Consider the following 131,259-nt stretch of genomic DNA (forward strand, 5'->3'; position numbering starts at 1 on the left):
TCTTTGTTTTTAATTGTATTATTTCAATGGTCAATTTTCTCCAACACAATTATTCGCTATGTAGCCCTTTGACTCTGACTTTAGCCTGCTTTTCTTTATGGGTTTGCTTCAATAGCCTTTGTCCTCTCCAGAACAATATACAAGGGAGAAAATGTTTAATTTTGGAGTTTGTTTCTCCTAAATGGGTTACTGTCCCTAGCTAATGAACGTCATCTTCCTATGAGTCCTACTTTTCAAATTGGCAATCCTAAGCCCAACCATGCCATCCCCATTATAAAATAGTTTAATATTAGAAATGTGGGTTCTTAATTAGCCTGAAGTGAAAGTAAACTAATTGAAAATGAAGAAACAGCATTTACACTGTATGTTAAAGGCCAAGCTTTGCGCCAGTGATTTAAAAAAAGTTCTCTTTTTTAACCTGATGGTCCACAGGACAAGTGAAGTAGAGTTCACCTGTTTCTGTGACCTCGGCATATGAAGGGATAGTGTGGTCAGCCGCCTTTACGTTACCTATCAGAGATGGGTGGACTCAAGTACTTGCTACTTCTACTGGCTTCAACCTGGATTTGAACTCGAGACTTTCCGGTTTGCAGTCTCGCTCTCTACTGCTAGACCATGCTGTATACTGTATAGTGATATCAGTAGCCCAGAAAAATATTGCTTTAAATATAATCTTTGTAAAATAGTGATGTAGTAAATGCAGGGAAGCCTGACTGTGATAGGTCTATCACAATACCAGTATGAACAATGAGAGGCTTCTAAGCAGACTATGTGTAGTAAGGTCTCTAATAAACAAGAAAGTCTAAAGATTATAAGAGCTGTTTTATGATTATAAAATGATTATATTACTATCATATTCTATTATTATATTTTAACTTACAGTAAAACATTTTCTTTTAAACTGTTTAAATAAAAAATACTAGTTGAAAAACCAATTTTCAGATGCATATGATATCTTCAAAAGAAAATGTATAGTCTTTGGAAGGTTTGATTAGAACAATAATATTAATACAATCTCTAAGCAGAGATTAACTGGGCTAAACAAAGAAAACAACATTTCAACAAATGGATCATCATAGACATTAAAAGATACACATTTTAAGAATTAATTGTTTAGAAAGTACATATGTGGTCTAACCACTGATAACACTTGCAGTGCACAATTAATTTTTGTGCATTTGTTTCTGTTATTAATCAAAGATAAAGCTAGAATAATTTAACAGAAAATGTTAAAGTGATTTGAAATAAAACGGGAGTGACCTCCCCTAAACTTTCTGGAATATTCTTATATAACACTACGGGGGATGGCAACTCGGGATATAGACAGTACTTTAAAACCATTTTTAATTACTTAAACTTTTTACTTTCTTGTATACAGAGTAACCTAGAGAGAAAATATTGTAAACTAATATTGAAAATTATCCTTAAAATTTCATTTATCTATCTGAAACAGAACTTAAGTTATAGGCTTTTGAAAAATTGAAAGTAGAATAAGTTCCACTACCGGTTATCGGAAATCACTGAAAATTTGATACAGAATTATACATTTAATATAATACATATATATGAAATTTCATCAACCTAGGTGTAACGGTACTCAAGTTATCGGGTTTACAGACACACATACAAACACACTCACACACAGACAAAATTGAAAAACTATGTTTTTCCGACTCAAAGAGGTGTAAAATGTCGAGATCTGAAAATCTTGACTTGTTGCTATTTTGCATGATTTAAATACTTCCCCTATAGGTTTACTTCGTATACGAGAAAGAACAAAGTTACATAAGTAATATTTTAAAAGATGCAATGTTAGACCATTGTTTGAAAGTGCTAATCAAACCAATGCACTGTTAATTTTTAAAGGAAAGTTATTAGTTTAGCTGCATATATATTACAAATTATATATATATATATATATATATATATATATATATATATATATATATATATATATATATATATATATATATATATATATATATATATATACAGTGGCGAAGCGAGGTCGGGTGTCACCCGGTGCGGCACTTAATGGTGTCACCCGCTAGAGGCGTAGCGACCCTTCCCGCGGACAAACTTTCAAGTTTTTTATTTGCACCCCCCCCCCCCTCAAGTTTTCGATTTGCACCCCCCCCCCCCCCCCTCAAACTTGCGATTTGCACCCCTCCCCCTCAAGTATTTCACTATATATTTTGCTATTTTTTTGCCTTGGTGTCACCCCCCTAAATGGTGTCAACCGGTGCGGGCCGCACCCCTCTTTCTACGCCCCTGTATATATATATATATATATATATATATATATATATATATATATATATATATATATATATATATATATATATTTATTTATTTATATAGGCCTATAAATATATATATATATAGAGAGAGAGACTTAAATTATATATATAGGCCTGTCATACATATATGTTTAATTATATATGTAGCCAATATATGGCTACCAGTAAATCATCAAAGTCGTCTTTGACTAATCCCTCCCCCCTCCACCCCACCTCCCTTCATCTGTTCTAATGATCTCGACATACTAGGGGATAATATGGTCAGCCCTATGCCCAGCCACCTTGGTTTTTCTTACAATAGTGGGCCCAGGGACGCCCGACAGGCTTGAGTCCGGCATCTAAACTCGAGACTTTCGGATTAGCAGTCGTCAGCATTCGACCACGCTTTTCCCATAAGTTAATAATATTGCAAAGAAAAAAATGACATTTGTTGTATAATTATTTTAATCAAAACATTTCGGTAATTTTAAACACGTTATTTTAGGCGTGTATTAAAAACAGTAGGCCTACAACTAGAAACACGGCTGTTACTATTTAAAGATATAGCCTACCGCTGCTTACATTTTAATAGGTTAAGTGTAGTGTAAACTATCGCAATATATAATATAGGCCTAATCTCCAGCAATGCCGTGCCGTGCTTCTCGATACGGGTCACTAATTTTACCCAAGTTTACATTGCCATTGCTCTCATTTAATAAAGTTGAAGCCAATTCTTGAAAAACGCAACGTTGATAACGATATGTGACCGCTAGAAACATTACAAAAGAATCGCATGTCCGTGTTTTTTATTGTGGTTTTTAAAATCTTTAATTAAACGTTATATACCTGTTTAACGAACAAACTGTTTTTTGTTTTTTTTTGTTTATAAAATGTAGCCTGGAGGACAATACGATGTTATTCTCTTTCATTAGTTGTTTTGTTATGACAGTGGCGTCGCTATGTCGGGTGTCACCAAGTGCGGCACTTCGTGGTGTGACCCCCCCCCCCCCAAAAAAAAAACCCAACTAAGTATATATGTATATATATATATATATATATATATATATATATATATATATATATATATATATATATATATATATATATATATATATATATATATATATATATATATATGTGTATATATATATATATATATATATAAGGGTCGTCCATAAATGACGTCACAATTGTAGGGGGGGTCCGTAATTTTTTGACGGTGTATGATGAGGGGGACGGGGGAGGGAATTCAGATGGTGTGACGTCACTTTTTTTGCATTTTAAAAAAGCAATGTTAGAAAACGAGTTTTAGCCGTTATTTCGCGTTTTAGAAAACTGTTTTAATAAATTGTAATATGAATTGATCAAAATACTCTATGTTGACAGAGATCTGACAAGATTTTGGAAAATATAGACGTTTTAAGAAATATTCAACAGCAATTTTGAGGGGGGGGGGGGTTGCAGGCTGAGGTGTGATGTTATTATAGGAGGGGGTCTGGCTTTTTGTGACAACGTGTGACGGAGGGGAGGGGGGGAGGTAAAAATCGTAAAAAAAGCGTGACGTCTTTTATGGATGACCCCATGTATATATATATATATATATATATATATATATATATATATATATATATATATATATATATATATATATATATATATATATATATACATACATAGGCCTATAATTTAAATATATGCCACATACGCGTACATATATGTGTAACAGCTTTAATCGCTGCAGACGTAATAGTAATGATGTGTATCTTTAATCTGTTAATAATACAGTTGGATGTAGGAATATTTTCTTTATCTTCTTCTTCTTCTTCGTTCTTAATTTTTGAATATGGTGGAGGAATTAGACAACAAGTCCAACTTCATGGACAAACCAGACTGTGGTTTCCAGTTTGTCAGGTGTCCCATATAATTTTTCCCTGAGTGGGGTGGGCTGGGGCCAGTGTCTGCCTCTTGCCTGGCTATACAGAGTACAATCCTGGAGTACGTGCTCCGTGTTTTCCGGGGCCTTGCCACAAGGGCACATTTCGCTACACCCAACCTTCAGTTTTTTGTGCATGTGTTGATTTAGTCTGTTGTGGCCTGTTCTAAGTCGAAAGATTATGTATTGTTGTTTTCGTGTTAAATTGTAATAGCCGTCGTCTTTAATGTAGTGAGGGTGTGTGACAGACCACATTTGCGTTTGTTTGTGTTTAATTATTCTTTTTATTTCTTTTGGGTGTAGCGAAATTTCCGGTTGTGGTTTCTTTCCCCCAATTTTTGCCAGCTGGTCTGCGATCTCGTTACCCTGGATCTGGCAGTGGCCCGGGATCCACTGCAGCACAATTCTGCTGCAGGTATTTTTTAGCCTCTCTAGTGCTGTCATGAGTGTTTGAATATAGGACTCCGGATTTTGTAGGGATTGCAGGACTGATTTGGCATCTGTAAGAAATACAATCTGACTATTCGGTGATTCAGGGTGTTCTGACAGGAGGTTTGCTGCGTGTTCTAAAGCTTCTTTTTCTGCCCTAAAATTGTCGGATAGGCTGCCTGTGGCTATTGCCTTTTCCAGGCTTTTTCCGCTTGGCCATTCAATAAGGATGCCAGCCCCGCCATTTTTTGTGGCATCTTCAGCTGAGCCATCTGTGAAAACTCTAATCCAGGTATTGCTGGGGTACTGATCCTTAATGTGTTTATTTGTTATTTTCTTAAGTTCTTCTAGATCATAGTCAGATTTTTTTCCTAAGGTGTCTATTGAGTCAATAATGGTTAAGTGACAGTGGGAGATCCAAGGCGGGGAGAGGTTTTGAGTTTTTATATTTTCTTTAAAGTTAGCGCGTTTACGTCATGGTATCACCCCCCCCCCCCCCCTTGTAATAATTGATGATTTGTACTTAAAAGACTATTTAACTTTCATTAATGAAACTGGCGAAAAACATTTTTCTTCTGTACATTTTGCAATTTTTTGCCTTGGTGTCATCCCTCAAAATGGTGTCACCCGGTGCGGTCCGCAACCCCCGCCACGCCTCTGGATTTTGAGCAGCGATACTAATATTTTAATGATATACAGTAGCTTTATAAGACAGTGGAAGGTTGCTAAACACACACTGGGAGACACTATCCATGGGTAGACAACGAAATCCTGCTAATTTTAATAATTCGAAATTTTCTTGTTATAGTAATTGCTTATCATAGTTCCATAAATCATTAGGTATAGGGTGACACGATCTGGGATGGGAGAGACATCAATTGTTATATATTTTAATTATTTTTTTTTTAAAGTAAATAGTCCTCTTTTGAACTAGCGATCCATTGGGCAGATGTAGTAGAGTTTATATGTTTGTTGACCTCGGCATATAAAGGGAAGGTGTGGTCATCACTTTGAACAGCCGCATTGACTTTCCCTAACATGAGTTAGGTACCCATTAGAGCTGGATGGATTCAGGGATGTTTTCTAGTTTTAATACATCAAATATATAGTCGTTGGCGGAGAGGGGGAGGGGGGGGGTTGACCACCCGGTCCCCCGTATCGTGTGTTACCCGACCTAGTGAGGCCGCTGATTATACTATACATACCGATTTTAAATTATTCCAATATGCACATCTTCAGATTGTACACATACAACTATATGTGTTCACCACATTAGGTCCACCTAAATAAGCTCAGTTCAAAAATCATCTTATTGGGCGTGTTTACATAAAATTCATTTCGATAAAAGTATGAGTCAAAAGTGTAGGTGTTGTGGATACATCGGATCACATTTATTTTCCATATCCGACGCATGGACACAAAAAAATTATAAAACAGAACCACAAACAAGAAATAATACATTTTAATAACAAAGATCAAGATTTGATAGAAACATCTATATAATTTATATAATTTTCTTCTTGGAGACGTTAGAAAACAAACTGTAAGCACGCCTTGCAGTCCCCTCTCTTCCTCTCTAGGAAGTCTGTTGAGCTGTGGTTCACACTAAATGTTTGCAATCGTATAGCCGGGTTTAGTGACGGCTATTAGGGGCAGATAATTCAGTTTGAAACGATTTTAAACTTAGGGGAGGTAGCTAAGAGGAGGCTGCTTTCACGGGGGGGGGGGGGGGGTTAGTGGTAGGGGGAAAGGAGGGGGGGGGGGGCTATCGTCCTTAAGGACTTACTGATAGTGTTTTAAAGCAAATATTTTCAGTGACAACAGTGGTACTGTCGAATTGACAAATTATGAATTACTAAAAAGTAGAAAATAAAACAACTCTATTCTATAAACTTTACTGGATCTACTGTGAACCATAAAGGACAAAATTCAAAATTATTAATTTGTATTCTCAAAAAGAAATTTAAAAAAAAAATAAGTATTCAGTAGCACATTGGAAACTACTTTCATCAACACAACAATTACAGTACCGGTAATGTAATAAAAGAGAAACAATGAAATGAGTCTCACTATCAAGTTTATATACTCGTACGGCTAGAAAATGTGACCAACATTTTACTTAACGAGACACGAAATACTTGTGGGGCAACACATTTTAAACTATAGTAAAGGTGTTTTTACAACGGCATTGTGGCTCGTCCACTAATGATGCTATAATTTGACACAAAGAGAAAGTTTTAAGAGAATCATTCGGTCATCACACATGGATGTCCTACTATGGGAAATAAATCAGTTAACTTTAATTTTTTTTAAATTCAAATTTTAAATAGGCTATATACTTAGACAGAATTATTCGGCTTGATATAAAAAAAAGTTCTTTTTTTCTTTTACTAAAGTGGCTATGATGAGGGCTAAAACATTGGCAAGCCTAGCGTTTTTTATAAGTTACGTTCAACATGAAAGATTTATAACATAGCACAGCTAAAATCTTATTAAATAGCTTACCATGTCATGCGTGACAATAGGGACACAATCCTCGTGCTAATATATAAAAATTCGGGTTTGCTACTTGATACATTGTTTGTCATGCTTGGATGAAGATTCTTTTAGAACAAGGTTATGCTGAAAAGGTTACGTGATATATTCGTGTAGACCTACTTAGCAATCGTTAAACTTCCTGGTCTAGACTTGTTACACTGGCTGGAACTGGCATTCAGGAATTCCATCTTGTGCACAAACGAACAGGTTCTTAACTAGCTGAGGATGGTAGTAATTTTCAATCACCAGTACTTTGGATAAATCCAAGTGTATTATTCTTAATGAAATGGATAACCGTTTTTTACTATGTCATCTGTTTTGGGTTTTCATTTATTGGACTTCAGTTGCTGGAGGAAGTATGTAGAGTTTGTTATTCCATTGCTACTATTATATTATTTTGCAGTATCATTACGTTATCTCCCTTTAGGGGTCGTCCATAAATGACGTCATACTGACAGGGGGGAGGGGGTTCCGTAATTTTGTGACGGTGTGTGACAGGGGGGGGGTGGTTCAGATGGTGCGACGTCACACTTTTGCATTATAATAAAGCAATGTTAGAAAACGAATTTTAGACGTTATTTCGCGTTTTAGAAAACTGTTTTAATAAATTGCAATCGAAATTTTGACAGAGTTCAGACACAATTTTGGAAAAATATCGATGTTTTAAGAAAAATTCAACTGCATTTTTTAGAGGGGTTGTAGGCTGGGGTGTGACGTAATTTTAGGGGGGGGGGTCTGGCTTTATGTGACGATGTGTGACGGAGAGGAGGGGGGAGAGGTAAAAATGGTCCAAAAAGTGTGACGCCATTTATGGATGACCCCTTAAATGATACAAACCTTAAAAATTCAACAATTATGTTTTAAAATGACTAATTTAGACAATGAAAAATAGTCAAAGTAGATTGCAATTCAGATATTTTTGCGTTAACATGGGAAATGCTGTTATTTTGAAAGTATAAAATTAATAAATCAGATCTTTAAATCGTAACTGTTTACCGAATTCTCTAAAAGAAATTTAGTAGTGGGGATTGTGTCAACTATAAGAGCTGCTTGGGGAAAATAATCTTGGTAGGTTACATTAGATGTGCATTGATCTGGAGAGAAAAATGGCTACTTTTAAAGAGCAAAAAAAATTCATTCACTTAATTTAGGGGGTCGTTCATAAATGACGTCACACTCGTAGGGGGGAGGGGGGGGTCCGTAATTTTGTGACGATGTGTGCTGAGGGGGGGGGGGGGGGTTAGATGGTGCGACGTCACACTTTTGCATTATAAAAAGCAATGTTAGAAATCGAATTTTAGACGTTATTTCGTGTTTAAGAAAACTGTTCTAATAAATTGTAATAGGAATTGATTAAAATACTCTATTTTGACAGAGTTCAGGCAAGATTTTAGAAAAATATCGATGTTTAAAAAAAAATTGTGAGGGGGGGTTGTAGGCTGAGGTGTGACGTCATTTTTTGTGATGATGTGTGATGGAGGAGAGGAGGAATGGTAAAAATCGTCAAAAAAGCGTGACGTCATTTATGGATGACCCTTTAAAGTAAAAATATATTTGCGCTGACGACATCGGAGATTGCAGACTGACTCACACCGACGTGGGAAGGGGGAGGCACTTAGATGAAAATATAAATCTAATTGATCCAAGTTATTTGGCACCCCGGTCACCCCCCTGAGCACAATGACCCTTTCGTTAATTTTAATGAGTGCTATACACTATCGAATTTTCGAATACATCCATTAAAAGGCGATATAGGCCATAGAAATATTTACACACATATTTTCCTAGGGGCAAGACGTGACACAACGAGTTACCACCCGCAAAGCACACGACCTTGAAACACCTTGTCGTATTACCAAGCTAAAACAATGTCACGCTCCAGAAGCATGATCAAAAAGATCAATAGAGCGTTGGCTGATGTTAGAAATAATTAAATAAAAATAGCAATAAGCTGCTATAAATAGATGTGAGCTAATGGGTTAATAACGATAGTTCCTTAGGGCGTTTAGATTGTTGATGTAAAGGGGTAGTCCAGAAATAGCTTACCACTAGTTTGTTCACTCATCATCACACACAAAAATATCGAGCCTAATATTCGCACCCTCCCCCCCCCCCCTTTGCCTGCCCCGTACAGGCTAAACTTAGTTAAAACCGTCGAGACAATTATGTAATTGTTTCCCTTGATAATTGATTTTGCAACTGTTTGAATCTGCCAGGTTGTCCACCGTCCATTATTTTATACTCATTTTTTTTTTCAAATCTATTTTATTATAATTTACAAGGTAATTTTTTTCAAAATGTACAATAGGTGCTATATATTATTACAGTGGTTCCGCTTTGAACAACGTAAATATTTCATTACCTTGAGGATAAAAATATAATTAGGCCTATTCGTTGTTTATTCCAAACAATCTCAATGTGGTAATGTGTATTTGGATTGAAACAGTAACACACGTCTCTCATTATTTCTTATTGACATTTTCCTCCGGGAGTAAGTGAGTGGGGGGCACTAGTATAATTTGTGTGCGTGGAAAGAGTGGGAGGGGGGGGCTGACTCTGGTTAAATTACATATATATATATTGAATGTAAAACGAGATGCCTGAAAGAAACTGTGATGCTGCTGTGTGATACGATATTGTTTAAAATATATATTTTTTTAAAATATGTAATAACGGTGAAGGATTAAATTAGCATACGTACGCCTTGAGTTATTTTGCTTGTGTTTAATGGACTGTAGCTTTGTGCAGCGATAAGATGTTCTGTTTTTAGAGAAATACATTAAAAAAACGGTTTAATTCAGTTTGCCTTTAAATAGCAATGTATTTTTTTTTCTTTTTGCAGCGACCCCTAGTTCTCCTTCCACTCCACCACAGCTCAATATTGTAAGTACAAATGTCATCACGGATGGAGAACCTTACACTGTGACATGTGATGCAGCACGTGCTAATGTTCCAGCAGATGCTGATAGCATTTTTGCATTGCTAATAACATGGACAGAAGGAACGTCTATCCCAATAACATTTGCAAGCTATGTACCGTTTCTGCCTGAGTTAAATTCAACGGTAAGTTAAATAGCAATCTTCATTCCCTGATATCGGTTGGGGATTTCAAAACAAATATCCAACTTAATTTCCCCTCGAACAAACTTGAATTAAATGTTTAATATAGAACAAAAATATTATTCGCCAATATAAGTTTACATAATAGGATAAATAAATGTATTTTAAAAAACTTTGTGTAAGCATTACGTCACTTATGCATTCATTTTCGGGGTGGTGCCCATCATATGTGTTGTCGTAAGATCGATATACTTTAGATTACTTTATTCGTGTTCAATTGTTAGCTAATACATTTTTATATTGATAAGTAACTTGTTGGTGCAATTCGTAGAGTTCTAATTTCTATTTGGCTTGAGCATTGTTATGTTAGTTTTAACTTAGTATTCGTAAGTTATAAGTAAATATAAACAACATAATGTTTTCAGTACATACTTGAACCGTCGCCTGCTAGAAATTGGACTGCTCAATTCACCGGAGCCTTGCAAGAAACTTCGGATAAGCCAAACAATAGAGACACAATGAGAATAGAAATGGTTGTCTATGATGCTAAATGTACAGATGCTGGCGTGTTCTATTGCCTCGTTACATATTTTAATACAGCTGGTCAGCTGGAATCAATAGCATCTTATCAAAATGTCACTGGTGCATGTAAGTTGCCATATATTGCTGTTATTTATAGAGTGGTCTGTAACGTTAAATTCAATTTTGAAAACGAAGTTGTTAACACTCGAAAATAATACTTTGCAGATAAATACAAAATTAATATTTATTTATTTGCTGTAAAAAAAAGGCTTAGTTTTAAAATATCATGTTAAAGATACTGTAATACACTTTTTAAAAAAATAAATGATGTCCTGTTTTTATTGTCATTATTTCATGTTGTTAAACAGCAAGAGTATTTCCAGTGGCTTTTTATTTAACGCCACATTATGAGCAGGGTCTTCGTCCATATTTTTCTGCAAATTACGTGGGAACCATTGTTACTCTGTCATGCATTGCAACCGTGAGTATTATCTGTTTTTCTGCTTGATAAATTTAAAATCACATTTGGACGTGAAGATAAAATTGTACAGTCTTGTTTAATGATTTCGTTTAACAAGAATCGCGTTAGCAAATTGTTTATGCATTGTAACAAAACATTTTTTCGATAAAGGGACCGAGAGAACTTACCTTTAACTGGACGTATGGCTATACAAGCGAAGACGTCAACAGCTTCACGGAATATCCAATACAAAGTGATATATCAGTTTTTGAGCCGGTGCTGGAAAGTTCAGGATCTAACTGTGAAAAATATCGCCACGTTTCGACCCTAAGTTTTCAAACAAATGATGATGGTTTAAGATACGTATGTAAAGCTACAGAAAACAACACAGATACTATTGTTGGCAATATAACAATATACACAGCAACACACGGTAATTTATTTTAAACTTTTAAAATTATAGTCGTTTAATCTTTTTGATGTAGATGTTTCTGCTTTAAAAAGTTCAAATTATGAATGCGCATGTCTAAATCATTATGTGCGTTTGCGTATGCCTATTGCCTTCGTAGAGATATATCTATCTGTATCAGAGTAAGGATAACGCCAAGGGTAAGGGTGAGATTGAGTGTGGAGATGAGCGTAAGTGTAAGGGTAAGAGTGAGGGTTAAGGTTTATGTTTTTGGGTGTAGTCGTGGGTGTATTTATATGTTCACATATTGATGTAGCTAGCCTTTGCTCCAGCCATTTATAGTCATACCTAAATTTAAATGTTAACCTAGAGATGCTTGATTTTTATGAAATATTTTAAGGAAAATTAAACATTCATCATCGGGTAATTATAAAAATGATCTTACTCCCCAACAACACGACGCGTTACACACAGGGGCGGAACTACAGTGCCGCCAGACCCCGCAATGCGGGGGGGCCCAGACCAATTGGGGGCCCAAAAATCCTGGCTAAATTATTTTAAAAAAAAAAAAAAATTAGGCGGAGGTCGAGTTATCTTTCTTCTACAGTTACAAACAAACACGATAGTCGGCAAACGTCTTTGAGAAAAATGCACTGACTATAGCTCGAGAGACCGCCAGACATATAGACAACTTCAAAGACGAAGCATCTGAAATTTGACTGTGCCGGTACGCTTTGAAATCGGGCTGGGGAAATGTTGCGGCGAGGCGACTATCCTGGTCTTCTAGAAGATCGGAAAAAGTCGGCACTATTGATGTAGATGTTTATCGGCGCTTTCTTGTCCCCTTCCCTTCCCAACTCTCTCCCCCCCTCCCCCCTACCCCTCACTTCTACCCCTCACCACACCCTTACTCTTACAATAAGATGTAATGCATAGATTAACGAACCGTCTATGAACTGTAAACTGACCACTTCTGCACATTTTGTTAAAGACACTAGTCAGTAGTTGTTCATTTACCTGAAGAACAGGGGCGGAACTACAGTCTCGCCAGACCCCGCAATGCGCGGGGGGGGGGGGGGGGAGGCCGTTTAGGGGCCCACGGCCGACCAACATTTTTTTTTTTAAATTTTGAATTTAATTTTTGCCTTAATATTTGGTTTGTAAAAGAAAAACACTGTAGCTGCGGTACGATTATCTTTATTTTACAGTCACTATACCACGCTCTTCCGCAAAAGATAAAATCCATTACACAAACTACAGTGTAAAATATAGGCAACTCTTCAAATTTTTAATGACTTCTTTGACTCGTTGCCCCCCCCCCCTCCTTTTGATAGCTAAATAGAGGACACGTAACTGTTTGACCGATCCTCCAAAGTATACTGTGGCGGATGGGGCAGGGGATGGGGACCAAAAAGGGGGTTAAAAAATTGTCGACAAATTCTTTACATATTTAAAACAGTTATTTATAGTTGTATTTTTTAACCATCGTCAAGGCCGAGTTCTATTTCCCTACAATCAAACACACGCTGTCGCCGGCAAAATTCTTTTTAAAAAAACAACAAAGTCCATAGCACGAAAAACCGCTACATATGAAGTGGGCTTGCAATACTTTCATGATGCGCGGTTCTTATTTGTGTTTGTGATAGTGGTTGAATTTGTATCCTGTACTATCTTGTATCGTACAAATAATTAAAAAAAATAATATAATACTAGAAACTTCAGTTTTATATACGTTTACTTGTTTTTGATTTTACAAGAAATATAGTAAACTTTTAAGGCCTATACTTCAAATTATCTCCCCTGAGTAAGTTTTACAATGGGCGATGCTGACATACATAGATCAAGGCGTTTTGTTGTCCCTTTCAAGTTTTTTCCCGAGCCGACCCCTATCCCATCCCTCTTTCTCAACCTCACAAGTATCGAGGAGATAAATGTATCGTTTATGAACTACTTCCTAACCGTACGATTCACCACTTCAGCACATTTTGTCAGACACTAGACAGCACTAGATCTAGTCAACACATATTAATTTACTTTCATAGTATTTGGCACATCTAATTCACAAAACAGGGCAGGTAAGATTATTTTTTATATAATTATTTAGAAATTAATTAGAACGTTTAGAATTAATTGAACATTATTAATAGTCATTGAGGTGGGGGTGTGTGAGGGTCAGGCTTTTTGTTAATCCCCCCCTCCCCTAAATCAGAAGGTTATCCAACGCGTGACCTGGCCACATACAGTTGTACATGTGAAAAACATTTTTCTCTCTATTATTATTATGCATTACTGCATCATTCACTTAATCGCCATGAAAACTTGGGAAGCTGTTGAGTACAGCCCCGCAAAGGTTTCTGTCATAGGCCTAACATTTGTACATATTTGAGTGGGGACTCCTAACGGAAATATGTGATTTAGCGCCCGTGATCCTGCATAAGCGGATGAGGTTACTACTTGAATACAACTGGCGTCAGTGTCATCCTGAGCGCAACACATATGAGCAAGTTGGCCCCCACAGACAGTCGTTTAAAAGTTCCCACAACACTAGGAATAAGTCTCGCTACTACACTCGATGACTAAATCTAATTAGGTGTCGCACCAATGTTTCTTCCAGGGTAGACTGTTTTCGGGGGAGGGGAGGGGGGGGGGAGCTCTGCCGGAAGAAACAATGTGTCACACCCATCACCCGTGCAGTAATGTAACCGGTAGCTCCAAGAGCCCCGTGACTCCCCTGACACCTGGGCCGTCGCCGAGGGATTTACAGCATGCCTTGGCGTGTCTAGTTGGTAGTGTGGACAAACCCGCGCCCTAAGATCCAAGAAATGAACTGCCGACATTGTTAACATTTAATTCAACTTCTGGAAAACAGGGCACACGGTTAGTAACGTTTTGACGAAAGCCTCAGTTTAGTGTGTTGGACTAGATTTAGAAAGGGGCCAGCTCGTGTGTTGGAAAACCTCTGATTTATTCGTGTACCAGATGGAATTTTTTTAAAATTGAGAGCGAACCTTGTTTTATATATATATATATATATATATATATATATATATATATATATATATATATATATATATATATATATATAATATATATCTATATCTATATATATATATATATATATAGGGGCCCAAAAAAATTCTTCGGGGGGGGGGGGGGCTTTTTTTCTAGTTCTGCCACTGATACACATGACATGTTGTTGTGATTAGATTTAATTGAATTTTTTTTTTCAAAACCCGATCAGGCCAGAAATGAGTATCCTATGTTCGTATTGTGTGTTTATATATATATATATATATATATATATATATATATATATATATATATATATATATATATATATATATATATATATATATATATATATATATATATACATATATGGGGGGCCCAAAAATTTTTTTTGCGGAGTGGCCCATTTTTTCTAGTTCCGCCACTGGTTACACAAATATGATATGCATTACGGTCAAATAATTTTACAGTTAATTTAACTTACCCTTTCCTAGCGAGTATCAGCATCAGGAGATACGATCAAAATATACTAAAATAAAAAAACATCGGAATAATATTGAGTAATACTATATATCTTTTCACAGCCTAATCAATTGTCTGTCTGAAATGCTTTTTAATTCCCTTAAAAAAACAACACGATAATAAATATACGTAGACAATACATCTAATATATAAAGTTCAATTCTGTGTGTGGCGGGCGGACGGGCGGACGGACCGAGGATTCCAAATTCTAATGTAAGTTTCCCTTTCAAACCTGACGGTCTGTGGGGCAAGTGAAGTAGAGTTCACTTGTTTCTGTGTCCTCGGCATATGAAGAGATAATGTGGTCAGCACTATGCCCAGCCGCCTTTACTTTCCCTAACGTGAGTTAGCTACCCATCAGAGTTTGGTGGACTCATGGACGGTCTACTGACTTGAACCCGGATTCGAACTCGAGACTTACGGGTTAGCAGTCCAGCTCTCTACCGCTAGACTAATAACTAATAGAATTAAGAAAAAAATGAAATTCCAATGTGCTCATCGTCTAAAATCAGGATTTAAAAAAAAACAATTTATTGAAGGTGTTGTAAAACAATTTTCATTTTTCAAACTTATGGTGATAATAATTGTTGGCTTGTCCATCAAACAAAATTTTAAAAAATGTATTACCATTCACAAAAACTTGAATTATCTACATTTAGCTCATTACGTCCCTTGATAAATTAGAAAAACACAATTACTTCCCTTTATTAAAAAGCATTACATAGCTAGGAAAAAATGCACCTTTTATTACATTGCTTTGGTGTTGGGAAAAAGAATTACATAATTAGCGTGGATTGATCAAGTGAAATGTGGTAGGTATTTTAAATACTGCCTGTTATTTATTTTGTACACTGAACGTATTGTTTTCTTCTTATTATTTTTAATCAAAGACAGTTGAAATAACAAAAGATAACTTTATTCGAGAACGGGAAGTCTCGCAGGTTATTATTTGTGTCTTTTGTTTGTACACGAAGGGGAATTCGTTTTTGTCTGTCGCACTAAACATGATAAACGTCGATCGTCTTTTTTACCTTACCATAGTGCGTACCCCTTTTTTAAGCAGACGTTTTAACAGCACCTTTAGCAGTGTAAAGTTTTACTACGTTCTCGGTTGTAAAGTCAAGATCGAAAAAAAAATTGTTTAAGAGCTATGTTTATGCTTTGCACCGCAAATATTTTTTAAAATCGACAACAGTTAAGAAGCCAGCTCCTAAATGTCCTCTATGACGGCTTCCAGTTTGCGAATAAGCTTGGGCTATTGTAATTGTTCTCTATATTGAAACAGGCGCGTCCGCCGGCGCTCCGACAGGATTCGATTTGGCGCCCTGGGCTTTCCTATGAGCGTTATGGTGCATAATTTTGTTTTAAACAGTGCGATGGACTATGGATAGGAAAGGTTACTATAGTCTTTAAGTGAATCAAATTCGCGCATCCTCCGGCGCCCCGACAGGGTGCTATTTGGCGCCCCGGGCCTTCCCATGTTTGCCATGACGCCTACGTTGGTTTAAGTGAGTGCAATACATCGGGGTATTTTAGTCGTTTACTAAGCTGAAACAGGCGGTTCCGCCGGCGCCCCAGCATGGTGCGATTTGGCGCCCTGGGCTAGACTGTTAGCACTTTGCGTTTATGTGTTTGCGTTTGTGTTATATTTGCGTTTATTTTGTGAGTGTTTTGGGTTTCGTTGGTTTTGGCTAGGGTGGGCAATGCCGAGTAAATGCTGATTACTAAACACACATGTCATGGTACTTTACAGATAGGTTTTTCACAGAGCCCAGTGCAGGGCTTGGCCGAGACGGCTAATATATACAATAAGTAACCAATCCGGATGATACACGACCGTGTGACACCACTGAAGCTGCGATAAAATAAGGTCACGCATTAGAAAAAATGTAAACGTCAGGAAATAATGCCAGTTATCGTAGTTGCGAAATGTATTAACAATAGCACATTGACTTGACTTATTCCTCTCTGCTCCTTATGGAACAGGGCCTCAACCATTTCCTTCCATTTTATCCGATCCCGGCTATTAATTTTGCCGTCTCCCAAGACATCCCTGTTGGCTTCAGTTCTTCAAGAAGACTCCGCCTCCAGGTCTGTCTTGGGCGCCCTCTCGTCCGCTTTCCCTGGAGGTTCCACTCAATCGCTTGCCGTGTAACATTTGAGAGAGCCTTTCGTAACGTGTGACCCACCCAGCGCCACTTCTTCTTATTTGCACAGCCATAGCCATCTGCACTTTGACCTGCCATCTCAATCGTAATATCTGTCTAAGTGTCTAAGGCATCTGTTCATGAAGATCTGTATCTTAGCTGTGCTTGCTTTGGAGATTCTCCATGTCTCTGTTCCATACAGCAGAACTTCCTTAACATTGAGTAAAATATCATAATTTTTGTGGTAATGGAGATGGCATAACTTTTCCATATGGGTCGCAAAAATGTAAAAGCGCAGCGGGCTCTATTGATTCTAGCACGTATGTCCTCCTCTGTGCCTCCCGTTTTGCTGATCTTGTTGCCCCATCATTTGCATGTCTTCAATCATAATATATTGTCACTGCACTGGTGCCTCCTGGTTATTGTTAATTCTCATCACTTCTGTCTTTTCTTTGTTGATCTTGAGACCTACTCGCTGAGAGATGGCTCGTAAAGCATCAACTTTTTCTTTCATGTTTTGTAGCCTGTGCGAGAGTAGCACATTAGGCCGTGTAAATTTTTTATGTGAAGGGGTCGCACAAATATGACATCCCGCTGGTTTGAATGAACTTTTTTTACAACGTCCTATCTAACACATCGCCACACAACATATCATGCCCCTCAAAAATAAAGTCTAAATTACGAACCCCTCCAACCCCGCCACGTATAAACTACTTCTTAAATATCAAATATTAAATTAGCTTTTTGTCGTTTCGTTAGGGGTTATAGCTAAGCATGGCTGACTACGTCGAACATAATTTTGTCAGTTGTTTCCCTTTATAATATGTAATTTAGCATCTATTTTATGAGGCCAGATTGTTTCCCACCCCCATTATTCGACGTTCATTATTAAATAGTGAAATATTTTTTACCGAAAAACCGGAGATTCAATTGATTTTGAAAATGAATCTTCATTTGAATTCACAAAACTATTTTTTTTTTAATGTTGATTATAGGCTGTTGAAGTGGAGTCCAAATGGAGTCCTGCCGGTTGGCGTTTTTTTAAACCAAATCTGGATATTTTTATTAAATCTTTTTTTTTAAGTTAGGAAAGCTACTTTCGCTTTTGGCTTCAAAACAAATACAAGTTTTAGAATCAGAATTTTATGAATTTAGATCTAGAATTCGAGATAGATCTAGAATCTAATCTAGATTCTAGATCTTTCTAGATAAAGAATTGACTTTTCAACTTTTCAGATTTTAATAAAGAATCTAGATTCTAGATCTAGAATTTTATTTAGAATACAACCGACTCATTAGATTTAGTTTTAGTGGTAGTGGTAGGGACCGTAGTCTAAACTCTAAAGATTTTAAAGAAGAGTAAAGAACTAAAGATTCTTTACTAAAGAAGACGTCGTAAAGTCAAGTGACCAAGTCTAAAGAATTAAAGAACTTTAGTAATTAGATTCTACTTTAGTGTACTAACTTAGTACTAAGTAAATTAATATTAATAATAATAGTACTAGTACAGTATACATACATACACTAAGTCTAAGTTATAAACTGTAGATAGATATTAATAAGAGATCTAGATCTAGTTATAAGTTATAGTCATAGTCTGATATATCATATAGGCCTAACAAATCGTCAAATAGTCAAATAGTATTATAATTTATTTACTAGATCTAGGGCCTAAGTATTTTATTTAGATCTAGATCTCTGATCTATGCCTTATTTTAGTTAGCTGGGCGTTAGACCTAGAAACTAGATCTATAATTAAATAATATATATAGTATATAGACCAGTGGCGTAGCGAGGTCGGGTAGCACCAGGTGCGGCACTTAATGGTGTCACCCCCCCCCCCCCCCCCCCCCAGAGGCGATGCGACCCTTCCCGGGGACAAACTTTCAAGTTTTCGATTTGCACCCCCCCCATCAACTTTTCAATTTGCACCCCCCCCTCAACTTTTCAATTTGCACCCCCCCCTCAAGTTTTTCTCTATATATTTTGCTATTTTTTGCCTTGGTGTCACCCCCCTAAATGGTGTCACCCGGTGCGGTCCGCACCCCCCCCCCCATCCTGATATAGACTATAGAGTATTTTCTTTTATAGTGAACTATATGAATACTTTTATTAATATTATTATTAGGTGTTAGTATTTATATTAGTTTAGTACTTAATAGCTAGTAGTATTTAAGCTAGATTTAGTAATAATAGAATAATTAGCTAGATTTACGATCATTTTGTAAAAATAGAAACCTTTGGCCTTTAGACTTAACTTTTGAATTTAGGCCCATAAATTTTTCTTTAGACTTTCTTTTGCTTAGAAAGTTTAGGCTTGATTAAATTAGTAATTTGACCCTATGTATTAATCATATTATTATAGTTAATTAGGCCTATAGGCCCCTAATTTAAATTAGACCTATTTAGTAATAAAGACTTTGCCTTTATTCATTTTAATAAATAGGCCCCTATTTTAAATCAATGCCATATTTTAAAAAATAATTCCTTCTCCTAGTACTTTTTCTTTTAGTACTAGATCTAGAAGTAGATAAACTCAGTGGCGTAGCCAGGATCGTCTCAAGGGGGCGGTTCCAATTTTTACCCGGGGACAAACTTTCGATTTGCACCCCCGCCCTCAAACTTTCGATTTGCACCCCTCCCTCAAACTTTCGATTTGCACCCCCCCCCCCTCAAACTTTCGATTTGCACCCCCCCCCTCATACTTTTTATATATACCGAGGGGTCTATGGGGGGGGGGTTATGACCCCCCCTAACCCCCCCCTGCCTACGCCACTGGATAAACTAGATATTACACGGTGACAGTAGGCTAGACCTAATAACCGTAATTACTAATTAGTCGTCTGCTTAGTATAGACAAGTTATAGTGTACCAGTATTACTAGATAAAATTCTATATCTAGTAGTAGCTCTAGAAATTCCAAATTTGATTTAAGCCCAAAGTGGGCCTAAAATTGGATTAATCTAGTAATTACTATTATTAGGGCCTAATTAGTTTAATTGTAATAAGCTTTGTTTGGCTTTGTGTTACTGTCATTGAGCTTTTAATTTTGAGGTGGATTGTAATGACTGACGAGAAGCCGCGTTGGTTGTTAACAGTCTTTATTATGTACAGACGCCATGATGCAAAGAGAGAAGGTGGCCAGAGACAACTATATATAGATAACAACATGTAAGGGACATCATTCAAGATAACAATATAAATATAATACTAATACAGAGAGTGAGTTCCCTTGACCTCACAATTAACTCAATCTATTACATCCCTTTACCCTTAGAACACAATAACACATCTCTCAATAGAACAATTGATAGTATCCTAAAATCACCAATTATATTGTAACATGAACACTATGGTAGATTACATCCTTACAAACAATGCACAATATGCTACAACATAATCAAAATACAAAAACAATGATGTCAAAGTCCTTTTGACCTTTAAAATCATAGGTCTAACTTATTTGGGACTTTGATTGTCCTGTTTGACCTTCTCAGTGGCCTTTGATTTGGTGACTCAATATTCTGACCATTTGGATTCTCTATCTCAGGAGGTCTAGGATTTAAATCATTAACTCCAGAATTTACATTTTCTGACTCCAGACAACTTGGTTCACTCATATCAACAGAACTTGGTTGTGGAACAAACTGAGTTGGTGTGAACTGATCAGACTTGGTGGGATTGACAGATTCACACTTATTATCTGCACAAGTTATTTTTAACTTTATAAGGCACAGGTCCTGTACATTGAACAATTTGACCTGGTATCCATTTTTCCTTTCTCCCATAATTTCTTAGATACACATTCTTATTAACACCAAATTCTCTTTCAATGCATGAGTTGTCATGATTTAATGGAACTATTTTTGAATTGGCATCTGAAAGTATTAAATGGCAAAAATCTTTTTTTCTTTTCTTTTGATGTTACCCTTTTAGTTTCTGTAAGTGCTAATGATGTTAGCAAAGTTGTTTGATGATCACATTCCTTCTTACTAATGTATTTGAAATTGCCATATCACCATAATCATTTATTAAGTTACAAATACTTTGTTTAGGCAACTCTGACTGATAATGGACTGCATCTTCTCCATCTTTTATATTATCTTCACAAAGGTTTTTATTTCTTATTTTATATGGCCTTAAGTCATCATTCACAGACTCTTCAGGCCAACCATTCTTACAGTACTCATATACTTTTATTAAGCACTCATCTTTTTGTGTTTCTCTTTTAATATCATTCACATTTATATTGGAGTTATCCATGATAGTGAAGAGAACAAATACATCTTCTGGTACATAGCTCAGGCTTTGGTTTTTTTAAAGGTAATCTACTAAGACTATCTGCACTATTATCAGATCCAGGTTTGTATTTCAATTCATAATTGTATGCAGTTAGTGTGATAGCCCATCTTTGAATTCTTGGTGAGGCATGCTCAGGTAGGGTTTTGTTTTCTCCAAATAAACCTAGCAATGGTTTATGATCTGTAAAGATGGTGAACTTCCTACCAAACAGAAACTTATGAAATTTCTTAACACCAAAAATGATGTCTAAGCCTTCCCTATCTAACTGAGAATAATTTTTCTCAGCCTGGTTCAAAGATCTACTGGCAAAAGCAATGGGTCTGTCACCCTTCTCATCCATGTGGGACAAGACTGCTCCTACACCATCTGGTGAAGCATCACATGTCAATACAAGTCTTTTCCCTGGGTCATAGTGAGTTAGTAAGGTGTCAGAAGACAAAGCCTCTTTTGCTGTATTAAAAGCAGCTTCTTGTTGTTTACCCCAGTGCCAAGTTGCATTTTTCTGTAGCAGCTTGTACAGTGGTGATAGTTTACCAGACAGATTCCCTATGAACTTTGCATAGTAATTTATCAAGCCCAAAAAAAGCTCTTAGTTGTTGGGTATTTTCAGGTTTGGGTGCTTCTTTAATGGCTTTTGTTTTCTCAGGTTGAGGTCTGATACCTTGTTTGCTCAATATATAACCAAGAAAACTAATTTCTGTCAGCATGAATTGACATTTATCTTTGTTTATCTTTAAACCTTTTTCACCAACAATTTTCAATACTTTATCAAGTGTTTTAAGATGTTCAGTGTCATTCTTACCAGTTATGTACACATTGTCAAAGTACACACAAACATTTGGAATGTCCTTAAAAATACTGTCCATGACAGCTTGGAAAATTCCAGGGCTGGATGATATGCCAAAACATAGTCTTTCATATTGGTAGAGTCCTTTATGTGTGTTTATTGTCGTATAGACTTTTGAATCTGGATGCAGTTCTAGTTGAGTGTAAGCATGACTAAAGTCTAATTCAGTGAATTTGTCTCCTCCTGCCAAATTCAAAGAAATTTCCTCAATGTTAGGTATAGGGTACCTATTTAGCTCTATTTGCTTATTCAGTGTGGTTTTATAATCTCCACAAATTCTTATAGAACCATCCTTCTTTAACACTGGCACAATGGGCGTTGCCCAATCGGAATAGTCTACCTTCTTTATAATGCCATTAGATTCCAATCTACTTAGCTCATTTTCAATTTTATTCCTCATTGCATAAGGTGGAACTCTAGCTTTGCAGTATCTTGGATTTGTATCTTTAATGCTTAACTTCACTGTTCTATCATTTAGTAAACCTGCATTACCAAAAACACATTTATTTTCAGATATAACTTTATCTAGTGAAGTAAGACTAGATTCTTTTACATTCTTCAATGAACAAATACTCTCCCAATTTAACTTAAGATCACTTAACCAGTTCCTACCTAGTAATGGCGGTCCATTTCCTTCAACCACAAGAAGAGGAAGTTTAACACTTTGACCATTATAACTTACATGAACCATACACTCTCCTATTACCGGAACATTGTCACCAGTGTATGTTGTTAGACACTTGTGACACGGCTGTAGAGACACTGATCCTCCTGTGACAGCGTCAAAATCTTTCTTTGTTATGACTGTTAGAGATGCTCCAGTGTCAAGTTGGAAGCTGATGCTCTTACCGTTGATATTAACTTGTACATTGATGGGAGCATGACTTATTGATTTAACAGAGAACAGGTTGAAATCCGGCTGCGAATCAGTTTGAGCATTTTCACAGGTAGAGTGGTTCATTGGTTGGGTTAGGTAGTCTTGGTGAGAGTTAACATAGTGCTGCCTTTGGTTGCGGTACTGTCTTGACTGGCTAGATTTAGCAACAGACGAAGACTTTGCAAAGCAGGCCTTGGCAATGTGACCTTGCTTACCGCACTTATAACAAGTTGCTAACTTGAACTTGCACCGATGAGATGCATGGGGACCTTTGCATCGATGACATTTTTGATAATTATTACTAGATTTAGATCTAGGATTTGAACGAGCAGGCTGTTTAGCATAAGTTGGAATGCTCTGATGGGGTTGATGTTTATTGACTAACCTGCTGTTTACTGCATGGATCTCTGAAGGTGCTAAAGATCTCGCCGCATCTGATGACTGCTGGAATGACATTGCAAGTTGTATTGCTTTTTCCAATTTTAGATCTGACTCGAGCAGCAACTTTCTTTGAATATCAGGGCTGTTTACACCTGTCACAAACTTTTCACATAGTCTGTCAGACAGCGTTTCTCCAAATTCACAGAATTCACTTAAATGACGTAAAGCAGCAACATATTCTGATATTGACTCGTTTGGTTGACGAGTCCTACTGTCAAATCTAGCTCTACATAAAAACTTTGATGGGGTAGGCGCATGGTGGTCTGTTAGTAATTTGCTCAGCTCGTTAAAGCTCTTGGTAGTTAGTCTAGCTGGTGCGCATAAGTCTTTTAGTAGCCTGAATTGTTGAGGCCCTATGACTGTTAACAAAACAGCTCTCTTTTTGGCTTCTATCGTCACGTCGTTAGCTTCTAGGTAAAAGCTTAACCTCTCTAGGTAATCTTGAATGATTTCATCATTCGCATCAAATTCTTTTATTTGGCCATACAGCGCCATAATTCTAGAAATAATTAGCTAATAAGCTCTAGCAAACCTCTTTTTTGCGTAAGTAGGTGCTCTTTCTAGTAGATGTTTATCCTTCGTCGCCAAATGAGGTGGATTGTAATGACTGACGAGAAGCCGCGTTGGTTGTTAACAGTCTTTATTATGTACAGACGCCATGATGCAAAGAGAGAAGGTGGCCAGAGACAACTATATATAGATAACAACATGTAAGGGACATCACTCAAGATAACAATATAAATATAATACTAATACAGAGAGTGAGTTCCCTTGACCTCACAATTAACTCAATCTATTACAAATTTAACATTGAAAATTTAATTCCAAGATTTTAAAAAAAAATCAGCAACTTCAATTAATCTATATAGCTAGATTCTAGATATTCATACTGTAGTACAAGGCCTACTTAGTAGAAATTAAATATGCTATAATTACAGTATTCTGACTATATCACTCAGAATAAACAGATATGACTAAATAGGCCTAATGACTACTAATGTATATTACATTGTTTTAGAATAATTTCTTTTGCTTTACAGTAAGCATGTATTTTCCGTGTCTGTGTACACTATTTAATATTTATTTTTACTGATAATGAAAATATTATTCCACAGATGAAGCATGTTCCACTTGTAATAATAAAAAATAATGTCTTGTTTTTTTTGACTTAGGCTAATAAAACAGTTGTGTGGTTTACACTTAAAGTCAGTATCTCAAACCACTTCTCTGGATTAGCAATTGTGTGCTCTACTGCTTGACCAATGAATCCCAATTTAGAATTTGTAGGTCATTGTAAAAATATATATTGATATATCCTAAATAAATCTTTTATCAAGTGTTAAGATTTATGTTATTTGTATTGAGTGTTGTTTTAATATGTTCTTTGTGTGTGTGTGTGTTAGTTCAGTGATTTTGGAAAGCTGTAGTGATTGAGGAAACTAACAGTGTTTAACTTGCAAATTTTATTTAAAGCAAAACACACTGGCGCTAGACTGCCATTACTGCTAACCCAAAGTCTCAAGTTGAATTGAGGTTTAAGTCAGTAAAAAGTCCCTGAGTGCACCCAGCAGTGATGGGTACCTAACTCACGTTATTGAAAGTAAATGTGGATGGGCATATGGCTGACCAAATCATCCCTTCCTATGCCAAGGTCACAAAAAATAGGTGAACTTTATGTTGTCAGATCCATGGATCAACAGGTTTGAGACTGGAGCTTTACTACCATACAACTCTCACTATTGTTTACAATATTTTCATAAACTTACATTACAAATACAATAAAAAAAAGAAATTCAACATAAAATGAATGAGAAAAATTCAATATTTAGATAAATTTATCATTTATTTAATATTTATTACTTTCCAGTAATTGCAGGGGATTTTTTTTTCTTGCATCAAATATTGTTCTTCATAAAGTGCAGTCTTAGATGAAATCTTCATTATAACATACATTTTGATTTCATGTTTTGTTGATAGTCTTGGTTGAGGTTTCCTGGAAATTGTGTAGGCTTCTTTCTAGAGGTCTATATGCACTGATTTAATTCAGGTAATCTGAAAAATAGATGTACACACAATATTTATGCTTAGAATTTTCTCTTATAATTATAGTTTACATTTTTATACATAATCAAAATTTTAAATAAAATTGAAACTAAAACTAGCCATTAAATCTATAATTACTTTAGGTCAATATATATTGAGCATTAAGCCTAGATTCTATAACTAAATCTAAACTCTAGATCTAATAACCAGGGTACAAAGCCTAATAAATAAGTGGATATAGATACATTTTGCTACATTGCATACTAGATCTAGATTGTGGGCTAGAGTAATAAGTGTATGTTACAATATTTACTGACACTAAGTCCTAGACATAATTTCTAAATTAATGTGTAGATTGTTACTACAACTCACACTAGCAATGCTACAGTCACTGTCTATTACACTAGTGAACTCTACAGTCTACATTTACAACTCTACACACCTTTTAGGCCTTGCCTTAGCTTAGACCCCACTAGACTAGACAGACTGAGATAGGTAGTAGATCTACTAGACTAGAGTAACTAGATCTAGATAGATTAGATAACTTACAACTATAGCTCTCTACTCTACAAAGTACAAACACACACTACTAGAATCTACTAGAATTCAATCTAGATCAGTAGCGTACGCAGGGGGAGCGGCCGCTCCCCCTCTGGCCATTTTCAGCAAAGTGGCGCCTTTTTGGAAACTTTTTTTAACTCAAAGTTTTAAACAATATTTGTTAAAAAAATATTTTTGGTGGCACATCTATGTAAATCACAAGATTTCTTTTCATGCAGCAATTAAGCATTTTTGTACTAGTCTAGTAGTGTCTACGTTTACAACACGTATTAACAGCTGCATCAGTTTGCCATTCTAAAAATAACCATTACGATGCATTGCAATGTTTAAAAAACCTTTACGGGTAGTACCACTTGGCAAGAGGGGTGTTAAGTTTAAGGCAACTGTATAATGTATTTGCTTACGAATAATTGAATTAGAAAATGTTATACATAAAACTTCACACATAATTACTTTATATATACAGTTTGAATCGTGTGATCAATTTAAAAAAATTACAATACAGAAACAAATACAACTGATGTGGCACCTCTGTTTAAATTTACTAATGAGCAAACTGCGTAGTGGTGGGGAAATTTTGTCAAGGACAACAACGTCATCACGATGAAGTAGTAGTATTCTTACAGTTTGGACGGTAGTGATTACGATTACAAATTATATGAAACAGTTACAACCCCCCTCCCTATTTCTGTAATATGTATTTGTGTAATATATATATGTATGTTTAGAACAGTCATCTAAAAACTGACGCTATGTTCACTCTGAGTTGGTTATCTCTCTACCCCCCCCCCCCCCCCCCACACACACACCTCACCACCGCAATTGTGTAGAGCGACATTAATGTCACACCTAGGTATACACTGGGTTGGATAATTGACCTAAAGTGACCGTATATAGAACGTGTTAAAAAATTCGGCGCCTTTTTTTTCTCTTTCGCTCCCCCTGCAACGAAAACCTGGATACGCCTCTGATCTAGTACATTCTAAATCTAATCAGTGTACTGTCACTTTTTAATTAGAGGGATCAGTATAGTTAATAAAGTAATAAAGTAGATATAGGCCTACAGATATTATATATTTAGGATCAGGTAGATTTAGATTTTAGATCTATTTTTGTAATATTCTGTCATCGAACTTGACGGTCTAGATAAGTGTTTACTGTTTACCAAATCGTTCAGTAGGAGTAATGTCCCCTGGGGCTAGGCTTGCTAGGTCTTACATTAACTTTAAACAATAATTAATTTACTTACCGCCACAAAACTTTTCTGTCAGAATTGAATGCAAATACATTACTTCCAAACCGTACGTACACAATAGACTTGGAATTGTGTATATGTGTTGCATATTGGGAGTTCATGATGAGTTTAAAATGTTGAAGCGAAGTCAAGAAACAAGCGGCCGCCATGTTTGTTTATCAATGGGAATCATGATCACAAAAATTCATTTAGTTTGGAAAATTTAATCTCTCCCTGGCGGAAGTTTTTCCAAAACTTGGAATGGATTAATGAATTAATATTATTAATTATTTCAAAAATTATTTTCAATAGTTTATCTTGAATTAAAAAATTCAAAACACATAAAAATCGATATTTAATATTTTGTTTTAATTTTTGACAGCTAAAACATAATTTTAGCGCTTGCCAATTAATTTATATAATTTTTTGAAAAATAGCATGTTATATAGCAAAGTATTACTGCAACACCCAATTTGACTACTACAGCTTGAATACAAAACTACAATTATGCGTACTAATTGTAAAGATAATATTTTAATAAAAAAATCTCTATGTGTAAGGTATGTTTGAATTTAACATTACCTTGCACATCTGTAGATCGTTTACTTTTTAAAAATTGTGTGATAATAGTAAATGATTAAATTTTTTTTTATGTAATGTACTGTAGTCTAGTGTAGTGTCCAATTATTTCATCCATCGATAATTGTTCTATTTTTGCAAAAACAAAAACATTTCGCTGAGTTATTTTCTAATGAACGTAATCAACAATGCATTTAAAAAAAAATGTATTAATATTTTTTATAATTATTATTCTAATTTTTTGTTTTTGTTTCTACAGCGACCCCTAGTTCTCCTTCCACTCCACCACAGCTCAAAATTGTAAGTACAAATGTCATCACGGATGGAGAACCTTACACTGTAACATGTGATTCAGCACGTGCTAATGTTCCAGCTGAGGCTGTTAGTATTTTATCTTTGTGGATAGCATGGACAGATGGTACATATGGTCTAACAACGTTTGCAGGATATGCACTGAATCCACCTAATAATTCAACGGTAAGTCTAAAGCAATGTCGGCCCGTGATATTAAAACAAAATAAACAAGTGTTCAACAATATAATTTTTCCTGGAACTATCAGTGCCCTAGTGATTTAACTTGAAATTAATGTCAAATACAAGGCAAACATATTATTTGTCAATTTAATTTTACTTAAATATCTAAGGAAATTTTTGTATACAATAAAGAGGGAATCACCTCCCCTGAAATTTCTAGTATATTCCTATATTACACTAATAAGGATATCACTTCTAATAAAATTGTGCAATATAAATGTTTTTTACTTTCTCTTATACGAAGTATAAAGGAAGTATTGTAATCGTACAAAAAATCGTTTTAACCTCCCTGAGTCGTAAAAACAAAGTTTTACAATTTTGTTCGAATGTCTCTGTGTGTGTATGTGTTATAACTGGGTTCTATATGTGTCCCGCAGCTATGCAGTGAGAGGGTACAACTACCTGATCCAATACCATCTTTCCATATCACTACCATTTGATTATGTTTAGCTATGCTACAGTATATCTTGAGACACGACGACATCAACGCTTACGAAGGATTTGACAGAATGACATCGGTTACTAACTCTATTTATTGCACAATAAGAGATGGACATCGGACAGCTTGAACAAACGATACTACAACTAGACAACCTAACTCTAACATAACACGGACAAGACTAACTTCAATCTTCTTCCCCGGCAACAACGGAACTCACACTAAAACGTCACTTTCTTGCGTACCGCGTCACACACTCACTCGTTCAATATACGGCCGCACCATCAATCATGCGCACCCATTGCCCTAGTCAAACATGCATCATAACATTACCCCCCTCTCCCCTCAAGCTAATCACATTAGCTTTATTTATTACTTCAATAATACAACATTCTGTTTTACCTAACAATGGCAACTATGGTAGCATTCACACATAGACCTTAAAGACTAGACAATTTTAACTAATTCTTGAAGTTCCAGTTCAGTTCATGTCTCCGCGCGCACAAACATATTTTGACGATTCTGCAAAGTATACATCTCAGATCACCAGTTGGGTACACATCCTACAATCACACGTCACGTAAAGGCCAGGATTCCATACAATGTCGACCCAAACATCACCTCAGTTGTACTGAAAAGAAATTATTTCTAACGGAAAACAACATGTCACTACTACTCGGTTATCATTATCTAACATAGTCTCTCTAACCTAATGTATTAGACTTAATCTAATGTAGTACCTCTTCTGTTAATTACGATACATTATTTATACAATAAATCACATTTCACGTGTTAATTTAGTGCTAAGTAATTAAGTAGCCACATCAAATTTCATAAATCACTTTATCACCTGCATATATTCATCTCCTGTTACAATGGCATGTACCAATAATAATTCTTCACATCTTTAGTAACCAAATACGATATCACATAGAGGAATATTTTCCCTAGAACCCTTAAATCCATGACCAGGTACCCGGTACATCCTCGAGCTACCCACAAAAAAAAAATGACTGCATCCTCAGTCTTGAAATCAACTAACTACCGATAAAGCAACCGACCAACGAACTATACCCCTGCTGGCCGGGTGACGACACCAAATTATCATTAAACAACATTATCCTAATCTACTGGGTTCCTTACGCTAAGAAAACCTCATAGGATAACATATCATCACATATAATAAATTGAAAATCATATTATTATAATAAATCAAATCCAGATCATAGTGACATCATCTTGTCAACAACATAACACCGCCCTCAAACCGGCGTGTCTACATTAACTATAACAATATCAATTATCACTAATACTGATCTCTTACTTATCATACAACAACCCTCATTAGCATAGCACAGCAATGGGCTCACAATACCTACAGCCCCTGCTTAATCACTATATTTTTTGTTTCACTAAGACGTAATAGAAAAAAAATGTACATGCCTACTACTTAAAAAATATATGAAGAGGTACTACTTATCTAATTTGTAGAACTTGGGCATCATCGTCGGCTTTATCACACAACACACACTTCCCACACAGATCCCCTTGTCCTTCACAACACAGGTCCTCTCAGCACGGTCTTCACGTCAGGGTCCTCACAACACGGTCATCACATGTTCTCCCCACACGGTTCTTCATGGCACGGGTCCTCACAGCACGGGTCATAACGGCATGGGTCATCAGAGCACGGGTCTTCTTAGAACTGGTCTTCATACGTATGTCTTCAAACACGGGTCTTCTTAGCACGGGTCTTCAAACACGGATCTTCTTAGCACGGGTCTTCACACACGAGTCTTCAACATGGGTTTTCACGCTGGGATCTTCACACACGGTTTTCACAATAACAGTTCATATATCACAGAGACATAATCCGTACGAAAATTATGTCGATGGAACTTGACTGATTAGACACTGATAGCGTTTTCTGACTAGATTCTAGATGTTATTTCCGCCGACTAGCTTCTAAGTGCTTTCAAGCTACTTCACCTTGTTATACTTCTTCAAGCTGTTCTAGCTGCTTCACGTTGTTATGCTGCTTCATGTTACTATAGCTGATTCACGTTAATACTGCTCCACCATGTTATAACTGGGTTCTATATGTGTACCACAGTTATGCAGTGAGAGGGTACAACTACCTGATCCAATACCATCTTTCCATATCACTACCATTTGATTATGTTTAGCTATGCTACAGTATATCTTGAGACACGACGACATCAACGCTTACGAAGGATTTGACAGAATGACATCGGTTACTAACTCTATTTATTGCACAATAAGAGATGGACATCGGACAGCTTGAACAAACGATACTACAACTAGACAACCTAACTCTAACATAACACGGACAAGACTAACTTCAATCTTCTTCCCCGGCAACAACGGAACTCACACTAAAACGTCACTTTCTTGCGTACCGCGTCACACACTCACTCGTTCAATATACGGCCGCACCATCAATCATGCGCACCCATTGCCCTAGTCAAACATGCATCATAACAGTATGTATGTGTGTATGTCTGTGAACAATATAACTTGAGTACAGTTACATCTAGGCTGATGAAATTTCATATTTAAGTATTATATCGAATTTGTAGTTCTGTATCAACTTTTCAGCGATTTCCGATAACCGGAATCGGAACTTACTCTACTTTCAATTTTTCAAAAGTCTATACCTTGAGTATTGTTTCAGATAGATAAATGAAATTAAGCATGTAAATGAAACATCTAATTCTCTGTCTTTTGACAAATTTTTATTAGTTTCCGTGTACCGAAAGTAGTATTGTACGCTATTTCCGATTTCTAATATTCCGCACTATTATACACATATTGTTTGTCGTTCACTTGGTGTGCAAGTTTTTTTCTTCGAAATTCTATTCTATTTTAAAATATTTAAGTATTTAGAAATGGATTGAAAATCATAACTATATCCCAGGTTACCATCCCCCGTAGTGTTATAATAGAATACTAGCTGTCGGTACTTGTTACACTTGAATTATAGGCCTATATATTTTAATGTTACACTTGTTTGAGAAAAATATTTTATAAAATAGTTATTGGTCAAAACGCAATGTTCTTTAACACACGTCAAGCGTCTTCTTCTTCTTCTTCTTCTTCGTTCTTAATTGAGAATATTATGGAGGATTCAGACATCAAGTCCAACTTCGTGAACAAACCGGACTGTGGTCTCCAGTTTGGCAGGTGCCCCATATAATTTTTCCCTGAGTGGAGTGGGCAGGGGCCAGTGTCTGACTCGTGCCTGGCTATACAAAGAACGTTCCTGAAGGACGTGCTCCGTATTTTCCGGGGCCTTGCCACAAGGGCACATTTCGCCACACCCAACCTTTAGTTTTTTACCACGTTTTTCTTAACTCAGCTTCGCGTTTGTTTATGGGTTTGTTGTTAAAATTGACAACGAAAATTAGCCCACTTCTGATTGCTCTAGACATCTGAAATTCGGCATGCAGGCTATTTTCGCCTAACAATTTCAGATGCAATCATAAAAACTAGCAATTAGAGACCTAAATTAGCTTAATTAAATTACGACCCTAGGGCCTTAAAATTGAGGACATGATTTCTCAAAAACGCATGTAAATTTATAAAGTACTAATAATATCCCGCACTTTTATACACATTTTATTAGGCGTTCACTTGGTGTGGGGTCTAGCGGTACAGAGCTGGACTGCTAACCCGTTAGTCTCGAGTTCGAATCCGAGTTCAAGTCAGTAGACCGTCCCTGAGTCCACCCAACTCTGATGGGTACCTAACTCCTGTTAGGTAAAGTAAAGGCGGCTGGGCATAGTGCTGACCACACTATCTCTTCATATGCCGAGGTCACAGAAACAAGTGAACTCTACTTCACTTGCCCCATAGACCGTCAGGTTTGAAAGAGAAACTTTTCACTTGGTGTGCAATTCTTTTTTTTTATTACCACGTTTTTTAAAAATGTTTTACAGTGTAATGCTAAAGGTGGGTGGAGAATCGACAGTTAATCTGTTCGAGGTGGGATGGACGGTGGGCCAACTACCTAAAAGCATTCAAAAACCTTTTGATCCTTTTTATTTTGATAACAAATCCTCTAAATTTTTATGTATTTAAAAACACTTAGTCAAGTCATACTTAATCAAGTCATTAGATAAAGTAGAAAATAAACTATATAAAAAACTTTTTAAAAACCACGTTTTTCATGTGTAGCAACGGACTAAAAAGGAGAAAATAAAATACTTAAAAAAAAACTTTTTAAAAAACCACGTTTTTCTTGTGGACTAAAAAGTAGAAAATGAATTTTTCTTCCGACCCTAGGGGATCTACCAATGACTGCTCGTAGATTTTGTGCTTCCTCGAGCTGTGCAGGTTCTTGTGATGACTGTTCATACATTTGATGACAAAAAACGTGGGTCGGGCAGATTTATGATTAAAGCGAAAAGCACACAACACACTAATTTTGGAAATTTGATGGTGAACGTACCCACGTTTTTTGTCATCAAATGTATGAACAGTCATCACAAGAACCTGCACAGCTCGAGGAAGCACAAAATCTACGAGCAGTCATTGGTAGATCCCCTAGGGTCGGAAGAAACATTTTATAAATTTACATTAGATTTTGAGAAATTGGAAATAGCGTAAATTAGTACTTACGGACAATTGGACAGAAGGTAGAGAATTAGATCTTTTACTTACATGTGAAATTTCATTTATTTATCTGAAATAGTACTCAAATTCAAAGTAGAAAAAGTACCACTTCCGGTTATCGGAAATCGCTCAAAAGTTGAAAGAGATCTACGATTTTGATAAACTACTTAAATATGAAATTTCATCAACCTAGCTGTAACGGTACTCAAGTTATCGTGTTTACAGACACACACAGACACACACAGAGACATACACACAGACATACGGACAAGATTGCACAGTTATATTTTTCCGCATCAGTGAGGTGTAAAACGTCGAGATTTGCAAAAATATCGATTTTTGTTTGCACGATTACAAGACTTTCTCTATACTTCGTATATACGAGAAAGTAAAAAACCGTACATGAATTTATTTTTAACTTGATTCCTCTGTCTTTGTTTAAGCACTAATGTTCCGCACTAATATACACAGATATTTGTTGTTCATTAGGTGCGCAATTCTTTGTACGACGAAGTACGAGATTCTATTATATTTTCAAAAAAACCGGGATTGATCTCCCCTAAACACTCTAGAATATTCTTATATAACACTACGGGGGATGGCAACTCGGGATATAGAAATGATTTTTAATTACATAAACTTTTTAAAATAGAAAAGAATCTCGTAGAAAAAAGAATTGCGCACCAATCGAACGCCAGGCAAAATGTGCATAATAGTGTGGAATATTATTAGAACTTTATAAATTCACATGTGTTTTTTGAGAAATCGGAAATAGCGTAAATCACTACTTCCGGTCAACGAAAATTACTCAAGATTTGACGGAAGGCAGAGAATTAGATCTTTTACTTACATACGAAATTTCATTTATCTATCTGAAATAGTACTTAAGTTATAGGCTTTTGAAAATTTCAACGTAGAATAAGTTCCACTTCCGGTTATCGAAAATCGCTGAAAAGTTGACATACCCCTAGTGTTATCCTAATATATAAAAGCCCATGTGCGCACTTTTCTCTCTCTCTCTCTCTCTCTCTCTCTCTCTCTCTCTCTCTCTCTCTCACTCTCTGTCTGTCCGCAAAATATTTTCGCCGGACATCACTTCAGAATCTGCAGCGATATATAGAGAACTTGATACGGACTTTTGTTGAAAATAATATGTTAGATGTTTTAAATGTATAACAACAATTTTATTTAAAGAAGAAAAATAAAAAAAATAAAGGCGTATTAGAATGTAGAAAAACAATTTTAATTATGCAACTGGAAAAGTATTTATATTTGGGACAAGAACGCATTTAACAATGACGTCGCTTATTGTTTACACTAAAAGAGCACGAAACTAATGACGTCATCTGCCGAGTTTAGAATAAAAAGAAATGAACTATTTCACTCAAATATGATTTAGAGCTACGTACGCTATGAAATGTATACAATACGATTTTCTCCGCCTAAACTTATAAAATTCACTTCATCTATTAGGATTCTAGATCTAGATAATATCTAGATCTAGAATATTAATCTAGATCTAGGCTAGATCTACACAGAAAGAACTAGACGTAGACGCTAAGATCTAGATTCTAGATCTAGATTCTAGATTTAGACTCTATCTACTCTAGCATCTATTCGATTAATAAATTTCTATATTAAACTATTTCACGCCTTAATTATTTTATAGACATCTTTGTTTAGCTATGGAACTGGCAAATTTAGGATAAAAAAATTAATTTGAAAGAATAGGCCTATTCGCGTAAGTTAAGTTTCTTTGATTCTTTATGTCTAAATAGCTGAGATGAAAGTGTAATTGATTTTAGAATATAAAGAAAGGAACTATTTCATTTAAATTTGATTTAGATATAGTTCTATAGATCTACTCATCAGTCATCAAGACGTACGCTATGAAATATATATATACAATTTTATCGGTCAAACTAATACAAATTACTTAGATTTTTAACGGAATCATTTAAGTCTCTTAACCAGCTTGTGCATTTAATATGTTGTTCTGTTGACTAATAATGTATATAATTTGGTTTTAATTTTTCGAATACGTATTGGTAGTCCATGTTATTTTAAATGTGCCGGATTTTTAGCTATTTGATAGTATTTGGTTATTTTTTTGTTTTGTCACTAATATCTTAATGTGTAGTGTTGCATTTTGATCAATAACTATTTTATAATTTATTATTTCCAAATATGTATAACATTAAAAATATATAGGCCTATAATTCACGTGAAACGGGTACCGATGGCTAGTATAAGAATATTCAAGAAAGTTTAGGGGAGATCACTCCCGCTTTATTATAATTATAATACTTAACTTTTTTAAATAGCAAAGAATCTTGTAGAAAAAAATCATTGCGCACGAATTTAACGCAAACAATGATGTATAACAGGGTGGATAATTAATACATTAGACATGAAACATTGATAAATTGTTTTTAGAAATCGTTAAAAAACTGAGAAAATCCTGCGCATATAATGTAGGCCCAATGCTTATATGTAGATCTTCGTCTACTTAACGGTACCTAAACTATTGGCTTTTGAGAAACCAGAAGTAAAGTAAATACCTCTTCCGGTAACCGGAAAAACTCGATACAGAACGACAAATTTGACATAATTCTTACATATTAAATTTCATCAACATAACTGAAGTGGTACTGAAGTTATTGTGTTTACAGACAGACACTACAGACATATAGACAACATTGCAAAAACTTAAGTTTATTCGACTCGGGAAGGTTTAGTAGCATTACGTAACTAGTTCATTAATTATTTTTTGTGTGTCCATCTTTTGTGTATTTGTTAGATCGATGAACGTTTGGCTATTTGTCAATATTTTCTTGGACCCCTTGTGGAGCACACGTGTGCAACCACATCGCTTCATCTTACTCGGTTTTATACGATTAATCCTAGTTGGATCCTTACCATTCTGACTGTCTGTGCTTCACTGGCATTTGATCTTTTCCGTTGATGGTGGTCTACAATCTTTCCTCTTTTATTAGGGATTCCAATCTGGTGATATTTTTTTTGTTTGCGCACGGTGTCTCCAATCGAACCCCAGTTGCGCCTTTGTGTTTCCTTGCCAATACGGTTTAGGCAATTTTTTTCAATGCTTTGTGTTTTTAAATTTCTCTGGACACCTATGTTAAACAAGTGACGCAGGAATCAGTCTAATGAAGTTTGTTGTTATTACTTTGTGTTTTTGTCCACTTAGCTGTCAAACAAGCGTATTTTATCTAGCGTAGACAGTGCTTTTTTCATACTTGTACTCAATTTGAATTGTACCCTAGTTAATTTTTATTTTAGTTATCAGTTCATTAGATTCGCCATTTTATCGTTGTTTATTCTGTTTATGTAGCCTGTGCATTGTTATGTTAGTTTTGATTCAGTATTAGGAAGGCGTAGGTAAATACATATTTGTTTTCAGTACACACTGGAACCGTCGACTTCTAGAAACTGGACATTTCAATTCACCGGAGCCTTGCAAGAAACTTCGGATAAGCCAAACAATAGAGACACAATGAGAATAGAAATGGTCGTCTATGATGCTAAATGTACAGATGCTGGAATGTTCTATTGCTTCGCTACATATTTTAATACTGCTGGTGACTGGGTATCAATAGCATCTTATCAAAATGTTTTTGGTGCATGTAAGTTACCGTATATTGTTTTTATTGTTAGTGTGGTCTTTAGTGTATGTGATTAAATCGTGAGGTCGGAGTTGTGAAAATTAACAAACTGAAATTTGTAGATAAATAAAAATTTTAATATTAGATTAGTAGCTGCTTAACACAATCAAAACATGGCACATTTTAAAAATACCGTTAAAGCTATTGTATATTTTTTAAAATGTTGTCAGCATGTGATTTTTATTATTTAAAAATAAATTCACCGTTAAAGCTGTGATACTATTTTTTAAAAAATGATATCAACTTTTGATTTTTATTATTTCTTGTTGTTAAACAGCAATAGTATTTCCACTGGCTTTTTATTTAACGCCACAGTATGAGCAGGGATTTGGTCCATATTTTTCTACAAATTACATGGGAACCATTGTTACTCTGACATGCATTGCATCTGTGAGTATTATCTGTTTTTCTGCTTGGTAAATTTAAAAACACATTTGGATGTAATAATATATAGTCTAGTTTAATGATTACATTTACCATGAATAGCATTAACACATTGTTTATGCATTGTAAGGAAAACGTTATTTTAATAAAGGGACCGAGAGAACTTACCTTTAACTGGACGTATGGCTATACCAGCGAGGACGTCAACAGCTTCAGAGAATATCCAATACAAAGTGAAATAACAGTCAGGGAGCCGGTGCTGGAAAGTTCAGGATCTTTCTGTGCAAAATATCGCCATGTGTCGATACTAAGTTTTCAAACACATGTTGATGGTTTAAAATATGTATGTAAAGCTACAGAAAACAATAGAGATACTATTGTTGGCAATATAACAATATACTCAACAATGCACGGTAATTTAATTTAAAACTTTTAAAATTATAGTCATGTTTCCTCTTTTTAACATAGATTTGTTATTTCAATAAATTCAATTGGTGCATGCGCATGTCTAAATCATTATGTGCGTATGCGTATGACTAATTCCTTCTTATTCAAATGCTTATCGTTATAACTGTGAGTAAGGATAACGACAAGGGTAAGGCTAAAGGTTAAGGGTGAGTTTGAGGGCGAGGGTAATTTAAGGGTGTAATTATGGGTGTAGGTGTTGGTAAGTGTAAGGGTGGGGTGAGGATGAGGGTAAGTGTAAGGGTTATGTTTTCGGGTTAGAGTAAGTGCATTGATAATTTTGGGCGTATGTGAATTTGTATGTAGATGTAACTTGCAGATGTAGATGCAGATGTAAATGTAGACGTTGAATATAATGTTGTGAAAAATGAAGACTTCTATGTATAATACACTTACACGTCAATATGTATATATATATATATATATATATATATATATATATATATATATATATATATATATATATATATATATATATATACATTATACAGTACACTACTCTGTTATGCTTCAAATGCACTTTAACGCAACACTGTCGGCTGAAGAATTAGTTTTCGAGAGTCCAGAAAACGAAGCTTTTAGACAAAATGTTGTCTACGCTGTAAGTTATACTCATTCGAATATTTTTGTTTTTGTTGTTACGAGAATGAATAAAAGGACATCCTAAAATGACACCATAGGCTTATATTTTGCATTTAACCCTTTCCCCTCTCGCCACACATCATTTCAAAATATCATACCTCTGAAGTTAATAAATTACGTCACATTTTAGCTCGTCAGGTTTTTCTATGTATGCCTTGTGAAAATCAAGTAAATTATGCTGAAAATATTAATTGAGACAGTTCCATTCACAAGAAAAAATAATCGAATTATATAGTTATTGTTATTAGCAAGCTTGGTTGATTTCTCTATAAACGTCACTACTGACTATTTTTAATAAAATACTAACAAACCTTACCTTTGTAAATCATTAAGTAATAGATCGATTTGCATTCCTTTCTACGATACATTGAATGATAAACCATATGCCAATAGCTAAAATTTCGATTTAAAATTGATGTTCCTTTTATAGCATAGTATAACAGAGCTAACTGATAGAAGAAATGTAACCATACTTTTACACAATGAGGTATCGTGCTGTAATAGCTAGTCATTAAAGATCGAAAAAAGAGCTATTCATAATAAAGCAGATGTTGTCGAACATGGTTTACTTGTGTTTATTCCGGGATTCATAACTACAAGCACATTTTCCCCCCTATGTTAAATCTTAATGATGTACATACTATTCATAGATGTAGAGTTAATTCTATAGCTTCTAGTAACGTTTTTCAAATCCGAATCTACATGGCTTACCTAATTCAGCCAAATATGATGGGTGCTTGACTCGAGTAGATTACGCAACCAATGCATACAGAATCATGTGAAAACTGAAGCATGTCAGTTTGGGTCTCCTAACTTTACTTCACTGAAGTTTAGCTTGATATATGTAACGTTAAGTATACGCTTTTTGCAGTATATTGCAAATAATAATTTTTTTTCCTAAAATAGATCAAGTCTTACTTACGGCAATCAAACCCTGAAATTAATGTTGATGTAAACATCTTAAACATTACGTAAGTTAATATTTTACAGATGTATTAAATAGGTTTTGTCTTTGTTTATGAAAAAGTAAAGTAGATATTTAAGTGAGTCGGTGTTTTTCGCACTGTTACGCAACTTCTCGATAAGCAGCTCCTTAAAATTTGATTCTTTTATGATATGCTTCAATTGTCTTCAATCGTGCAAGTAATCAAATTAGAGATTTTAGTAAATCTCATCCAGATTTTGATAAATCCATTTTACATACTTTAATGAAAATTCATATGCATTTATTAAATCCAACTTGTAATTTTCTTCTATTTTTGAGCGCTTTCCATTAGTCAGAAGTGTTGATTACTGTACTTGCATTTTATCGATAGCGGATAATGTTAGTATCAATCCAGTTAAGTAGGCGACATTTCATATATAAGTATACGACTTCACTTGAACATTTTTAATTTTAGAATAACATCCGATATCTGGATGTGTTATTCTACTCTATTTTCGGTTTCTAAAATATCGATAAATTGAGTAGCCTACCGTTTAAGCTAGGTTAAAGAAATATTTCATTTATATGTATAAGATCTTAAACGCTGGATTTTTAAGTGATTTCCTTTATACAGAAGCGGTATTTAATTATACTTCTGAGTGAAGACGAGAACTTTAGGGTAGTTTCAGTATTTTGAAAAAATTTCATATAATAGTAAGTTTCCCTTTACTTGTAAGTAATTTTTGGTAACCTGCAAGGATACATTACTTTTTATTATATTCTCATTAAGTGGCAAATTTTAAGAACTGTTCACCTCTATGCGTTTCTCGAAAAACTAGCGGTTTTATTACAAACTGGTATATTTCTAGTGACCGATTCTTCAAGAAAAGGCATCACAACCCTTTCTGTTGTATAAGAATATGAGAGAAAGTTTAGGGGATCTCAAACGACATTTTTACTGCATATAATGTGAATCACATTTCAGCATCGTCAGATGCAGCGTGTAATGATTCGTGGTAATTTCACTAACATGATTAGAAGTTATCATTTAATCAAAATTGACGTTTTATTCTTTCTTGTGACGTCGTGTTAAAAATATAATACCTACAGCTACAGACGGCTCAATCTTTTGTACTGTGTTGATTTCAACAAATATATTAAAAAAGAATTGCACTGCTTATTATGTCAAGCTAAGAATGTTTGATATGAATAAACTATTGCTTACTTTTTATTTTCTGCACCTCGTATAATTAATCGTTTAAATTATTAGACATAATAAATTATCTGTAATTCAAGCAATTAAAATGCGTACGCAGGAAGCATCTTAATTTAGTATTACACACACTTTTCGTCCACCCCTAACGGCTCGGACCACAGTTAATTTTTTTTCTCTCCCCTTAACCTCACACAAACTCATTGTCTTTTAAGTTTTAACGTACATCATATGCACATTTCATTTCATGGTATTTTTAATACTACCATTAACATGTTCTTAAATGTTTATCTTATAGGTCAGAAAATACTGGTATGACTGTAGCAGTGGCAAAAATTTATTTTGATGTGAAAGTTGTTGAGCTTGCAAACATCATCAACATCATAGTTCCTCAACGCTATTTTGCTATTAATGGTGTTACATACACAGTAACTGCATTGTGGCCGGCATTGGGTACTGATTGGAGTAAGTAAATATAATTATTTTAAAACCAATTAATCATATTAAAGCTCAATACGATATATTAAAGCATATTCTAAAAGTTAGTTGTATGTGTTCTAAACAGTTGATAAAGAAAATATTAAAGCAAAATGTGTACTGAGGTTCACAGCAATTTATACTAGTAATTAGAGAAAATATTTTTTTCAAATAAATAGAATTATTGAAGATAATTTTTAAACTAAACAGATACAACAACTTTGATATTGAATGACATTGAAAACAAAGAAATAGGTTATATTTTTGATTAAAAATGCAATCCACAGGTAGAGACATTTGTATCACATGTGCCACATTTGAAATTTGTTTAGAGATTAATCCTAATAGGTGGTTGTGCCTGTAAGTAATCATTTCGATTGTAATTAATAGAAAATTAAATATTTACATTGGAATATGAACCTAATTAAGATAAAATACACATACGTTTTCCACTGCATTAAAATAATGTATTTTTATTTACAGACCTTTTAATCAAAGTAAGTAATTTTTGTTAAAGAAAACACCTTTAGACTGGAAAAATTTAAAAAAAAAAGGAAAAAGTTGCTCGGATGGATTGACGGATGGATTAAAAAATGAATGAACTGATGGATAAACGGATTTTTATTAACCTAATGTTTTTATTTTTTTTCTTCAAAAAAGGCATGTATCCATTTAGTATTTCTAATGGCGATCAATATTTACCCAAGGACTCGGAATTCGCCACACAAAAAATTGATATACGTGGTCGGCTACCGTGGGGGAGTGAGCTTGTAAAATCTATTTGGGTATGAATATTATTTTAGAGTAAATGTACTTCCAGCATTTAAAAATATCATTTACTAAGTGGTACTAATTAGTAGCTTTATATATTTATAAATAAATATTTTATTATTTTAATCTATACAGATAACACAAGTTTAATTTAAAAAATCTACGATTTATTCACAAATAATTGCACCATTATTTAGTGTGTAAACTGCTTGCGATTTGTCGGCTACTAGATTAAGAGTAACCACTGATTAGTGATTTAAATTCTGAATTATATTGTGTACTAAATTAGTTTATCTCCCAAAAAATCGGATATTGTTTTAAAAAAAAACATTTCATCGTTAATATTTTATTATATAAAATTAAGTTAAAAAATAAAAAAACCAAATGTATAGTATCGCATATCATCCATTGCTTTTTGTTCCCAGATTTCCATCAACGGTCTAATAAGTTTTGGTGAAGAGTATGCAGGTTTTGTTCCCGAGCGACTTCCTTTTAAGGGTAAAAAGCTACTAGCAGTTTATTGGTCAGATTTGGACGTTGTAAATTTGGATAGAGCCAACGTATACTGGCAGGTATTTAAATGCTATATAACTAATATTTCGGTGTGTACAATCAAGAGTATTTGCTTTTAATATGCCTATTTAGATTTTATTATCATTACTTAAATTATTAATTATATTATGCTTAAAGCTAATTTAATCTCCGTTGACCTATTTTTATATATTTTAGATATACACGCCAAGTCCAGATAACAATGTGCAACAACAAAATGTTATTGAGCGCGCGAATAGGGAAGTTCTATCGCATTCTCGGGATAAATTAAGTATATATGATGCACAAACAGTCATTGTTGTAACATGGTACGAAGTCCCTCCATGGCCAGCAAACAACAATACTGGTGAAGTAAATATAACTTTTACTCTGCAAAATGTAGGCCTAGTTTTAAATAATACATTAATGATAGGCCTACATTAGGTCTACACTACTGTGTATCTCAGAAGCCCAATCTATGTTTATTAAACAAACAAAAAATACTCTTGAAGAGCAACAATGCCTTAAGTTCGAATTGCTTTTATAAAAATGAAATTATACAAAATGATTTTGTTTTATTTTGAGTTAATTTTATATACATAACTTATTAATTTTTAAAGTGAATTGGTTAATATTACTTTAAACAAATGATTTACCTACACTTTTTCTTTGAATTTAGCGAGTAACGTTTCAGTGTGTCATTATCACTGATGGAAAAACGGCATACGTCAAATATTTGTATACTCAAAATGCCTTGAATTTCAATCCACACTTTTCCCGAGCTGTAGAAGTCGGATGGGGAAGTGTTAACCTAGACACTGAAAGATCAAGTTACTATTTGTTTGATCAAGTCATGGGGAATACTGGTATGACAACCTACACTGTAAACACGAGATTATACGTAAAAAGTTTCTACATTATAACGGACAACCAGTTAACATTTTTCTTTTTTGAAAGAATACTATATTAATCACAAAAACAAGACTATGCTTAGATTTGTATGTACTGTTTCTGTTTAAAAGTTTATTTTCCTTAACAAGATTTAAACTTTAACAGGTGTTCCCGGTCAATGGTTTTTTAAAATTGGAGGAACTGAAAACTTCGAAATGGAATGCCTATCCTGGTACCGAAACAACATCTATTTGTCATCTTGTAAGGGTTATTGACTTGAAAGGGTGATATAATAAAAATATGTTTGTGTATGTATGTATGTAGGCTATATATATATATATATATATATATATATATATATATATATATATATATATATATATATATATATATACATAAAATATTACAGATTATATTTCGATATTACAAAATATACCATCTTGCCCATGCAATGAATTGGCTGCTTTGTACAGCGGTGCTTGGATACCTTCGATTGATCAGTCACACTGCTACATTTCTAACACGTTTGCGTATTACTATAACGGTATCGGGAGAGTAAGTAATAAGTTGTATTTTCTATTAAAATTTATATTTAGTAGCTTTAATTCTGACAGTTAGTTTCTTATTTACGAAAAATCACAAACAGCAAAAACATATTTTTGCTTTATAACTATTTAATGCGATTTTTTCAACAGCGCTGTTGTTATAGAGAAGACGGAATAGAAAATCGATGGCCATTAGCTGGAAACCTGTTTACAAATGATTATTATAACTATTTTTTTTATTACTACTACGTATACTACATGTACGACTATCTACCAAAGAAGTGGTGTTGTGAACAGTCAGATATGTGCGAATTGTATTATGCTGTTGATCCACAACCTAAATGCTCGTCTGTTTATCCTACAAGAGGTAAATTTTGACAGTTGATTCATTTTTGCATTCACATATTTTTGTAGCAAGGCTTTTTTTTTTCATTCGAAGATTGTATGAGTAGCGTCACTAGGTCTGCTGACACCCAGTTTGGTAACTCAGGGTGTCACTCCTTCCGCTAACCACTGTCTTATGTGGTACTTAACCTAAAGGAATTCGGTTTCACCCACATCTTGTTTGTAATCAACCTGTGCCTAATGGTGTATTTAAGTAGTCTTGGTGTCTGCATTTTTTTGCCACCCAGTACGATCCGTACGCCCCACATCTAGATATAAAGTATCACTTCCGGTCACAGAAATTGCTCAAAATCTGAAAGAAACACACACACACACACATATATATATATATATATATATATATATATATATATATATATATATATATATATATATATATATATATAACTGATGCTATATTTAGGCTTTGTATGAAGTTTAGCTACTAAAGTTATCAGTATTTTAGAAACCGACAACTAATTACTCTCTTTGGATGTAAGAAATAACTTAAATATTTAAAGGAAAGCTACATATGGGATATTATACTTATTTATGAAATGTCATATGATGTATTCATGTAATGTGTAATCAAGTAATGTTTTCCATTAACATTCCTTTAGGCTATCTATTTGGAGATCCACACATAATAACGTTTGATCAGTTAACATACACGTTTAATGGTCTGGGAGAGTTTAAGATACTAGAGCTTGATTGGTCAATAAACGTCTACTCAATACAGTTTAAACTACAGGTAAAAAATCTTATATATTTATATTTACACCAGACAAGTAATCTTATATTGCGGCGGTCTAAAAAGGAATGGGTCATAATACTAGTACAGTGAATAATTTAAAAATTAAGAAAGTGTCAATGTCCACGCAGCTTTGTTCGGCACCTGACCAGTAGCGTAGCGAGACGAGACGGGGGGGGGGGAAACATATGTCCCCGAGCACCGACCTTAAGGGGCGCCAAAATGTGTTGGAAAAATAAATTGAAAGGTTGAGGGTGGTGCAAATCGAAAGTCTGAGGGGGGAGGAGTGTAAATCGAAATCTTGAGGGGGGGGGGTGCAAATCGAAATCTTGAGGGGGGTGCAAATCGAAAAGTTTGTCCCCGGGCGCCGGGTAGGGTTGCTACGCCTCTGCACCTGACTCATATTAGGAAAAGTAAAGGTGGCTGGAAATAGTATTAAGCACATTGTGCCTTCAAATGCCAAGCTCACTAAGCTCTGCATCACTAGCGCAATTTACCGTCAGTTTCGAAACGTAATTGAACCTTTTTAGACTATTCATACTAACTGTGCATTGCGTGCGAATAATCATAAGTATTTTATGGTTTCTCGTTTGTAATTATATTTTTAAATGTGCAAATAAGTGTTTATCTTTATAATATCTAATGAAAGGTTGCTCATTTTTGTAATAATATAGTCATTTATAAGCATATGGGTTTAAAAATATTATAATACATTATAAGGTCTATAAAATGCATGACAAAATAATTTGTTATAAAACATGTGAAACTTCAAATCCAGGGTCGTACATGTCGTGCAGTTAGCAGTGATGGAATCTCCACAAATGCTACAGTCTGGTGCGGTTTTGTGCTAGCATCTTGGTCTAATACTCTTAGAGTTGAAATTAGCAAGACAAACGGTACGTATAGGTGATAGTATTTATTTAAATAAAATCTATTGTTAACTCGAAAAATGTTTGCAGTTAACTATACTTGCGTTTGACATAGGCAATATTTTACGTCTGCGCACACAATTACCAATACAAACAATTCGAAGTGTACAAGGCTAGAATATTTTTTGTAATTAGTTTATCTAAAGCGCAGACTAATAATCCGCATAAATGAAAATAAACATCAGTAAACAAATTTCGGATTATTGGAATTCCAAAACTTCAACATTAAATTTTGTTTCCATTTATTATGTGACGAAGCTCTCTACTGATTACATTAAAGCATTTGAAAATTTAGCTCCATTATTTTAACAAAAGTAAAAAATTGCGGAAAGGGGGGGGGGACGTTTTAAGAAGTTTTGCCTAGGGCGCTAAATAACCTGGCGCTAGCACTGTATACTATAAAACAAACATCCAAATGTTTCGAGATTGTCAGTGTTAGGCCATTAGTATACTTTATGCTACTACCCTTTGAAAAAAAACAGATGACTTTTATTAATGTAGCCTATAGACAAAGCGTTCACCTTCCATTAGAAAAATGAATAAATATTTTCATTATTTTTTTTAAGTATCCGTCTCATCAAGTCGGCATAATTAGTTATAAATTATTTTTTTTCAGATCTCGTTATATATGCGAATGGGCAAGACTATTCCCTGAGATTTAGAGACAATGCCAATTTCAACGCTTTTGACAGTGGATTTTATCTTAGCAAATTGCAGGATTCTCTAAAAATCATCACGCCTGAGGGTTTGTATTTAAATCAATTTTAATGGGCAATTATGAATCGCCATTATTGATTTATATTACAATTAACAGTAGACTATTACCTAAATGAAATTCAATATTTTATAGGTATAGCTTTAACCATTTCAACGACTGACAACATGTTGGAATTGTCCATTGCGTTGGATAACATGTATCGAGGAATCCCTAGAGGACTTTTGGGGAATTTTAATGGTGACAAGTCTGATGACTTTATTTGGTCTAACGGGATAATGTCTTCTACCACATCTTCAGGGAGGGAAATTTATGAGTTTGGACAGTCATGTAAGTAAAGTAAAACAGTTCAAACAGTTTGTCTTTACAAAGAACACGAGTATATACAATTAACTTATATAATAACGAATATGCAATTAAAAAAATAAAACAAAAATAATTAAATGTATAACGGACACTAGAGAACATATGTCACAGAGTACAATAGTTTTTTTTACTGTTTGATGTAACAACTATTAAGAATACAAAAAAATGGAAAAGCACACCAATACAAAGTATAGCTTAATTGTGTCCAATTCTTTCTACAAATTAAACAAATTCTACTCATTTTCAAAATTTTGGGGATCGGCGTTTACAGAAAAACATACAGGAGAAAATTTAGCATAATAAACATGAAATAATTTTCGCCTTTAAATGCTTAACTTACCACATTAAATATTTAAAATAAACAGTAACCTCACTACAAATATCTTTTTGTACACTCTAGCAAGATTGTGTTTGAAAGCACTGCTTAAAGTGCAGCTTCTAGTTGCTTTTAAATTGAAATATAAAAAGTATAATTATATTTGACAGGGGCGATAACATCAGACGTAGAAAGCTTGTTTGTATATGAATATGGAAAGAGTAGATCATCTTATCAGGACCCCAGCTACACGCCTCTATTTTTGGACGAGGTGGATCCCATTTTGAGGCAGGAAGCTGAAGCAGTTTGTGGAAGCAATGATAGTGTCCCTTGTATCTTTGATTACGTCGCAACAAACAGTACATTGATAGCGTCTAACACATTGGCTGCCGCGTCTTTATTTGAACAGCAAACGCAGTCTATTTGTAAGCTCTTTTAAAATTTCCAATTATTGAAGAAATCTATAGTGTAGGCATACAATAGAAATAAAGTATATGTATACGAACATGATTATAAAATTGGGATCAATATCACGACAATCTCTGCTAATTAATGTATTTAACACATATTTCAGCAAACCTAGCTCCAGTTATCCATGGCAACACCCAGTTTCAAGTGACCGTAAACCAAACTACCTTAATTGAGTTTTTCGGAGAAGATCCTGATAATGACAGTATAACATTTGAAATTATTGAGTTAAATACAAATTGGAGTTTTTTTTTCAACCACACGGACAACACCTTTAAAGGTCATTTTATACCAACAGATATCGAAAGTTCGTTTGTAAGGTAAAAATAATTATTTTCTTAAACATGCACTTGTGAAAGTTAGAAAGTTATGTGTCCGATGTAAAATGTATGCATACAATCTATAAACTTGTTTCAACAGTGTCGTATTAAAGGATAGCAAAGGCTTATCGTCACCAGTGGCAAAATTTAACATCAGCATTTGCAGTGGCTGTAACAATCACGGAACATGTAATTTTGCTGATCCTTTAAAAAAGTTTTCATCGTATTTTAGAGTCGTATCTTGTCAATGCAGCAATGGATATGCAGGTTGTTAATTGTTTTATTATTTGTTAAGTCTTAGATAAACTAATACACTCGGGCCTATAATAATATTTTGTTTTTGTGTAAGTAGCATATTTAATTTGTAAGTGACACAGTACAGGATTTTGAATTATTTGCGAAGTATAGAGGTAGTTTTCCTAAAGGCCCTTATAGAAAACACACAGATCTATCCCACAACACTTAGCCAATGGGCTCTAATGAAATGGCCTGGGCGAATACAATTAAAACAGATTAAAAAACTAAATAAGCAGTTTAATTTAACAAGTTCATTGCCTTTAGATGCCTTTTAAGAAGGTAGGGCCTACTATACTGTTTGATGAAAGCCTGTAGAAAGCCAGCCATCCAAAATATGCTATTCCGATGAAAACAATCGTGACCTGGAATGTTTGGACTCTCAATGAAACTCGAAAAAAATAATTAAATCATTCAAGAGATGGATAAGTTTGGACAAAACTATTGGAACCATATGACACTTGATGCAATGGTTACTATACCAACATAAAAAAGTACGATAATTGCAATCGAATAACGATTATTCTAGTGAGAGAAATGATTTAGTCATAGTAGATGTTATTTTCTAAATAAAACCTAATCAATCACATCTGCATAGCCAGCTACTAAAATGATGACCAGATGGCGGTAGCAATAACCATCCAGTGTCCAGTGTTATTCCAGACTTTTTTCTCCTGAGGGAGACAATATGTTGGCAGAGGACCACTATTTCCACCAGGACCACAATCAATATGGATCATTGAACGTCTGTAAAATGTATAAAAACAAAACCCATGTAGTTGCATAAAAGAGAGGTGAGAAAAAAATAAGGCCGTCTTAGAAATATCTGGAGACGTGACCTGAGGAACGACACCTAGAAGATTGAATACACCTGAAGGTAGGCCTACTTGGAGAGACTAGCCCAGGACAGAGATGTCTGGAACAATTGTTGGCGTCCTATGTCGCATTATGGCAGAAAAGCTTTCCTCATCTAACCCAATAAATCACACTACTTTAGACGTATTATAAGTATTACATCACAATCGCTCTAGCTGAAGCCTCATCCTCTCCCTACACATCATCACACAAGTCCTAACCTATTCCCTTATTGTGTTTGAGGTCGTTGATTGGCGACCATTAAACTATAAAGCTAATGTTTATTTCGCACATCCTGCTTAATATTTGATTTACATTATTTTACTAAAATAATAGTAAGAACTAACACTTATGCTAGTTATGACTATGTAAAAATGTAGAAAAAATATTTTGGAATAAAAATACAAATGATTAAACAGGTTTAATAATATATAGCTTTTGGGTAAACAATGCTATAGAGGTTTGAAAATACAATCAGATGTGCTAATAATTACTTTTACATTTTTTAAATTAAATAAGTGGGCCTAATCTTAGCATAAGGATTAATTAAATTCCTGTTATCTTGCAGAATAAATTAAAAATACATTTATTTTATATATTTCCTTGATTTAAAGTATTTAACATGAAGATAGTTATAGGAGATGGAAATAGAATGATTGATAATACATTTCTCAAAACTAGCAGATTTACGTAAAGTATTTTAACTATTACTGGATACTAATATTGTAGGAGATCATTGTGAACTGGATAAAGATGGTTGTGCCAGCAACCCATGCCTACAAGAATCAAGCTGCACAGACGTTGAAGCATCTGTTGAGGAGTTGAGTGGTCAGTCATACATTTGCAGCGTCTGTCCACCTGGATTTCATTTAGCGATGAATAAGCTGAAATGTGAAGGTCAGTAATTAAATACTTCATCCTATCAAGAATTACAAAAATGCGCGCGTTGTATTGTGATGTTTTCACCTAACGTACAACTAGGCACGCTCGCATACATGCAATCATATAACACGACACGTATATATGCTTCAAGGCTTAATTCATGCACAGCTATTGGTTAAAAATTAATTTCCCTAAACGAATCATGAAGCGAATGTTCTTTGTGTTTTTATTTGCAATACAAATTTTTCTTACACAGGCTAATATCAGGACTTTCTCTCTCTTGCATACATTAAGCCGGAGGATCTTTCACTTCAAACCCTAGACCACATTTTCTATCACTAATACAACATAGACAGAAACTAACGTAATTTCATTTCCATAGAACCACCATTAATCACAAACTCGTTATTGTCTTTCATACCACGTATTTTTCATTTTAGCAATATTAGCAGGGTATGGGTTGATACCCCATCATGATCTAAGTTAATCCGAACTTACTTTATGCTTACAAAGGAAAAAAACTATATTCTTATGAATCTGTAACCTAATATTTATTTAATAAATTTGATACCTGATTGGAATTTTCTCATAATAATTGAAGTCATTGGATAGTCAAGGAACTTTTTAGGAACTACATTCGAGTGCTAATTAACAGTCAATGAGACTGTAGCGTTTTAAAATACTCTGGTTATGTAAATAAAACAAATACTAATATGTGTAGCTTATTAATCATTTCAGATTACTTTATCTTTCAGATATTGATGAGTGTGCCCAGGTATCAAACAAGTGTGATAACAACGCCACCTGTATTAATATATATGGTAGCTTTACTTGCACGTGTAAGGAGGGCTTCAGAAAATCAGGAGACGTTTGTGTTGGTCAGACATTTTTTTTTGTTAGTAAATATATACGAATGTTTATATTTTTTATTTTCATTACTAAGTAGTGGTCTACTTTTCTGAATCACTATTTGTACTACAGATATTGATGAATGTGCTGAGAGGCTACACACTTGTGAACAAATATGCATAAATACAGCTCCATTTTATACTTGCGAGTGTGAACCTGGATTTAATAAATCAGGACCACTATCAAATGTATGCAATAAACAGAATGTTGAAGGTACAGTACATATTTTGCAAGGGTTACAGCTAACTTATAAGCCAATTATTGTGTAAATAAAAATTGTTATATATTATAGATTTATGTGCAAACACACAAAGTCAACCATGTGTATATGGCTGCACAAATTCAAGTGGGACGCCACAGTGTTTCTGTCAGTCTGGGATGAAACTGGCAGAAAATGGTTATGCGTGTGAAGGTAAATACGCCTTTTATAGTCTAGTATTTAAGTTTACCTTTTGTTCAAACTTGTAGGCTACATCTGTCATTGAAACTGGACTTTTATGAGTTGATTGTTTTACTGTATTGCTAAGATCATTCCATAAATGATTTAATGTATCAATATGCCCCTTTTTCTTGTAATGCCACTCCATAATGCACCATTGATAATATCTCAATCTTTCTTTAAAAAAAACAAAATGATAAAACACCTCATAGTTATTTATTGTTGCATTATCTATGCATGTTCCCAAATTAATAGTTAATTGTTTGAAATTAATTTTGTAAATAATTACAGTAAAAGTTATACTTTTAAACATGGCGAACAATTGGGCAGATAAAGTAGAGTTTATCCATTTCTGTGACCTCAGCATATTAAGGGAGAGTGTGGTAAACATAATGCATAGCCACATGGTCTTTCTCTACACGAGTCAAATATCCATTAGATCTAGCTGGACTGTGACGTCATACAGACTTCTTCGTTCTTAATTATTAGTGTTGAAGGGGATCGAGATTTATCTGCCAGTGGGTTTGAACTCGAGACTTTGTTCGAATTTATCAACCATGAGCTTTTTGCCGACTCGACTACGCCTCCAACACAATTAAGCGTTACGTGTCAACTGGTTATGCGCCATTGAGGCCATTGACTCCGATTTCAGCCTGCTTTTCTTTTTGGATTTGCTTCCATAGCCTTTGTCCAACCAACAACAAACTACAAGGCAGCAGTTGTTTAATTTTGGAGTTGTCTCTCCTAGAAGTGGCTGTCCCCAGCTAACGAGCCTCACCTGCCCGAGGGTTCGAACTCGAGACTTTTCGGTTTAGCAACCATGAGCTTTACCGACTCGACCACGCCGACCCCTTTTAATTAGTCAAAATAGCAGTTGTGCGCTCAAACATCTGACCATTCCATCCCATTATTATTAATTACAGTAAATATTTATATATTAATGGGTATATATTAATTGTATCTTTTTGTATCTATAACTATATGCATTTTTGTATATGTGCAATCCAAACCTAAAAGAGATGCTCACACATTTATTACTTATAACAATTACAAACCTTGACTTTAAAATATTAATATATTCATAGATGAAAATGAGAGTAATTTAAGCCTCTGCTCCCAAGGATGTTTAAACACATTTGGAAGTTATAGCTGCTATTGTTTTATGGGATATAGGATAAGTGACCAGGACAAACACAGATGTGAAAGTACGTTGAAAAATTATTTATATACAACTTAATATTTTCTTACTCCATAATTTGTTGACACTTTTTATATCCTGCTTACTACAAACTTTAGGGTCCTAATATACCAAAATAAATTAATATTTTATTTTATTTCAGCTTGTTTGGGGAACAAATATGGAGAAAACTGCACATCCACTTGTGAATGTAGAGGACGAGCTACAAGGTGCGACAATGTCAATGGTTGTGTTTGCCAAGACAACTGGACAGGGACATTTTGTGATCAAGATGTTGATGAATGTCTCAACTCAACCAGCTGTAGACATGACCAATTATGTGTTAACACAGAAGGTTCTTTTAAATGTAAATGTCTTGATGGTTACACAGATAGCAATGGAATGTGCACAAGTAAGTGTTTTAACAACTTTGTATTCTTGCATTTTTCCCTCAAATTTATTATTTTATTAACTTTAATAATAAGTATGTAATTGCTTTGTTAATTGCTTGAAGATATTGATGAGTGTGCAGATGTTTCAAAAAATGGATGTTTACGCCAGCCTTATGGCATTTGTACAGACAATCCTGGTTCATATGCATGTGTATGTCAAGACGGTTACATTAAAACTAACAATTACTGTCAAGGTATTTATGCTTTATGTAATTATTTAAATTTAGTAATATGAATTTTAAAATATCTACTAGATCTATCTATGAATATTTATTCATATTATCTTACTTAATTTAATTCCAACAATGTCTTCTAATATTTTCCAGATATTGATGAATGTAATATGAAAACTCATAGTTGTGATCACAAATGTGTCAACATGCAAGGAAGCTACAATTGTGAATGTTTTCCTGACTATATTTTAGGGCGAGACAGAAAAACCTGCTTTCCAGGTAACCTGAAGTAGATGCTTCTTGATAATACTATTGTGATTATATTTAGATAAGTGAAATACATTATTGATTATCCAAGTAGCTTTTATTGTAATGTAATTAATCTACATTCCAGAAAAGGCATATTTTTGAAAAGTCCGAATTATTATTTCTTTTCCTTATACATAAAGGTTTAAGTAACTCTAATATTCACTATTAATTTTTTTTAAAATCTTAAAATGGTAATTGTATGCATTGATTTTTTTTCCCTAGCTTTTGAAGTGTGTCAAAATTGACAACTTAAATGCAGTCATAGTTGCACAATTACAAATGATATAACAGTTTTTTTTGTAATAGAGACTATGTAGGCCTACTCAGAACTATTGAAAATGACTGGTTTGGTGTGTAATTAAGTTAATAATAATTTGCTATGAATTTATGTTGTCTTGATTTTATATTGTCTTGATTTTTTTTAAGACCTGTACCCATTTGGTATTTCTATTGGCGATCAATATTTACCCGAAGACTTGGAATTCGCAACACAAAAAATTGATATCCCTAGTCGCATACCATGGGGGACAGAGCTGATCAAATCTATTTGGGTATGTATGTAAAAATAGTATTTTATAAAGAAACGAGTGAGATAAAAAGTGAAAGAAAGTTGAAAGAGAGAGCTGAAGAAAACATCATTCAGCGTGAGAGAGAAATTTTCTTCTAGGACATTTTAGGATTCTGTGAATCTACGTTTAATTATTTATTGTCTGGTTAGTTTTGAAAAACTTTATTTGAAAAATAGATATTTTGAATCTTTAAATTGTTGATATAAAGGTGTTTGCGGTGTGTTGCTGCCTATGCGCGTGTTTACACTTCTATTGTTTCAGAATGTTTACTGTGATGTAGGCCTACTAAATAGTTGTTTATTATTATTTTTTTTCAATTTTAATACACAAAGACATTCCATGTGTAATTGTAAACGTATACACACCTAATCACACAACATTTTAGCGTATTATTATTTTACAACGTTGCGATTTGTCGATAAATGACAATAAACCAATAAATAAACTGTAGTTAGCAAAATATAAAGTAGTAACCTTACATCATGTATATCACACAACCTTTGTTTTCGTAACAATTACAGTGACTGCTGCATATATAACTACTATTTTAATTTGTTTAAATCAAGTTTTAAAAAAAATAATTCAACCCCCTTATAATATTGGTTATTGCCTGCACCAGTCCGGGGTAAATTAATTGTTCAGTTATAAAGTGGGTTATGTATTACTAGCCGTGGGTACACGTTTCATTTGATTTATAGGTCTATATATTTTCAATGTTATACTTGTTTGAAAACAATAGTTTATAAAATAGTTACTTCGTCAAAACGCTATGTGCTTTGCAACATGTTGAACCGTATTAGTGACAAAACAAAGGAATAACTAAGCAGCTGAAAATCTGACACATTTAAAATAACACAGGCTACCAATACCTATTTGAAAAATTAAAACCAAATTATATAATTTATTATTCAACACAACACCATATTAATTACACACTTATTAAGATACTCAAATGATTCCGTTAAAAACCCGGCTTTTCAATGGTATTTCTGTTGTTTATTTTAAATTAATTTTTATTCGTTTTGTCACAGAAAATTGTCAAAATTTAATAGCGTACGTCTTGATAAAAAGATGTATAAATCTAAATAGATTTTGAATGGAATAGTTCATGTCTTCGAATTTCCTAAATTAGAAGTGTTGTGAAATTTCCGTAGTTTAAATATGTGCCATGTGACGTCATTGTTTTTTGCGTTCTTGTCACAACCATAAACACTTTTCCGATTGCATAATTAAAATTGTATTGCGACATTCGAATATGCCTTTCTTTTTATTTTCTTTCTTTAAATAAAATTTGTTTATATATTTAAAACATCCAACATATTATTTTTAAGTCCGTATTTTTAAGTTCATATATTGCTGAAGATACTGATCTCATCCCCTAGGGACATGCGGACAGAGAAAGAGAGAATTACACGCATGGTCTTTTATATATTAGGATACATTTCTAACACAAAAAGCTTTTGAGGTTTCTTTCAGAATGTTTTTCTCTGGGGTAAAGATGAGAGGGGAGGGAGGGCAATTTTTTCGGATGTGTAAGGGACACATGAGACTTCCTGAAATGAGGCGGACTATTGATTAATTATATATTTTCTATATTTTGTTTTCTATTTCGTTCGAGCAGGAGGTGGATGTGTTCTCGTGCCTCTTAGAGAGATGCCAGAAAGAAACACAATAGCTAATAGTTAAAATTAATTTGCTCTCATACCCTAATTGAAATAACCAGTAGGCCCTATGACAAATCCAATAATATTCTTGTAGGAACACGAATTACGGGCTGAAGGAAACCATTGTCTACAACTTTAAAAAATAGTAACGATTATTCTGCCATGAAGGTTAATTTCCCAGCGATAATAATTTAAATCTCGTTCAATTGGTAACATAGCTTATGATTTAAAGGAATCTTTTTTTTTTTAATTAAAATATGTTATTGCTAAACACCCATTTTTGTTTGCAGATTTCCATAAATGGCCTAATAAGCTTTGGTGAAGAATATGCAGGTTTTAATCCCAAACGACTTCCATTGATGGATAAAAAGTTGCTAGCTGTATATTGGTCAGATTTGGACGTTGTAAATCTAGATAGAGCATACGTTTATTGGCAGGTATGACCCGTTTGAACACTATATAACTCATTTATATATGAGTAAAATCAAAGAGTATTTGCTTATTTTTTACTTTATAGATTTCCATTACTCAAATTAGTAATTGTGCACAGTTAATTATTTAATAAAGTACATTAATCTTGGTTAAATATATTTTTAATAATATATTTTAGATATACACGCGAAGACCAGATAACAATGTGCAACAACAAAATGTCATTGAGCGCGCGAATAGGGACGTTCTATTGCATTCTCCAGATAAATTAAGTAGGCCTATATATGATGCACAAACTGTCGTTGTTGTAACATGGTATGAAGTTCCTCCATGGCCAGCCAGGAATAATACGGGTGAAGTAAATATAGCTTTTACTACATAACTCTGTAACAAGTAGTTTTCAATAATGAATTCTTCTACTGTGCTGTATCTTCTCTATGATAGGATTGTAAACTCTCTAGGCCTACACCATTGTGTATTGGAGAAGCACAGTCAATTATGTATATTAAACGACAAATTAGGTGTGCAGAGTAGCAATGCTTACATTTCAAATTTATATAAAAGAATAATGCAGTGTTATTTTATATAGATATTTTGTATATGGCATATTACTATTTAAAGTACTTTGCATGAAATAACTTTAAACAAATGATTTACCAACACATTTCTCTTTGAATTTAGCGAGTAACTTTTGAGTTAATTTTATATACATAACTTATTAATTTTTAAAGTAATATGGCATATTACTATTTAAAGTACTTTGCATAATATAACTTTAAACAAATGATTTACCAACACATTTCTCTTTGAATTTAGCGAGTAACTTTTGAGTTAATTTTATATACATAATTTATTAATTTTTAAAGTGAATTGGTTAATATTACTTTAAACAAATGATTTACCCTCACTTTTTCTTTGAATTTAGCGAGTAACATTTCAGTGTGTCATTATCACTGACGGAAAAACGGCATACGTCATTTATTTATATTTACAAAATGCCATGAATTTCAATCCACAATTTTCACGAGCTGTAGAAATTGGATGGGGAAGTGTTAACTTTGTTACAGAGAGATCAAGTTACTATTCATTTGATCAAGTCATTGGGAATACTGGTATGGTAATCTACATTGTAAACAAGAGATTATACGTAAACGTTTATAGATTACAACTGGGCCAATTAGTTAACATTTTCTTTTTTGAAAAAAAAAACAACTGCATTAATCACATAAGCACGAGTATTTTTTATTTGTATGTACTGTTTCTATTTAAAAGTTTATTTTCCTATACAAGATTTATAATTTTTCAGGTGTTCCCGGTCAGTGGTTCTTTAAAATTGGAGAATCTGAAAACTTCGAAATGGAATGTTTGACCTGGTACCGAAACAACATCTATTGGTCATCTTGTAAGTCAAACTACTGTACTATCTTGTATTTTCACAATCTTTTTATTTAGTGCGCAACGTCTGTCTGTTTCTTTGTTGATGTGTGAAGAATCTTATAACTCAATTTTGACCCACTTCTAGTGAATAGATTTTCTTCGAACTATCCAGCTACCTTCTGCTTTGATGACAATGCAAGAAAATTTATTTTGTAAATGTAATTAAATGTTAAATTAGTCAATAAACATTAATTAAAACGGTTCGAAACTTAGGGGAGATAACAAGATTAAATACTAATTCGATCACTCGATAACTAACCTTCGAGGGTTAACTGTTTGTCATGGACGAAGTAGGGGCAGATAACTGTTTTTTAGACATCACAAGCTAATGGTCGGGTTTTAACGGAAATATTTTTAGGCATAGACTAAAAAGTACAAAATAAAACAAATATAAAAAAGTTTATAATAACAAACTTTTAAATTCACTGAAAATAAGATAATAAAAGAAGTGGTAGCACATGAAATCTCTTACGTATTTTAGAGACCAAGGCTTTTTTAATAAGCAAGTTTATTTTATTTTCTTTTTTTCCAGTGCTTTTTAAAAGCTTGTTGTTATAAAATTATTATAAAGGTTATTCTATTTGTTTTATTTAATAATTAGGACTCGATTTATTGAGATGTAACCAACGATGGCGCTACATTTCAAATTAAACTGCCGAAATAAAACCAGTTGCCAATTTTCACTGTGAGTGTGGTACCATCCACTTGTACGTGACAGGATGTACTTGGGCAGTGCTAGGTTGGTGTCGAACTTAGCTATGTCCATGGTGGGGTTGTTGAAAAAGGTGAAAGTAAGTGAGCCATCCCCAACCCGACCGACCTGGGAAATACATTTGGAATAACACGTAATCAGAGGTGTATCGACCAATTGCGGAGTCAGTGCGAACTATAAACTTTGCGCCCCCCCCCTTATTTGTTTAATTATTCACATTGGCAAAAAGCCCCCCCCCCCCCCATTGAGGGGCGCTTTTTGCTAGTGTCTGTTTCTTAATTATTTTGTGCTGATGTCACATAATTGATTAAGAGAACTATTAAATAAGTCATTTAAACCAAGTAACGGTCTATTTTCTTATCTTCGGCAGTGTATAAATTAGTAATGCAGCTCTATGTTAGCTTTTTTTTCTACTCGTCTGCGCTCCATATGATAGTCGCCCGGGGTGGCTACCTCACCCCCCTAGCTACACCTCTACATGTTATGAGATATATTAGTCAAGGCGTAGGCCCAAGCGGTCTACAGTTGGCGGTGTGCTTATATATATATATATATATATATATATATATATATATATATATATATATATATATATATATATAAATATATATATATATATATATATATATATATATTTATAAATATATATATATACACGTATACATATATATATATATATGTATAAATAAATAAATAAATAAATATATATATATATATATATATATATATATATATATTTATATATATATATACGTGTATATATATACACGTATATATATATATGTATAAATAAATAAATAAATAAATAAATAAATGTATATATATATATATATATATATATATATATATATAAATATATATATATATATATATATATATATATATATATATATATATATATATATAACAGATTATAATACTCCACCTTGCCCATGCAATGAATTGGCTGCATTGTACAGCGGTGCTTGGGTACCTTTGATTGATCAGTCAAATTGCTATGTTGCTACCACGTTTCCAAGTTACGACTTCCGTTTCGGAACAGTGAGTAATATATTGTATTTTATATTAAAATTTATATTTAGTATCTTTAATTGTACCAATTGTTTTCTCATTTACAAAACAATCACAAACAGCAAACACATATTTTTGCTTTATAACTATTCAACACTGTTTTTTTTTTCAACAGCGCTGTTGTTATAGAGAAGACGGAATAGAAAATCGATGGCCACTAGCTGGAAACCGCTATAAATATGATTATTATTATAATTATAATTATTATTATTATTACTACGTACCTTATATGGAAGACAATCAACCAAAGAGGTGGTGTTGTGAAAAGTCAGATATGTGCGAATTGTTTTATGCTGTTGATCCACATCCTAATTGCTCGTCTGTGTATCCTGCAAGAGGTAAATTTTGACAGATGATTCATTTTTGCATTCCCAACATTTATAGCAAAGCTTTTCTTAATTCCGTCATCCAAGATAATATTAGTTGCACCTATAGGTCCCATTTTGGTAACCCTGAATGACACCCCTCCGTCAATCACTGTATGTATTAATTACTAAACATAAAGCAAATGTGGTGCCACCAACATCGAGGTTTGTGTTAACCTGAGCCTAATGGTGTGTTTCAGTAGTCAACGAACTTATATATATATATATGTATATATATATATATATATATATATATATATATATATATATATATATATATATATATATATATATATATATATATATATATATATATATATATATATATATATATATATATATATATATCCTACGGTATCATTTCGATCAAATATATATACAGTAAAGTATCACTTCCGGTAACCGGAAAACCCCCAAAAACTGAAAGAAACACGAAATGTTATATTTAGGCTTTGTTATGAATGTAGCTACTAAAGTTGTCTGTATTTCATGATCCGGAAACTGGTTACTCTTTTTTTGGATATCAGAAATTAATAAAAAAATTTAAAGATACCTACATTTTGGATAGTATACTTAATTACGAAATGTCATTAATTATATATATATATATATATATATATATATATATATATATATATATATATATATATATATATATATATATATATATATATATATATATAAATAATTATGTTTGTATGTATTCATGTAATTTGTCCAATTACTTTTCTACTCTAAAATTCCTTTAGGCTATTTATTTGGAGATCCACACATAATAACGTTTGATCAGTTAACATACACGTTTAATGGCCTTGGAGAATTTAAGATACTAGAGCTTGATGCCTCACTATACTTCAACTCTATACAGTTTAAACTTCAGGTGACAAAACGTATATATTTACATTTACACCAAACAAATTATCTTATATTGCAACGGTCTATAAAGGAAAGTTTTATATAACTAGTAGGCTACTTGTTTAATAATTAAAACAGTGTCAATGTCCACCCAGCTCTCATAGGCACTTTACTCGCATTAGGAAAAATAAAGGCAGCATGGAATAGTGCTAAGCACATTCACCTTTCAGATACGTAACTCTGCTTCACTAGCTACGTTTACCGTTAGGGTCTAAAGTAATTTGATTTTTTTAGACTATTCGCATGCGGATGTGCAAAAGTATTTTATGGTTTTTCGTTTGTAATAATAATTTTGAATCTACTAATGCATGTTTATCTGTATAAAATGTAAAACATTTAATTTATTTGCTGTATTCCGATGAAGGCTGACACTTAATGTTAATAATATAACATAATTATTTACAAACATAAAGGTGTAAAAATATTGTAATACATTATTACGTCTATAAGCTGCATGACAAAATTATTTATTATAAAACATGTAAAATTTTAAACCCAGGGTCGAACATGTCGTGCAGTTAGCAGTGATGGAATCCCCACAAATGCTACAGTATGGTGCGGCTTTGCGTTAAAAACCACTTGGTTAAAAACTGTCAGAGTTGAAATGAGCAAGACAAATGGTACGTGTGATGATAATGTTTATTTAATTGACATCAATCTATGATACAATTTTTGAGGTTTACTACACTTATCGTTGACCTATGTATAATTTTACTTTATCGCATACAATTAACATGCACTTAATTTGTAGTGTAGGTCTACAGTAGAATTATTGTATCGATGGTTTTATAATATAAAGGCATAACATTCAAATCAAATAAAAGTTATTTATTATTTTCAATATTACTTTAAACATTGTCTCGTCAATTTGGCGTAATTAGTTATAAACTATTCTTTCTTTAGATCTGATTATTTATCTAAATGAACAAGACTATTCCGTAAGGTTTAGAGAAAAATCCAATTTTGACGCATCTGACTGGGGAATTAATCTCAGGAAAGTGCAACATTCTCTTAAAATCTTCACACACGAGGGTATGTATTTAAATAAATTTTATATATAAATATCTACTATTACTTTATATTATAACTAACAATAAAATTACTATTTCCTAATTAACATCCATATTTTATAGGTATAGGTTTAACCATTTCAACGACTAATAACATGCTGGAATTGTCCGTTGCATTGGATAACATGTATCGAGGAAGCGCTAGAGGACTTTTGGGGAATTCCAATGGTGACAAGTCTGATGACTTTATTTGGTCTAACGGGATAATGTCTTCTACCACATCTTCAGACAGGGAAATTTATGAGTTTGGACAGTCATGTAAGTAAAGTAAATTTCGCTCAAACCGTTCGTCCGTTTAAAGAACACGATTCAAAACTATCTAATATAATCACGAATATACAAAAAAAAACAATAATAGAAGTATAGCTAATACTAGTGAAAATGTATCAAACAATACAATAGCTTCTTACTTTGATGTAACAATTATTTGGAATACCAAAAAACAGAAAAGCACACCAAAACTAAATAAAGCGTCATTGTGTCCAATTCTTTCTACAAATTAAACAAATCCGAATCATTCTCAAAATTTTGTGGATCGTTGTTTACCCAAACATACAGAAGAAACTTTAGCATAATAAACTTAAAATAATCTTCCTATTTTAATTCTTAACATACCAAATTAAATATTTAAAATTAACAGTATCCTCACTACAAATATATTTTTGTACCTACTAACAAGAATATGTCTGAAAGCACTAATTAAAGTGCAGCTTCTAGTTATTTTAAAATAGAAATACACAAAGTACAATTATATTTGACAGGGGCGATAAGATCAGACGTAGAAAGCTTGTTTGTGTATGAATATGGAAAAAGTAGATCATCTTACCAGGACCCCAGCTACACGCCTTTATTTTTGGACGAGGTGGATCCCATTTTGAGGCAGGAAGGTGAAGCAGTTTGTGGAAGAAACGATAGTCTCCCTTGTATCTTTGATTACGTCGCAACAAACAGCACATTGATAGCGTCTAACACTTTGGCTGCTGCCTCTTTATTTGAACAACAAACGCGGTCTATTTGTAAGTTCTTTTAAAATTTCCAATTATTGAAGGAATCTATAAAGTCTAGGCCTACTATAGAAATAACGTGTATGTATACATACATAATTATAAAATGGTGATCAATATCACGAAGATCTCTGCTAATTAATGTATTCAACACATTTTCAGCAAACCAAGCTCCAGTTATTCATGGCAACACCCAGTTTCAAGTGACCGTAAACCAAACTACCTTAATTGGGTTTTTCGGAGAAGATCCTGATAATGACAGTATAACATTTGAATTTATTGAGTTAAACATACTTTGGGTTTTTTCTTTTGACCAAATAGACAACCACGTGGAAGGTTATTTTATACCTACAGATCTTGAAAATTCGTTTGTAAGGTAAAATTTGTTTATTTTATTTAAACATGTACTTGTGAAAGTTATAAAGCTACTTTTTCGATATGAAAGGTATGCATCAAATCTAAACATTTGTTTCAACAGTGTAGTAGTAAAGGATAGCAAAGGCCTATCTTCACCAGTGGCGAAATTTAACATCAGTATTTGCAGTGGCTGTAGCAATCACGGAACATGTAACTTTGCTGATCCTTTGAGAAAGGTTTCACCGTACTACAGAGTCGTATCTTGTCAATGCAACAATGGATATGCAGGTTCTTGATATTTTAATTTTATGTGAAGTGTAAGACATAATCTAATATGTAAAATAATAATCATGTAGTTGGGTATTATTAGCATGTTTAATATGTAAGAGACGGAATTGCGAGTTATGGGCGCCGTATAGCGATGGTATTCCACAAGGCCCTTATAGTAAACACAAAAATCTATCCTAAAACACCTAGCTAACGGACTTTTATGAAATTGCATTGGCTAATCCATTTAAAACAGATTATATAAAACGGAATGTAACGTTTAATTCAATAAGTCCATTTGCCTTTAGAAGACTTCTATGAGGCAGTGGTGAAGCGACCCACTCTGGCGCCCGGGACGAACTATCAGCTTTGTGAACACTCACAATTAAATCATTTTTTATTCATGGTTGTGAAAAAGCCCCCTCCCCCTCCCCGCCCAGTTGAAAAGACTAGTGGCGCTTTTTACTAGACACTACTTTTTGTTTTGGCGCCACACTTTGGCTGTGTACGATTCAATACCTCAGCTTCCATTTTTCTGTGCCCCTTTTCGCGCCCAAGCGCCCGCCTCACCCGCCCTCCCTTAGCTACGCTACTGCTATGCAGGCACAAAGCTGTCTGATGATAACCTATAGAAAGCTAATCAACCGAAATATGCTATTCAGATGAAGGAAAACAAAACAATTGGGACCCGGAATGTCTGAACTCTCAATGAAACTAGAAAAATAAATTGAATCATTCAAGAGATGGATAGATATTTGACAAAAATGTTGGGGCAATAGGAAACTTGATGCAATTATTGCTATACCAACAACAAAAAAGTACAATCATTGCAAATGGATAACGATTTATCGTCTTCAGTGAGAGAAATGATTTAGTCATAGTAGATGTCATTTCCTAAATAAAACCTAATAAATCACATTTGCTTAGAAAACTAATAAAAACCAGCATACTGGGTGCTAAAGTGAAATAATGCAGTACAAATAACAACCCAGTGTCGTGAGAAAAGAATCACAGAAATAACAAGATAACAGATTCTGATATTGGCTGACGACAACTATTTCCACCAGGACCACAATCAATAGCGAACCATATATCGTCTGGACAATTTATGAAGGTGGGATCTTAACTCAGAAGAGGTTGTAACACAGAGATCGACCAAGGAGGACATCGAAACGTGAACCGCTAGAAGACGCCAAACGACATGAGGACTGTTGAGAAAACAAGGGTGCCTGGGAAACGTGATGGCGGCTTTGTCCCAGGAGGGGTGAAAATGTTACCTTATCTAACCTAATAAATCACACGTTATTACACATGTATAAGTATTACGTCACACTTACTGAACCCTCCTCCTCTCCACACACATAAGTCCAAATCCCTTCCCCCTATGGTGTTTGACGTCATTTATTGACGACCATTAGGCTATAATTATAAGTTTATTTAGCATACCCTCCTAGATATTTTATTTACATTACTTTACTGAAATAACAGTATGAAACAACAGGTATGCTAGTTATAACAATGTACACATGTAGAAAAAATATTTTTGAATTAAAAATACATCTCATTAAACTGATTATTTATTCTTTATATATATATATATATATATATATATATATATATATATATATATATATATATATATATATATATATATATATATATATATATATATATATATATATATTGGGTAAACAAAGCTACATATCTAGAGGTTTGAAAACGTGTTTATTTTCACACCTACCTAAGGCTACATGCAATCAGAAGTGATAATAATGTTTCTTACATATTTTGTTTATGTAATAAGTAGGCACACTATTGGCGTCAAGATTAATTAATTTCCTGTTAACTTGCAACATACATTAAAACACATTTCTTTGACATATCCCAATGAGTTAAAATTAAATTATTTATCAACGTAGTTATATGAGATGGAAATAGTATAATTGATAGTATATTACTAAAACTATCGGACTTAAGAAAAGTAACTATTACTGAATACTAATATTGTAGGAGATCATTGTGAACTCGATAAAGATGGTTGTGCCAGCAACCCATGCCTACAAGAGTCAAGCTGTACAGACGTTGCAGCATCTGTTGAGGAGTTGAGTGGTCAGTCATACATTTGCAGCACCTGTCCACCTGGATTTCATTTAGGGTCGAATGGACAGAAGTGTGAAGGTCAGTAATAAAATGCTTGATCTAATATTGAAATGCTGACTTTTCCCTTCGTTAAGGTTTCAATTTGCGTACAACTTGTCACCACCATTTAACGATTCTGCTAGCTTCGCCTCCATACGGGTAATCTTTGTAATATTTACTTGTTCAAGGCTTTATTTTATGCACATATTTTCACTCACAGGATCTGCTACACACATTACTCTTCGACAGGATTTTATCAGATTTCCTCTCTCTCTTTCTCTCTCTCTGTCTCTCTCTCTCTCACTCTTGCATAACATAGACAAGACGTCCTTTCACTTCAAACCCTGGATCAGATTTCCTATCACTTATATGACATATACCGAGACTAATGTAATTTCTGTTACATTATGTGTTATTAGTGATTGTTACGTCCCTTGTATTATGTATATTATGGTTGCGTCCCTTGAGTGTTCACTGTGTCATCCATAATGTGTAGTTGATGTGTACATGTGAGTTAGTCAACTAAAGATAGCCCCCCCCCCCCACCCCCAGTAACAAGACATGTCGTCTATGCAGTCTTGTATAATACAGTATCAAGGTAAACTCAAAGAACTGTGTATGTTAAAGTAATGTAACAATTTAAAAACATAAAGATTTATTAGCACCCAAACCTAGTTTATAAAAAGTACCCTGACTATCCAAGGACTTCAAATATTATGAGAAAATTTCATATCAGGTTTCAAATTAATTTAATAATTACTACTTTACTTATTGATACAAATATAGCTTTTTTTTCTATTATATAAGCATTCAGTAAGTTCGGGTTAACTTAGAACATGATGGGTATTAACAGTTAATGAGATGATAGCGTTTTGAAATAGTCTTCTATTACTAGGGTAATGTAAATTTAACAGATATATTAATGTGTAGCTTAGTAATAATTTCAGATTACTTGACCTTTCAGATATTAATGAGTGTTCTCAGGTATCAAACCAGTGTGATAACAACGCCACCTGTATTAATATATATGGTAGCTTTACGTGCACATGTAAAGAGGGCTACAGAAAATCAGGAGACGTTTGTGTTGGTCAGCAATTTTTTTTTTAGTTAATATATATATATTAAATTTTAAATTTTATTTTCATTACTAAGTAGTGGTCTACTTTTCTAAATCACTATTTGTACTACAGATATTGATGAATGTGCTGAGAGGCTACACACTTGTGAACAAATATGCATAAATACAGCTCCATTTTATACTTGCGAGTGTGAACCTGGATTTAATAAATCAGGACCACTATCAAATGTATGCAATAAACAGAATGTTGAAGGTACAGTAAATATTGAGCAAAGGTTACAGCTAACTTATAAGCCAATTATTTTGAAAATAAAAATTATTATATATTTTAGATTTATGTGCAAACACACAAAGTCAACCATGTGAATATGGCTGCACAAATTCAAGTGGGGCTCCACAGTGTTTCTGTCAATCTGGGATGAAACTGGCAGAAAATGGTTATTCATGTGAAGGTATATAAGCCTTTATAAAGGCTACTATTTGTAGTCAAGTTGACCTTTTGTTCTAACTTATAATCTGCCTTTGAAACTTGTGTTTCATGTGTTGATTGTTTTATTGTATTAGGAAGATTATTCCATAAATGATTCTATGTAGGGCCTATTTGTGGTCACCTTTTTCTAGCTCTGCCACTGAGTTATGCAACATTGATAATATCTCAATCTTACTTTCAAATAACCCAAAATGATAAACCACCTCATACTTATTAATTGTTACATTATCTATACATGTTTCTATTTTAATAGTATTTACATTAATTTTTTTAAATGAATCTTGTACTTAATTATAGTAAAAGTTATACTTTTCAACCTGGCAAACAATTGGGCAAATTAAGTTCCATGCCATCCCATTATTAATTATAGTAAATGTTTTTAGCGCAATTTCCATACTGGGGGATTGCGATTATTAACTCGTCATTTCTGGATGGATGGATGGATGGATGGATGTGTGTCCGCAGCTTTAAGTCGTATCTCCTCCTCAACGAAGCAATATAGAGGACTAGTTCCAAAAGCAAATACGTTAAGCAAGTTTCAAGGATGAACATAGGCCAAAACAAATTCCCGGAATTCCTTCCGGATTTCCCGGAAAAGCCAAAAAACCTCAAAAAAATGCAGTTTTTTGTCCATATCTCGACAACCAAACCACTTAGCGACTTGAAACATTTACCAATCAATTCCTGCCATAATTTAGAACAATATTGCCGAAGAAAGTTTTCAAAAATATACTTTCGTTCGGTCACAAAAAATTAATTAAGAATTTTTTAACTGAGCATCGTGTAGGCCTAGGATGATATTTTTAATTTAAACTGAGCATCGTGTAGGTTTTTAGCGCAAAGCGCTGAGGTTAAAAAAGATTTTACCATAGCGAATGAGCAGAGGTTCGAAAGGATTTTTACGCAGGTCTGTGAATTCTAAAAAATTGATTAAGGAAATTGCGCTTAAATTGTCAATAGACTTTTTATTAACTTGTTTTTATTAATGGGTATTAATTATTATATATATTTTTAACTATAGCAGAATGCATTTTTGTTTCCATGTTATACACTCCTATTAGAGATGCTCACACATTTAGTTATGTGAATTTTACATTTATTATTACCTTTAATGTAAGTTAACTTAAAAATATTGATCTCATTTTATTATTATTACCTATATTATTACCTATAATTCAAGATAAATTAAATATTTGAATATATTTTATAGATGAAAATGAGTGCAATTTAAGCCTCTGCTCCCAAAGATGTTTAAACACAGTTGGAAGTTATAGCTGCTATTGTTTTATTGGATATAGGATAAGTGACCATGACAAACACAGCTGTGAAAGTATGTTGACATTATTAAAATACAACTTAATATTTTCTTACTTCCATACTATTGGTTAATAATTTTTTATATCCTGCATACTACAATTTTCAGGGGCCTAATATACCTGAATAGATTAATATTTTATTTCATTTTAGCTTGTCCGGGGAACAAATATGGAGAAAACTGCACATCCACTTGTGAATGTAGAGGGCGAGCTACAAGATGTGACAGTGTTATTGGATGTGTTTGCCAAGACAACTGGACAGGGACATTTTGTGATCAAGATGTTGATGAATGTCTCAACTCAACCAGCTGTAGACATGACCAATTATGTGTTAACACAGATGGTTCTTTTAAATGTAAATGTCTTGATGGTTACACAGATATAAATGGAATGTGCACAAGTAAGTTGTTTTAAAAACTTTATTTTCTAGTATTTATACTGCAAATTTATAATTTTTATTAATTTTAATAATAAATATGAAATTGCTTTTATTTTCAATGCTTGAAGATATTGATGAGTGTGCAGATGTTTCAACAAATGGATGTTTAAGCCAGCCTTTTAGCATTTGTACAGACAATCCTGGTTCATATACATGTGTATGTCAAGAAGGTTACTTTAAAATCAACAAGTATTATTACTGTCAAGGTATTAGGCTTTTTTGTGTGATTATTTAAATTTAGTAATATGAATTTTAAAATATCTACAAGATATATCTATGAATATTTATTCATATTATCTTACTTAATTTAATTCCAACAATGTCTTCTAATATTTTCCAGATATTGATGAATGTAATATGATAACTGATAGTTGTGATCACAAATGTGTCAATATGCAAGGAAGCTACAATTGTGAATGTTTTCCTGACTATATTTTAGGGCGAGACAGAAAAACGTGCTTGCCAGGTAACATAAAGCAGTTGGTGTATCCTAGACTTTAATAATGTGATTATATTTATACTCATGTAGATGCATGAAATACTTAACTGATTATCCAAGTAGCTTTTGTAGCAAAGTAATTAATCTACATTCCACAAAAAGGTAATTTGTATGAACAGTTAAAATCAATATTTTTTTAATTTACTGATAAAGGTTTTAGTTATTATAATGTTCATTATTAATGTCTGTTTTATTAAAGTGGTAATAGTATGCATTGATTTCTTTTTCAGCTTTTGATGTGTGTCAGAATTCGCAACTGAATTGCAGTCATGGTTGCACAATTTTAAATGATATAACACAGTGTTTTTGTAAGAGAGGCTACATACTCACTATTGAAAATGAGTGCTTTGGTGTGTAATTAAGTTAATAATAGTTTGCTTGGAGTTTGTGTTATCTTGATTTTATATACTTCATTCCTATTATTTTAGAAATTTTCAAAATTAGAAGTAAATTGAAAAATAATACGTTCATTTAAAAAAAACTGCAGGTCATATCTTCCTTGCATTTTAAATTAAATGTGCATGATCTCTAACATTACCCACTAATCTAATATGTTTTATGTTTAACACATTTTTGAAAATAAAGCATCTGAGTTATTTTCAATTTTCCAAATGTGATTGTTGTTTTGAGTTGATAGAGAATTGATTTTTTATTTTTTAAAAGACAAATGTTTATAAAAATAGATAAATAAATTATAAACTTTTAAATTTAGATGTCAATGAGTGTGAGACTGGAGAACATAAATGTTCACATTTTTGTTATAACACACTGGGCTCTTATAATTGTTCATGTCCTTCGGGGAAAAGGCTTCAAAATGATGGAAGGACATGTGAAGGTAAGTTCACAAGTACCTGTTAATTTAGTATTATAGGCAGAACTATGTAATATCAAAAATTTTCTGAAATTCTTATACAAATAGACAGACAGTTTTGTAATCAATCAACTCTAGATAAATTATAATATTGTATTCATTAAACATTAACTATTTCTAAACAATGGAAATAAAAAAAAATAGAAAAATTTTCCAATAATTTTTCAGATTGTGATGTCTATCATTGGGGCTACAACTGTGAAAATACATGTGACTGCAACCCAAAGGCAGTTTTATCTTGTGATTCATTAGTTGGCTGTATTTGCAAAAATGGATGGTATGGATCTAACTGCTATCAAGATACCAATGAATGTGACAACATGATTTGTCCACAATTTTCTTTTTGCAAAAATACATTTGGATCCTATTATTGTGAATGCAATATAGGATTTCAAGAAGTCAATGGAGTATGTGTTGGTAAATATCAAATTTTGATAAAAAATATTATTATAATAAAAATGTATGGCAATATTTGTTTCTTTCTATAATTTTCATTAGTTGCAATAAAATTAAAACAGCTTTGAAGTAAACAAAAAAACTTAAAGGACTAAAACACATTTTTGCCTATTTTGGGTAACAAAACATTAGTTACTAAACCTTAAATAATGTATATATTTTAGCAACTTAAGACTAAAAACAAATTACACCTCATAACTATAATGGCAATGCAAAAAGCCTGAAAAAAAAGTAAAACTAATACTGTTGTTTTGAAGTGGTCAGGCATTTTGAACAATGAGGAGTCAAATAAAATTTTAAACATAGAGATTATGCATAGAAAACACAGATCAAAAACCTTTCCTTCTTCCTTCAAACATGAATTCTTCATAACTTTCAGATTAGTACAAAGCAGCTTTTTAGTTACCTTATTTGTCAATTTATTCTGACACACTAGGGAAAACACAGAGTTTTTATCAATAATACAAAAGAGAGAAAAAATGTGTGATATATTTATCACTGTAATATTAAAAAAAAACAACAGCTACTTGATTTCTGAGTAAAGTACTCAAGTGTTTGACAAATTGTGTTTTAAAAGCATTAATCCATGTATTCCCAAATCTACCAGCTTGTGATGCAACTCACTATGGAACAAACTGTTCATACAAATGTATGTGTGTCATGAACAACACCAATGACTGTTCTGACACTGATGGAACATGCAGCTGTAAATCTGGTTGGACAGGGATAGACTGTGAAACAGATGTGAATGAGTGTATTGACACTAGCCACTGTGGTCCACTTGAAGACTGTTACAATACAGATGGTGCTGTTGAATGCAGATGTAAGTCTGGATATGAGAACATTACAGCAGATGGAGGATGCCAAGGTAGATATGAAAAAGCTAAATTTGAAATGTTTAAATGTTATTTGCTTGAGTGTTGATGGCACATTACTATAGCATATCTATACTATTTTTAATTACATGTTGATCCTAAACTGACTGCACAATTTAACCTGTTGTTGCTAGCTGCATGCAAAAAAAGAGATATTTTGGTTGTTTATTGTAGGTTTCTGCAATTCAAAATTAGAATAATAAATGATCACTTTAACATTCTGCTAATTTGTTATACCAGAATGCAATGCAACTCATTATGGAGTCAACTGCTTACTGCCATGCAACTGTATAGTTAGCAACACAGCTGACTGTATCAATACCAATGGTGTTTGTAATTGTAAAACTGGCTGGACTGGAACTCTATGTGAATTAGATGTTGATGAATGTACAAACACAAGTGTGTGTCCAGACCCACATGATAGATGTTATAATCTGGATGGTTCATCAGAATGTAGATGTGATGTTGGATTTGTAAAACATGATAATGCTGCTCCTTGCCAAGGTAGCTGACCTAATTTTCCTCCTATATTTTGGTCAAATCTATACATGAATAACATTCAATATGTTTTGAACAATTTTTATTTACAGCTTATGCTTACGTGGGTTTTAAAAATATTTGAATATAAATAAATGGACTTCGGGTTATAAAAGTTTTATAGTTAAAGTCTGTGCTGAGAAATTATTAAGTACCATTGAAAAGCTATAGCTAAATGATCAACTGTTATCTGCATTTATGGTCCTTAATCTTGGTACATACTTATGTTGGAAAACATAAAAAGAAATAGCCCTATACCTACATGACACAATTAAGAAAAACACACAATGATACTTTTTTAAAACAGGTAGCATACAAATATATCAGTTGCATTTAATATAAAATTTAAGCAGTTGTATTAAATATTTTATTTTTACCATGTGTTTTTTAGTTTAAAATATTTAAATTATATTATAGACTTCCTCTTCCTTTGAAAACTCTTCTTTTTATAAGATTGTTTTTTGATACAATGAAAGTTATATGATGACAAATATGTTAATTTTGATAAATTAACATTGCAAAATTGAGTTTCACAACTACTACAACTGTGAGAAATAAGCCAAGGGTTGTTTTATTCATTTTAATTTTTAGTTTCTTGGTAGTCTTTAACATTGAGAGGTTTACGCAATGTATTCCCAAATCTACCAGCTTGTGATGGAACTCACTATGGAACAAACTGTTCATACAAATGTATGTGTGTCATGAACAACACCAATGACTGTTCTGACACTGATGGAACATGCAGCTGTAAATCTGGTTGGACAGGGATAGACTGTGAAACAGATGTGAATGAGTGTATTGACACTAGCCACTGTGGTCCACTTGAAGACTGTTACAATACAGATGGTGCTGCTGAATGCAGATGTAAGTCTGGATATGAGAACATTACAGCAGATGGAGGATGCCAAGGTAGATATGAAAAAGCTAAATTTGAAATGTTTAAATGTTATTTGCTTGAGTGTTGATGGCACATTCCTATAGCATATCTATTCTATTTTTAATTACATGTTGATCCTAAACTGACTGCACAATTTAACCTGTTGTTGCTAGCTGCATGCAAAAAAAGAGATATTTTGGTTGTTTATTGTAGGTTTCTGCAATTCAAAATTAGAATAATAAATGATCACTTTAACATTCTGCTAATTTTTTATACCAGAATGCAATGCAACTCATTATGGAGTCAACTGCTTACTGCCATGCAACTGTATAGTTAGCAACACAGCTGACTGTATCAATACCAATGGTGTTTGTAATTGTAAAACTGGCTGGACTGGAACTCTATGTGAATTAGATGTTGATGAATGTACAAACACAAGTGTGTGTCCAGACCCGCATGATAGATGTTATAATCTGGATGGTTCATCAGAATGTAGATGTGATGTTGGATTTGTAAAACATGATAATGCTGCTCCTTGCCAAGGTAGCTGACCTAATTTTCCTCCTATATTTTTGTCAAATCTATACATGAATAACATTCAATATGTTTTGAACAATTTTTATTTACAGCTTATGCTTAATTGGGTTTTAAAAATATTTGAAAATAAATAAATGGACTTCGGGTTATAAAAGTTTTATAGTTAAAGTCTGTGCTGAGGAATTATTAAGTACCATTGAAAAGCTATAGCTAAATGATCAACTGTTATCTGCATTTATGGTCCTTAATCTTGGTACATACTTATGTTGGAAAACATAAAAAGAAATAGCCCTATACCTACATGACAAAATTAAGAAAAACACACAACGATACTTTTTTAAAACAGGTAGCATACAAATATATCAGTTGCATTTAATATAAAATTTAAGCAGTTGTATTAAATATTTTATTTTTACCATGTGTTTTTTAGTTTAAAATATTTAAATTACATTATAGACTTCCTCTTCCTTTGAAAACTCTTCTTTTTATAAGATTTTCATTTGATACAATGAAAAATATATGATGACAAATAAGTTAATTTTGATAAATTAACATTGCTAAATTGAGTTTCACAACTACTACAACTGTGAGAAATAAGCCAAGGGTTGTTTTCTTCATTTTAATTTTTAGTTTCTTGGTAGTCTTTAACATTGAGAGGTTTACGCAATGTATTCCCAAATCTACCAGCTTGTGATGCAACTCACTATGGAACAAACTGTTCATACAAATGTATGTGTGTCATGAACAACACCAATGACTGTTCTGACACTGATGGAACATGCAGCTGTAAATCTGGTTGGACAGGGATAGACTGTGAAACAGATGTGAATGAGTGTATTGACACTAGCCACTGTGGTCCACTTGAAGACTGTTACAATACAGATGGTGCTGTTGAATGCAGATGTAAGTCTGGATATGAGAACATTACAGCAGATGGAGGATGCCAAGGTAGATATGAAAAAGCTAAATTTGAAATGTTTAAATGTTATTTGCTTGAGTGTTGATGGCACATTACTATAGCATATCTATACTATTTTTAATTACATGTTGATCCTAAACTGACTGCACAATTTAACCTGTTGTTGCTAGCTGCATGCAAAAAAAGAGATATTTTGGTTGTTTATTGTAGGTTTCTGCAATTCAAAATTAGAATAATAAATGATCACTTTAACATTCTGCTAATTTGTTATACCAGAATGCAATGCAACTCATTATGGAGTCAACTGCTTACTGCCATGCAACTGTATAGTTAGCAACACAGCTGACTGTATCAATACCAATGGTGTTTGTAATTGTAAAACTGGCTGGACTGGAACTCTATGTGAATTAGATGTTGATGAATGTACAAACACAAGTGTGTGTCCAGACCCGCATGATAGATGTTATAATCTGGATGGTTCATCAGAATGTAGATGTGATGTTGGATTTGTAAAACATGATAATGCTGCTCCTTGCCAAGGTAGCTGACCTAATTTTCCTCCTATATTTTTGTCAAATCTATACATGAATAACATTCAATATGTTTTGAACAATTTTTATTTACAGCTTATGCTTAATTGGGTTTTAAAAATATTTGAAAATAAATAAATGGACTTCGGGTTATAAAAGTTTTATAGTTAAAGTCTGTGCTGAGGAATTATTAAGTACCATTGAAAAGCTATAGCTAAATGATCAACTGTTATCTGCATTTATGGTCCTTAATCTTGGTACATACTTATGTTGGAAAACATAAAAAGAAATAGCCCTATACCTACATGACAAAATTAAGAAAAACACACAACGATACTTTTTTAAAACAGGTAGCATACAAATATATCAGTTGCATTTAATATAAAATTTAAGCAGTTGTATTAAATATTTTATTTTTACCATGTGTTTTTTAGTTTAAAATATTTAAATTACATTATAGACTTCCTCTTCCTTTGAAAACTCTTCTTTTTATAAGATTTTCATTTGATACAATGAAAAATATATGATGACAAATAAGTTAATTTTGATAAATTAACATTGCTAAATTGAGTTTCACAACTACTACAACTGTGAGAAATAAGCCAAGGGTTGTTTTCTTCATTTTAATTTTTAGTTTCTTGGTAGTCTTTAACATTGAGAGGTTTACGCAATGTATTCCCAAATCTACCAGCTTGTGATGCAACTCACTATGGAACAAACTGTTCATACAAATGTATGTGTGTCATGAACAACACCAATGACTGTTCTGACACTGATGGAACATGCAGCTGTAAATCTGGTTGGACAGGGATAGACTGTGAAACAGATGTGAATGAGTGTATTGACACTAGCCACTGTGGTCCACTTGAAGACTGTTACAATACAGATGGTGCTGTTGAATGCAGATGTAAGTCTGGATATGAGAACATTACAGCAGATGGAGGATGCCAAGGTAGATATGAAAAAGCTAAATTTGAAATGTTTAAATGTTATTTGCTTGAGTGTTGATGGCACATTACTATAGCATATCTATACTATTGTTAATTACATGTTGATCCTAAACTGACTGCACAATTTAACCTGTTGTTGCTAGCTGCATGCAAAAAAAGAGATATTTTGGTTGTTTATTGTAGGTTTCTGCAATTCAAAATTAGAATAATAAATGATCACTTTAACATTCTGCTAATTTGTTATACCAGAATGCAATGCAACTCATTATGGAGTCAACTGCTTACTGCCATGCAACTGTATAGTTAGCAACACAGCTGACTGTATCAATACCAATGGTGTTTGTAATTGTAAAACTGGCTGGACTGGAACCCTATGTGAATTAGATGTTGATGAATGTACAAACACAAGTGTGTGTCCAGACCCACATGATAGATGTTATAATCTGGATGGTTCATCAGAATGTAGATGTGATGTTGGATTTGTAAAACATGATAATGCTGCTCCTTGCCAAGGTAGCTGACCTAATTTTCCTCCTATATTTTGGTCAAATCTATACATGAATAACATTCAATATGTTTTGAACAATTTTTATTTACAGCTTATGCTTAAGTGGGTTTTAAAAATATTTGAAAATAAATAAATGGACTTCGGGTTATAAAAGTTTTATAGTTAAAGTCTGTGCTGAGAAATTATTAAGTACCATTGAAAAGCTATAGGTAAATGATCAACTGTTATCTGCATTTATGGTCCTTAATCTTGGTACATACTTATGTTGGAAAACATAAAAAGAAATAGCCCTATACCTACATGACACAATTAAGAAAAACACACAATGATACTTTTTTAAAACAGGTAGCATACAAATATATCAGTTGCATTTAATATAAAATTTAAGCAGTTGTATTAAATATTTTATTTTTACCATGTGTTTTTTAGTTTAAAATATTTAAATTATATTATAGACTTCCTCTTCCTTTGAAAACTCTTCTTTTTATAAGATTTTCATTTGATACAATGAAAGTTATATGATGACAAATATGTTCATTTTGATAAATTAACATTGCAAAATTGAGTTTCACAACTACTACAACTGTGAGAAATAAGCCAAGGGTTGTTTTCTTCATTTTAATTTTTAGTTTCTTGGTAGTCTTTAACATTGAGAGGTTTACGCAATGTATTCCCAAATCTACCAGCTTGTGATGCAACTCACTATGGAACAAACTGTTCATACAAATGTATGTGTGTCATGAACAACACCAATGACTGTTCTGACACTGATGGAACATGCAGCTGTAAATCTGGTTGGACAGGGATAGACTGTGAAACAGATGTGAATGAGTGTATTGACACTAGCCACTGTGGTCCACTTGAAGACTGTTACAATACAGATGGTGCTGTTGAATGCAGATGTAAGTCTGGATATGAGAACATTACAGCAGATGGAGGATGCCAAGGTAGATATGAAAAAGCTAAATTTGAAATGTTTAAATGTTATTTGCTTGAGTGTTGATGGCACATTACTATAGCATATCTATACTATTTTTAATTACATGTTGATCCTAAACTGACTGCACAATTTAACCTGTTGTTGCTAGCTGCATGCAAAAAAAGAGATATTTTGGTTGTTTATTGTAGGTTTCTGCAATTCAAAATTAGAATAATAAATGATCACTTTAACATTCTGCTAATTTGTTATACCAGAATGCAATGCAACTCATTATGGAGTCAACTGCTTACTGCCATGCAACTGTATAGTTAGCAACACAGCTGACTGTATCAATACCAATGGTGTTTGTAATTGTAAAACTGGCTGGACTGGAACCCTATGTGAATTAGATGTTGATGAATGTACAAACACAAGTGTGTGTCCAGACCCACATGATAGATGTTATAATCTGGATGGTTCATCAGAATGTAGATGTGATGTTGGATTTGTAAAACATGATAATGCTGCTCCTTGCCAAGGTAGCTGACCTAATTTTCCTCCTATATTTTGGTCAAATCTATACATGAATAACATTCAATATGTTTTGAACAATTTTTATTTACAGCTTATGCTTAAGTGGGTTTTAAAAATATTTGAAAATAAATAAATGGACTTCGGGTTATAAAAGTTTTATAGTTAAAGTCTGTGCTGAGAAATTATTAAGTACCATTGAAAAGCTATAGGTAAATGATCAACTGTTATCTGCATTTATGGTCCTTAATCTTGGTACATACTTATGTTGGAAAACATAAAAAGAAATAGCCCTATACCTACATGACACAATTAAGAAAAACACACAATGATACTTTTTTAAAACAGGTAGCATACAAATATATCAGTTGCATTTAATATAAAATTTAAGCAGTTGTATTAAATATTTTATTTTTACCATGTGTTTTTTAGTTTAAAATATTTAAATTATATTATAGACTTCCTCTTCCTTTGAAAACTCTTCTTTTTATAAGATTTTCATTTGATACAATGAAAGTTATATGATGACAAATATGTTCATTTTGATAAATTAACATTGCAAAATTGAGTTTCACAACTACTACAACTGTGAGAAATAAGCCAAGGGTTGTTTTCTTCATTTTAATTTTTAGTTTCTTGGTAGTCTTTAACATTGAGAGGTTTACGCAATGTATTCCCAAATCTACCAGCTTGTGATGCAACTCACTATGGAACAAACTGTTCATACAAATGTATGTGTGTCATGAACAACACCAATGACTGTTCTGACACTGATGGAACATGCAGCTGTAAATCTGGTTGGACAGGGATAGACTGTGAAACAGATGTGAATGAGTGTATTGACACTAGCCACTGTGGTCCACTTGAAGACTGTTACAATACAGATGGTGCTGTTGAATGCAGATGTAAGTCTGGATATGAGAACATTACAGCAGATGGAGGATGCCAAGGTAGATATGAAAAAGCTAAATTTGAAATGTTTAAATGTTATTTGCTTGAGTGTTGATGGCACATTACTATAGCATATCTATACTATTTTTAATTACATGTTGATCCTAAACTGACTGCACAATTTAACCTGTTGTTGCTAGCTGCATGCAAAAAAAGAGATATTTTGGTTGTTTATTGTAGGTTTCTGCAATTCAAAATTAGAATAATAAATGATCACTTTAACATTCTGCTAATTTGTTATACCAGAATGCAATGCAACTCATTATGGAGTCAACTGCTTACTGCCATGCAACTGTATAGTTAGCAACACAGCTGACTGTATCAATACCAATGGTGTTTGTAATTGTAAAACTGGCTGGACTGGAACCCTATGTGAATTAGATGTTGATGAATGTACAAACACAAGTGTGTGTCCAGACCCACATGATAGATGTTATAATCTGGATGGTTCATCAGAATGTAGATGTGATGTTGGATTTGTAAAACATGATAATGCTGCTCCTTGCCAAGGTAGCTGACCTAATTTTCCTCCTATATTTTGGTCAAATCTATACATGAATAACATTCAATATGTTTTGAACAATTTTTATTTACAGCTTATGCTTAAGTGGGTTTTAAAAATATTTGAAAATAAATAAATGGACTTCGGGTTATAAAAGTTTTATAGTTAAAGTCTGTGCTGAGAAATTATTAAGTACCATTGAAAAGCTATAGCTAAATGATCAACTGTTATCTGCATTTATGGTCCTTAATCTTGGTACATACTTATGTTGGAAAACATAAAAAGAAATAGCCCTATACCTACATGACACAATTAAGAAAAACACACAATGATACTTTTTTAAAACAGGTAGCATACAAATATATTAGTTGCATTTAATATAAAATTTAAGCAGTTGTATTAAATATTTTATTTTTACCATGTGTTTTTTAGTTAAAAATATTTAAATTATATTATAGACTTCCTCTTCCTTTGAAAACTCTTCTTTCTATAAGATTTTCATTTGATACAATGAAAGTTATATGATGACAAATATGTTAATTTTGATAAATTAACATTGCAAAATTGAGTTTCACAACTACTACAACTGTGAAAAATAAGCCAAGGGTTGTTTTATTCATTTTAATTTTTAGTTTCTTGGTAGTCTTTAACATTGAGAGGTTTACGCAATGTATTCCCAAATCTACCAGCTTGTGATGCAACTCACTATGGAACAAACTGTTCATACAAATGTATGTGTGTCATGAACAACACCAATGACTGTTCTGACACTGATGGAACATGCAGCTGTAAATCTGGTTGGACAGGGATAGACTGTGAAACAGATGTGAATGAGTGTATTGACACTAGCCACTGTGGTCCACTTGAAGACTGTTACAATACAGATGGTGCTGTTGAATGCAGATGTAAGTCTGGATATGAGAACATTACAGCAGATGGAGGATGCCAAGGTAGATATGAAAAAGCTCAACTTTGAAATGTTTAAATGTTATTTGCTTGAGTGTTGATGGCACATTACTATAGCATATCTATACTATTTTTAATTTCATGTTGATCCTATACTGACTGCACAATTTAACCTGTTGTTGCTAGCTGCATGCAAAAAAAGATTTATTTTGGTTGTTCGTTGTAGGTTTCCACAATTCAAAATTTGAATAATAAATGAACTCTATAACATTTTTGTTTATTTGTTATAACAGAATGCAATGCAACTCATTATGGAGTCAACTGCTTACTGCCATGTAACTGTATAGTAAGCAACACAGCTGACTGTAACAATACCAATGGTGTTTGTAATTGTAAAACTGGCTGGACTGGAACCCTATGTGAATTAGATGTTGATGAATGTACAAACACAAGTGTGTGTCCAGACCCACATGATAGATGTTATAATCTGGATGGTTCATCAGAATGTAGATGTGATGTTGGATTTGTAAAACATGATAATGCTGCTCCTTGCCAAGGTAGCTGACCTAATTTTCCTCCTATATTTTTGTCAAATCTATACATGAATAACATTCAATATGTTTTGAACAATTTTTATTTACAGCTTATGCTTACGTGGTTTTTAAAAATATTTGAATATAAATAAATGGACTTCGGGTTATAAAAGTTTTATAGTTAAAGTCTGTGCTGAGAAATTATTAAGTACCATTGAAAAGCTATAGCTAAATGATCAACTGTTATCTGCATTTATGGTCCTTAATCTTGGTACATACTTATGTTGGAAAACATAAAAAGAAATAGCCCTATACCTACATGACACAATTAAGAAAAACACACAATGATACTTTTTTAAAACAGGTAGCATACAAATATATCAGTTGCATTTAATATAAAATTTAAGCAGTTGTATTAAATATTTTATTTTTACCATGTGTTTTTTAGTTTAAAATATTTAAATTATATTATAGACTTCCTCTTCCTTTGAAAACTCTTCTTTTTATAAGATTTTCATTTGATACAATGAAAGTTATATGATGACAAATATGTTAATTTTGATAAATTAACATTGCAAAATTGAGTTTCACAACTACTACAACTGTGAGAAATAAGCCAAGGGTTGTTTTCTTCATTTTAATTTTTAGTTTCTTGGTAGTCTTTAACATTGAGAGGTTTACGCAATGTATTCCCAAATCTACCAGCTTGTGATGCAACTCACTATGGAACAAACTGTTCATACAAATGTATGTGTGTCATGAACAACACCAATGACTGTTCTGACACTGATGGAACATGCAGCTGTAAATCTGGTTGGACAGGGATAGACTGTGGAACAGATGTGAATGAGTGTATTGACACTAGCCACTGTGGTCCACTTGAAGACTGTTACAATACAGATGGTGCTGTTGAATGCAGATGTAAGCCTGGATATGAGAACATTACAGCAGATGGAGGATGCCAAGGTAGATATGAAAAAGCTAAATTTGAAATGTTTAAATGTTATTTGCTTGAGTGTTGATGGCACATTACTATAGCATATCTATACTATTTTTAATTTCATGTTGATCCTAAACTGACTGCACAATTTAACCTGTTGTTGCTAGCTGCATGCAAAAAAAGAGATATTTTGGTTGTTTATTGTAGGTTTCTGCAATTCAAAATTAGAATAATAAATGATCACTTTAACATTCTGCTAATTTGTTATACCAGAATGCAATGCAACTCATTATGGAGTCAACTGCTTACTGCCATGCAACTGTATAGTTAGCAACACAGCTGACTGTATCAATACCAATGGTGTTTGTAATTGTAAAACTGGCTGGACTGGAACTCTATGTGAATTAGATGTTGATGAATGTACAAACACAAGTTTGTGTCCAGACCCACATGATAGATGTTATAATCTGGATGGTTCATCAGAATGTAGATGTGATGTTGGATTTGTAAAACATGATAATGCTGCTCCTTGCCAAGGTAGCTGACCTAATTTTCCTCCTATATTTTGGTCAAATCTATACATGAATAACATTCAATATGTTTTGAACAATTTTTATTTACAGCTTATGCTTAAGTGGGTTTTAAAAATATTTGAAAATAAATAAATGGACTTCGGGTTATAAAAGTTTTATAGTTAAAGTCTGTGCTGAGAAATTATTAAGTACCATTGAAAAGCTATAGCTAAATGATCAACTGTTATCTGCATTTATGGTCCTTAATCTTGGTACATACTTATGTTGGAAAACATAAAAAGAAATAGCCCTATACCTACATGACACAATTAAGAAAAACACACAATGATACTTTTTTAAAACAGGTAGCATACAAATATATCAGTTGCATTTAATATAAAATTTAAGCAGTTGTATTAAATATTTTATTTTTACCATGTGTTTTTTAGTTTAAAATATTTAAATTATATTATAGACTTCCTCTTCCTTTGAAAACTCTTCTTTTTATAAGATTTTTTTTTGATACAATGAAAGTTATATGATGACAAATATGTTCATTTTGATAAATTAACATTGCAAAATTGAGTTTCACAACTACTACAACTGTGAGAAATAAGCCAAGGGTTGTTTTATTCATTTTAATTTTTAGTTTCTTGGTAGTCTTTAACATTGAGAGGTTTACGCAATGTATTCCCAAATCTACCAGCTTGTGATGCAACTCACTATGGAACAAACTGTTCATACAAATGTATGTGTGTCATGAACAACACCAATGACTGTTCTGACACTGATGGAACATGCAGCTGTAAATCTGGTTGGACAGGGATAGACTGTGGAACAGATGTGAATGAGTGTTTGGACACTAGCCACTGTGGTCCACTTGAAGACTGTTACAATACAGATGGTGCTGCTGAATGCAGATGTAAGTCTGGATATGAGAACATTACAGCAGATGGAGGATGCCAAGGTAGATATGAAAAAGCTAAATTTGAAATGTTTAAATGTTATTTGCTTGAGTGTTGATGGCACATTCCTATAGCATATCTATTCTATTTTTAATTACATGTTGATCCTAAACTGACTGCACAATTTAACCTGTTGTTGCTAGCTGCATGCAAAAAAAGAGATATTTTGGTTGTTTATTGTAGGTTTCTGCAATTCAAAATTAGAATAATAAATGATCACTTTAACATTCTGCTAATTTGTTATACCAGAATGCAATGCAACTCATTATGGAGTCAACTGCTTACTGCCATGCAACTGTATAGTTAGCAACACAGCTGACTGTATCAATACCAATGGTGTTTGTAATTGTAAAACTGGCTGGACTGGAACTCTATGTGAATTAGATGTTGATGAATGTACAAACACAAGTGTGTGTCCAGACCCACATGATAGATGTTATAATCTGGATGGTTCATCAGAATGTAGATGTGATGTTGGATTTGTAAAACATGATAATGCTGCTCCTTGCCAAGGTAGCTGACCTAATTTTCCTCCTATATTTTTGTCAAATCTATACATGAATAACATTCAATATGTTTTGAACAATTTTTATTTACAGCTTATGCTTAATTGGGTTTTAAAAATATTTGAAAATAAATAAATGGACTTCGGGTTATAAAAGTTTTATAGTTAAAGTCTGTGCTGAGGAATTATTAAGTACCATTGAAAAGCTATAGCTAAATGATCAACTGTTATCTGCATTTATGGTCCTTAATCTTGGTACATACTTATGTTGGAAAACATAAAAAGAAATAGCCCTATACCTACATGACAAAATTAAGAAAAACACACAACGATACTTTTTTAAAACAGGAGCATACAAATATATCAGTTGCATTTAATATAAAATTTAAGCAGTTGTATTAAATATTTTATTTTTACCATGTGTTTTTTAGTTTAAAATATTTAAATTACATTATAGACTTCCTCTTCCTTTGAAAACTCTTCTTTTTATAAGATTTTCATTTGATACAATGAAAAATATATGATGACAAATATGTTAATTTTGATAAATTAACATTGCTAAATTGAGTTTCACAACTACTACAACTGTGAGAAATAAGCCAAGGGTTGTTTTATTCATTTTAATTTTTAGTTTCTTGGTAGTCTTTAACATTGAGAGGTTTACGCAATGTATTCCCAAATCTACCAGCTTGTGATGCAACTCACTATGGAACAAACTGTTCATACAAATGTATGTGTGTCATGAACAACACCAATGACTGTTCTGACACTGATGGAACATGCAGCTGTAAATCTGGTTGGACAGGGATAGACTGTGAAACAGATGTGAATGAGTGTATTGACACTAGCCACTGTGGTCCACTTGAAGACTGTTACAATACAGATGGTGCTGTTGAATGCAGATGTAAGCCTGGATATGAGAACATTACAGCAGATGGAGGATGCCAAGGTAGATATGAAAAAGCTAAATTTGAAATGTTTAAATGTTATTTGCTTGAGTGTTGATGGCACATTACTATAGCATATCTATACTATTTTTAATTACATGTTGATCCTAAACTGACTGCACAATTTAACCTGTTGTTGCTAGCTGCATGCAAAAAAAGAGATATTTTGGTTGTTTATTGTAGGTTTCTGCAATTCAAAATTAGAATAATAAATGATCACTTTAACATTCTGCTAATTTGTTATACCAGAATGCAATGCAACTCATTATGGAGTCAACTGCTTACTGCCATGCAACTGTATAGTTAGCAACACAGCTGACTGTATCAATACCAATGGTGTTTGTAATTGTAAAACTGGCTGGACTGGAACCCTATGTGAATTAGATGTTGATGAATGTACAAACACAAGTGTGTGTCCAGACCCACATGATAGATGTTATAATCTGGATGGTTCATCAGAATGTAGATGTGATGTTGGATTTGTAAAACATGATAATGCTGCTCCTTGCCAAGGTAGCTGACCTAATTTTCCTCCTATATTTTGGTCAAATCTATACATGAATAACATTCAATATGTTTTGAACAATTTTTATTTACAGCTTATGCTTAAGTGGGTTTTAAAAATATTTGAAAATAAATAAATGGACTTCGGGTTATAAAAGTTTTATAGTTTAAGTCTGTGCTGAGAAATTATTAAGTACCATTGAAAAGCTATAGGTAAATGATCAACTGTTATCTGCATTTATGGTCCTTAATCTTGGTACATACTTATGTTGGAAAACATAAAAAGAAATAGCCCTATACCTACATGACACAATTAAGAAAAACACACAATGATACTTTTTTAAAACAGGTAGCATACAAATATATCAGTTGCATTTAATATAAAATTTAAGCAGTTGTATTAAATATTTTATTTTTACCATGTGTTTTTTAGTTTAAAATATTTAAATTATATTATAGACTTCCTCTTCCTTTGAAAACTCTTCTTTTTATAAGATTTTCATTTGATACAATGAAAGTTATATGATGACAAATATGTTCATTTTGATAAATTAACATTGCAAAATTGAGTTTCACAACTACTACAACTGTGAGAAATAAGCCAAGGGTTGTTTTCTTCATTTTAATTTTTAGTTTCTTGGTAGTCTTTAACATTGAGAGGTTTACGCAATGTATTCCCAAATCTACCAGCTTGTGATGCAACTCACTATGGAACAAACTGTTCATACAAATGTATGTGTGTCATGAACAACACCAATGACTGTTCTGACACTGATGGAACATGCAGCTGTAAATCTGGTTGGACAGGGATAGACTGTGAAACAGATGTGAATGAGTGTATTGACACTAGCCACTGTGGTCCACTTGAAGACTGTTACAATACAGATGGTGCTGTTGAATGCAGATGTAAGTCTGGATATGAGAACATTACAGCAGATGGAGGATGCCAAGGTAGATATGAAAAAGCTAAATTTGAAATGTTTAAATGTTATTTGCTTGAGTGTTGATGGCACATTACTATAGCATATCTATACTATTTTTAATTACATGTTGATCCTAAACTGACTGCACAATTTAACCTGTTGTTGCTAGCTGCATGCAAAAAAAGAGATATTTTGGTTGTTTATTGTAGGTTTCTGCAATTCAAAATTAGAATAATAAATGATCACTTTAACATTCTGCTAATTTGTTATACCAGAATGCAATGCAACTCATTATGGAGTCAACTGCTTACTGCCATGCAACTGTATAGTTAGCAACACAGCTGACTGTATCAATACCAATGGTGTTTGTAATTGTAAAACTGGCTGGACTGGAACCCTATGTGAATTAGATGTTGATGAATGTACAAACACAAGTGTGTGTCCAGACCCACATGATAGATGTTATAATCTGGATGGTTCATCAGAATGTAGATGTGATGTTGGATTTGTAAAACATGATAATGCTGCTCCTTGCCAAGGTAGCTGACCTAATTTTCCTCCTATATTTTTGTCAAATCTATACATGAATAACATTCAATATGTTTTGAACAATTTTTATTTACAGCTTATGCTTAATTGGGTTTTAAAAATATTTGAAAATAAATAAATGGACTTCGGGTTATAAAAGTTTTATAGTTAAAGTCTGTGCTGAGGAATTATTAAGTACCATTGAAAAGCTATAGCTAAATGATCAACTGTTATCTGCATTTATGGTCCTTAATCTTGGTACATACTTATGTTGGAAAACATAAAAAGAAATAGCCCTATACCTACATGATAAAATTAAGAAAAACACACAACGATACTTTTTTAAAACAGGTAGCATACAAATATATCAGTTGCATTTAATATAAAATTTAAGCAGTTGTATTAAATATTTTATTTTTACCATGTGTTTTTTAGTTTAAAATATTTAAATTACATTATAGACTTCCTCTTCCTTTGAAAACTCTTCTTTTTATAAGATTTTCATTTGATACAATGAAAAATATATGATGACAAATATGTTAATTTTGATAAATTAACATTGCTAAATTGAGTTTCACAACTACTACAACTGTGAGAAATAAGCCAAGGGTTGTTTTATTCATTTTAATTTTTAGTTTCTTGGTAGTCTTTAACATTGAGAGGTTTACGCAATGTATTCCCAAATCTACCAGCTTGTGATGCAACTCACTATGGAACAAACTGTTCATACAAATGTATGTGTGTCATGAACAACACCAATGACTGTTCTGACACTGATGGAACATGCAGCTGTAAATCTGGTTGGACAGGGATAGACTGTGAAACAGATGTGAATGAGTGTATTGACACTAGCCACTGTGGTCCACTTGAAGACTGTTACAATACAGATGGTGCTGTTGAATGCAGATGTAAGTCTGGATATGAGAACATTACAGCAGATGGAGGATGCCAAGGTAGATATGAAAAAGCTAAATTTGAAATGTTTAAATGTTATTTGCTTGAGTGTTGATGGCACATTACTATAGCATATCTATACTATTTTTAATTACATGTTGATCCTAAACTGACTGCACAATTTAACCTGTTGTTGCTAGCTGCATGCAAAAAAAGAGATATTTTGGTTGTTTATTGTAGGTTTCTGCAATTCAAAATTAGAATAATAAATGATCACTTTAACATTCTGCTAATTTGTTATACCAGAATGCAATGCAACTCATTATGGAGTCAACTGCTTACTGCCATGCAACTGTATAGTTAGCAACACAGCTGACTGTATCAATACCAATGGTGTTTGTAATTGTAAAACTGGCTGGACTGGAACCCTATGTGAATTAGATGTTGATGAATGTACAAACACAAGTGTGTGTCCAGACCCACATGATAGATGTTATAATCTGGATGGTTCATCAGAATGTAGATGTGATGTTGGATTTGTAAAACATGATAATGCTGCTCCTTGCCAAGGTAGCTGACCTAATTTTCCTCCTATATTTTTGTCAAATCTATACATGAATAACATTCAATATGTTTTGAACAATTTTTATTTACAGCTTATGCTTAAGTGGGTTTTAAAAATATTTGAAAATAAATAAATGGACTTCGGGTTATAAAAGTTTTATAGTTAAAGTCTGTGCTGAGAAATTATTAAGTACCATTGAAAAGCTATAGGTAAATGATCAACTGTTATCTGCATTTATGGTCCTTAATCTTGGTACATACTTATGTTGGAAAACATAAAAAGAAATAGCCCTATACCTACATGACACAATTAAGAAAAACACACAATGATACTTTTTTAAAACAGGTAGCATACAAATATATCAGTTGCATTTAATATAAAATTTAAGCAGTTGTATTAAATATTTTATTTTTACCATGTGTTTTTTAGTTTAAAATATTTAAATTATATTATAGACTTCCTCTTCCTTTGAAAACTCTTCTTTTTATAAGATTTTCATTTGATACAATGAAAGTTATATGATGACAAATATGTTCATTTTGATAAATTAACATTGCAAAATTGAGTTTCACAACTACTACAACTGTGAGAAATAAGCCAAGGGTTGTTTTCTTCATTTTAATTTTTAGTTTCTTGGTAGTCTTTAACATTGAGAGGTTTACGCAATGTATTCCCAAATCTACCAGCTTGTGATGCAACTCACTATGGAACAAACTGTTCATACAAATGTATGTGTGTCATGAACAACACCAATGACTGTTCTGACACTGATGGAACATGCAGCTGTAAATCTGGTTGGACAGGGATAGACTGTGAAACAGATGTGAATGAGTGTATTGACACTAGCCACTGTGGTCCACTTGAAGACTGTTACAATACAGATGGTGCTGTTGAATGCAGATGTAAGTCTGGATATGAGAACATTACAGCAGATGGAGGATGCCAAGGTAGATATGAAAAAGCTAAATTTGAAATGTTTAAATGTTATTTGCTTGAGTGTTGATGGCACATTACTATAGCATATCTATACTATTTTTAATTACATGTTGATCCTAAACTGACTGCACAATTTAACCTGTTGTTGCTAGCTGCATGCAAAAAAAGAGATATTTTGGTTGTTTATTGTAGGTTTCTGCAATTCAAAATTAGAATAATAAATGATCACTTTAACATTCTGCTAATTTGTTATACCAGAATGCAATGCAACTCATTATGGAGTCAACTGCTTACTGCCATGCAACTGTATAGTTAGCAACACAGCTGACTGTATCAATACCAATGGTGTTTGTAATTGTAAAACTGGCTGGACTGGAACCCTATGTGAATTAGATGTTGATGAATGTACAAACACAAGTGTGTGTCCAGACCCACATGATAGATGTTATAATCTGGATGGTTCATCAGAATGTAGATGTGATGTTGGATTTGTAAAACATGATAATGCTGCTCCTTGCCAAGGTAGCTGACCTAATTTTCCTCCTATATTTTGGTCAAATCTATACATGAATAACATTCAATATGTTTTGAACAATTTTTATTTACAGCTTATGCTTAAGTGGGTTTTAAAAATATTTGAAAATAAATAAATGGACTTCGGGTTATAAAAGTTTTATAGTTAAAGTCTGTGCTGAGAAATTATTAAGTACCATTGAAAAGCTATAGGTAAATGATCAACTGTTATCTGCATTTATGGTCCTTAATCTTGGTACATACTTATGTTGGAAAACATAAAAAGAAATAGCCCTATACCTACATGACACAATTAAGAAAAACACACAATGATACTTTTTTAAAACAGGTAGCATACAAATATATTAGTTGCATTTAATATAAAATTTAAGCAGTTGTATTAAATATTTTATTTTTACCATGTGTTTTTTAGTTAAAAATATTTAAATTATATTATAGACTTCCTCTTCCTTTGAAAACTCTTCTTTCTATAAGATTTTCATTTGATACAATGAAAGTTATATGATGACAAATATGTTAATTTTGATAAATTAACATTGCAAAATTGAGTTTCACAACTACTACAACTGTGAAAAATAAGCCAAGGGTTGTTTTATTCATTTTAATTTTTAGTTTCTTGGTAGTCTTTAACATTGAGAGGTTTACGCAATGTATTCCCAAATCTACCAGCTTGTGATGCAACTCACTATGGAACAAACTGTTCATACAAATGTATGTGTGTCATGAACAACACCAATGACTGTTCTGACACTGATGGAACATGCAGCTGTAAATCTGGTTGGACAGGGATAGACTGTGAAACAGATGTGAATGAGTGTATTGACACTAGCCACTGTGGTCCACTTGAAGACTGTTACAATACAGATGGTGCTGTTGAATGCAGATGTAAGTCTGGATATGAGAACATTACAGCAGATGGAGGATGCCAAGGTAGATATGAAAAAGCTCAACTTTGAAATGTTTAAATGTTATTTGCTTGAGTGTTGATGGCACATTACTATAGCATATCTATACTATTTTTAATTTCATGTTGATCCTAAACTGACTGCACAATTTAACCTGTTGTTGCTAGCTGCATGCAAAAAAAGATTTATTTTGGTTGTTTGTTGTAGGTTTCCACAATTCAAAATTTGAATAATAAATGAACTCTATAACATTTTTGTTTATTTGTTATAACAGAATGCAATGCAACTCATTATGGAGTCAACTGCTTACTGCCATGCAACTGTATAGTTAGCAACACAGCTGACTGTATCAATACCAATGGTGTTTGTAATTGTAAAACTGGCTGGACTGGAACCCTATGTGAATTAGATGTTGATGAATGTACAAACACAAGTGTGTGTCCAGACCCACATGATAGATGTTATAATCTGGATGGTTCATCAGAATGTAGATGTGATGTTGGATTTGTAAAACATGATAATGCTGCTCCTTGCCAAGGTAGCTGACCTAATTTTCCTCCTATATTTTTGTCAAATCTATACATGAATAACATTCAATATGTTTTGAACAATTTTTATTTACAGCTTATGCTTACGTGGGTTTTAAAAATATTTGAATATAAATAAATGGACTTCGGGTTATAAAAGTTTTATAGTTAAAGTCTGTGCTGAGAAATTATTAAGTACCATTGAAAAGCTATAGCTAAATGATCAACTGTTATCTGCATTTATGGTCCTTAATCTTGGTACATACTTATGTTGGAAAACATAAAAAGAAATAGCCCTATACCTACATGACACAATTAAGAAAAACACACAACGATACTTTTTTAAAACAGGTAGCATACAAATATATCAGTTGCATTTAATATAAAATTTAAGCAGTTGTATTAAATATTTTATTTTTACCATGTGTTTTTTAGTTAAAAATATTTAAATTACATTATAGACTTCCTCTTCCTTTGAAAACTCTTCTTTTTATAAGATTTTCATTTGATACAATGAAAGTTATATGATGACAAATATGTTAATTATGATAAATTAACATTGCAAAATTGCGTTTCACAACTACTACAACTGTGAGAAATAAGCCAAGGGTTATTTTATTAATTTTAATTTTTAGTTTCTTGGTAGTCTTTAACATTGAGAGGTTTAAGCAATGTATTCCCAAATCTACCAGCTTGTGATGCAACTCACTATGGCACAAACTGTTCTTACAAATGTATGTGTGTCATGAACAACACCAATGACTGTTCTGACACTGATGGAACATGCAGCTGTAAATCTGGTTGGACAGGGATAGACTGTGGAACAGATGTGAATGAGTGTTTGGACACTAGCCACTGTGGTCCACTTGAAGACTGTTACAATACAGATGGTGCTGCTGAATGCAGATGTAAGTCTGGATATGAGAACATTACAGCAGATGGAGGATGCCAAGGTAGATATGAAAAAGCTCAACTTTGAAATGTTTAAATGTTAATTGCTTGAGTGTTGATGGCACATTACTATAGCATATCTATACTATTTTTAATTTCACGTTGATCCCAAACTGACTGCACCATTTAACCTTTTGTTGTTAGCTGCATGCAAAAAAATACATTTTAGTTGTTTGTTGTAGGTTTCAGCAATTCAAAATTAGAATAATAAATGAACACTTTAACATTTCTGCTAATTTGTTATAACAGAATGCAATGCAACTCATTATGGAGTCAACTGCTTACTGCCATGTAACTGTATAGTAAGCAACACAGCTGACTGTAACAATACCAATGGTGTTTGTAATTGTAAAACTGGCTGGACTGGAACTCTATGTGAATTAGATGTTGATGAATGTACAAACACAAGTTTGTGTCCAGACCCACATGATAGATGTTTTAATCTGGATGGTTCATCAGAATGTAGATGTGAAGTTGGATTTGTAAAACATGATATAGCTGCTCCTTGCCAAGGTAGCTGACCTAATTTTCCTCCTATATTTTTGTCAAATCTATACATGAATAACATTAAATTTGTTTTGAAGAATTTTCATTTACAGCTTATGCTTAAGTGAGTTTTAAAAAATATTTGAAAAAAATTAAATGGACTTCATTTTATAAAAGTTTTATAGTTAAAATCTGAGCTGAGAAATTATTAAGTACCATTGAAAAGCTATAGCTAAATGATCAACTGTTATCTGCATTTATGGTCCTTAAATCTTGGTACATACTTATGTTGGAAAACATAAAAAGAAATAGCTCTATGCCTACATGACATAATTTAAAAAAACACGCAATAATACTTTTTTTTAAAAAAAGGTAGCATACAAATATATCAGTTGCATTTATATAAAATTTAAGCAGTTGTATTTAATATTTTATTTCTACCATGTGTTTTTTTAGTTAAAAATATTTAAATTATATTATAGACTTCCTCTTCCTTTGAAAACTCTTCTTTTTATAAGATTTTCATTTGATACAAAAAAATTATCTGATGACAAATATGTTAATTTTGATTAATTAACATTGCAAAATTGAGTTTCACAGCTACTGCAACTTTGAGAAATAAGCCAAGGGTTATTTAATTAATTTTAAATTTCTTGGTAGTCTTTAACATTGAGAGGTTAAAGCAATGTGTTCCCAAATCTACCAGCTTGTGATGCAACTCACTACGGAACAAACTGTTCTTACAAATGTATGTGTGTCATGAACAACACCAATGACTGTTCTGACACTGATGGAACATGCAGCTGTAAATCTGGTTGGACAGGGATAGACTGTGGAACAGATGTGAATGAGTGTATTGACACTAGCCACTGTGGTCCACTTGAAGACTGTTACAATACAGATGGTGCTGCTGAATGCAGATGTAAGCCTGGATATGAGAACATTACAGCAGATGGAGGATGCAAAGGTATATTTAATTTGTTAAGTATCAATAGAAAATGATATATATATACAATTAATCATGTTACTGTTATTATGTTTCTAGGTTTTTTATACCAATAGGAATAGTGAATTCATCTTTCATAAAGGACATCAAACTTGTTAAATAATTTTACCTCATGCAGTACCAAACATCACACCTCACACATGCCCCCACCCCCCACCCCCACCTAATTAACTAGAATTCACTCAAAAGAGCATTTTTTTTTAACATCAGTTTATTTCTTACATAGTTTTTTATTTTGATCCACATAGAGAACATCAATCAATTTTAAATTTATCTTAAAAACAAAATCCTTCCTAAAATGCTAAGCAAAAAAAAAAAAACAGTATGAAACTTCTTTTTCTTATTGTTAGCATGAATTGCTTTACCCTCCTTTCCTTCAATAATATGTTAGTTTAAATTCTTTTACTGATCATAAGCAATTCATTTTTTTAACTCATATGAAATGAAAATACATTTTGGGCCATTTTGATAAGAGGACAAACTTCCAATTATATTTATACAGTTTTAGGTTTTCAAAATTATACATACTTTTAAATTTTCATTTTTTTTACTTACAATTAGTGTAAAAGTTTAGAGTCCCATTGCAAATGAAAAAAAAATTAAAATGAAAAAAACTATATCAAAATTGGATATTTTTAAAATGAACTGCTTGTACATAAGTTTTTCAGAAATGATTGTGATTAAAATAATGTTATAACTCTTTTACAAATATATTACTTTGTTTATTCTAAATTAGTCTTCAAAAAATTATAAGTATTTATATTAAAATAAGATATTGAAAACTATTTAAAATTAAAATGAAATAAACCGTAAATCATACAAATCCTTAGAGCATAGAAAAGTTGTTGTTAAGTCCATAATTTGTGTTTTTACTAATATAATAAAAAAATAATTTTTTTTTTTTTTTTAACCTCATGTCTATATTTGTGTTTATTTCAGCTGTTTCATTGTGTCACAACTGTACAGACTCTGAGATTTGCATGGTTTACTCTGTTAATGAATGGACCTGCAGGTTAAATGTTTTTTAGGTTTTATAGTTAGGCCTTCTGATTCTATGAGCTACACATTTCATTATTTATCATATTAATAGTCAGCCTTCTTCATGTAAATTAAACATGCATTGATTTCAAAATATTTTTTTTTTAATTTTCAGTTTGCTACATGTTTGTTTTAAATAATGTCTTACCTCTGATTTAATTTTATTTTGAAACAAATTGTGTCAAAAATTAAACTATGTATTCCTGCAATTCATTACAATTACAAGTTACATTTACAACAAAGTTTTTTTTTAAAATTTAAAATTGTAATAATGTTTAGTTTTAATTAACTAGTTTTTATATAATACAGACAACAACTGAAGAAAAACAAAATTCTTAAAATCATGATTCAAAAATGATAAAGATATTACAAAAAAATGTATAAATCTTATCAAATACAATTAGTAGGCCTATATTTAAAAAAAAAACATAATGATTGAAAATAATTAGCTTTAGTAAATTTCATTCCTTTTTTTTTAATTTTTAGGTTCAATGACTCACGTAAGTTGTCAAAAAAAAACAAATTATTTTATTTGTCTGTGACTACTTACCAAAAAATAAAATATAAATTGAATTGTAATCATTATAGTGTGTTACTTTACTATGTAATCATTTTATATTATTTTTATATATTGTACAATACCATTTTCATTTTTCTTTTAAATGTATAGGCATATATCCTTATGGAAGATTAGCGAATGATAAAACCTTACCCAAAAATGAAGAATTGGCTACAGCAAATCTTCAAATAGAAGATTCTATGCCATATCACCAGGATTTTATAAGATCTGTTTGGGTTTGTACTAAATATGTAGCCTTTATATAAATAAATAAATAAATATATATATATATATATATATATATATATATATATATATATATATATATATATATATAAAAATAATTTTGTTTACATGGTAATAAATTGTACTGGCTGGTTTATCAAGAAAAATGATGTGATTGTTTTTTTATTAGGTATCAGTGAATGGGCTAATAAGTCTAGAAAAAGAGTATTCAAGTTTTAACCCCCAGAGGTTACCTGTAATGGACAAAAACAATGACCAGCTCAAGCTCTTAGCAGTGTACTGGACTGATCTTGATAATATAGAGAGTGATAATTGTAATGTTTACTATCAGGTAACTTATTGCATTACTAGATTAAAAGGATTTGTTAATAATTGTCAATTTTGATTTGAGAAATAATGTCTTTTTGAGAGTTTAAAGGTAAAATGTTCTATTATATTTTTAGATGTATGACAGGTATTCTAATAATCCTACATCTGCTGCAATACTTGCCAAGGCAAATGCTGATGTTACAGCATTTAGAGGTACTGAAAATAGTTTCAACTCTACAACAATAATAGTGGCAACTTGGGTAAACATTCCCGCTCATGGAAGTGTAGATGAGGTAACAGTGATTATCTTACTTCCCCGCCACCCTCCTTGTCTCTTTTTTTTGTCTCTTTCATTTTCTCATCTAAATTGGATATTGGATACTCTCTATATACATTTTTTTGTCTTGTAATAATTGTGTATAGCCTCAGGGGCATAGCGAGGGGGGGGGGGGGGCGGGGGGTGCGGACCGCACCGGGTGACACCATTTAGGGGGGATGACACCAAGGCAAAAAATAGCAAAATATATAGAGAAAAACTCGATGGGGGGGTGCAAATCGAAAACTTGAGGAGGGGGGGTGCACAACGAAAGTTTGAGGGGGGGGGGGTGCTAATCAAAAACTTGAAAGTTTGTCCCCGGGAAGGGTCGCAACGCCTCTGGGGGGGGGGGGTGACACCATTAATTGCCGCACCGGGTGACACCCGACCTCGCTACGCCACTGTATAGCCTACATTGAAAATCTATATATATAATTCTCTTCTGGGAGCCGCTAGAAAACAAGCTGCAAACGCGCCTAGAAAACAAGCTGTAAACGCGCTCCCTACCTCCCCACCCCTACATGGTTTTAGTGAGCTGTGTTCACTCTTAATGTTTACAAGCAGAGCCAAGGATTTTAACGTTAGGGGGGGGGGGAGGGAGGGGGGAAGGAAGGGGGGGGGGGGTTACGGTCCTTAACGAGCTACTTGTATTTAATATTACCTTTCTCAGTTTTTATTTATGATTCTTTTTTTTTTCAGCGTGCGTCATTCCAGTGCATTATAATATCAGATGGGCAATCAACATATGCTATATACATATACATCCAAGGTTCTTTGAAGCTAAAACCAGTATCAAACAGAAATGTTGAAATTGGTTGGGCGAATTTTAGCTTAGATACTTCACTAGCAAGTTACTATAGTTTTGATACAGTTATTGGGAATACTGGTAAGTAAAATTTTTATTAATTTCTTCCCTCTTAATATTCCTAAGAAAGCTTTAAAAAAAAAATGAACATTAAGTTTCATTAGTATTAATATCTTTTTACATTATCAATTCACCATAAACATACAATTAACAGGCTTGATTCTCTGTTGTGTACATTTTTTAAGGGGATATGCTCATTAAAAAATAACCAAAATCCTGATTTTCGTCATAATGTTGTTTTTTTTTGCACTTTTGGATACTTTGACCATTTTTGTATTAAGAAAATAAAAACTTAATATAGAAAAAAAAATGTATGTATTTCAAATACCATTTTTTTTTACCCTATTAATTACAAAAGAATTTTTTTTTCCCAATCTTACAAGCTCTCTACAAAAATTTCATATCAGTCATCATATTGTATTTGTCATCATTGGAAAGCTTGATTTCTTATGTATCTGATAATTGTAGTTTTCATCTTCTAGGAAACACCCAAAGTTTACCATTTGCTTTAAAAATTACACAAAAATGGTATTTTCGTTATCTACTTTTTGTTACTTTCAATTTTTTTCTCATTTTGTAGTTTTTTTAACTCAAAAAGACCTACTACTTTTATATTTATTAAACAATACCCACCGTATTTTCAGTAATTGCTCTTCATGCAAAAAATAAAACTTTTGTCAATAGGGAATTTATGGTAAATACTATGCACATTTTAAAACTTTTGCATACCAAAAAGGGTACGATTTTTCGGACTTTATAGAATTTTGACTTATAGCTCTTTTAAAAAGTTGTTGTGACAGAAGTTTTAATATACACTGAAATACAAGTCGTTTAAAAGTTGTTTGCTATAAGTGCATAAATAGAAAAGTTATAAAGTACAGAAAAATTCAAAACGGCGGCAGTTTTTTTCGGGTTTCCAAGAAAGATAAAATTGTTTTCGACCATTTTTTAAATAGTTTAATAATTACTTTCATGTGCCTAACATGGTAAAATTATTCAAAAGGGTTCAGTTTTTTATATTGTATAAAATAGAAAAAAAAACTGAGCATATCCCTCCTTAAAAATTCAGTAAATGCTTTATGTAGATTAGTGAAAAACATAAATTTAATTAATATTCAGGAAAACCTGGCTTTTGGATCTTCAAGATAGGAGAGAACGAAAACTTCAGGATGAAATGTCGTTCTTGGTTTAATTCAAACCAATGGGAACTTCAAAGTTAGTAATTACCTAGTGGTTTAATTAAAAAAATGTAATTGGACCAGATTGGACACAACCAAGATATTTAGGCCTATTTTTATTTCATTTAAGTCTATGAATAAGGTCCTAATTATAACAACAGTAATTGGTTGATTGTACTTCAATCTCATATAGGCTGCATCATATGTGCACATAACTCAATGTTCTAGTAAATGCAGATTTCTAATAAGAATATGTATGTATATATATATATATATATATCTATATCTATCTATATATATATATATATATATATATATATATATATATATATATATATATATATATATATATATATATATATATCTATATCTATCTATCTATATATATATATATATATATATATATATATACATATATATATATATATATATATATATATATATATATATTTATATATATACATATATATATATATATATATATATATATATATATATATATATATACATATATATATATATATATATATTTATATATATATATATATATATATATATATATATATATATATATATATATATATATATATATATATATATATATATATATATATATATATATATATATATATATATATATATATATATATATATATGTATATATATATAAACATACACACCAATTAAAACTTTCTGTTTGCAAACGATTATACTTCAACTGCTAATAAAATTTAAAAGGAAATAATAAAGACTTACAATTTTTATGTCTTGTAAATTGAGCTTGTTTGTGTGCATAAAATATATATATATATATTTTTTCTAGACATAACTGAATGGAACCAAAACATTATACCTGCTTGTCCCTGCAATGTAGTTGCTGCAAGAAACAGCCCAATGTGGGTCCCTAGCAGTCAAGCACTGCCTGAGGGCAATTGTTTTGATCTTTTACCATTCTATGGGGAGTTGGGAAAGGTACACTTTTTTGACAGTTTAACTATTGTATTTTGCAAACAGGGGTTTTGTATTTGTTTATTCACTCATTTTATTAACTGTTTTTCATGTTACTATATTATTTTCTTTCTATAAAGACAATTATATTTTTTTTAAAAGTAGGACCTATCTTTTTTACATTTTGTGTCAAAATAGTTAAGTGTTTAACAAGTAAATAATAATGCAAAATCATTAATATTCATTGATTTATGGTAAAACAAATGTATTATCTATCAAGTTAATATTGATTAGATGTAAATGTACATTTTTTAAAACCATTTTTGTATGCTAGGAATGTATTTTTATTCCACAATAAAAATATAAATGTATGCAATAGAATGTAACATTTTCTTCATTAGAATATAACCTTAAAAGTTTTAAATAATGCTGGAGTACACCTTGCATTAATCAATCACATACTTCTATATGTTAGCGATGCTGCTACAGTATGGATGAAGGCTCAGGTTTTTTAAATACAATACCACAAGCTGGAAGTCTCCAAAGATACAATTCATTCCTGTTTGAAGAACATATTAAAGCTGATGAAGATCCCAAAGACTGGTGTTGTACTAAATCAAAACTTTGTGAACTGTACTATACTTTAAGACCTGCATCTGCCTGCAATGGAAGTAACTGGGCTAGAGGTACAATATTTCTATAGTTAGAAAAATATTTTAGAAGCAAGTTCGTAAATTAAGCTACACATCAGATTTTTAAGTACCTGTTAATTCAATACACAAACACAATTGTTAGTTTTATAGATACCTGCAGCAAAGCCTTTTTTAAAGGTTACATTAATGGTTGTTTCTTCTGTTAGTTTTCTCCGAGTTTTAAAATGTTTTAATTAGAATATGCAATAATTATTGTGCCAATGGTCTAAAAATCAGTGTTAAAAAATGTATGTCATTTTCATGTTCATACATTCAATTCTGCAGATTAAATTATTTATAATATTTGAAAATCAAAAATATATTATGTATTTAAATTATTAAGTTAAAAAAAACATTATATAGCAGATGATATATATTTGAATTTTTTTTTGTAGGTTTCTTGTTTGGTGACCCTCATATTGTCACATTAGATCAAAGGTCATTTATTTTTAATGGTCTTGGGGAATATGATTTAGTAAAGATTGTTGGAAATGGCAAAAATAATGCAAACCCAGTTTTCATAATGCAGGTACTGCTATTTTATGTTTTCATTATCATAATTTAGAAACAAAAATAAATTTTTGTTTAGCAGCTTTAAGTCAACTGAAATAATTTCTGTTTACTGGTTTCGTAGACTAACTATTTAGATCAGCTATTAAATGCATTTGACCTATTTAAATACTTTATTTTTTTTAGATACTCTACCTCAAAATACATAATTATCAATGGAAATAATTCATATTTAAAAAAGTATAATTTGGAAAATGTTTTTCAGTTTTATTTTGTTTATGTCATAATTTTTAAGTGTGAATTTCTAAAGTTAAAATTTGCTCATGTCCGTCTAGATAACTTTATATTATATTTCTACTAATAAATTTTATACTATTATAAGGGAAGAACATGCAGAGCATTAAACAACAAAGGAGTTGAAACATCAGCCACAATTTGGTGTGCATTATCAATGAGAACTGGAAATGGAAAATCTTTAAGAATTGAGATCAGCCTTTCTAGAAAATGTATTTATTATCAATTAATATATGAGATTTTATTAAATATTCATAACTCCTGAAATGTATTATACATACACTTTTATAGCTTATTGCAAATTGTACAGAAGCAATATTAATATATTTAGCATTGGCATGATTAACTTTAAAATTCTACATCATATTTTTTGGACAGTGATGATAATTTATGTCAACAAACGAGATTATACCAAGGAGTTTTCAAATAACCAAAAGTTTTTTGTAAATGAAAACGGAATTATAATCAGAAAACAAAATGAATCTATAATTGCCTCTCTACCTGAAAGTAAGTTTGGTTTTTTTTTTAACTTGTAAGCTTAAAATGTAAAATGTAAGGTTAAAAATTCATGTTTCATATTATTACTTTTATCAATTGAATTAAGTACTTCTTGTAATTATATCAAAAGTTGATGAATATAAAAGAGACATTGTATGAAAAGATATTTGCAAATATTTAAAGACATCATAAATTGAATCTGAATTACCATTTGGATTTAAAATTAAGCATTAATACTTTAGAAATAATATATTTTAAGCTTCTGAAATTGGTTTTTCTAAATATTTTTTAGGTATTGGTATCACTGTGACTCTGGTCAATGAATTACTGGAATTTTCCCTAACCTTGGACAAAAAATATCAAAACATGACCACGGGTCTTTTAGGCAACTTTAATGGAGACAAAACTGATGATTTTATTTTTCCGAATGGTACGAGACTGTCTGATGACTCAAGTGAAAAACAGCTTTATGAATATGGAAAGTCATGTAAGTTTTTAATTTTACTTATGTTCTTTCCAGATAATTTAGAAGCCTATTATTAATGTGCTAAAATTGTCTATATTCATATCAAAGATAATTCAATTTTATATTGTAAAAATGTCTAAAAAAATTGATTGGTGTTAAATATTTAAAGGCTATCTTATAATTTGACATCTTTTATATATTTCAACTTTTAAAAAATGTTTCAGGGGCCATAAATCATAATGAGAGCTTATTCCAGTATGGCTATGGACAAAACACAATCACATTTTCAAACTCAAGCTTCCAACCTATATTTTATGATGAACAAAATGCAACCACAAAAGAAGAAGCTGAAAAGTTTTGTAATGGTTCAGGAAATCTTCCTTGTATTTTTGACTATATTGCTACAAAAAATGAAAAAATAGCAGAATCCTCATTAAAATCATCAGATACTTTTGAGAGGGTTTCTATTAGTGCAGGTAATTATTAAGATATGTTATTTTTCAAACATTTATCAAATTAATAAAGAATAAATAACACATTTTCTTTTAACCTGTAAATCTATGGTTAAGATTAAATGATTGATTTGATTGAAACAATTAATAAAAATGAATATTTTTGCTGATTTACTGGTGGTTATAATACTTAATTGAAAACAAAAACCATTTGAAATGAAACAACAAAAAATATAAATAAGCCGTATCAAACATTGTCTTTGAAATATTTAATAATTACATATTTTTTTTGCAAAAATAGTAATGTTATGTAGGCTAAAATAAAAAAAAAAACGACCTGGTGATGAATTTTAAGTGATGGAATATTCAGCACAAAATTCACACTGATATTTTTATTGAGTGGAATAGTAGTGATTATATAGTAGATGTTACTAAATTGTATGAAAAATCAAGTGAGTCATAGAAACAATCAAGATTAAAAATATTTCATAGGCCTTCAACTCATGTCATGCTTTATACAAAAACGGTGTGCTGACAATCATATTATTATGCTTGATTAAAAGCTTAGCCTATTTATTTTAATATTAAACTAAATACATTGAATGTTTTCATAAAACAAAACAATACATGAGCAAATAAATATCCTTACTATCCTTGTGTATGGTAGCAAATGCTGAAAAGTAACAACCACTACCAAGAGATCACTGAATTCTTTCTAAACTGTCTCCAATGAAATAGTACTAGGGAAAATGGAAAAATAAGATGTTTACAAAATAATTGGAAAAAAAAGATGGTGCTGGATGGGTCATGATTTAACAATAAGTTCAGCATAGGAATGGAGCCTAACTGGATACATCAAGGAAAAATGGAAACACGTTAGGTGAAGGAAAACACAGCAGAAAAGTAAAGGCAGGACTATCTTAGGGACTGAAATGAACAGTGCAATGGACCAGCAAAAGTGGAACAAGCTTTCTATGGTGTGTCTCGGCACAAAAAGAAAAAAAGTTGACGATGAGACATAGCAAAATCATGAAACCTAGTTTATGAATACTATATATTTTTAAAAATTTAAAACATGACTAAAAATTATATGTTAGCATTTTGTGCTTACTGTTTTTTAATACTTTTACCTTGTATCCTCAGCTAATCAAGCACCAATTTTAGTAATGAATACAAACAGAATCAGAGTTTTTCTCAACCAAACATTCACCTTGACTTTGAGAGCATTTGATCCTGATGGACAAAATGTGACTTTTGTTTTAATGACCAATGCTGCATATCAGTTCGTTGAGAGAAATCGTAGAAGAAGAGCACAAACACAACTTACTGAAGCAAAAATTAGTGTTACAATTACGAACACTGAATCAACATTTATAACGTTAGTGATATATTTTTCTTTTTGTTGTTGGTTATAGTAAACTGATAAAATGCATAATGATCTATTTAATTGTTATATGTATATATTTATTATATAGAAATATTGCAAACTTGTATAATGTGTTTTTAAAATACCATTTATCATCAAATCATTTAAGAGGAAATCACTTATACTGAATTCACAAAATGATGAAAAAACGTAATGAAAGACATAACATTCTTGATACTCCATATTTTTCCAAATCACCTATCTCAAAAAGATATCTACCCAGAATTAATATATGAATGAGAATGTGTTTGGAGATATATATCTCAATTTGCTTAGTCTCTCTCTCTCTCTCTCTCTCTCTCTCTCTCTCTCTCTCTCTCTCTCTCTCTCTCTCTCTCTCTCTCTGCATATATATATATATATACATATATATACATATATATATACATATATATATATATATATATAAATATATATATATATATATATATATATATATATATATATATATATATATATATATATATATATATATATATATATATATATATATACATATATATACTTATATATGCATATATAAATATTTGTGTGTCCGTGTCCATAATCTGGTTAAATTTGTCTACCTTTTCATGCAAAAATAGAGCATCAGCAAAAGATCCAAATTCACTCTACTCTTCCACTGAAGCTGTGAATATGTCTGTATGTAGCAGCTGCAGCAACCATGGATCTTGTGATGAAACACTGCTTATTGCCACACAAAACCCTTATTATTTCTTGGAGACCTGCATATGTAAAATTGGATATGCAGGTATGGTTTATTTGGCAATACTACAAACATCATGTAAGACAATTTTTTTTCAAATAAATAAGGCATACTCCTGCCAACCCAAAAGTCTTTAGTTTGGATTCCTGGCTTGTCCTTACAAGATTTCTTTCCACCCATCTCTGAAGGGTACCAGACTCACATTTCGGAAAGTAAAGACCAAATTATCTCTTCATATGCTGAGGTCACTGAAACATGAACTCAACCATACCACAAAGTTTGAAAGGGTTCTCTACATTTTTATAATGAACCTCACTAATTTGTTTTTGTTTCACTAGTTTTCTTCAGATCCTGGTCAAAGTTTACAAACAGAACCCCAATAATTAAAAGTATTAAGGGAATATTAAAAATATTTGTCTTGAATGATGTAATTGAAGGTACAGATTGTGAAACAGACAATGATGGCTGTGCTAACAACCCTTGCCCCAGCTTGACAGGTTGTGTAGACATACCAGCTTCAGAAGAACAAGTCACTGGTTTATCATACACATGTACAAATTGTCCTGATGGATATAAACTTAATTTAAATAAAACCAAGTGTGAAGGTTGGTTTGCTTTGAATACAATTTATGAACTTTAAAAATTGAATATGAATTTATTAAATGTATTTATATGATATATCAAAATATATGTTATCTTATCGTTTAATTACTTATTTTCCTGTAAAAGATGTTGATGAGTGTAAAACAAAGCCATGTGGTACAAACGCTCTATGTGAGAATACATATGGTAGCTTTATTTGCAACTGCCCTGAAGGTTTTAGAAAGTCAGGAAAGCTGAATTGTAATGGTAAATATGTTTTAGCAATTTTCTGATAAAATTATTCCAAAAATTGATTTATTTGGCCTAATATAAATATTACAATATTAAATTTACAGTTTTGAACATTAACTTTTACATTTCTCATCAGATATAAATGAATGTTCAGAAAAATTAGATAATTGTGATCAAATCTGCAGTAACAATGTTGGAAGTTTTGATTGTGGTTGTTTTAATGGGTTTTCTAGAAGAAATGGAAAATGTGAACAAACTGTAACAGGTCATTTTTTTTTAATCATAATAAAGTTTATTTATTTGTGAAAAAAATTTTGTGATATTATTATATACATAAAATAAAGTTATAAATTGAATAGGGCAGTGTTATATTTTGAATATTGAATGCAAACTGCTTTTTTAAAATATTTCAGATCCTTGCAAACTTGTAAATAAAACCTGTGAATACATGTGTCGCAATGGATCTAATGGAGCTGAGTGCTTTTGTAAATCTGGATACAAATTAAATGCAAATGGCACATGTGAAGGTATTGTTATCAACTTTAGAGCATGAAAATATTTACACATAATCTAAATTTCCAAATTAACATTTACTAAATGCTAATTTTAATAGACTAATTATAATTGATACAAATGGACATTTCATGTTATAAATTTAACATTTTTCTAGTTTAATGAGTATTATTATAGAAAATAACTTGGTATATTCAGTTTTATGTATATTTTACTAATTTGTCAACAGACATAGATGAATGCAAAGATAAAATCTGCTCACAATTATGTTTCAACACAAATGGAAGCTTCATATGTTCATGTTTCAATGGATACACCCTCAACAAAAATGATCTTCGTTCTTGTGATGGTATGTGATTGCTGTACTTAGTTTTACGTTATTTAAAAGTATTTCTGAAGGAGCATGCTTTTTAGCATACACTTTTTTAAATTTACATAACTCTTAACTATAAAAGGTAACTTTAGTCTTTAAAATTTATATTCCCAGCATGTCAAGGCAATGCCTATGGTTATAACTGCAACTCCAGATGCCAGTGTAAAGGGCGAGCTGTGAGATGTGACAATGTTAAAGGCTGTATCTGTCGAAGCAATTGGAAAGGAGAAACATGTGAAATAGATGTGGATGAATGTGCTTTAAAACCTGGTGTCTGTCCTGTGGATCATAAATGTACTAATACAGAAGGCTCTTATACTTGTGATTGTCCTGTGGGTTTTGAAGATATCAATGGAACATGCTTTAGTACGTATAATTTTTTGTTCTAATATTTTGATATTCTATTTAAATATTTAAATATTGAATTTCCAATAAACTGCTTAAAACATAGAGTCAAATGACTTTCATGTATATTTAAATCAGAAGGAAAATAGAATGTTGTATACTTTTCTACCATGCTACCCAGTGTGTCTTCCAGACCTTTTGCTCGGGGGTGGGGGGGGGGGGGGGGGGCGGGGGTGTGTGTGGGGGGACATTGTTAAAAGTATATATTTTCTATATCAATTCCATTTTGTTTGGGGGGATGGTAGACTTACTTCAGGGCTGTGCACCCCCCCCCAAAGAGATACCTGTAAGAAACACTGATGCTAATTACGCTACAGTTATAATTTTATATGCTGTTTTATTCTACTTTCAAAGTACCTTTATTCTTTAAGCAATTAAATGAAATAAAATTAAATGAAGCATACATTGAGGTCATCCATAAATGACGTCATGCTTTTTTTGAAGATTTTTACCCCCCTCCCCTCTATCACACATCATCACAAAAAGCCAGATACCCCCCCTAAAATGGCATCACAACTCATCTTACAACCCCCTCAAAATAGCTGTTGAATTTTTCTTAAAACATCGATATTTTACCAAAACCTTGTGAGATCTCTGTCAACATAGAGTATTTTGATCAATTCCTATCACAATTTATTAAACTGTTTTCTAAAATGCAAAATAGCGGCTAAAACTCTTTTTCTAACATTGCTTTTTTATAATGCAGAAAAGTGACATCACACCATCTGAACCACCCCTCCCCCTCATCACACACTGTCACAAAATTACAGACCCCCTCCCCCTGCGAGTGTGACATCATTTATGGACGACCCCATTAAAATAAAATACATTTTAAACTGTGCAATGTGTGTCTCAATTAAGCTTATCTTTCGCTACTCTTCAATTGCATTACATAATCTATGCTAATGAATTTGTACATCATTTGTACTGAAAACAAAACTTTTAAACTTGACACTTGGTTTGGTATATTTTATTAATATGCTTGTTTATAGCACTTGCTGTTTTAAAAATAGTTGATTAAAACTATTAAATGGCTTACATTTTTACTGGATATTAATGAATATAAATAAAGAAACACCTGCTTCAGTATTTGTTGATCAAAAACATAAAAAGACTTACTTTTTAACCAACCAGATATTAACGAGTGCGAAACAAGAAACATTTGTCCTCAAACATGCATTGATACACCAGGGTCATTTATTTGTGAGTGTAGAGGTGGATTTTTAAAGCTTCCTAATGGCACTTGTAAAGGTAACTTCAAGTCTTTATGCATTGTTTCTCTAGTATGTTAACCTGATTTGGAATTAATAAATCATTTTAATTAAATTAATATTTAACTAACAAGAACAGTTTTCTTCCCACCAAACAGATATTGATGAATGTGAGATTGACAAATCTGGCTGTCAACAAATATGTATCAATGTCCCAGGAAGTAGCAACTGTGATTGTTATCCAGGCTACAGGTTAAAAGATGACAGGAAGACTTGTGAAAAAGATAGTATGTTACTGCATTCATTTCCTTTAAAATTATGTTCACGATTATAATACCAAATAATACCAATTTCATATAGCTGCTGCAGCCAACCATAACTTAAGTGAATTTTTATGTTTCAAATTTATACTGCCTTCAATAATAAAATATATGTGAAAATAGTTTTAAAATATCTCAAAGGGAATTTATTACTATAAGCTTTAACATTGTGTACTATTTAATTGATATTGTAGAAGTTGATCCATGTGAAAACTTTTACCTGAACTGTAGTCAAGGATGTACTGTAGCTAATGAAAAAGCACAGTGTTTTTGTGCAATAGGTTACAATTACACGCTGAGTAATAACGTGCTTGATTGTCAGGGTAAGCCATAGTGTCTTGTATATATATATATATATATATATATATATATATATATATATATATATATATATATATATATATATATATGTATTACAGCAGTTAATAAAATTACTCATTCTTTTACTCTTTATTAAAGTTGTATGTCTTCTGCTTTAGTAGTAAAAATCACATTAAAGAGCATCCAAGTAAATGTTTTTTATTTGTTTTGTTCTAATAAAGATATTGATGAATGCGCAACACTGAAACCATGCAATGGTAGCTGTGTTAACACTCCAGGGTCATATAATTGTTCTTGTCCAGTTGGATCTAAACTACAGAATGATAAGAAAACGTGTCAAGGTAATATATATATATATATATATATATATATATATATATATATATATATATATATATATATATATATATATATATATATATATATATATATATATATATATGTACATATATATATATATATGTACATATATATGTACATATATATATATATATATATATATATATATATATATATATATATATATATATATATATATATATATATATATATATATATATATATATATATATGTATATCTGTACATATTTGTAAAATTCGAAATTCTTATTATACATATTGCTAAACCATATTACCAAAACAGTTCTTCTTGAAAATTACATGTTTGTGTTAATTCTTTTCTAAAAATATTGTACTATTTTTATTAAACTTGCAATTTAAAAATTGAGATGCTTAAACTTATTTTTAGAATGTGATGCCTATCACTGGGGAGAGAACTGTGCCACAGAATGTAACTGCAGCCCAAGAGGTACATCAAGATGTGACCCCACACAAGGATGTCAGTGTAAAGCTGGCTGGGCAGGAACTTGGTGCCAGGATGATATTGATGAATGCTCAAGTCTTGTACCACCATGTCCTGAAACAAGTTGTGTCAACACATTTGGCTCTTTTTATTGTCAGTGTAAGCAGGGATATTCTTTTGAAAACAATACATGTAAAGGTATGTAATTTTTTTTTTATAATGACCATCTAAGTTTACTATTTGTAATGAAAAGTATTTAACTTATTTAGTTGTTTCTTTGAATATTATTTGTTTACAAATATGTTGTTTAAACAAATGATTCTATGTTGCTTTAATGTTAGACCTGGATGAATGTTTGAGTTCCCCATGTGACCAGATATGCACCAACACACAAGGCAGCTTCCAGTGCTCTTGTTATTCTCAAGGATTTGTTTACAATGGAACAAAATGCTATGGTAAAGAGTAAACTTAATTGGATTAGTTGCACTTTTTCTGTATGAGAATATATATATATCAATTTCTAAAGTTATTGAAATAAATTCAGACCTGGTAAACAAAGTTGGAATTTTTGATTAACACATATAAAAACTTTGATAAACTCAGGAAAAGTAATCATTTTTATAAAAATTTACACATTTAAAGCAGTCTAATATTAAATATTTTAAAAGCATTTTTATGCATTTTAAAAATATTAATAATTTCATAATTTATTTATTAATAATAGACAAAGATGAATGTGCCATAAAAGGGCTAAACAGCTGTGATCAGCTATGTCGTAACACAGAAGGAGGTTTTGCTTGTGAATGTATTGAGGGATATGAGCTAAATGTCACCACACGAAATACATGTTTTTGTATGTAAAAATTGTTGATTGAAGACAATTGATACTTGATAAACATTAAGCTTTAGCTAGTTTAAATAAGATCTAAAAGATTTTTTTAAATCGTAAGTTCCTTTTTCATTAAATACCAGTTAAAATATACAAGTTTAAACTTTCTATGCAAGTTTTCAGAATTTAAATATATTTTAAAAATATGTGAAATAAACTATTTCAGTGAGCAACATCAGTCAAGTTTGTCCCACAGAAAGCAAATGTAACCAATTGTGTGTTCTAATGAATAAATCACAAATCTGCTCTTGTTATTTAGGATATAAACTGATAAACGACATATGTGTTGGTAAGTTTTTAAAAAAAATATTTAAGACATTTTATGAGCATATTATTTTAATATATAAAATTAGATAATTCCATTACTATAGCAATAATTTATTGTGTTATTTTGTTTTTCAGATATCAATGAATGTGATTACAATCCTTGTGTCAATGGCTTCTGTAGTAACAGTAATGGGACATTCTCATGTTCATGCAGCAATGGTATGAAGCTGCTGGATGATAAAACTTCATGTACAGGTGTGTTGTTAAATTTTGCTTTTATTTAATAAAAACCACTATATTTTATCTGAAAGTTAGAAAACATGCTATAACCCGAGAACTAGTGCTGTTTAAATAACAATTCCAAATGATAAATTTAAGCTCATGTAATAATGGATAACACTCATTGATTCATTAAATTTAAATATTTTAAATGTAGATTGTATATTGGCAAAGCAAGCACAAGTAAAAATACTTTTAAAACTCAAGATAGTTACTGTATCCTCATCCTTTATATATATATACATTAGTCTCATCCTAAATCTTAAGCTAAATCTGCTCTAAATATTATACTGCTAAAATTGTAAACTGTTTACTAATTAAAAGACAATTTACTAATAAAATAAACTAGCTGATTATAAGTAAATATATTCTTACTATTATATTCTATTACAAATAAACATATTATATAAAAAAGAAATTCTATAGATTTATCTGATACTTTTGTAATCACAAAGCTTGTCAACATGGATATTATGGCTATGACTGTGCTGAATACTGTTCCTGTAACACAACCAACACCACACCTCAAATCTGCTCTGCTGAGAATGGAACCTGTGATTGTTTAACTGGTTGGACTGGTGCTGATTGCAGCACTGATATTAATGAATGCAACCAGACTAAGAATCTATGTCTAGATAATGCAGACTGCATTAACTCCCCTGGCTCTTACAGATGTGTTTGTAATATAGGGTTTTACAGATCCAATGGTGGCTGTATTTGTAAGTTTATTTTGGAAAAAACAATTTTATATGACATGAATGATTTTGACAAAATTAATCTTTTATAATTTAAGATTATTTGTTCTTTTAATGAAAAGCAATTTATTAAAACATGCGTTACACTTTATATAAAAATAATGTATTCTAAAGCTACTCTTGAAAAGTAAAAAAAAAAAAAATTAAATAATTCTCCCATAATGAAAATAATAAAAAATAGATAGAAGTAGGCCTATATGAAAAGGATAGTAATTGAAACAATATAATATTTAATTTGCAGCCATCTTTATGTACCAGTTATTAGAAATTAGGCTTAATATTAGAATTTATAAAATTAGAATTATGTGAATAAGTGTCTTTTAAAAAAATGATTCTCATCTAGAAATAGGTTATACATTCTAAACATGTATTTATAGCCTGTGATGCGAACCTCTATGGCCAGGACTGTAAGAAGACTTGTACATGTGTAAAAGACAACAGCAATGACTGCAATGCTGTCAATGGAACTTGCACATGTAAACCAGGTTGGACTGGCTCTAACTGTGAAACATATACAGACGAGTGTTTGAACACCAGCTACTGCCCAGATATACATGAGAGCTGTATTAATTTGAATGGATCTGCAGAGTGTAGATGTGATCCAGGGTATAAGAGAATTGATGGGTCCAACTGCCAAGGTAAGTAGGCTAGTTATTTTACATGCATCATTATCGAAATCACTATTTTCTATCAATTTACATAAAATGAATGTAAGGAGAAAGAAATGAAAATTAAGAACAAAGAAGAGCAAGTATAGTTTGCATAAAATACAATCTGTTACATTAAATCTGCTACAGTTAATTTTAGCACATTGTTTAGAAAAAATAAAGTTATCTTTCAGACAATTAAAAAATTAGGTTAAATTAATCTGTTTGGTTGCCGTGCTTGCTTTCAAGGTCTAGTAAATTCTATGTTAAATTCTTACATTTTTAAATTTTTAACATTTAATAATGGCTTGGTTCCTAGTAAGTTAAATTTGAAAAAAATATTGTCCCATAAAATAAATAAATTCTTGAATAAATTCAGTATAATCAATTGCTAAACCAAAAAGTCTCGAGTTCGAACCCTCTGGCAGATGAGGCTTGTTATCTGGGGACAGCCACTCGTCTAGGAGAGACAACTCCAAAATCAAACAACTGCTGCCTTGTAGTTTTATCTTGGTTGGACAAAGGCCATTGAAGCAAATCCAAAAAGAAAAGCAGGCTGAAATCGGAGTCAATGGCCTCAATGGCGCATAACCAGTTGACACGTATCCTTAATTGTGATGGAAGCATGGTCAAGTCGGCAAAGCTCATGGTTGATAAATTTGAAAAAAAAAGTCTCGAGTTCAAACCCTCTGGCAGATAAGGCACGATCCCTCCCAACACTAAAAATTAAGAACGAAGAAGAAGAAGAAAGAAGTATAATCCAGTTATATTAGCATGCATATATATACAATACTAAAGTACCCATTTCAGTAAATGGGGCATATTAAGTAGAGTTCACATGTTTCAGTGACCTCGGCTCAATGTCTTTACTTTACCAAATGTGAATCATTTACCCATCAGTGTTGGTTGGAATTGGGGACGTATCATGGATGTTGAAACTTTTTTATTTTAGCTATAATGTAGCCACACTAAAGCAATTATCTATTTTTTATAATTAGATAATTAAAACATCAATCTTTAATCCTTAACCAAAACACTATAAGATATAAATGTTGTTTTTATATATAGGCCTATAGGCTAAATATTTCTAAATGTATAAAACACTAAATATTACCTATACATATTATAATGTGTAAGCTGATATTGTCTTTTATTTCAGATAATTCAAGAAGTTATTCCTTACAAATCAAACTGAATATGAAAGCTGATCCAAACATTTACATTTACAATACAAAGCAATTTATTTCACTCAAAAAAGAAGTTGAAGACAGTGTAAGTGTATTATCAAGTGTATTTATTAAAATTGTAAAAAAGAATGTTGTGGTACCTGACTCATGTCTAACTAGATCTGTCCACACTATTCCATTAATAATAATATTTTATTTATTACAAATGTCTTATTGAATGCTGAAATAAAACATTTATGCATGTTAAAGTTTGGCTTTAATAACCGTACTGACCAGCATATTATCAAAGCACTAAACTATAATAAAAGAACAAAAATACATTTACTGAAATGCATTATATTTTGTGTTATGGCTTTGTTAGACTATTAAAAAAATCAACTCACATTTAATAAAGAGATATACGTTTATTATTAATCTTTTCTTCTTTTCAGTTGAACAAATTAGGTTCAGATAAACTTGGGAAAGGAATGCTTCCTTTTGAGGTTACTAAATTTACGTAAGTAGCTTAGCTGTGTAATCTTCATTTTAGTTAATAAAATATAATATGATTTCTGATAAGCTCATTATCACAATGTCTACCTTATTGATCATAATTCATGTATTTTTATATTTTAACATGATGTTTTTACAGTGAAGGTTCAGTAATTGTCCACACAGCCATTGTGGTAGATTTAGCATACACAAACAACCCAGATGTTTTTGCATACAAGTTTACTGAAAACCTGCTAAAAAGCCCAAATCTTACCATTGGTTCAAATGTTGTAGAAGTAATGGATGTCCTTGTTCAAAATAGATCAAGTAAGTTTAAAATCCCTTGCAGCAAATAACAATTGCTATGTTATTGTGTGAAAAAAAATGATAGGGGTGACAATATTCTCAAATTGTTATTCAAAACAATAAATGCTGAGCTTAGCTTTGGGTTAAATTTTGGGTTAAATAATTTAAAAAATCTGTATTATTTTTTTGTGAAAATATATAACCATTTGTTTTTATGTAAACTTAGAAGATAATTAAAAAAAACATACCTTACATCTGATAGTAAAATATGCTTACACTGTTTCTACCCCAGAATAATACAATAATACTAATCAGGAAACACATTTTCAGTTCCAGGAAACCTTTGTGATTTGTTTACAAATTTGAAAGCCTCTTGTTCACCTAATGAAAATTGTGGAGATAATAACCAGACTATATCTGCATGCATACCACAGTCTGCAGGTAATGTTGAACAATTCAAATAGACAACTGATAACTTAGAATAAAGGCTTAACAGTCAAATTGTGTATAATTTGATTTGCTTTTGTTTCAGAAGGAAATACAAATCTGATTATAGGTCTTTCTGTGGGCATTGGACTTTTCATACTGATTGCAGTGACAATAGTGATAATTTTATTATGTCACTACAAGAGGGTATCAATACCTAGAGACACTTTAAGTAGGGATTTTGACCAGTAAGTTATAGTATTTATTAAATGTTGTATTCTTGAAAGATATTATAAGCAGAAAATATAAATTTTTTTGCTTCTTATAATACATAAAGAAAATTCTTTTCTATTTCATGCAATAAATTGAATATATTTATTAAGTGATTTCAAAATAGTAAATTTAATAAATAAGCAACAATGGTAATCTGTCTAAAAATGTTTTCTAAAATTTACTACTTTTAAATGAGCTTTAAACAGATAAACCCATGTTTAATTTTTTTTTATAATTGTTACGATTGTTATTTGATAAGATATATATTATTTGATTGTTATTTTGATAAAATATATATCTAATTTAAGAAAATTGTAAAGGGAATAGGTGCAATATAATCCATAAAAGTAATGACATTGAACATATTTAAATGCCTGTTACTAAAAAGCAAAATTAAAAAATCTATAGATTGATATTTTATCAAAATTCAATTAACAATCATAACAATTATAAAAAATAATAATTTTGTAGTAATTTGGCCTCAAGATGATTTTCTATTGTTCAATTAAAATAATTACCATTGTACTATTTTAGTGCTTCTGCAAGCATATTTGCTACACAATTTGCTACTAGAAAAAAAATGGAAATGAAAATACCTGGCATGCATGCAACCTCAGAGGAAATGGAATACAACAGATTTTTACATTTATCACAAGCTTCCGAGCTTGCTGAAGATTTTAATAGTGAAAATAATATGGAGCAAATGAACAGAGGTAAAATAGAATAAATATACTGTATTTAATGACAAGAACAAACAAAAGGTTAATTAATTACATTGTTTCGTTGATTGCAATAAATCCATGGTTCTGATGTTTGTAATCAGTTTCTATAAATATCAGCCAATTACTATAACAGTTCTATTGATATTGTGACAAATACAAACCATTACCAGTGTTTCTTCCAGACTTTTTTCTCTGGGGGGGGGGGGGGGCACTTGAAATTTTAGGGGGGGGGGGGGGGCGGTCTACAAATTTTGGGGGGGGGGGGGGGCGGCAGACACTAGTAAAAATGTATGTTTACTATATAAAATCCATCTCGTTCATGTGGGGCGGGGGGGGGGGGGGGCTCTCCCTGGAAGAAACTCTGACCATGACTTTGCATTAAATAACTATTGATAAGAATTGTAGTAAAGAAGTTCAACTATGCACAGTGTCCCACCTTTGCCCAAATCTAACATTGATGTGTAGTTTCACAGAAAAGCAGAAAAGTAATACAAATCTAATTTTAAAAGAGTATTTTCTCAATACATTTTAATACTTAAAAAGCCAATAATTAAAACAATATGAAAATGAGACATTATTATACACATGGGAATACATGGCACTAATGTCATATGTTGTCAATTACTTTTTTTATTAATGTAATTGATTATATTATTTTTTATTTTCTCAGATTCCAATGCAAAAGAGGCTTCAAACTTCTCTTGGACAAAAATTATTCCTTTATTAGAGAGCAACACTGGGGTAAATATAAAAAAGATACACATTTAGAAATTACTTTATAGTGAAGAAAATAGCTATACAATTATTTCAATACAATTTAAACAAAAATGAATAGTATCGTTTGGGGTGAATAAGCTATTGTTATGTATATGATGTTTTTTCTGCATTTAGTTTGCATTGAAAAGACCTACTTTTGAAAAAGATCCCAATCGTGCATTTGCTGCAGTAAGTAATCGTTATCATTTAAAACAAGTACAATAATGATAGTGATGAAATTGAATATACAAAGGGTTTATATTGCTTCTTATTTAAATTTCAGATTGATTCTACTTCTGGAAAAAAAAATGAATAATCACCATCAACTATCCTTGTCATATTTAATTTTAACAAAAACTATATAATTTTAGATATATCTAAACATGTACCCTATTTATGTTTCTATGTTTTAAATGCAGTGTAATTTAAAATTCAATATTTTGATTTGCAATTTTCCATTGTACGTTTCATTTGTTAACTGGTTAATTTATTTTTGATACATTTATAGACAGCATAATATATTATGCAAATTATATTATAAATGTATTGTAACTAATATTTGTAAATAATGAATTGGTGTTTAAGTCCATTATATGGGAGCAAAATATGTTTATGAATATGTATGTAGTGAGTGGCTTACAGCCTACATCAAATAAATAAATAAAGATTACTTCACTAACTTTTTATCAGCAGTTTTGCAAAAAATAACTATTAAAATTTATTATTAATTACACAACGAATGTAGTAACTTAAAGATACGTTGTCTAGAGATATAATTGTTCTTAGATGTTTGCTTCGCTATATACTTTGCCTATGAAATATTTTGTCCCTGACATATTAAATATTAAAGTATTTTGTTGTGCATCCAACACAACTCATCTATATTTTATGACCATAAACACTAAGAAAAACAAGGAATATTGTTTTCTAAAAAAAGATTTTTCAATAGAAAATGAGCAAAAGTACCACACAAAAATGGGCTATAATAAAAAAAAATTGTCACTTAACTTAAGATAAATGACACATCAACTATGAAATTATGTAGCGTCCAATTTACAATAATCCTTCAATACTCCTAGCTAAACTAAAATCAAACAGTTGCCTCTTCTTAGACCAGGATGACAATAAGCTCTTTGTTTGACAGGCTAAGATTAATCTGATGGCTTACATATAAATCCTTTCAATGCACTTCATGTTATCGAACTGGCAAAGAACAACACTAGTGTGAGGTATAAAATAGAAATATATAGGCCTATATATATATATATATATATATATATGGCAATATATATATATATATATATATATATATATATATATATATATATATATATATATATATATATATATATATATATATATATGGCAATATATATATATATATATATATATATATATATATATATATATATATATATATATATATATATATATATATATATATATATATATATATAAGCAAGTCCCGTTAAAATTAGGTGGCATTTTTTCGTGTTCACTAGAACTTGAGTACTGTTTCAGTTAGGTAGACAAAGTTTCATGTATGAGCATAAATATAAAATCTTATACAGATTTCTTTTCATCTTTTTAGTGACTTCCGATATCTAGATATGGTACAGTATTTTCATTTCAAAAGTAGCAATAACCTAAGTCTTAAGACAATAATAAATAAACCGGGAGTGATCTCCCCTAAACTTTCTGGAATATTCTTATACGAGCCGACCCGCGGCGTATCATACTGAAATAGTACTCAAGTTGTTTTTATTTTCTACTTTTCAGTAATTCATAATCTGTGAATTCGACAGTACCAACTGCCACTGAAAATATTTGCTTTAAACACTATCAGTAGGTTGTTAAGGACGATACTACTCCACCCTCCTTTCCCCCAACCCCTACCCTACACCCCCCCCCCCCCGTGAAAGCAGCCTCCTCTTAGTTCAAACTAAATTATCTGCCCCTAATAGCCGTCACCCGGCTCTACGATTGTAAACATTTAGCGTGAACCACAGCTCACCAGACCATGTGGGTGTGGGGGAGGTAGGGATATGCCTAGAGAGGAAGAGAGGGGGCTGCTAGGCGCGCTTACAGCTTGGTGTTTTCTAGGGTATCTTATATGCCAATTAAAAATTATTTTTAGTCAATAAATATGAAACAAAAGAACACAATTGTATTGTAACTTATTGTACATAAAACCACGCAAATGCTAGCCAGAGCAAACTGTTTGGTAAGGTTTAAGCCTTACTTATGTACTACATGCATATTTTAGAATAGTCTCTAAAATAAAAATATAGCTATTTCTATAAAATATTGAAATTTCATCTGTGTTTACAGTGCATTCAAAATCGTCTGTTTAAAGTAGCAGATCTTTAATGACTTGTATGTTATAAAACAGTTCTTACCTAGTTCTTCTTAGGCCGAGAATACATATAGTCAAGATTATAACCATGCAGACTATATTAAAAAATGGCAGATGGTTACTAAAGAATTTAAAACGTTTTTTTTTTTTTTAAATTAGTATTTATATTTTAAAAAATCTAATTGCTATGGTAAACTAATCAAAGTTTTAAATATACATTCTGTGAACAAGAATTCAAAACAAAGACGATATATATATATACCATAATCATAATATACCGTTTATAAATAGAAATGCTACCTCACAGAAACGTAAATAAACACCTCCATTACAACGTTACCAATAATGAAAACAAACACCACCAAAATGACACCAATAATAAACACAAACACTAAGTCTTAAATTCTCTCAACCGCAATGACACCAGGCAGCAGTTGTTTGATTTTGGAGTTGTCCCCAGCTAACAAGCCTCAACTGCCCGAGGGATCGAACTTGAGACTTTTCGGTTTAGCAACCATGAGCTTTACCGACTCGACCATGCCGACCCCTAATCCGGACACGAAATCGAGAATTTCGGGCATATTGGCTAAAGAAAAGTGGTATAACTCAGGCAAATTCAATCGGGAAAATATATATACACTTACTTTCCTTTGACCATAAAATCTTGTTTTGTGTTTATTATAATACGAGCCGTTATTGGCTCGGCTTTACTCCAACCATTTAAAGCATTGTCCAATGGTAAATGTTAACGCATGATTGTATGTTTGTATACAGTGGCGTAGCGAAGTCGGGTGTCACCCGGTGCGGCACTTAATGGTGTCACCCCCCAGAGGCGTAGCGACCATTCCCGGGGACAAACTTTCGATTTGCACCCCCCCCTTAACCTTTCGATTTGCACCCCCCCTTCAAACTTTTGATTTGTACCCCCCCCCCCCGTCAAACTTTCGATTTGCACCCCCCCCCCCCTCTTAAAAGACTATTTAACACTCGAATTAATCATTTAATTAAGTGGATTTATCATTTTTCTCTATATATTTTGCTATTTTTTGCCTTGGTGTCACCCCCCTAAATGGTGTCTCCCGGTGCGGTCCGCACCCCCCTGCCTCCCCCCCTCGCTACGCCTCTTTTTGTATACAAAAGGTTTCAAGAGAAATGAAAGGGCATTACATAATACTACGTTCAAAACAGCAACAGCTCGTGATTATAAAAATTAACCGACACAAATAAAATAAGCATCATAGTCGAACCATTGAAGAAAAAATCGCTTGCTTCTGTCTTTCCCTCTCCTGGTGAGCAATAACCCCATTCGATAAAATTAAAATATATACAAAAAAAATATCAGAATTGTATAATGTAAAAGTATACAGCTTTCACTCCGAAATAGAAAATATTGCAAATAGTACTATTAACCTAAAAAAAAAAAAACAACAATGAAAAAATATAAGAAAGTGTACCATAACGTTGTACACATAGGCCTACAGCATACTCTAAATATGCCTGTACGTATGTTAAAAATATGTACAGAATTTCCAATAATATCAAAACATAACTTAAAATAAGCAAATAACTAGAATTGAAGCCTACATTTTATCTGGAATTCATATTGTACATAGAAGGAGTGAGGCTTCTATAATAAACATTTTATAAAATTAAGTGAAATGCTTCTCCATATCATATAATTAAATATTTATAAAAAGTATTTTTTTCACTTACAAAAGGTATATAACTTGTAAAACTTTAAGACATCAATCAATACTATTGTTATTTCCCCTAGACAACACTTATCTTTTACAGTTTACACATAACGATTTCTATTTGTTTAGATTTTGTATTACTTAAGTGATGCCAATTATGGTTATATTTATGAATAAAATTACTGCACCGGGATATTACGATGAATTTAATTGTATTGATTGGGATTAAAGGATTGTTTCCCTCAATTAAATGTGCACGATTTTTATTTTGAAAAAGTGTAATTATTTCTTTAGTACGACACGAACGTGCAATAAATAAAATATGACATGCTGATTATATAATTAATTATATATTTTTAAAAAGCATACTTTAGTCCATATAATCACGTTAATTGGTCTATTATTGGTCTTGCATTGCAGCTTTTTCTCTTTTTAGAAACTGCTTGTTGTTTTCTTTAAAGATCATTGTAACATAAAGATAAGGTATGGGTTAGATTACCGTGTTGTTAACACACCTCTTTACTGGTAATTGCAAAATCAATATTCTTTCAATATTATCGGTTTCAAAAGCTACGATTCTGATTATAAAATATTCAACTATAGTTATTATTTATTTGAAGTTTGCTTATTATTATTTGGGATGCAGTTTTACTTTTATCCACAGTGTTTTTATATTGTTTTAACTTACTTTACCTCATGTTTTTAAGTATATATTCGTTAAGTACATCTGTTCGTGCCAGAGTTTCTTCCAGGCATCTCTTCGAAAAAAATCTACCCCCCCCCCCGACAAAAATGAAATTTATATAATTTATATAGAAAATATACACTTTAAACAGTGTCCGCCCCCCGAAGAAAGTCTACCCCCCCCCCCCCCGAAAATTTCAAGTGCTCCCAGAGAAAAAGTCTGGTTCGGGCTAATCATCTTGACTCATACTAACATTTTTGAAGTTTTGTGATCATGTGCTTATTTTTCTTTATATGTTTCCAGCTTCTTCCCCCACCCCTTTATACCCTTTATAGTTGCATAGAGTTTTTAATACAATCCATCTTAAAATATGTGCATCTATGATGCCTTTGGAAAATGTTTTAGATCTGCTGACATGTATGGGAGATGCACAGGCGCTAAAGTTGACAGACCTTGTGACAAAAAAGCGCATCGCACATGCCTGGCGCTAAGCAAGGCGCCGATAAGTAAGCCAAGAAGTAGGCTATTGGTCTACCTGCGGTGAGTTATTAAAAAATGTGATATTTAGGGTTCATAACACTTTTTTCAATTCGTAGTTTCAGTAATGTGTTTGCTGCTGTTTGTGTGTGTGTATTGTGCGTGTGTGTGTGTGTTGTGCGTGTGTGTGTGTGTGTGTGCGTGTGTGTTGCAAAACTTGTTTTACATTTTAAAAAATCAATCTTCGAAAAAGAAGATTTTCTTTAAAAATGGCCGAAGGGGGAGCGACCACTCTCCCTGCTGCCCCCCCCCCCCCTCCTCCACACCCCTTCGTACGCTACTGGTTGGTAGCCTCCAAAATATGAACACTTATTTTACCTCTGTGTTAAAGAAAATTCGAGGTGTGATTAAGTGAAATTGCAAGTTTTATAATTTGTTAAAAAACGATGTTAAGATAGGTATTCCATTTTCCGAGGTAATTGCAAGCAATTTTAAAGTTCCAAAGAAATAAAGGTGACATTAATATGACAAAAATGTAGTTACAGCACCCAACTTTTACAAACAACAATCATTATAATTCCACCAAAAAGTATACTAATAGTATAAATAAATACGATAGAAGTCTGAATTATTTTATTATTTATTTGAGAAAGTTTTAAAATACATTATTAGAAAAGCTAATTACAAAAAACAAAAATGTCACCAAATTTAAAAATAAGACGTATATGCGGTAAATAAATGTAAAACAAAATGTTTGTTTTTCATTATTTATTTTGTAGATAAAAACTACATATGAACTTTAACATTCCATATCTAATAAAACGGTTTTTTTGTTTGCAGGTAGAGCACACACAGCCAGCCAAAAAATATTGAGTTTGGATCTCAGGCACAAGTAGTTAGACCAATAAGTTCTGATGTGTAGCCGACTCAATGTACTGAAAGTGCTGACCACACTTTCCTTTAATATGATGAGTCAAAAAAATGGGAACTCTACTTTATCTGCTCCAAGGGCTGCCAGATTTAAAATGGTAAACTTATATAATTTTACTTTAATAGCTGGAAGTTAAATCAAATTGTCGAGAGAAGTATAAGATCGATGTCTTTAGTCTAAACTGCCTTAAGGATCATTATTATAAAAAAAGAATAAGAAAAGATACATCATTACTCACATAATAAAAAGTAATAGAAAGTGACACATAACACAGGATTTAATTTTAATAATGAAAATTACAAATTAAACCATAGTTTAATTATTCAATTGTGCAAGCAAAACTCTGATTCAAATAATATGTTGAAATGTTGAAATGTATAATAGTATGATAAGATACAAAGAAAATTTAAATAAATTAAAATTTAAAAGGACATTAAATGCTATTTTAAAAAAAAATCATAATAGCCTTGTTCATATTTAATTTTAAAAATGGGTATGCTGCTAATATAACATTAAAATATACAAAAATTGTTTAACAATCAAAAAAGTATTAATTACATTTTTATAAAATACAATAAATAAAATTTTGTTAGAACACATATCTGTTATTTTACAAATTATGTTTAGTTTGAGTCAAAAAATGCTAACCCTTGAATGAAAGACCTTTGGTAGTAATTTAGGTTAAAATATTTGAAGAAAGTTTTTTTTCTATAAAAATAACATGTTACATATCCATGCAATTTAGTAAGAACCATGCAAACATTCATATAACACTCTCAGCTTGCTGGTTTTAAATACACACATTTAGAAAAAACTCTAGCACTAGCATAATCAAATTCACAACTACACAACCACATAACACTCACTCTCACATGCAGATAAAGAGGAAAACGTCTCAACTAAGCACTGGCCACTGTACAGGCAATAAAAGGTAAATACAGTGTAGTAATGAAAAAAAACTCCATAAATAACTAATAAATAATTAAAAACTTCATCAAGAACTAGGAAAAAAGTTTTTAAAATTTCATGAGAATTACCCCAAAAAACAAGTAAATTTAATTAATGTTTTAAGCTTTTAAGAATAAGGTATTTATTTTTTATTTACAGACAAGCATCAAAAGCACAAAGAAGAGCTGGGGTATTAAATTATATCTAGACTAATTTATGAAAGGTGACATTTAACAAAGGGGGGGGGGAATGTACAATTACAATAATTACATTAAAAAGGTCTTGGAAGTTTATGAATACTTAATGTAAGAACTGTCCATATTAGATTTGAGCCAGAGATAAGTTAGCACAATAACAAATTTTAAATTACTTGTCAGTGCTTATATTCATGTAGTAACACTTGTAGTTCGGTAAAGTTATTTCCAAAAATGAGATGTATATTTACTTTAGTCCCTATAGATCTGATGCTACGTTACCTCACCAGAGACAGTTTTTCAGAGCACTGTTGTTTTTGTTTAATAAATCGAACTCCTAAAAACAGATGCATTATTTAAGAAGATAGTTCTAGTGTATTTCTAGACTGTATTTAAATCTACCAGATATGCATATGCACTCCACAGAGGATAAAATCTTAAATTTTATCAATTACTGCTAGAAGTTTAAAATATCTTATTAATTTGTCGTAAGAATTGTTCAAGGGAAACTATAAAAATACACAACATAGACATGTTTAACTTGTTGCTTCCCTTTGAATATTTTTTGTTCTCTCCCCTCCAATTAACTACACCTGCCACACACGAAGACAATGTTAGGAGAATCTTCACATACTACTCTACACATACACGCGGCTAGCTTATATTTAAATCTACACACTTTAATCTTTTTTTTTTCAGAGTCAAAAACCAAAGACTGCATACATACTTTAAATGAATACTTAACTTCAGTGGCGTAGGCAGGGGGTTGGTTAGGGGGGGGGGGTCATAACCCCCCCCCCCCCCCCCATAGACCCCTCGGTATATATAAAAAGTATGAGGGGGGGTGCAAATCGAAAGTTTGAGGGGGGTGCAAATCGAAAGTTTGAGGGGGTGGGGTGTAAATCGAAAGTTTGAGGGGGGGGGGGGGGGGTGCAAATCGAAAGTTTGAGGGGGGGGGGGTGCAAATCGAAAGTTTGTCTTCGGGTAAAAATTGGAACCCCCCCCTTGAGACGATCCTGGCTACGCCACTGCTTAACTTATATTTAATTTAACATATACCAAGTATTCGCAATAGCACAGATAATCAATAATAAGTTAATACAGTACGACAATAAATTGAAACACACTAAACTGGAGTAATAATTAAATAACCAAGAACCATATTACTGGAGAAAAAGTTAAATAAAGTTCAAATTACAAGTGAAAACAGGTTAAAACCACAACTAGGGTTTATTTTTTAAAATGTTGGCAGTAAACTATTCTGACTCAACATTCTCTGTACATGCAAGAACTGAAATACTAATTAAATCTAGATTCATTTTTAAAAGGTAATAATTTTAATCTAGAAAAAAAGGATATCTATTTAAAAAATAAACAGGTGGCAAGTTTATGAATATCTAATGTAAGGCAACTGTCCATATAGGGTCTGTGCCAGAGAGATGTTAGTACACAAACCATTTTTAAATTACTGGTCAACCGTGTGGTTTTATACTTATAGTCATCCATAGTCACAAATAAACAGATCTGTGCTGAATCCCTCTACTGAAGTTCCAAAAGTTGACAATGTCTATTTATGTTTGTATACGTAGATTTGAAACATTTTCACATCACAATATAGTCTGCTGACAGTTATATCACTTGAAAAGATATCTCTGATGTTTTTGTAGACTGTATTTTAACTTTCCAGCAATTGATGTCACTCTCTACAAGGCAGTGTCTTGATGTTTAATATTTACTGCAAAGAAATGATAAAAATGTATTTAAAATAATATTTTCAAGGGAAATAAAAAATGAAAACTCTATTTTTTAACCTTTTACTTGTAGCCCTCCCTTAGTAAATTGATTTTATTTTCTCTCCCCTCGACTATATGCCACAGCTGCTACACGAGAAGACAAAATCAGCATCATCTTTACAAAGCGCAAAGTATTTCACACCTACAGGCGACTAGGTTATACTTAGATCTACACACTTGAATGGTTTTTACTAAACCACGACTTCAGTGCCGATTACTTAATGTCTGTTGAGTTACTAATCTTAACTAGAGCGTACATATGTCTGCCCCAACAATCATTTCACTTAGTTTTTGCTCTAAGAAATATTCGGGCTTAATATACCATTATCACTGTAAATATATCGGATGAATGTTAGAAATTTATTAAAAAATTACCTACACGTATTTTACTACGAGGATTTATTTTTAGTTTACACGATACAGTTGAAAAATTATCATTTAACTGATCTAAAGTATTGAAAAAAAATTGAATCTTTATTAAATGATTTGGTCTGATCACTACTCACATGACTACATGACACAATCTACTTCAGATATAAAGGCACATGAAGTGGCCCCACAAGCAGAGTTTCTTCCAGGCATCTCTTCGGGGGGGGGGGGGGGCGAATTTTTTTTACCGCCCCCCCCCCCCCCCCCCGAACGAAATGAAATTTATATAATTTATATAGAAAATATATACTTTTAACAGTGTCCGCCCCCCCCCCCCCCCCCGGAGAAAAAAGTCTAGAAGAAACACTGCCCACAAGTAATATCTAATCTACACATAATAACTTACTACAACATGGTCTGGCATGTTAAGTTACTTCACATAATCTCCACGACAGTGTACATCAAAGGTTACACGTGAGGGAACACGAGGACAGCTAAACCAGACTTGTTGTTGCCTACAGCCAATCTTGTTCCTCTTATCAGCCTAGCGTCTCACAAGCCTCTACTTTTAGATACGAAGTTCGAAGCAGCCTAATGTAATAAAATAAACATAGAATGAGATTTAAATTGTACAATTTTTGAAAAAAAAACTTCCACGAATGCTTTATTTCATAGATAGTTAGATAGAAATATATTTCTGTTTTTTTTTTCTAAAGTAACTTACTATTAACAATAAATAGGCCTATATTTAACAAAAATAATTTTAAAACATATCATCATTTGAAAACGATAATGGTCGATTGAGAATCTACAGCCAACGTTGAATTGTATATTCTACTGGGTCATTACTTTGGGTATTTCAGCATGGCCGATGTACATCTTCACAAAAAAGCTGGTCGTAATGGGGTTGCAGATGTAACACAGCAACTTCAAAGCGATCAGCTCATTGTATTAGATGGTTGTTAACACAATGTAACCATGTCATTGTATCAGTTGGTTGTTTACACAATTTCACCTTGTCATTGTATCAGATGGTTGTTAACACAATGTAACACAATGTCACAAGGTCATCGTGTGGATGGGGGTCATAACAAAATGCCCATCCTATATACAGGTTCTGTGTAAACCAATCATATATGCAGATCCAGGGTATGCCCATTCTATATATAGGCACTGTGTATGTCCATCCTATATGTAGATCAAGTATATATATATATATATATATATATATATATATATATATATATATATATATATATATATATATATTATATAATTATAAATGCACTGTGTATGTGCATACTATATGCAGATCCAGTGTAAGCTCATCCTTTATATATAGGCAATACGTATGACCATCGTAATGCAGATCCACTGTAAGTCCATTCTATATGAAGGATCTGTGTACGTCTATTCTGCATGAAGGAGCTGTGTACGTCCATCCTATATGCAGGCTCTGTGTATACCCACCTTGTATATACTGCCCTGAAGTTAAACTGATCTTTGCATAGTTTAACATCCAGACCAGTAAACACACGATAGGCAGAGACGTTTTTTACTCGATGATTTCAATATTTAATTTAAAAAATGAAAAATGTCATATTCGTCTTATAATGAAAAAAAAATTATTAAAAAGTTATCAAAAGTCTAAAACATATTTTTACACAATACTGCTTATCCCATCCCAGTGGCGTAGCGAGGTCGGGTGGCACCCGGTGCGGCACTTAATGGTGTCACCCCCCCCCCCCCCAGAGGCATAGCGACCCTTTCCTGGGGCAAACTTTCAATTTTCGATTTGCACCCCCCCCCCTCAAACTTTCGATTTGCACCCTCTCTCAAACTTTCGATTTGCACCCCCCCCCCTTAAATTTTTCTCTATATACTCTGCTATTTTTTGCCTTGGTGTCACCCCCCCCCCCCTAAATGGTGTCACCCGGTGCGATCCGCGTCCCCCCCGTCCCCCCCCCTCCCCCCGTCCCCCGTCGCTACGCCTCTGTCCCATCCATTATTTGCTTTTCGTTTTGTTAAAGTAGTTACGTTATATAAACACGACAATGAATTACTACTAGTTTGTTTAAAGTCTTGTTTTCATCAGGGTGTGATTGGACGTGTCTGTGTTGCTCTGTCTAATGAGCAACACAATTTTACATGGAGCAACTTGAACTTTTATAACAAGATGCCACCATTAAAAATTGTGCAACACACTAGTTCCTCTCGTGTTCGACTCTCGAAGCAGCAAGTTCCTTTCTTGTAGAACACGTTAGTTTCTTATACCAGCAATGTTCCGTTCTTCAGGACCGGTTCGATTCTTATATAATTAGATTCATTCTTAAATAGTTTCAAAGTGTTTAGGCAAACACGACTTACCCCGTGTAGAGGCAAACAACACTTACCCCGTGTAGAGGCAAACAAGACTTACCCCGTGAAGGCTGTGGTCGTGTTGTAGAGCAGATGAACACCTACCCGATGTCTCTTGGTTTGGTTACCGCTGATGCCAGGATTTTGACTTAGATTCAGATGAAGCTTCTAACGTCACTTGGTCACAGTTCTCCAACCAGTTTACCTACAGCCAGTATTTTTCAGCGCTTGTGGGAAAAATGTAATTTAACCGTGTATGCTGTAGAAAGTAAAAAGACAATATATTATCACAAATTATATGCCAGATATTAACTAAGATATATCTTAAACGAATCTTTAATTTTAAACTAATCTTAACCTAATCTTAAACTAATCGAACCAACTGTGATATGGGGAGCGTGATCAGACAGTAAAGCTCACGAATTCTAACCCAAAAATCTTACACTTAGAGTCCACCTAGGTCAGGTGTGTACCTGACTCACGTAAGTGTAAGTAAAGGCCTCTGGATATAGCATATTATTGACCACACTATCCGTTGGTATGCCTTGTCAAAGTAAATAGATGAGCTCTACTTCATCTGTCATATTGATCGCCAAATCCCAAACTGGTAAAATTAATTTTACTTTAAAAACTGTGATTATATTCACACAATAATCTAATTTCTAAGCTGTAACTGTTATACAAATTATAAATAAAAGTTTAAAACGATACAGTTTTCCATGTAGATTTGTAGTTCTTTTGCTCATAAGACCTGCAAACTTAGTCTAACTCACGATTGAAACCTGATAAGTGAACGGCCAACCATATACACAACGTTCCAGTGGCAGAGCATGGTCATGTGACCGACTGAACGCGTAGGATCACGTGGTTATAGTGGGGAGACAATTCAAATGACTTGAGGTTTGACAGCTGGCGCCATCAGTTATCGATTTTTTTTGTCACTAGACTTTAATTAACTTTCTTCGAGTTAAAGACATGACATATTGTGTTCGATGATAGAGACATGACACACTGTGTTCGATGATAGAGACATGACACACTGTGTACGATGATAGAGACATAACACTTTGTTCGATGATAGAGACATAGCACACTAGGGTCAATGTTAGAGACATAACACTGTGTTCGATGACAGAGCCATGATGCTATTTTCGATCACAGAGACATGACATATTGTGTTCGATGATAGAGACATGACACTATGTTCGATGATATAGACATTACACACTGTGTTCAATGATAGAGACATGATACAATCACTCCCAGCAGCGGATGATTTATATCCTTTGCCCTAGCTTGCTACATTATACACACAATCCAAGTAGCGCCCTACGCGTTGTTTATTAAAAGTATCTAAAGCTTTCTTAAGTGGTGGGGAGGGAGGGGGGTGATGAAGTAATGTTTTTTTTTTGGGTTAGTGGTTTGAGTTTCTATTAACTGTGAGTTCTTGGTTTAGAAAAAGAAAAAGAAAAAGAGTTATAGATAGGGTTAAGGTTAGAGTTTAGGTGCGTAATGGAGTAAAGCACTTCTGGTAGGGTTCTGATAAGTGGCAGGGTTGAGCAAACATTCACATCAGTTATGACTACACAGCTGTCTGTATGTATAGTCAATACTAATGAGAGTGCATAACAACCATTATACTAATTAAAGTCTTCTCTAGGTAATAGGTAAAGCGTTATATATGTATAATTATGAGTTAATTGCGGATGATCAGTTTTTTTAAGACAACAGATTTAAAAGTAATAGAGAATATTATGCAAATTCTTGTAGTCTTATTTATAGTTTTATGTTTTAGTCTTTGTAAGCAATGTAAATGTTTACAAGAGAGTTGCTCATGAATGAAATATCGCTTTGTGGATAATGACTATGTTAAATGTCGGGCTGGTGGGGTGAGGTGGTTAGCACTGGTGATGATATGGGGTTAAGATGTATGTGTGGTGATGTGGGGTTAGGATGTATGATGTGGTGATGTGGGGTTAGGATGTATGATGTGGTGATGTGGGGTTATGATGTATGATGTGGTGATGTGGGGTTATGATGTATGATGTGGTGATGATGTGGGGTTATGATGTATGATGTGGGGTTAGGATGTATGATGTGGTGGTGATGTGGGGTTAGAATGTATGATGTGGTGGTGATGTGGGGTTAGGATGTATGATGTGGTGATGTGGGGTTATGATGTATGATGTGGTGGTGATGTGGGGTTATGATGTATGATGTGGGGTTAGGATGTATGATGTGGTGATGTGGGGTTATGATGTATGATGTGGGGTTAGGATGTATGATGTGGTGGTGATGTGGGGTTAGGATGTATGATGTGGGGTTAGGATGTATGATGTGGTGATGTGGGGTTATGATGTATGATGTGGGGTTATGATGTATGATGTGGTGGTGATGTGGGGTTATGATGTATGATGTGGGGTTAGGATGTATGATGTGGTGATGTGGGGTTATGATGTATGATGTGGGGTTATGATGTATGATGTGGTGGTGATGTGGGGTTATGATGTATGATGTGGGGTTAGGATGTATGATGTGGTGATGTGGGGTTATGATGTATGATGTGGGGTTATGATGTATGATGTGGGGTTATGATGTATGATGTGGTGGTGATGTGGGGTTATGATGTATGATGTGGTGGTGATGTGGGGTTATGATGTATGATGTGGTGGTGATGTGGGGTTATGATGTATGATGTGGTGGTGATGTGGGGTTATGATGTATGATGTGGGGTTAGGATGTATGATGTGGTGATGTGGGGTTATGATGTATGATGTGGTGGTGATGTGGGGTTAGGATGAATGATGTGGTGGTGATGTGGGCTTAGGATGAATGATGTGGTGGTGATGTGGGCTTAGGATGTATAATGTGGTGGTGATGTGGGCTTAGGATGTATGTGCGGTGGTGAGGGGGTGAGGATGTATGATGTGAGGGGGGGGGGGGTTAAGATGTGTTATATGTGGAGGTGATATGGATTTAGGATAGGGGGTGGGTGGGCCAGGTGATGTAGGGGTGGTGAAGTGGGTTTAAAATGTTAGATGTGTAGTGTTCTCTGTTTAAAATACTTGTGGTGGTAAGGTGATTTAATATGTTGGATGTGGGGGTGAGGTTCAGATACATACGGTGGCAAGATGAGGTTTTGTGAAGAAGTGTTAAGAATTGTCAAGTAGCAACTTACTTTCACCTAGAGACAAACCTTTCGTATTCAGCCCAGCAAGCTGGCTCCCATGGCACCGATCTCTCTATATGGACATGTGTATGTGCTGTTCAACAT

General features: G+C 32.5%; 3 protein-coding genes and 2 long non-coding RNA genes across 5 annotated transcripts; 4 read left to right on the top strand and 1 right to left on the bottom strand.

Annotated features, from left to right (window-relative positions):
• Positions 1–41,893: 41,893 nt before the first annotated feature.
• On the top strand, positions 41,894–42,311 carry LOC131942330 (uncharacterized). Its single transcript, XR_009386739.1, has 3 exons — positions 41,894–41,949; positions 42,073–42,086; positions 42,250–42,311. It is a non-coding gene; the product is annotated as an uncharacterized LOC131942330 (long non-coding RNA).
• Positions 42,312–44,585: 2,274 nt separating this feature from the next.
• LOC131942325 (mucin-like protein) lies at positions 44,586–53,653 on the top strand. Its single transcript, XM_059302137.1, has 14 exons — positions 44,586–44,694; positions 45,332–45,462; positions 46,241–46,358; positions 47,008–47,136; positions 47,242–47,436; positions 47,959–48,213; positions 48,363–48,461; positions 50,455–50,622; positions 51,363–51,413; positions 51,589–51,729; positions 51,809–51,928; positions 53,041–53,160; positions 53,296–53,536; positions 53,647–53,653. The coding sequence occupies exons 1-14, from the start codon at positions 44,586–44,588 to the stop codon at positions 53,651–53,653; spliced, it is 1,884 nt and encodes a 627-aa protein (XP_059158120.1).
• Positions 53,654–54,190: 537 nt separating this feature from the next.
• Positions 54,191–58,386, top strand: LOC131942329 (uncharacterized). Its single transcript, XM_059302140.1, has 7 exons — positions 54,191–54,206; positions 54,493–54,617; positions 56,590–56,736; positions 56,910–57,089; positions 57,657–57,843; positions 58,038–58,133; positions 58,254–58,386. The coding sequence occupies exons 3-7, from the start codon at positions 56,659–56,661 to the stop codon at positions 58,322–58,324; spliced, it is 612 nt and encodes a 203-aa protein (XP_059158123.1). The 5' UTR covers positions 54,191–54,206; positions 54,493–54,617; positions 56,590–56,658; the 3' UTR covers positions 58,325–58,386.
• A 6,744-nt stretch (positions 58,387–65,130) lies between these two features.
• On the top strand, positions 65,131–116,864 carry LOC131942326 (uncharacterized). Its single transcript, XM_059302138.1, has 83 exons — positions 65,131–65,167; positions 65,940–66,107; positions 67,033–67,155; positions 67,259–67,399; positions 67,479–67,598; positions 68,847–68,966; positions 69,104–69,352; positions 69,460–69,597; positions 69,732–69,813; positions 71,030–71,178; positions 71,825–72,085; positions 72,333–72,596; positions 73,278–73,538; positions 73,786–74,049; positions 74,731–74,991; positions 75,239–75,502; positions 76,184–76,444; positions 76,692–76,955; positions 77,637–77,897; positions 78,145–78,408; positions 79,090–79,350; positions 79,598–79,861; positions 80,543–80,803; positions 81,053–81,316; positions 81,998–82,258; positions 82,506–82,769; positions 83,451–83,711; positions 83,959–84,222; positions 84,903–85,163; positions 85,411–85,674; positions 86,356–86,616; positions 86,864–87,127; positions 87,809–88,069; positions 88,317–88,580; positions 89,262–89,522; positions 89,770–90,033; positions 90,715–90,975; positions 91,225–91,488; positions 92,170–92,430; positions 92,678–92,941; positions 93,621–93,881; positions 94,860–94,932; positions 95,445–95,458; positions 95,629–95,753; positions 95,933–96,094; positions 96,207–96,365; positions 97,088–97,274; positions 98,373–98,468; positions 99,255–99,403; positions 99,855–100,065; positions 100,467–100,600; positions 100,964–101,087; positions 101,254–101,382; positions 101,666–101,860; positions 102,064–102,315; positions 103,435–103,669; positions 104,302–104,468; positions 104,861–105,028; positions 105,153–105,272; positions 105,394–105,522; positions 105,671–105,784; positions 106,000–106,119; positions 106,258–106,509; positions 107,683–107,799; positions 107,918–108,046; positions 108,274–108,402; positions 108,622–108,741; positions 109,149–109,400; positions 109,544–109,657; positions 109,927–110,055; positions 110,258–110,380; positions 110,494–110,613; positions 111,093–111,356; positions 111,770–112,030; positions 113,199–113,311; positions 113,658–113,722; positions 113,858–114,024; positions 114,334–114,444; positions 114,536–114,677; positions 115,237–115,415; positions 116,095–116,165; positions 116,316–116,369; positions 116,464–116,864. Exons 1-83 carry the CDS (start codon positions 65,131–65,133, stop codon positions 116,494–116,496), a joined length of 15,471 nt encoding a protein of 5,156 aa, XP_059158121.1. The 3' UTR covers positions 116,497–116,864.
• Positions 116,865–124,957: 8,093 nt separating this feature from the next.
• LOC131942323 (uncharacterized) lies at positions 124,958–128,227 on the bottom strand. Its single transcript, XR_009386738.1, has 3 exons — positions 128,047–128,227; positions 126,034–126,218; positions 124,958–125,200 (listed from the first exon to the last, which is right to left on the bottom strand). It is a non-coding gene; the product is annotated as an uncharacterized LOC131942323 (long non-coding RNA).
• Between the last annotated feature and the right edge of the window lie 3,032 nt (positions 128,228–131,259).

Source organism: Physella acuta, unplaced genomic scaffold (assembly GCF_028476545.2).
Source record: "Physella acuta isolate Inbredline_101_S28 unplaced genomic scaffold, ASM2847654v3 ptg000401l, whole genome shotgun sequence".
Taxonomy (NCBI): Eukaryota; Metazoa; Mollusca; class Gastropoda; family Physidae; genus Physella; species Physella acuta.

Coding starts and splice junctions, on each gene's coding strand:
- LOC131942325 (XM_059302137.1), top strand. CDS start 44,586: ATGTACGACTATCTACCAAAGAAGTGGTGTTGTGAACAGTCAGATATG. Junction 48,214..48,362: donor ACAGCAAACGCAGTCTATTT/GTAAGCTCTTTT, acceptor CACATATTTCAG/CAAACCTAGCTCCAGTTATC. Junction 51,730..51,808: donor CAATAAACAGAATGTTGAAG/GTACAGTACATA, acceptor TATATATTATAG/ATTTATGTGCAAACACACAA.
- LOC131942326 (XM_059302138.1), top strand. CDS start 65,131: ATGAGGACTGTTGAGAAAACAAGGGTGCCTGGGAAAC. Junction 81,317..81,997: donor TAATGCTGCTCCTTGCCAAG/GTAGCTGACCTA, acceptor CAAATCTACCAG/CTTGTGATGCAACTCACTAT. Junction 96,095..96,206: donor ATTGTAATGTTTACTATCAG/GTAACTTATTGC, acceptor TTATATTTTTAG/ATGTATGACAGGTATTCTAA.
- LOC131942329 (XM_059302140.1), top strand. CDS start 56,659: ATGGATAAAAAGTTGCTAGCTGTATATTGGTCAGATTTGGACGTTGTA. Junction 56,737..56,909: donor GAGCATACGTTTATTGGCAG/GTATGACCCGTT, acceptor AATATATTTTAG/ATATACACGCGAAGACCAGA. Junction 57,090..57,656: donor CCAGGAATAATACGGGTGAA/GTAAATATAGCT, acceptor CTTTGAATTTAG/CGAGTAACATTTCAGTGTGT.